At 43.2% G+C, this 138,340-nt stretch overlaps 2 protein-coding genes across 7 annotated transcripts; one reads left to right on the top strand and one right to left on the bottom strand.

Annotated features, from left to right (window-relative positions):
• The first annotated feature begins 3,401 nt into the window (after positions 1–3,401).
• Positions 3,402–24,848, top strand: AMN (amnion associated transmembrane protein). The gene is made up of 12 exons (XM_054286798.1): positions 3,402–3,573; positions 5,562–5,680; positions 5,794–5,838; positions 14,964–15,051; positions 16,523–16,758; positions 18,265–18,402; positions 18,482–18,590; positions 19,639–19,721; positions 20,585–20,771; positions 21,574–21,748; positions 23,878–23,980; positions 24,234–24,848. The coding sequence occupies exons 1-12, from the start codon at positions 3,531–3,533 to the stop codon at positions 24,327–24,329; spliced, it is 1,422 nt and encodes a 473-aa protein (XP_054142773.1). The 5' UTR covers positions 3,402–3,530; the 3' UTR covers positions 24,330–24,848.
• A 6,914-nt stretch (positions 24,849–31,762) lies between these two features.
• CDC42BPB (CDC42 binding protein kinase beta) lies at positions 31,763–121,682 on the bottom strand. Of its 6 annotated transcripts, XM_054286959.1 has the most exons (38): positions 121,403–121,682; positions 93,241–93,332; positions 80,796–80,879; positions 77,133–77,228; positions 72,679–72,827; positions 70,655–70,748; positions 69,157–69,357; positions 68,045–68,293; positions 67,006–67,085; positions 65,855–66,021; positions 65,647–65,766; positions 63,679–63,812; positions 61,745–61,987; positions 60,079–60,189; positions 59,381–59,625; positions 59,111–59,216; positions 58,473–58,597; positions 57,624–57,729; positions 55,917–56,065; positions 55,181–55,275; positions 55,014–55,093; positions 53,544–53,594; positions 52,383–52,472; positions 51,366–51,471; positions 48,861–48,997; positions 48,152–48,291; positions 46,531–46,612; positions 42,723–42,939; positions 42,273–42,335; positions 39,424–40,020; positions 35,938–36,035; positions 35,742–35,826; positions 35,476–35,596; positions 35,257–35,374; positions 34,290–34,328; positions 34,052–34,160; positions 33,892–33,962; positions 31,763–31,894 (listed from the first exon to the last, which is right to left on the bottom strand). In XM_054286959.1, the coding sequence occupies exons 1-38, from the start codon at positions 121,578–121,580 to the stop codon at positions 31,763–31,765; spliced, it is 5,160 nt and encodes a 1,719-aa protein (XP_054142934.1). In that variant the 5' UTR covers positions 121,581–121,682. The 6 variants fall into 6 exon arrangements, with proteins under 6 accessions (XP_054142934.1, XP_054142937.1, XP_054142936.1 ...); XM_054286962.1 differs by lacking the exon at positions 53,544–53,594; XM_054286961.1 differs by lacking the exon at positions 34,290–34,328 and having other exon boundaries at positions 35,476–35,593.
• Between the last annotated feature and the right edge of the window lie 16,658 nt (positions 121,683–138,340).

Below are 138,340 nucleotides of genomic sequence, written 5' to 3' on the forward strand. Positions count from 1 at the left end.
GAAGAGACCTCAGGAACTGAATTCCACCCCACAGGCTGCACCTTGGGTTAAGCAATGTTTGGGCACAGCTGGTTTGGTTGCAGCTGTGTTTTGGCAGCATGGCTGTGAGTGGAGGTGGGAGCTGTCTGCAGACACTGCTGTGGACACTCAATGGCTGCTTTGTGCCAACACAGAAGCTTTGCAGAGATTAGTTGGATTTTCCCCAGCTGTGACCCCTCTAGCAGGTGTCCCTGGGGTAGGTAGTGATGGCTGGTGAAAGACACTCAGCTTTCTGAGGATGAAAAGAAATTCCAGCCATGCACAGGTTTGGAAGGAGTGGGCTGGTTCCAGTGTGCAGCTTGGCCTGGGCTCAGGGCTGAGGAGCAAACCTGGTTGCTCACAGCCCTGGTTGTTCACACCCCTACATCCCCACAGATCTCGCTCTGTAGCTGCTCCTTGCAGACACCCCTAATGGGAAGCTCTTGCTCCCCTGTTCAACTACAAGATAAGGAGTGAGTTGGGGTGTGGCTTCCAGCTAGCTCTGAGCTCAACTGTGAATCCCTCCAGTGACTCCTCCTGCCTTGCTGCCCTGAGGGTAAGGGGACTGTGTGGCTGCTGGAGGCCTGTGAGCTGGGTGAGTTCCTCTTGCTGAACTGGTGTGGAGCTCCAAAGAGGGATTTAACTCCACAGACTGACTGTATATTCAGCGTCAGCTCCTGACCAGCCCTGAAATGAGGCCATGCCTCTCCCAGCAGCACACACAGCTCTCTGCCACCAGAGATTGGTTCTGGCAGTATAGATGGTGCTGTTGCACTCAAGACTATCTTTTTCTTAAATGGAAGGAAATACCACGTGGGGATTTTCTCTGGTTGATGCTAGGGCTGCCTGCTTTAAGGGCAGCCATGAGATAGAAAACAGCTAGAGGGGCTGTCACCTGCTGGGCCGTTTCTCCTCATTTATCTAAGCTTAGCTCCGTGTTCAACCCTTCAGCAGTGCTGCACTGTGCCAAGGAGACTGGCAAACATTGTGTGCCTGGGTACAGTCAGCTCCCACAGGGCGGTGGCTTCAGCACTGGGGGTTTGGAGCCAGTTTTTGGCACACCTCTGCCTTCTCCCCCCTCTCTGTTTGAGGCCATGGCGTGTAACACAGTTACCACAGAGTAATTTTTCCGTGCACTTAATGACTTTCTGGGGACGGTGCCATTGCTGCTTGGAGGGCTGCAGGAAGTGTGTGCTGTGGGGGGCAGTCATCCACCTTGGGGCCTGGTGCCCACAGACAGCATCACTGCTTTGTGCTAACCCTGAGCTCTCTTTCCAGAAGCAAAGTGCTGGTTCTGAGCACTCATGCTGGGGAAAGTCCCTTGTGTTGCAGGATACAAAGTTAAGCAGTGAGGGGAGATGCAGATGTACAACAGGGAAATTCTGGGAAGAGCTGGATGTCCAGAAGGGCTTTAGGAGGTGGCTCTGCTGGCTCTCTAAGCAGAACAGTGTTTTTGGCTTTGATGCCTGTTTATAACTCAGTGCTGGGAAGGTCAAGCATCCACTGAGTGCTGTTTCCCCTTTGTGCTGGTGATGATCTTGCCCCACCCCAGGGGAACTGTGGCCAGTCAGCACAGGAGAGCAGAAGGATGGGCAGGCAGCAAGGGGTGAAATGCGCTGATCTCTGCATTAGGGCAGCTGCTTTAATTTTGGGGGACTGATTTCTCCTTCCTTTCAATTTGTTTCACTCCCCCTGTAACCACCTGGCCCAAACCTTGCTCCTGTGCAGCCTTCTGTTGTGCTGTCTGGTCCTGAGCTCAGCAGCATCTTGGGACAGCAGCACCAACAAAAGCTGGGATGGAGAGGAGTAAGCTGCAGCCCTGGGGAGAGACCCACAGTGAGGGCTGAGTTATTCTGACTGGGTTATTCAGCAATGCTGCAGTGAGCCTCTAGCCCCAGTAATAAGTTTTGCTGGAATTTCTGTCATTCCTCTACCCTGCCCTGTCCTACTCTAATGTTGGAGAAGGGACTGTCTATCCTTGAGCAGAGTTTTACAGGCAGATTTGGGATTTCTGACCTCTGCCTGCTTGCCAGATGAGTTCCAGCTCATTTAAAATCAAGTATCAGTTTGGTGGCACGAGCAGCACTGAGAAGCAGCAGCCACAGAGTAAAGAAAGTAAAATGAAGGGTGTGGAGCACATCCCAGCACAGTGGGTTTCAGGGTCCCATGAGCAGTTTCTCCCATCCTGGCTGTGCTGCAGGATGCTGAGAGCACAGACAAGCATGCACTTGCCCTCTGCTCACTGCAGTCCTTTCTCCAAGCTCTAATTGCCAAGTATCCACGATTTATAATTTTTCCTCCCTCTATTAAAATACAGGACATCTCACTGCAGGCAGCATTCACCCCGAGAGTCCCCTAGGAGAGATTTGTGAGTGGTAATTAGAGTGCAGGAGCCTTTAACCTCGAGGACATCTCTCAGCATTGAGCTCCCTGGGTAGAAAGTGCTGACTGTGTTTTGGCTGATGCCCAAGCTTAGAGCTGCAGTTCTAAGGAGCTTTCTCTCCTGGCACCTCAGTCTGTCTGCCAGTTTGGAAGCTAGGAAGCAGGGGGAGTATGAATGGTGGGATGGGGATTGTTTGCTTCCCACTCCTGCACTCCTAAATTTTGCAGATGTCAGGGGATGGTCTGCACTCCTAAATCCTTGCTGATGTCAGGTGAGAGCTTCTTGTGGTCTGTGTCCCTTCCACTGGATGACCCTTCCAAGAACTTCTCCAGTCTCCTGCTGGCCTCGAGTGAAGCCCTGCATTTGCCAATCTTCTGCCCTTGCCCTGCTGGTGCCAGTGTCAGCTGAAGGGCAGCTGAGCCTCACAGCTCTCTCCTTGGCATCACCCTCTGCCACCATCCCTGCTCTCTCCCCACTCTTTTCCGCTCCTAACACACCCTTAGTAAGACCTGGGCCGGCATGCAGCACTGCTCCATGCTGTGGCAGAGGATAAGGATGGTGCAGTTCCCCCTCCTGCTGCATCCCCATGCACCGGTGCCGCTGCCGGCAGCCGCCGCAGGAGCAGCGTGGGGCTGTGCTGGCGCTGCCGGCTAATGATCAAATCAGCTGGTGGCCAAAGTGCAATTACGAGTCGTGGCTGGGAGCTGCTCCCTTCCAAGAGAGCTAATTGAAAATACACGGAGGCCATTATTAGTAATTAGGAGGTAGCTGCTGTTCGGCAGGGATGTGCTCACCCCGACACCCTCCAGCTGGCCCTGCATGGGTGGGGGGAGCGTGGGGCGAGGTCTGGTGAGCCAACTGGGGGAGCCCCACTCCTGCCTCCCCAACTGCTTCCTCGGTGGCTCTCTTGGATTCCCAACGGGTTCCAAGGAAACAGGGAGACTGGGAACGGAGCTGAGCTTCAGGGACAGAGCAAGGGTGGGGTTTGTGCTGGGGGAAGGCTGCCTCCCATTGTGATGAACTCCCTGCTCCCTGCAGCCTCCCCGGCTGAGCCCATCACGTGCCCGGGAAGGTGCAAGGTCCAGCGGGGCAGGGATCGCGGAGCCGAGGGCTGGCAGCCGGCTGCAGAATGAGGCGCCTGCTCTCCCTGCTGGGCATCCTGCAGCTCCTGGGTGAGTACGGCCAGGGCCCTGCCTTGGCGAGCAGGGGTGACCGCTGGGCGAGGTCCGCGTTTAGTGTCCTCCAGCAGCCCTGGAGCAGAGCTGCGGGCTCTGTCACTCCCAGTGTACCGGACTGGCAGACGGGAGAAGGCATTTCCAGCCGGACACGGGGAAGGCAGGCAGGCACCGAGGCTGGGACAGCCGTGCGGAGCCTGCTGAGCCTCTCATTTGAAGTCAGCAGCGCTGCGCTGCAGGACACGCTCCTTGTTGAATATGCATGTCGATTTGGTGTTCAAGGACTGCGCTTCCCGGGAGACAGGGCCGATTAAACAGCACACTGATACTTCCAGGGCTGGGGAGGGGGCAGGAATGCAGGGGGCAAAGGGATTAACCTGCGGCCGGGGGAGCCGTGTCCGGGGTGGGCCCGCTGTGAGCCCGCTCGGCCTACGGGACCTGAGGCTTCGTGCCGTGGGGCCGGCCGAGCCTTGCGGCTGCAGCTCCGGCCTCGCCATTCCCCACCTTCCCGGCGGCAGGGAGACGAGGGAACCGCAGCAAGGACGGAACAACTTGCCACTACTGTCTGGGGGCTTTTTTTCCTTCTTAAGCTTTTTTTTCTGCTCTGAGCTAGGAAGGTGTTTATGCACAACACTGCGAGCAGCTGCTTGGCTGCAGTTTTTACCGCCGGTAATGTTTTTTTCCCTCTCGGAGGGTTTTACAGAGGACACGGCACGGGTATGTTCGCCCAGCCTGAGGGCTCCCTCAGGCACCGCAGCCCGGCGTGAGGCAGGAGCCCCTCCGCGGTTGCACCTGGGCTCCAGGACTTTCATTCTGGTTAAAAATACATCGTTTCCTGTTCATTTGGAGACGGCTACTACAGCCAGCGGTCTCGGCAGAGCCCCTGGCAGAGTAAACACTGCAAATTGCACCTCACGGTGATCCCTGTGTGCTGATAGAGCCTCTGCAGGCTCATCGCACCCATCGCTCGCAGGAGCCGGGCCCGGGCTTTGTGCAGCGCTGCAGTCACTGAGAGCCCCTCCCGCCCCGGGCTGGGCCCGCGTTCCCTCTGCAAGGCCCCAGCCCTTCCACCACGGGCTTTCTACATACTTTGTAATTTTATGGGTCTTTCTCCTACAGAAAAGATGATCTATTAAAATTACAGAAGTAGGAGGGTTTTTTGGTAATTTTCTCTTCTGGGTCTCACACTCACTTGCCTGAAGCCATTTAATTCAGGATGGTGGAGGTTCATTCATCTTCAGCTGAACATGCATCCCCCAGCCAAGCCTGGGCAGTGTCAGGTTGGGAGGCTGCTCTGCTGTGCTTGTGCAGAGAGGTCAGAGTGAAACCCCCTCTGCCATGTCCTGTCCCTGCCCAGCAGGCTCATCCCTGTGGGGCCCCAAGGGCAGGACTGCCACTGTCCCAGGAAACCCCAAGGGGAAGAACCCTGTTTCCCAACGTGTTTATGTCTCAGACTGAAGTACACCACTGAATCCTCCCTCTCCAGCTCCAAACACATGAAACCAGCCTGTACTTGTGCTACATGTCCCACAGCAAATGCCCTTTCTTCTCGTGCCCTGTCATAGTGGTATCACAGCTCTGCATGCCCACTCTCTACCTTCTGGAAAACAAAGGCTGAGGAATCTTTGCTTGTTTAATTAGTCTGAGTGACAACTAAACCCCCTGCAAGGGTTGCTTAACTACCAGGTGTATGCTATTCTTACCTTTTGCCTGCAGGACACTTCCCTGCCTTCTGTCTGCTTGCTGAGCGTTTGTCCCTTGCTTCTCTTCCTGTCTGAGTGGCTCAAACCATCACCCAGCCAAAAAAAATCTCCCCTGTCGAGAAGGGCTGTGACTGCTCAGCTGGGATAATGCAGGAGCTGCTCTTGGGTAGAAAATCCCCAAATCTGACCTATAAATGCCAAGCCAACCTAAAGCACGTCCCAGAGCAGGCTCCCAGTGCCTCTCATGGACTGGGTTAAACTGGTTTTTCTGTTCCCTCCCAGCTGCCACCGCTGCCGTGTACAAGCAGTGGATCCCCAACACCAATTTCGAAACCGCCTCCAACTGGGATAAAGGCAGAGTCCCCTGTGCCAGGGATGTGGTTCACTTTGACAAGGACAAGGTATAGACATTTTAAATTTATTTTATTTTTGCTGTCACACAACACCATCAGGCATTGGAAAAGCCCCTTTACCTGCCAGGGCAAAGCACACTTCATGCTTGCTTTTCTTGCAGGTTGTCTCAGTCTTCGTCGGGTCTCCCCACGTGCTGACAGACATGGTAAGGCATGGTGGGCAGAGGTGCACGAGGGTGGGTGAGGGCAGGGCCAGCCCTGGAGCTCTGCCTGGTGGCACATTCCCCTGCCCCCCTCTCTACAGAATGATAAAATGGTTTGGCTTGGAAGGGACCTTAAAGGTGATCAGTCCGACCCCCTGCCATGGACAGGGACACCTTCCAGCAGGCCAGGTTGCTCAAAGTCCTGTCCAACCCAGCCCTGAACACTTACAGGGATGGGGCACCCACAGCTTCTCTGGGCAACCTGTGCCAGTGTCTCATCACCGTCACAGTAAAGAATTTCTTCCTAATATCTACTGTCCTCTGTCAGTTTATTGTCATTCCATGGTCCAGCCAGACCAAGGATGCCTCAGCTGGGGAAAGGAACAGGAGTCCTACAGTAGCCTGGGTTTCTCTGTACCATGGAACCAAAAAGCCCATTTCTGCTTGTTTTGGTTGGTTGGTTTTGTTTTGTTGTTTATTTGTTTGCTTGTTGTTTGTTTGTTTTTATTTGGGGGAAATGAGAGAGAGTACAGCAAAATCCAATTTCATTTTAAAGAAATTGATTTTTTCTTCTCAAAGGAGGGATAAACCCCCTCCATGTGATGGAGGGCTTAGCAGTATTTGGCTGAGGAGCACCAACCCATAGCATTGTTGACAGAGCAGGCACTAGCCCTGGGCAGAAGCTAAGTGAAGCTGACATCAAAATATCTTGAAATGAAAACAAACTGTTCTGAGAAATCCCAAAATGTTGCTTGAGAAATTTTCTTTCAAGTGCCATTGGGTTTTGTATTTTTCTGTGGTATGATCAGTCTAGCTGTGGCAGCATGAGCACAACACCCTGCTGAAATGTGTGTGTTGAGTGATACAAGATTGGAGGGGGATCAACTCGGATGGGGTTTCTGACCCAACCTGGTTTTGCCCCACGTGAGGAACTCTACCCCAGAGCAGGCTGACAGGCACCCATGGAAACATGGGCCCTCAATCTCTGTGGCTTGGAGGGTAAAATTTAACAGGGAGGAATTAAAGGGAAAAGCAAACTCCTTGTCCCAGCCTGCCAGTGGGGGATGGGTCACCAGTGAGCCCTCTCCCAGTGCTGGGACAGCACGAGATGGGCTGGATCCTGTTTGGAAAACCTTCTCCTCCAGACCTGATGAGCTTGTGGATGAGATTCCTCTCTTGGTTTTAGGGCAGCTTTGCTCTTTTATTGGCCATTAAATTTGAAGAAGCCCTTGAAATTTATGTGGTGTAATTTGTTCAGGCTGTCTACGCCACTAATAGTTTTGATGCTTTGATAACGCCATGTGCCATGTTTAATCCCTCTGCAAATATTTGGAAAAGATACTTTATTTATATGGCATTTTAAATATGAATTTTTGAAGGAAAGAATGTACTGGGGAAATACGTACAAATATAATGTAATAAATGATGTGGAATTTACCCAGAGAAGAAAAGAGCAAAATACCACTCCAGTAGATTTTATTTTACTTACAGATGAATGTATAATATTTCTAAAGTACTTTCATCAGAGGCCTGCAAAGTGCATAATTGCAGAGCAGCGTCAGTCATTATGGCTGAGCCTCCTGCAGCCAAGCTGGAGAGCAGAGCTGAGCAGCCTGGGGAGAGGGAGATCCGCACAACCTTTGCACAGCACAAGCCAACACCCATGGCCCTGCCCCCTGCTCGGCAGGATGGCTCCTACTGCAGCTGAGGGGTGGCTCAGGGTGCCCCAGTGACCCCTGGCTCGTCCCTGTCAGAGGATCCAGAGTGCTGGCAGGAGCCCCTGGGGACCCTCTGTGCCTTGGGGTTTCTCTGGGCCCCTGCTGCTGGGCTCCAGGGTTACAGTGAATTTTGTGCAGATGGGGAGGGATCCATGAGGGAATGCAGCATCACATGGGCTGTGAGGGCACCATCCTCCTCCTGCACTGAATTGCACTGCAGGTGAGCAGCCAGCCCTGCCTGTATCCTGTACTGCAGCTCACACCTTCCTTCTGAGCATCACTGCCCCAGCCATTCCCTGTGAACTGTCCCAGCATGTCTCTTAGTGAGGTGGTTAATATTTCTTTGTAATTTCAGCTCAGGCACTTCCCTCCTGCTCACTGCCGTGCTCTGCTGTCACCAGGTGACACAGGGACTGCCAAGGTTAGGGATGAAAAAGGAATGAAACCCACCACCTGAGCCAGGCTGCCACTCATGCAAATGGCATGAAATTTGGCAACCAGCTGGTTAGAAAATGAATTGGTCATGAGGGTTTTTGCAGGGAGGCCGGGCTGCACCTGTTCGGCTGCCAGCCACACGCGCTGGAGCATTAATCACTTAAATCAGCAAGAATACATTAAGCTTTAGAGTCACCATGGAGATGCTATACAGCCTTTGGCCAAAAAAAAAAAAAATAAAAGCAGAATGTTGTTTGCTATAGTACCATAGAAGGAAATTCATGGCTGAGGAGGGATTAGGCTCTCAGTGACTTTCATGAAGATAAGTGCCTGCTGTGGCACGTGTAGGGGGGGATGCTTGCTGCTGCTGATGGAGGGACAGCGTGAGATCTCCCATCCCAACTCCCCAGCTGAGTGTAGTGCCAGGCAGTCCTCATGTGTCACCATCGCTCCTCTCCTGGACATTTGTGTGAAAGCTCACTTCTGTATGGTGAGCTCTCCAGCTCCCCTCCCCATCCATCCCATGTGGGCACCAGCCAAGTGCTGGGAGATGCTTTCTTGGGAGGAGGCTGTTGGGGCACAGAGCCTACCTCCCTGCTCAGAGCTCACTCACTGAGCATCCAGCTCAGCACTTATTTGAAGTTTCAGATGGATCCCTAATTCAGTCACACATTAAATCCAAATCCAGCTTAAAGCGTAAGTGGCTTTGATGCACAACCGTTGTGATTAGGCTGGATTTTCTATGGTGTTTAGCTGCCTAAAGATGCAGATCAGTATTTAGCCAGCTTTTGGAGGTGCCTGAGACTAAATGTGCAGGAAAGATGGAAATGGAGGTGATGATGCCTGGCATGGGTGCTCCAGGGCAAGGCAGAATTTGGCTTTGTTTGTTTCCTGATGGGGGAGAAAGACTCCTGAGAGGGAGTGGACCCTCTGGCTATGTCTGTGCTTCCAAAGGGAGCCAGGCCAGGGCATGGCTGCAGCAGTGAGCCTGGTGTTTGCCCCAGTAACAGCAGCCCTGGTGCAGTTTGTGCCTGAGCTGTCCAGCACTGACATGTGGGCCAGGGATGGATGCTGCTGCTTCTGTTTTTGGGGTGGCAGGAGTCGGGTTTATTCACATGGGCTGAGCAGCCTTGCTCGACCCCAGGGTCAGGACCCTGGCTGGGGTTCCTCAGCAGCCCTGACATCACCTGTCCTGCTCTGCCCCATCCCTGAGCTCTGCTGTGGGGCAGCATCTGTCTGTACCCCCTCCCTGCCTGCCCCACGAGGGGCTGCATGGCTGGGCAAGGGTTCGGAGTGGCCCTGGGGTCTGACCAGGGACACCTCCTCCAGCCTTATATTTTTAGCTGCCTAATTGTGAGAGCAGAATGTACTCGGCTTTGCTGCAGGATGCTCCCGCTCGGTTCCTGGCAGAGATTGATCTCGAAATGCCAATTGCTCTCCAGGGGCACCGGCTCTAATGAATTGCCACAGTTCGCGCTAGTCCCAGGCACCGGTGCTCCCTCCCCCACCTCTTCCCAGACAGCAGGGTAATGAGACAACCAGAAAAGGGATTATTTTTCCTTCCCCTAAGATGAAGATAAAAAATTTCAGGGGACTGTGTGCAAGCACATAATTCCAAGATGGAATCCTGCAGTCTTTTCTGTGTCAGCGTTTGCAATGAAGGTGCATGCAGGAAAGGAGTTTGGTAAAGCAGCCATTTACACTCATCTCCCTGAGTCTATTTGCTCATTTCAGGCTGGTTTCCAGCAGGAGGAGTTACTAAAGTCTGATGAGCAGAGCAGCTTGCCAGCATCCTGGGCTGCAGCGGATGCTAGAGCCTAGCTGGCTGGGAAGCTGCTCCATGGACTGTCTGCCATCCCTTCTCTGCTGGGCATGGCCCCTCTGCCCACACCTCAACCTCTTCCTGGCTTTCTCTGCCCTTGTCTGTAGAGGAAAGTTCAGGTAAAGGAGCTTAACTAATCTGAAATAGATTTGGCAAGTGGCTTTAAGCCTCTCTTGTGTCTCTGCATCCAGAGCTCAATGTCTTCAGCTACCCAAGGGGCTTCCCATGTCCTTGTGACACCTGATTTTTGTATGATGTCAGGACCTGTTCAGCTAGAAGCCTCTACTGGCCATCTGCAATCAAGTTAATGTGCTTTTTGGGTCTGTTGTTTGTTTTTTGTCTTCCCATGGCTTTCACTGGGGAGGTTTGGCAGGGGCTGTACCAGGCAGCACCCGTGTGGCATGGCCAGGAGCTGTGGCTTCTCTGTAGGGACTGGCAGGACCGTGATGTGTTGGGAACCTGATGTGTCAGGCCACCCCTGTGCCAGGGGATGTGGTGGCAAGGCCAGGTTGGGCAGGTGCTGTGGGGAGCTCGTGTGCTGAAACACAACGTGAAACGTGATGAGCACACCCAGCAGGGGAGCCGGCTCCGGCGTTAATGACAGCGCGGCTGTGCTGCTGCTGCTGCTGGGCAGGGAGAGCAGCCAAGCACCTCGTTAGCTTGCAGGGGCTGACACTGAAATGATGATATCCCCTGGCATGCCGCTCCTGTGCCTGTGCTCCTGCCTGCTCTGGGTCAGAAGCAGAGGGGTGAGCTATTGCTGGGGTCAGAACAGGGCTGTGGGCATCCCCCACCACTGCTGGTGGGACCCATGGACAGCAGCACCAGCCTCCGTACCCCGGGTGTGCTGTGCCAGCCTGCAGGAGCATGGGGATACAGGCTGCAGTTCTGGCCTGGTTTCCTTGGGAAGGTAAAGCCCCATTCCTCATGGGACCTTGTGCCTGGGCAGGGAGGTCTTTGGGCAGCAAGGTGCTACTCCAGCAGCAGGGACCCTCACACTGAGGTCTTGGGGTGGCAGGAGGTCATCCTGCCTTGCTGGGGACCTGGACTGGCTGCTGTGGGATCGAGGGCTGTGGCAGGAGCAGGCTGGCTCTGGCAGCAGGCTGGGGGTGTGGGGTGGCATGTGTGGCTGAGGGGAAGGACACTGTCCTGAGGGAGCCGGTGAAAGCTTCACCTGGACCAGAAGGTGAAAAAATGAAGCCTCAGTAATGAACCCCAGAAATGCTGGGCTGCAAGCGAGCCCCTGGCAATGCTCCAGCGCTTTCTGAGGGATTCACCTGTGGGTGATCCTGGCCCTGTGCCTTTCTGTGGTGTCAGCCAGCAGCTGGATATCACCCAGGCACCAGCTGCACTGAGACCCCCAGCCCCAGCAGACACTGGGAAAATCCCTGCTGTTCCCACCTGGGACAGAATGGGCAGGGCCCACCCGTCTGCTGCCCTGGCTGCCTGCTGCTGCCACTGCCCCAGCAGGGCTGTACTGGGAAAGATGAAATGGAAATTTCCCTTGTGCATTATTGCTTGTGGTGGGTTACAGCAGTCTGTGTTGGAGCCATAGCCCACCTGCATCCTATCCCAGTGATGTTTTCCAATGGAGAGACAGCAACTCCAGGGCCAAAACTGCTCCTGGGCTGGGTGCCAGGCAAGGGGATGTAGCTGGGGGCTGATGGCTGCTAACCTGCCTGATGATGCAGCTGTGGAGGCAGCTCAGTGTGCCCAGGCAGTCTTAGTGTTGAGTGATGGGGATGGTGGCACCATCCCATCCAAGCAAGGAATTCAAATGCATTGATGTTGCAGATAAAAGCAAGGCTGGGGGAAGACCTGGCTGCAGTCACCAGTGTTGTTCACCCAGGTTAAAGCACAAGTGTGCATTATTCCTGGTCTGATGATGGTGACATGCCAGTCACAGTGCTCCTGTCAGTCATCTCAGCCCGATGCTTGGGACTCAAGAATCTGCCAGAGGCTGGTTCCAGTCAGAGGCCACCTGATTGGAAAGCCATCTCTCAGGACTTTGCTATTTTTTATTTCACGTTTTGGAGACTAGTTTCTTTTTCACTTATGCATTGGGGGAGCAGATTCCTTCTGGTAGTGCAATGCTGGGACTGGTCCAAGAGCCACATGGGGTCTTTCCTCTTTTTTTTTTTTTTTCCCCCCAACTTTGATAAGAAAAATGACTGTGTTTCAGTTGTCATTACACTTGATAATGATAACTGAGGAGATAAGTGATTTACCTGTATCAGGGATGGAAAATGACTAATGGGACTCTAAACACTCACTATATTAATGGCCCTGGAGTACATGTTGGCAGGAGGAAGGGAAAGCAGATGAAACATCCAGCTTTTTGGCTTTGGTCCACTGGTACCTGTCATTGCTCAGTTCAAAATGTACTTGGAAAGTGGCCCAACCTGCATGCAATTTCCATACTAAATTCCCAAAGGTAGAAAACCACTGCCCAACCACAGTCTCTATTTGTCCTCTGCAGTGAGCCGAGATACTTAACTTAAGTTAGGAAAAAAGAAAGGGCAAATTATTTACAAAGATCCACTGGGTGATGGAGACTCTCCTGAAACGCTGCCCAGTGGTGAGAATCTCAGGCAGGGCTGGTGGTGGATGTGCAGCACAGTGGGCAGGGAGCCATAGCTGCAGGGCCCAGCCCCAGACGTTCCTGTGATGAGGCAGAAGTGCAGAGCTCTTCCTGAACTTGGTGTTTGTGGAGATGAGGTGACTCTGTCCCGTCTTGCATCATGTTGTGTTGCATTTTAATTCCAGGGCTGGTGCTTGCAGTGTTTGGGTAATCCCAGGGTGTGAAGGGACATGGTGTGTGCTCACTCTCATTTCACTGCCTCACTGACTCCCACATGAGCAGCTTCCTCTGGAATACCAGCCAGCCTGGGAGTTTGACCTCAGCAGTGGAGGGGGATCTCCTGTGATGGCTGGAGAAGCTGCAGCTTGTCTAGAGAGCTCAGAGGCCAATGTCTCCAGAGCACAGGTGCTGCAGGCATGGGGCAGATTTGGCATCAGACATTTCTCCCAGCTCTCCTCTTGAGTAGAACCGGTGCTGTGTCCTGCTGGCCCATCCACACCTGCTTGCCCTCCCAAGCACGTGCAGGGTGCCCAGAGCTGACTGCTGTGAAGATCTGGTACCCTGTGCTGGTGAAAGGATCTGCTGCATCCCATCCAAAGGGCCAGGCTGGGCAGCTCAGATGGCCTGAGCAGCCAGCTGGCCCCCTTCCTGCCTGGCCCTGCTGTGCGCAGCTGGCTGCAGGGGCCAGGGGCTGCAATGGCCCAGCCAGCCTGGAAGAAGGGACTGGGCTGGCAGTGCTGCTGGCACTGGCCTGAGCATGGGTGGCAGCTGACTGCTCCAAATCTCCCATCGCCCACTCCTGCCTGAGCTCACACAAAAACAAGCCAGGGCATTTGAACTGAAGTACAGCGTTTTGTGGTTGAAGCTGGTAGCATTGCAGGCCAAGTCCTGAGCCTCCAAACAGACTTGCTTTGATGGCTTTTTCATCTGCAGCTAAAGGACATGATGCCTTTTGTATCCTGGCAGACCTTTCAGCCTTTTTCAGTGCTTCGGTATTGGACAGATTTCCTTACTCAAAAGTAATAGAAATTCAGAGAACCTGATGGCAGGACACAAGCTGTGCTCTGATGGAGCAATGTCCCTAGGCAAAGGCTTCTTCCTGGCTGGGGGGAGGAATGCACACCCTTGGGGCACATGTTGCCCCAACCTCAGTTACTCCCAGTGTCATCCCCTCTTGTCCAGCCCAATGTGTGCATTGCTGGCTCCACAGCAGATGGTGCAGAGGAGCACTGTGAGACTTGTCTTGGTGACAGCCACCCTCTGCTCTCTGTACTGGCTTCTCAAGGTTCCTGAGCCAGGAGAGAGGCACCAGGGCTAAGGCTTTCAAAGCACTGCACCAACAAGGCACTCAACTTCTTAACAGGTGCCCACCTAGAGTTTGGGGGTGATGAGCTTTTTGTCTTGTCCACCTCCCCCATCCCTTCCCCATGGTGGCCTCGGAGTGGCACTGAGCATCCTCAGGCAGGACTGCCCAGGGACGGAGAGCTGTCATGGCCACCATGCAGCAGTCAGTCATAACTCTTGCTTTCTCTAACCTACATACATATTTAAAGACCAGTTAAGTAGATGAAACCTTAAAATCCCATTTAACTTTTTCTGCCTGAGCACAGGACCCCATACGTTGGCATAACGCAGTCCTGGAGGGCTTTCAGCTGCTGTTGGGAGTGATGCTAAAACACTGGATAGACCAAATTAGAGAAGGATGCCTTGAGCATCACTGACTCTAAAATATTAGAAGAAACTATGACTTTCTCTCTGCAATTTCTAAATGTAAAATAAGATGGGCTGGGCTGAATAACCTGTCTGCTGTGGATGAGTTGCCTGAGTCAATAATTTGTCAGGGCCTGTCCCAGAGTTAGCAGTGCTGGCTGGTGACCCAGGTGGCCACAGTTTCTTGCTGGAAAGGTTCCCATGGCAGAGCTGTGCCTGTTGAGGTGTGTCAATGGGTGGGCCCTGCAGGCTGAAGCCAGGTCAGTGCTGTGACCCTGACTACAGCTGGTGATGTCCTGCCCAGCAAGAAGAGAGTCTGGCTGTGGCAAGCTGCTCCCAATGCCACTGTGCATTTCCCTTAGCTTGTGCTCCGTGCAAATTCACTACCTGACACTGTACCAAGCATAGCCTGGGCCCCTGATTTATATGTTGTGGGGAAAGCACAGCCCATGGAGGGGGGAACCTGTTAAGTGAGGGGGCCTCTGGCACTTGCAGAGTGGAGTTGGGTTTTTCTTGGTGTACCAGCCATGCATAAATCCATTCCTGAGCGGCTGCAAGTGTGTATGAGAGGAGGAAGAAACTGTCAAAGAGCTTATTTTGCTTTTTCCTGTTCTTGCTCCTCTGAATGCTTTTCTGTGTTATGGAGGATAATGTCACACTGCCTCTCCCCATTACAGGATGCTCATCCATAAAACCAGGAGCTGATACTTTCCCAGGTACATGGGGCACGGTAAGGGTAGCTCCTGATAACTGTGAAGTGCCTTGGAGACTGTAATAGGCAGCCTAACAATTAGCAGTGTTGTTTGGTAACAAATCTGGGTGGCTGGCAGCAGGACAGTAACACTCTGCATCCTTTATCTAGTACCTGCCCCTGAACGGAGAGTTCCTGCTGGCAGCTGGTGCAGCCTTCACAGCTTTCGATGGCAGCTGGGATCCAGGCTGTGACTCAGGTATTCTGTGCCCAAACCAGGCACCCATCAGGCTGTGAGGAGTTGTGTAAATTCAGCCCAAATACCTCTACAAAGGTCCTACCTCAGGGCAAAGTGAATCACTCCTCTTCAATACTTACCTTTTCTTTGATGACCTCCCTCACATCGGATCTTTTTTTCCTCCTAGATCACCTGTCTTCTTAAAAGGTAATTACAGTAGGGAAGCCTTTGAAGTTGTAGCAGAGAGGCAAATATTGTTTGTATTTTCCCCTGCCTATTAAGCATGTAGCCACATCAAAGCCCTTATTTTCTCTGCCATGGTGTTTCTAAAGAAAACCAGTTAGGAGTTACACACTGGTGATCCAAACCATGGCCACCACAACAAACTGGCCTTTGGCCCCACACACACATCCTCCCCTCCCCCAGCCCATGGCTGAGACAGCAGCTTTGTGTCATTGCTGCCTGCTTTTATCTGAAAGCTGTTTTCTAGGGAGGTGTATTTGGGGTGCTTAAGAACTGCCCCATGCTTTCAGTGGCAAGTAACTTTTTAGTTCCTCTACAGGGAAGGAAGTATTAAAGCAGAGCATCTGTGCCTGCACTCTGAATGGGAAACAAAAAAGAGAAAAAAGAGAGAAAAAGTCTAAATCAGTCTCCCCAGAGGAAGAATTGTATCTTAAGACTGTCTGGAGCCACTCTGAAATCCTTCATCCCTATAATTTTTTTTTTTATTTTGGGGCTCTTTGTCCCCCAGCAGGGATGCTCTAGCATCTGTGCTTGGCACTGGGCTTTTCCTGCTGACCATGCACTGCTCCCCTGAAATCAGCTGGTGTTTCTGGGACAGCTTTCACAAATGGACTTCTCTAAAGCATGATTTCAAAATGAATGCAAATAATTCAGTCACTAAGTACCTGCATGCTGGCTGAATTGGTAAAGGTTCAGCTGCTGGGAAGGGAGAGAAGGAATCAGGGCACTGCATAATAAGACTAACCAGCAGGGAAATGGTTAATGGGTAAATAATTGATAGTTAAATTGAGCACTGGCTTTGGGGTTACCTGCTGCAGGGAATAGGGCCTGTCACATTTCTGCAGACTGCCAGGCTGCTGGGAAACTGGGACGTGAATTATCATACCCATTTTTATCAGATTTAGCTGTTACTCAGCATTCAGGCAGATGTTTTCCTCCTTAACATCCTCCTTAAGGATGAGCTTTAAAAAATGGGGAAAAAATATCCTCTGGGATCTGGGCCTGGAAGCCTGCAGGCAGATGTGGGATTTGGGCTGAGACCCCAGCCCTGAGTTCTGGGAAGCTTTGCCAAGGTCTGGGAAATGCCTGCAGTGGGTGCCCATGAGGGGGTGCCAGGGCCAGCCCTCGGCTCCCTGCCCACAGGGTGAGATGCTTCACTTCGGGTGAAGGTTTTGCCAGCCCAGATGCATCTGCTGGGGCTTTGGATTTGGGCTGGGGTCATGCTCAGCCTTTTCTGTCTCTTTTCCAGGTGGAACAGTGAGGTTCGCTGACGCTGAGCACCGCTCGTGGTTCGACCCCACGCTGTGGCGGGATGTCCTCCCCAGCGGGGAGCTCAGGCCCGGCGGGCCCATCTTCTCCGTGCATGAGGAGCGCGTCCCGTGCCGCCACGACGATGTTATCTTCCAGCCCGAAACCTCCTTCCGGGTAAACACCGACTCAGCGCAGCCCGTGATTCAGCTCCGCAGCATCTCTGTCATGGGCCAGGTGAGGCGGGAGTAAGAGAAACTGGCTCGGCTCCTTCCCAGCACAGCCCCGAGAGGGGGAGCAGCGCTGCACGGGGAGATGGGCACACCCGCGGGGCTGCAGCTCCATGAGCTGCTGCTGCTGTGGATGGCCTCCATGGCTTTTTGCGTCAACCAGTTTGTTATCGGCTCCCTCCCCGCAGTGTGGGAGTGTGGCTGTCTCGCTATGAATGTTTAAAAAAGGGCCAATATGCACGGGTCAAACCATCAGCAAATGGCAGCTTCTGCGGCTCCCAGGAGTCAGTCTCTTCCCAGGCACGTGTCTGCAGCCGTGCTGCTCAGGAACCCTCTGGGGACACCTCCCTCCTGCCCCCGACCTTAACATGGCCTGTGGCCCAGTGATCGTGTCCCAGCTTTGCTTCAGCACTGCTGTTTAATTGATTGGAGGGATAATTATAGAAGCGCTGGCAGGCTGCTGTGCCTCAGCCCGGGAATCAGGCTCCCCACGAGCCCTGTCCCTCCTGGTCGGAGGAGCAGAAGATCACAGGCGCTGCAGCGGTAAACACAGGCTCCTTCCAGGAGTGGGAGATGCGGCAGGCGTTTCATAAGTTATTTATTATTTCTGCTGCTGTGCTGGCTGGGATCTGTCATTTCAGGGCCAGGCATTAGGTAGCTGCTTTTTGAGTAATAGACTCAGTCGGTGCCCAGGCGGGTGCGGGCGAGTCTGAACAAGGCAGCGCCCCAGCGGAACTCACCCCAGCCCCACAGAACCCCAGGGATGCAGAGGTGAATGCTCTTGGGTGCTCAGAGTGATGCTGGTCCTGCTGACGCTTCAGATTACCCCACAGCACGTCATCCCCCCCAGGGACCACTGCAGGCTGTCCCTCAGGGCTGGGGCTGCTGCTGAGCAATGAGATGGAAGGAGAAGGTGCTTTTTATGATCATAGCATATTTCCTGAGAACTGACCTTATGAGCTTCTCTATCCCTTTGTAGCCAGCCTACTCTGTGCTCTGTGATGACTATTTTCACCCCAGGGCCTGAGAAATCTACCTGTTGTGCCAGAGCATGGAGACACTTCCTGTGGAAGAGAGTGGGTGAGAGAATCACCGGTGACTTGGCAGGATGAGGCTGGTTAGTCCAGCTCAGCCTTTACTGATGCCAAGCACATAGAAATTCTTTCCCAGATAGAGGGAAAACAGTTCAAACCCAGCCCCCTTCCTCCCCGTCGTGAAAAGCTGGTAACTTGAATTCTCTGAGCCAGCAGAAAGATGGAAAGCAAAAGAAGAAAAGGCCCAGCCATCTCATTGTCATTGTTTTTGGTTTGAGAGTTTTTCTGTTGATCCAGGGGAAAAGATGGAATGAGTGCTTTGGCAGGGTTTTCCTGCTGCATCACTGCCTGCACTGGGGCTTCCCAGTGATGGCCATCAGATGTGACACCAGGTGTCCCAGCAGCATGGCTGGGTGCCTGGGGCCAGCACTGGGACCTGTCCTGGCATACTCACCTACTTTGCTGCTCTTCCCTTACAGGAGCTGAACACCCCATCATCCTGGGCTGGGTACCTGGGGGGCCCCTCTGCCCCGCTGCAGTTTCATGGCAATGGCACTCTCCAGGTGACAGGCACTGGCTGTCCTGATAAGTCTGGCTGTGCCTGTGGGAACGCCCTGGTGAGTCTTCCCTTTCCCGTTTTGGGGGTTCCCATGCAGTTTGTGGGGCCAGGACTGATGCTGCCCTGCTCTCCTTTAGGATGGCCCCCGCATCTGCGCAGCCCTGCTCAGGGCACCAGGGAGGCAGTGCCCAGAGCCAGCGTGCCAGAGCCCTCTGCAGCCCCTTGGCCACTGCTGTGGGGTCTGTGGTGAGTGGGGGACACGGCCCTATTCCTCCTCCCTGCCATGCCAGCTGCCCCAGCCTGCTTCCCCTGGCTCCCTGGGGGAAAGTTGGGTGCAGGGGGTGCTTGCTGCTGGTTGTAAGCTGGAGTTTTGCTGTATGACTGCTGCCAAGGGTCCTATCTGTGGGTCCCATGTGCAGATCCCATTGTGCACCTTCCAGCACATCTTTCTGAAGAGATCCTGGCTTTTGGGAGCTTGTTCTCAGTCGCAGCCCTTTGTCCGTGCTTCTGGTTTATCCTGTCAGGATGTCACAGCTCGTCAAGCTAATAGGGCTCTGCTGAGTTTATGCAGCTGAAAACACACAGAGGAAATGCAACCTTTTCCACTGTAATGTCAGCTCCCCAACAGCCAGCTTGTTTAATTTTATTTAAAATAAAAGCATGCAGATTGACAGCATTCTTTCTGCAATCGGTGCTCCTCCATTAATCTGCATGAAACGTTCCTAGGGGCAATTTTTCATGCACAACTGTACCTGGATACTTGGCATCCAATATTTGGTATGTCATACCAAATTCATTAAAATGGCACCATATGTTTCTTCAGTGTGCTCCTAAAAGCATAGGCCCTTACAGTCTTTAGGACAATTTAAAATTTCAGCAAATGCTTAATTTTATTTTTTCCCAGGAAAATATTTGTCCCCATGACTGCAGTGCAGTGGTGTGGGGAGCACAGGTATTCCCTCCTCTCAGCCTTCCCCCCCCAAGCCAGGGTAGTACTGCCTCATGCCCCAGAACCAGGGAAATGAAGAGCTTCCCAGAGGGATAAGTATGAGAAAACTTTCCAGGGAAAGCTTCTCTCCAGAATGTACTGGAAAGTCAAAAGCCTTTCATCAAACCCAGCTGACAAAAAGACCAGCAGGGGAGGTTTGTCCCTGAGCCCAGCCAGATCAGTTGCACAGGGTACCAGGGGGTCCCCAGTGCCTGTCGTGGCAGTCAGAGCTGTGCTGCTGTGGCTGCCCTCTGTCCACACGTGGTGAGTTTGATGTCTGTCTGTCTGTCTGTTTTCTGGCTGCAGGGGCCACCATTAACCTGGAGTTCACTCCCGATTTTGACCTGCAGAAGTACCAGGACAAATTGGTCCAAGAGTTGCTGAGCCAGGTACTGAGCCTGCCAGACTGGGAGGGGCTAACGAAACCACGAGCCACTGGCCACATCTGCTGGTGACGTGATGGCTGTGGGACTGTCTGGGGCAGGTGTGTGGTCCCAGTGTGCAGTGCCAGGGTGCAGCTCACTCCCCACCACCCTGCAGGGCCCACACTCCCTGTGTGACCTCTTGGATGTGCTTGCTGTGGGAGCTGGCTCCTTGCTCCCCACCACAGCCCCACCATCTGCTGAGCTCAGGGCAGGAAGAGCTGCTGGCTTGCAGTGGGGAAGGATGCAGGGGGGCTTGCTGCTCTGGAAAACAGAGCAGAGCAGGGAGCTCAGCACACGCAGCTGGGATGGTGCAAACCAGCAGCAGGGCATTCCCTGGCACTGGCCAGCTCTCAGATGCTCTACAAAGCATCACTTCATGCTGCTGCTTGTCAGACACAACATGACATCCCTCCTCTTTGCCAGGGGCTGCTGGGGGAGGAGGTGTGCTCTGTGCTGCACTGGGAGGTTCGATACCAGGGTATTGCTCTATTGATCCCGAGCTGAAAGCTGTCTGCCTGCCCTCCTTACAGCCACACGCCTTCATACAGCTTTTAATGGGTGTGGTACATGAAATTGCTTTCTCAGCATGCTCTCCTCCATGGGGGCTCACTGTGTGCTGGGTGCTGGTCACAGCCTGGGGGAGAGGGGATGTACAGGCCTCTCCTTTGGGAAATGGCACTGCCGTGGCAGGGATGGCAGCTCCGTGGTGGGGCTCACAGGAGGGTTCAGGTGGGCCTTGCAGCTGCACCCATCGTGGCTGTCTGGAGATGTGCCTGATGTGTGCCTGTCCTCTCCCTGGCTTTACTGTCTCCCTGTGTTTTGGGCAGCCCAGATACGCCGGTGTGCAGCTGGCCATGTCCAAGGTGCACAGAGCACAGACCTTCCTGGGCCTCGTGTCCCGCGGCGCCGCTCCTCTCATCCAGATGGTGCTGATTGATGACAGAGCGGGAGCGCAGGCGGGCACCGCTGCCGAGCAGCTGGCAGCAGACATCATGCAGGACATAGCACAGCACGGTAACCCCCTGTCCTTCTCAGCAGGCCCCCTGCAGGGGCACCCAGACCCACTGCTGGCCAGAGCTTTGCATTCCCTGCCAGCAGCCCACATGGCCAGTGGGGGCTGAATGTCTCTAAGGAGGGAGATTCGGCAGCATCTCTCCACAGCCTGTCTCCACAACTGACCTTCTCTGCAGTAAAGCAGTTTTTGTATAGAAATACTTAGATAAATATAGGTATTTAAGTGGAATTTACCATATTCAGTATCTGTCCATTGCCTCTTGCCCTGTCACTGGGACCTGCTGAGAAGAGCCTGGCTCACCACAGCTCCAGCTGTGCTCACCAGGGCAGGGCAGAGCAGAGTGGAGGGGTCACCTCCCTTGTCCTGCTGGCAATTCTCCTCCTGCAGCCTGGGATACCAGTGTGCTTCCATGCCACATCTGACCATGACCAGCTGGGTGCCTGCCAGAGCCCCTGGTCCCTGCCTGCAGAGCTGCTCTGCAGCCAGAATGCTGCTTGTGGAGACAGGGAGGTAGACAGGAGACAGGTTGAGGTAGAAGACCTGGAGATCTTTGGACGCCACTTCTGCAGATGGCGTGAAGGCTGGCAGATGGTGATGGGCACACAGGTCACAGCCAGGGGACCTGGTGGTCATTGTGTGGGTGGCAGACCCACAGGGGCTTGTCCCCATTGAGTCCATCCACCTGTGAATCAACAAGGACAATCAACCAGACAGGCAGGACCTGACCCAGCTGAAGGCTCCCTCTGCCATGGGTGTGGGGATGTGTTGCCCTGTACAATCCTCATCCCTGTTTCTTCCCAGGTGAAGCTCTCGGCATTTCAAGTGGCAAGATGGAAGTGGCCACTGGCAGCACTGCCACTGGGCAGGTGGGGAGCCCCCCAGTGAGCAGGATCGCAGCAGGGACGGTCATGGGGCTGCTCTTCAGTCTCCTGTTCCTTGGAGGGATCCTCTTTCTCTACAGAAAGGGAAAGCTGAGGTAAGGATGGGGCTTCTGCCAGCAGCAGATATTCAGGCTGCCTCTGCCTGGGAGCAGCTGCCAGCCCGGGCTGTCCTTCCAGCCTGGCACACAGGGGCACACGGTGCTGCCCAGAGCTCCCATGGAGAGGGGCACGGCCTGGCACCCTGCCACCCCAACATTACTGTTCATAGAACCAAAACATGGTTTGGGTTGGAAGGACTCAAAGATCATCCAGTTCCAGCCCCCTGCCATAGCCAGTGACACCTTCCACCAGACCAGGTTTCTGAGAGCCCCAGCCAGCCTGGCCTTGAACACTTCCAGGGATGGAGCATCCACAGCTCTCTGGGCAGCCTGTGCCAGGGCCTCACTGCCCTCACTGTAAAGAGTTTGTTCCCAATATCTAATCTAAACCTGCCTGTGTCAGTTTAAAACCTGTCCTTGCTCCTCATGGTTTTCTGGAGGTGAGGTGGCTGAAAAGCACTTCTGTACTCTTGGGCTGTTGCTTCATTCTCCTCCATAACCAGGAGGAGCTGCCTCTTGGCAGGGTGCAGAGTGCTTGGGTGGGAGCAGGGCTGCTGGAGCTCTGCACAGCCTTGTCATGGTGCCTGGTGACATCTCCTGAGCTCTGCACAGCCTTGTCATGGTGCCTGGTGACATCTCCTGTTCCTTGGCACCATTAGTTTGCAGCCCTGCTGGGGAAGGGAGGACTGAACCTGCCAGCAGCTCGATAGAAATGCATCAAAATAATGCAAAACACTTGTCCCACAGCTTCACAGCCATTCCAAAAGCAAGTGCAGCTCCTGGTGCATTGCTTGTTCACACAGCATGGAGTACAGTGCAGGTCCCAGGGCAGGGCTGGAGGGTGCACCTGGCTGCACCACAGCTGGAGCTAGTCAGAAATACCCCTTCTCCATCACCTTTTCCCTCACAGCTTGGATATGGGGCCTGGCTGTGATTCCCAGCAGTGCCCACAGCAAGTGCTTGAGGCACCCACCTCTGTTCCTCCCACATGCACCCACCTTCTCATGGAGGGTTTTGCAGGGTACCCAGCTTGAGCAAGTGGGGTTGACTTTACACACTTGATAACCAGGGCTCAGGAATTGTTTAAATTTGCATGTGCAAAGTGCACCTGTGTCTGCCGGGGGGTGCTGAGCTCCCTGGTGCTGGGGCTGCTGTGTCACAGGCTCACAAGTCAGGTTGTTTGTTCCCTCCTGCCTCCTCCACTGGGATTTTGTCACTGTGCAGCTGTGGCCCTGGCCAGGAACACTTGCCCTGCTGCTTGACACGTGCTGACATGATATTTCCTAGCAGTAAACCCATGCCTTCATTTAATTTCTAAATAAAACTCCCAGGCCCATAATTGCTACTTGATGATTTATCTTTGACTGATGCTTCTTTGGATGCTGGACAGGCCTTTGAAAACAGCTCTGTCAGCAGCAGGAGGGAATTTTATGTAGGAGACAGAACTGAACACGAGCCCAGGGCCTGTCCCACTGGAGCTGCAGGTCCCCCTTGTTTCCACCAAAAGGGACCTGGCAGAGCTTCCCTCAGAGCTCCATGATGTGCATGACCTGCTGCTGAGCCCACCTGCAGCCCAGTGCAGGGGAGTGCTCAGTGACTGGGACCCTTAGGAGAAAAGTAATGAAGAAAATAACACAAGTAGTGATGGTGATAAAGATGAAAAAATGATAATGTGATAAAAGCAATGATAAAAGTAATGATAAAAGTAATTAATACTTGTTGAGATTACAGTGGGAACAGGTTTCAGCTCTGTGGCAATTCATTTAGACCACAGGGAAGGAATGATTGCTCCAAAATGAAGCCTGTGCTAGAGTTGTCTGGCTCTGCAAACTCCTCCCTCCAGAATGCAGGTCCCAGATCTCCTGGCTGAATGATTTCTGCTGGGTACAGCTGCTTTTCCCTGGGAAGGGTTACAAATACCCCATTTCAATAACAGCCTGACATTTTGTCCCTGTATAATTTGCCATCCACCTCTTGGGGAGGCTGGGTTTCAGCTGGGGGAGCTGCAGGGCTGCAGGGTGTGGGTGCTGATGCCCAGCTGCAGGGCTGCAGGGTGTGGGTGCTGATGCCCAGCTGCAGGGCTGCAGGGCTGCAGGGTGTGGGTGCTGATGCCCAGCTCTGCCCAGGTTGCCCGCCCTGCGCCCGCAGCACCCCTGGGAGAGGATGGAGGAGCCGGCGCCCCCTGCACCAGCCAGTGACAAAGGCTTTGACAACCCCGTGTTCAGCGTGGTGAGTCCCCCCTGCCAGGGGTGCCTGGGGCATGGGCAGGAGCTGCTGGCTGCTGTGACACTCCTGAAACCCTCCTGGGGTTCCCTGAGGGGAGCCCTGCTGTCCCTGGGCCAGGAGGGGTCTGTGGGACATCCCTGTTCTCCCTGAGGTCACCGGCCTCTCGGCTGCTGCAGGGACTCAGCCCTGGGTGGGTTTTGCCCAAGGGTTTTGTTCCTCTTCCCTATTGGTTGTTTTTCCTCCCTTGCTGTTGCAGGAGCCTCCAGATGTTGACCTTGCAGAAGTGGCATCCAAAGATCTCCAGGTCTTCTACCTCAACCCTCTGTACAATGCGAGCGAGACAGAGACCTGATGGTGTGGACTCATGCTGGGGCAGACCCCACTCCCCTGGGGATATCACCATGTCTCCAGCCCTCACAGCCCCTCACATCACTCCTGGTGGGATTCAAGCCAGAAGCAGATCCCACCTGAATAAAAATGTCTTTTTTTCAGTGAAGGAAACCACAGCAAGCCTTCAGTGTTGGGACTCAGTCACATGGACATGGTCTCCCTGGTGTTACTTCTGGATTTTAAGCTGTGTTTTGCAGGTGTCAGTTCTTTTTAGATAGTTCAGCATTGAGATTTGGGTCTCAGATGGTATCCAGAGAAGTTGGGGTCTAGCTCAGCACCCCTTGCTTTAGCCAGCACTCTGCTGGGTTTGCCCCAGGGCACACAGCAGGTTGAAGGAAGCATCCCTGGATGCATGACAGAAATTCAGAATATGAATTTTGGAATATGACCCAGAGCCTTCAGGGTCTGGAAGGTTGTTTTGCTTTCCAGCAGCGTGCTCAGTGCTGGGGATGTCTGCTCAGGGTCCCCATTCATCCTCTCATTCCTGTCCACTGGGTGCTGGTGAGGTGTAGTCCTGATTAAACAATTCCCTCCCCAGGAAAGCTTCTGGAGCTTGCTCCTTCCCTCTGTGCCTGGACTGATAGGTAAGAAACCCTCTTGAACCTTTGGGGATTTATTCTGTTATTCCTCAAGGTGAGAAGGTCTTCTCTTGGTAGAAGGGGAAGGAAATTTGATGCCGGGGTCCCTGGGAGGGATGCAGGCAGGAGCTGAGGGCTGGGGACAGTCACACCAGCCCATCTCTGATGAGGGCTGGGGCAGTGGCACTGAGGGGCCTCGTTAGCGCTGGCCTGTGTCAAACACCATCATCTGCTCACAATGTCAGGCTGTGCATCTTTATGGAGCAGGGCTGATGGGTGAGGTGGAAATTATGGAGATGTATGCAAATGGATGCAAATTTACACTCTACTGAGTATTCAGTAGGGCTTGTTGGCATATTCCATAAGGAAGCAGCTATTTTAAGTTTATAATATTTTGTTCTAGTCTCTGGAAGACATAATCCCTTCTCAAAGGGCTGGGAATTCATCATTAGGTGCATCAGAGCCCTGAAGAAGGGTAAAAGGCAGCCTGTGGTGGGAGCAGCCCTGCCCTCTGGGAACAGGCAGGACAAGAGCACAAAGCCAGCAGGGAGCAAGGCCTCTCTGGGTGCTGTGGTGCATTTGCAAGTGGGGCAGAGCCAGGGCAGTCCTGTGCTCAGGGCACACATCCCCTTGGGGTTTCACCTCTCCTGAGGGGGCTCCTCCAGCAGTTCTGGGCTGAAAAGCAGCTTGCCTGGGCAGGAGTCTCTTGCCTCTGTCAGACACTTTTTGCTGGGTGAAATGGTCAGCAGGCAGGTCAGAAAGCAGAGGAAGCCATCAGCCTGCAGCAGCTGCCATGGGGAATTCCCAATCCCCACCATCCCATGGTCCTACAACCAGTGCATCACTGGGGAGCAGTGACCCAGGGACAGCACCCAGGAATTCACCTCACAACACAGAGTCACTCCTGTGGTGTGAGCCCAAGGTGGATCCCCAGCCCAAGCCCTGCTGCTGACCCCCAGGGTCAGACATGGCCAGGGCTCAGTGCAGCTCAGCAGCCCTGGTGTTACCATGGTGCCTGTGAGAGCAGCCACATCCTCCACCAGCTACATCCCTCCTTTCTGCTGTGAGGGCCTTCTTGTGTTCTTTTCCTCTTTCACATCAGTTCATTGTAGGTGACTCCAGCCCACAGGCCTTCAAATACAAACACACACAGAGGAATTTTCTTTCTGGGGCCAATGCCCCAGGCAGCCCATCACACCCACACGAGGAAGGGGCTCAGGGGTGACCCCCAGGGAGTCCCCACCTCAGAGTGAATTTCTCTCCCTGGCTGTTTTTGGGCCTCACTCATTGTGTGAATTGTGATGTGAGGATTGGGAGGGGTCTCAATGGCTGCATCCCCACATCCTGTGCAGAGGGGGAAAGGCAAGAGCATTCCATGGCCATGGGCTGAGGGAGAGAAGAGACAACCCATTGGCAAGGGGACCATTGCACAAGGGGGTGTCAGGATGGTGTTCTTGCCCTGCAAGTGGCTGAGGACATCAGCTCTGTGTCCTGCCTGCTCACACAGGGATTTGAGGGTGAGCCACAGGCTGCCGTGTGTTTGTGGAGTCAAACACCCTCCTGGGACACATCACTGACATGGAGGGAGGCAGAGCAGCCTGTGGCAGGAGCCTCCACCTGGTCACCCCTATGTGTTTGAATTTGCTGTTGGCGAAGCTTCATTTTTAAAATGCATTAGCAGCTCGAGGTCACTTACAATAGAGGCTTTAATTAATGCAGAGATCAATTTTTGTCAGTGCACGAGCAGAGCACAGTCTGTACTTTTCCTTCAGGAGCCACTCGCTCGCTCGTACAGAACGCGCCGCAGGGAGGGGGGAGCTCTGCAGAAACAAAATGAAGCACCAGAGTCAGTTTGTGATGCTGGGATCGAGAGCTGCTGGGAGAACAGGTGTACCCGTGATTGTATCCATGATTGTATCCATGACTGCTGCACCCCGACACACACAGCCCGTGCTGCAGGCAGGGCAGAGCAAAGGGGTTGGTACACAAGTGTCTCCTGGGATCCTGCCTAAACAAGGAATTTAATTCACAGACATCCTTGGTAAGCAGCACATTGCATGGATGGTTTATGTCACTGAGGCTGTGCACGGCAGGTCTGGGCACCTGATGGCTTTGTTTTGCTTCTGGTCCTGAGTGTCAGGGGTCCCCCACTGTGACAGACTAATTCAAAATGCATTAGTGTTAATGGCAAGATGTCAGGAGTCATTGCTTGCTAGGGTGTCAAAAGAAAAAGCCACCTGCACACTATTAATGGGCACCAACACATAGCACGGTGCCTTCCCTTCGCCGCTCACAGAAGTTGAGCAAACCCAGATTGTGGCAGAGTCCTCAAAATATCCCAGAGCCCAAAGACAGACTTGGCTCGATGAATGTATATTTTTATATCTCTTTCAGCAGGAGGGAGCAGTGGCAGGAGGGCATTTGGCAGGGACGGGTCTCACCGGAGTGCAGGGGCCGGCCAAGGCACTGCGGGGCCGCAGCTCCGGCCGCGTCCATCAGCATGCAGGGCCCTGCACCGCCCGTCCCCGCGGGACTGCAGAGCGGGGACTGCGTAAGGAACAGCAAAGGAGCCGAGGCTGAAAAAATCTGAGGGTTTTATCTATGAGAGAGCATCAATAAACCTGCATGAACCTGTGCAGTCAGATGACAAAAAAAGTGCTGCAGCTTATTGGGGAGCAGGGAAAATATTTGCTGCAAGGACAGGGAAGGGGCTGATTCCTTAGTCCATGTTCCTCCTCTGGCTGGAGCACAGCACTGCAGCTCCCGCTGGCTGAGCACGTCCTGCTGTCTTCTGCTCCTGTCCTCAGCTAACCCTGCCGGCAGCGCTGGCCTGAGCACCAGGCACCGCTGGGACCGGCTCCTGCCAGCGTTCGGCATCCCTGGGCATCCCACACCAGGCCTGCAGCTGATACCTGGTCTCATCACCACCCTCGGTTCCCAAAAACATGTTTAGGGCATCTCAGAATCACTGAGATCGTGCTGGCACCGTGCCTTCCCTCCTGTCTTCCTGACGTGGTCCTGTGCCCATGGAACCCCCTCCCCGCAAGCAGAGCCCCTCCAGCCCCGTGTGCTGCCGTGCCAGAGCCGAGCCCCGGCACCAGAGCAGCTCTGCCCCCGCAGGAAGGGGCTGCCCTGCTCCGGGCAAGGGTGGCAGCTGCCCAGGGCCCCAGGGCTGCCAGGGAGGAATGGTGAGGGGCAGCTGAGAGGGGAGCCACATTCACAGGGGTCGGGCAGAGCTGCTGCCACAGCAGGGAAAGGCAAGGGCTGGGCAGCTGAACACTGATTTTTGGACTGTCCTCCTCCCTTCTGCCTGCCAGAGCTGCTTCATCCAGAGCAGATGGTGCAAACTGGAACACAAGATGCTCCAGTAGCCTGGCATGCAAGAATGCCATGTGTTCTTTTTGGTTCAAAATAAGCTAAACTCAGCAAGACAAGGGTTCTGGTCATGATACACCAGCTTCCATGCATTAATACTTTGCTTAACTGCACCTCAAGGTGCAGTTCAGTTCCCCCAGTCACCTCCTCCCTCAGACACTTTGCTGCTTCTCAGTGCTTCAGGCTACCAGTGCCAGCTCTCAAGGTTTTTACACATCTGCTTTCTCCCAGGGATGCCAATCTGGTGCTGTGCAGAACAAGGGTGCCTGCAGCACCTCCAGCATTTCCACTCTGAAGTCTCCTCCCTGTGACTTAGTTGTGCTAAGCCCTTACCCTGCAAAGTTAAAGCCAGATTTTATGCACCTCCCTCTCCAGCAGATTGCACCTGTTTAGGAAGCTGTTTATTCCCAGCACACCTGTTCTGTAGACAGAGATGGTGGCACATGAATTTAGTTCTTGGGTGGCAAGTGATAGCAGGATGTATTCCAAAATACTCAGCTTTTTGGGGAAAAGATCTGTGCTAGAAGTGACCAATTGTTCCAGTGAGTTCCACCCACCACTCCAGCTTCAGGACCTGATGTCATACCTCTGTGAAAATGGAATGAGCAGAGAAACAGGCACACACCAAATTACTCTCATTCCTTGCATAGCTCAATTCCTCACTTTCAGTCCCAGACTGGTATTGTCAGAGAATCATTTCACCTGAATGCTTGCATTTATGAAAATTTTCCTGAGGGCTCAAGAGGACTCTTTAGGTAACCAGAATCAAAATCCGTAAGGGAAAAGATGATCTGGAAAGGGCTGTGCTGGAGGACTTGGGAAGGAATTCTGCTTGGCCAGACTTAAGCAGGGAAAAAAAAAAGAATAATGTATTCATATGAGCAATTAATTAATTTTTCTAGAAATGTTCTCCTGCTTAAATTATAACCAAGCCCTGGCACTGCTGAGTGCTATGATTTAATACCCCCATAATTAAAGACTTTGTTGTCATCCCAAGCCCTCACTGTGCAGAGAAAAATCAGCTCAAGAGCAGGAGAAATGTTTTTTAAAAGTCAAAGGCTGATTAGCATGAATACTTGTGAGAAGGCTTCCAGCACAGAGCCCTCAGATCTCCTGTCAGCTGTCAGCCCATCCCCAGGGCAGTGTGGGTGCACCTTCCTAAAACAACCCAGCCCAGCCCAGGGAGGTTTGGTCAGGCAAGAACAGCAGGGTGCAAAGCACTCAGTTCGGCCTTCCCTGTGTAGGGTGAGACAAACCAAGAAGCAATTCAGGAACACCTGGCACTCCATAAGGGATGAGAGATGCTTACCTAGGACAGCCTAGAGGAGATGTTGGCACTGTCTAGCTACACTGAGCTCTATGGTGCTCAAATACCAGAGCATGAGGAGAGCTTTAAAAAACCCTGTGTGAGGGGCTGCACCATTCACATACCAATCCTTGAAATGTTCCTAAGCCTTTCCTTGGGAGTACTGCTTGGACAAGTGAAATATATTTATTGTTTTATGATACTTAAGATGCATAATTAGACCCTGCAGCCTCCTTACCATGCTTCAGCTGTAACTAACGAGTCATATAAATCATTTAAAAACGAATTAATAGAGCCAGCAAATCAACGACATGACAACACTAAAACAAAATCAAGGGCACAAAATTTCAGTGCTGTATTCCACCAAAAGGACTTCCTTGGCTCCTGAACACTCATTCACCTTCAGCAGTGTGCACCTTTCTTGTAGTGCTTTGGGAGCTCCAAAATACCTTCAGTTTATGTCAAATGTCCATGTGAACAAAGTGAATTTACCATGAGACTGAAGCAAGTGTCAGCGGTAGATTGTTTTCAGATGTCAAGACAGACGACTATAAACTTTAAAACCTCCCTCTTCTGCTTTATTGACATGTAAATTGTTCAAAAATGTTCTCACAATTCAATAATTACAAAGACTTAGACTTACATTAAAAAAGTAAAAACCAGAAAACCCCCAAAGCAGTAGTGTCCAGCTCTAACTGAGCCCCTTTATCAAGAATCTGAGAAAAAGAGCAAGTACTGTCGAACACTTAACGTAACAGGATTAAATGTTGACTAGAACACTCAGTTTAAACTAAAGATAAGTGCACGTCCTATACAGTGTTTCAGAAAAGAACATTAGCCATTGGTATATCATTAGCCCATTTAAACTGAATTTTAAATAAGTGACATCCAACTGTCATAAAATTGGCACAGAAGGCACACTAGTGTGACAATGACAAACTGGATATGCCAGCCACTGAATTAATTACAAGCTTTTAATGAAACATGGTCACAAATCTTTGAGTACTAAATGTATAATACATGGAAGCATGAGATTAAATATACACGCAAACATCACCGCACGTGGGCCATCGCAAAATATACAGGAGTGTGTTGTGCATTTTTCTACATGATCAATACTTGATTAATAATCATGGGGTCTTCATGCAGGTGAGGATACAATTAATGAGAAAAGCAGCACCCCCAGTTACACATCCTTCACGTTCCACTTTGGTAGCCAATGAACAGACTGATGTTTTAGTGCGATACAGCCCCCGGGCCAAGCAGACTCCGAGGGCAATGCGTCCATAAGAAGGCTTGCTAGCTAAACAGCATAGTGTGTCCTTACACCAAAAACCCAGGAGAAACAACTTCTCAGGAGGAGAAAGGCAGGAACTAGGAGTAAAACCTTTTTCACAGCAGTATTTTAAAGCCCTGACTAATGACTGATGAGGACTAAAAGCAGGGAATGGGTAAAGAGATAACTGTCAGTAGTCCTATGTACAAGACTAAAAAGTTGGTAGAAAGATAGAAAGACAGTTATGCAGCTGTATATGTAATGGCTAAATGAATTAAAAGGCCACAAAACTATAACCAGCTTTTCTTTGACTTCCTGGTGACTCTACTGATGTTGGAAACGACCTACAGCTTCCTACCATTCTCCTTAAGATTTAGGAAAAAAACAGTTACAGGAAAAAGGGAAAAGTGTATTCATCTGAGGATGTAACTAGCCCTGCTCACATTTCCTATTCAGAAGTCCAAATTCTGTCTAAAAGGATTTCCTGCTAATCAGACGTTACATCATTCTATAGAAAAATAATATTCCTGATATTGTAGCAACATTATCAGTAACTCTATTTCTCTTTCACCATAAGAATAAGACTATTTACCAGTGGCCTTAAATGCTCCTATGCAATAAAACTGTCACAGCTGTGCAGAGAGGAATCAACCGTAACCGAGCAGTGAACAATTCTGCATAAAAAGCTCAATCGCTATTAGTAAAGAATTTTCTTCATTTCCATAGTTTGTATCTACAATCTGGATATATAATTATTCTTGTACAAGACTAGAGAGTCTGTGTCAGTCTTGGCACTAGCATCTGAGAGGCTCTGCCCTGCAGTGAACGCCGTGGAGCAGCGGGTGACAGGAGCGGCGGCGTTACGCGTCACAGGTCGACTGGTCCAGCCCGTCCAGCGTAAGCTGATTCCTATGAGGAGAGTTGGGACTTGGGGGACCACTTGGATTTGAGCTGTTCGAAGGAGTAGAGTGTTTGGTGGAGTCTGAATCAGGCTGTTAATGAGAAACATTAAAGAATTATGTTTACTTGAATTTTTTACACTCAAAAGCTTTCAAAGGCACTCAAAAATGAGGGTGAGCAACACCTACAAAGCAGCGTGCATTAGATTAACTCCATGGTTAAACATTCAAGCAATTACTTCCATTACCATCAACAGGCTCTAGTGCAGTCCCAAAGGTGACCTCTGATGCAACAGGAATTATGGTAAAGTATGTGGGAATTGCTACATCTCTGGCTCCTCTCCTTTAGCCATTGCAAAGCTTTCCTGATGGAATACATCTCTCTGCAGACTGTTGTTCAGAATTTACCAGCCTGCAATTTTTAGGCAATTTTTATAGCCCAGGAGTAGCTTTATCTGCCCATGTAAACACATAAAAACTATGGTCAAATCATCTTCAGTTTGGTGAGGAGGAAGGAAACAAGCATTATGAGCTGTTTACAAAACAGCAACAAGCTTGTGAAGTGCCTGACAAACGAGTGAAGGCTGCCAAGAATCTGGCTGGAGATCTGGAAACAGAATACACTTAGCGGGTACGTCCTACGTCAATATCTAATAAAGACCATCCACAGTTATTTCCACAGTATGAGATTAGTCCTTGGATATTTGCCTTCACAGGCTGGTCTCACTTCAACAGGATGGCTGGCAAGTTTCCCACTATTTTGGTGTGTTACAATTCTGAGCACTGCACAGATTTACAGCTAATGAAATACTGCACAAAAAAAATCTGTTACCACTGCAGCAAGTTATTTTCAAGAAAGAGAAATATATACTTAGCAAATAGATTGAAAGGTAACATCCTTCAAGAATGCTGTTCTGAAAATTTTGCATGGCTTGAACAAAAATAAGATAATCTATAACAAGATTATCCTAACATGATGCGGTTCATAAAGTCAAAAGCCATGGGGGAAGTAGTATAAAGCCAAAAGGTGTTATTAGAGCCTCTTTCCAGTTTCAAACTACTATTTTTTTTTAACATAAGAAGTCATAAGAAATTGTAAGAGCTACCAAAAAGAGAAAACATTGTAAAAATTCCCTTTCTAATCTATCATTAGTCATGCCTATAAACAACAATTACCAACAGAGCATGGAATATAATGGAGTTTGGGAAGGGTGAGCAGAATAACTAACACAGTCCATCATAACCATCTCTGAAAACCAAGACTGTTTCAAAAATGCCTGTGTTTAGAGATCCCCACTTTCATGTGCTTTTAATGGCTAACTGAAGGTTACAAAGGAAGTCAGACCACAGGTGTGATCAGAACTCTGGACTTGCTGTGTGCTAAGGCAGCCAGCAAAAGTCTGGACATGCTTCAAACTTCAGAGCATTATATGGGCCTGCAGTTGGGTACCAAAAAGCACTCAAAAAATCTTATTCAGGGACTTAGCTTCCCAGGAATAATTCCTAACACTTTCCTTGCACAGACAGTGCTTTAGCAAAGCTTAGAAGAAAACACATAATAAATCACAGATCCAAAAACCATGTATCTTCTCTATTTAGAAGAAGATAGTTTACATGGATCAGTTTTGTAGAGCCAAGACATTTTAAGTTTGGTGACTACTGGCACATACTCTTATTCTTGCTAAAAGCAGTTTTGTGTATTATAAATTTTATTCTTTCTCAAGCTACATGACAAAAAGTCTTCCTTAAGGCAGCACAGAAAATTACTTAAGTAGTCATATTACTTTGCTATTCTATGCTAATATCCCAGAGAACATTTTTAGGAGCTTTGAGGACATTTCATCAATTAGTCAAATTTCCGTTGCCTATAAAGCTTAATCGAAGACATTACATTTCTTAAAATATCACCATCAGAAGATCTTTTCACAGCTTTGCCTTTGTGCTAGCTTATCTAACTTTTCCTGGGAAAAATACTTGTGGAAAGAAAACATCTCCACGAAGTATTTCCTTGGGAATGTAATTTATTGGAAAAAGAGAGCAATCTATGCCAACAGGACACTGGGGGTGTCCATGCACAGAAGGTGTTTTACCTCTTTGTCAAACTCCTGGTCGGGGTCGGACATGCTTCGGGAAGGCATGGCTGCTCCCACATCGCTGCCACCTGCACAGAGGGAAGGACAAAAAGCAATTTACAGCTCCTGTTGACATCACAGATTACAGCTCAGAGTGAGCAGCTTGTTCCAGCCTTACTTGAGGAGGGCCATGAGATGTAGGTTTTGTTTCTCTGCTGCTGCTGCTGCCGTGACAGGTTGGCTGAAGACTGACAGGATTTTTCATCCTGGGCAGGAGGTAGGACACTCTACAGTGTAAATGAAACACTTTGTTAGCCAGCAACAAAAGCTATCCAAGAAGAAGTTGTTACTCATGAAAACTTTACTGTGCTTTTCAAGCTATTACAACCCAGTGTTGGTAGAAAAACTGAACTTACTTGACCACATCCACATATTTTCAGTAACAGACACAAACCCTGAGAAAGACAGAGAAAGAACTAAGCCCCATAGCAGCCACTGGAACCTGTCAGCCAGCAAACCCTCTATGAAGGGGCAGGGACTGTACTAACAGCTCTGCTTTCCTTCCTCCTCCTGCTGAAATGACAAATGCCTGACCCATATCTGGGCTACCTGAGAAAGACAAGAGAAAGCCTGACTAACAGCTCTAGGTGAAGGGTACATACAGAACATAAAAGTGTACCTTCACATCTTCCTCTTGTAGTTTTAAAACTAAACTAGCTCATAAAATGCTGTATTAGTTAAATACAAAATAAAAATTAATGCTATAAAGCACTGCAAGTCACATGCATTTTAGTTACCTCCACAGCATTAGTTTTTTCCCCTTGTTATAGCTCTAGAATTGGTGAAGTGCCACAAGCATACCATATTCCAGTTCCTAACAGTTTGCAGCTACTCCTACCCTTGCTAGGGAAGCAGAGGAGGGACAGGAAGAGGAAGAAAGCAGAAGGGAGCCTTGCAGTGAGGAATGGTCACTCTGGAGAGAGATTTCAGCAGAGATAGGGCTCATGTGATAGACGTGCTCAAAGCCTGTTGGGGGTGATACCAAGAGCAGAATGTTGAGAGGATGAGGGGAAAGGAAACTCATCCTGTTGTTTTAAGACAAACAAGAAAAAGGAAGGAGGAGAGATTGATTATATACAAAACTACTAACAAGCTCCTGGCAGTGATATCTGTCTTTCAGTGTCTCATTCATAAGTCAGCTAACAATATTTCCTTGCACAGGATTTAGAAGCATTGCACAGCAGGAAGGTTCACCTTTCTCAAAAGGATTTAAAGAAGAATTCGGTACAGGGATAACACTTGAGCCCATCCAGCTCATCTTCACAGCTTTTGTGAGCAAGAACAAATGCACATATGTATCCCTCCCTTATAAATGTATTTTACCAGTGGGAGGTCCATGAGGACCTGCATTCCATCTCCTGGTCCCATGTGAGCCACGTGGTTGAAATTCGTTGGGTTAGAAATCATCTTTGACCTTAGCTCAGGGTCTCTAAGCATTTCCCTAAAAAAACAAGAGTGATTTTTTTCTATTAGCATTCCCAGTCTCTGCATGTCATCATGTATATTCAGATATTTTTTACAAATTTACAAATAAATTCTTACCTCCTTTGCTGTAACCGCTCTTCCTCGGGAACCTTGAATACGAATCTTCTTTTGCTCCTGGTCCTGAGCATTTGCTTCTTGCTGTTGTCAGAGGTTTCTGGTACACTGAGGCCAGCTCCTGCTGTAACAGCACAAAGCAATTTCACTTACAGGGTACAGCCTGACCTAGACACATTCAACACAAATTTCATCTAGTGCAAAGGTAACATGGTGAAAATTAACTGGTTAGAATGAGTTCTCCATTTCTCCCCTTGTTCAGGACTCACCTGAAAACTTGTTCTTGAAATATATTAACCTTGGTGGCTCACAGTTAAGGAGGTTCAGTGTGCCATCCATGTTTAATGGTCTGATCTGTTTTGAGGAAGGAGACAGAGAATTACCTCAAGTCTAGCATACACTCTGAAGAAACACCTCATTTGAAAATAACTCAATTAAGTTCAATACCCAAAGAAAATGACTTACCCTTCTCAGGCCAATAGTCTGGACCCATTCCATAGTGTTAACATCAAACACATCAACACCATACTCGCTATACACTGTTACATATGAAGAATTGCAACCTGCATTGATTGAAAACAAACAGAAAACCCTAATGTCATTTCAGTAGTGCAGAACTGACAAACATTTGAGCAGATTTCAACAGTTACAAGTTTTCCACTATGTGCAAGATACATTTTAAAACACATTTTCAAAGCCCCAGTTTCAAACAGATTTTTTTGTGAGAATAAATTTGCTAAGGACAACTATCAGCATTATGGAAATATTTAAATTTGACCCTTTCAGTATTTTTTAAAACTTCACCTTGCCATTTCATGAAATTGCAAAATGGCATCTGAAGTTTTCACATGCATACAAATTTGCTAGGTGGTAGGAACTGAGCAGCCAGCTTTGCTACGGATTACTTCACTTCAGAAGCACCAAACTAACTACACATCTGCTGAGTGCAGAGGAGATGAGAAAGCCACCATCTGTGAGCTGGGTCATGAACTCATGATGCAGATCTGCTCTCAATTTCCTTCCTCTTTTGCTTACAATTTTCTAGCTTTAGATATTCATGTATGGGTTACTTTCATCAAGTCGACAGAAAAATGTCACAATGCTTAAAGCCCGTAACTCATTTTCTCTTTTCAACTTTTTTTTTTTTAAAAGCTTAAAAGGCATCAGCAGACAAGTTTATTTTAGGTCAAACAAAAAGCAGAGATCTCTAGAGCTTTGTATCAACATGCTTCTGCTCATGTAAAGACTGTCTCCTGATGTAAAAAGCAGTTACTAGTAACTTAAGGGATTTAACAGAGAGAAGATGCTTCAATAAACAAAATGAAAATAACCCAGTAGGACACTAAACACATCACAGAATCTTCTTAGAAGAACTGAAGTACAGTTGTGGTGCTATTTTTTAAATTCATTAAAAGAATGCCTTGGACAGCTATCATAAAAATGTAACACAGAAGTGATTTATGGTCAAGCATCTATTGCATGTGGTCTTGGCTGGTGTGGATGTTCAAACCAAGAGGGAGAAGGGAGCATCAGGCAGAAACCATCTGCAGCCAAGGCTGGCACGTGCCAGGCACAGCTGATGAGCTTGCCCAGGTCTGAAGTGGCTCTCAGAGAGCTCTGTCAGTGCCTGCACTGGCTGGCCCAGGCTGCAGCCCCCAGCCCAGCTGGCTCCAGGGCTTTGCCCCAGGCTGCAGGGCAGCCAAGGACACCCACACTGGCTCCAGGGCTTTGTCCCAGGCTGCAGGGCAGCCAAGGACACCCATGCAGGCTCACACAGGACACCAGCACAGGCTGGAGCAGGGACAGCCCTGATGGGCCAGCTGGGGTGACAGAGCTGGGCCAGTGTCACCCTGCCCTCTCCTGGGGTGAGGGCACTGACTGGCCCAGACACAAATTCTCTGCTTTAGCCCAAAACCTCTCTACAACATGGTGTTTACCACAGCAGGATCACTTCCACTTATTGGTCTCCCCTGCAAAGACTGGTTGGGAGAACTGGGGCTGTTCTCAGCCTGGAGAAGAGAAGACTCTGGGGAGACCTCACAGCACCTCCCAGTACCTGGAGAGGCTACAAGGGAGCTGGAGAGGGACTGTTTACAAGGCAATGGAGTGATACAACAGGAGAAATGGCTTTAAACTGAGAATGGGTTTAGACTAGATATTAGGAAGGAATTCTTTATGGTGAGGGTGGTGAGGTACTGAACAAGTTGCTCAAGGACAGTGTGGAAGAAGCTGCCCCATCCATGCTAGTGTTCAAGGTCAGGTTGGATGGAGCTTTGAGAAAATTGGTTTAATAGAAGTTGCCCCTGCCCATGGCAGGGGAGTTGGAAGTGGGTGATCTTTAAGATCCCTTCCAACCCAATCATTCTGTAATTTTACAGCCTCCTGATGGGATAGTTAAAAAAACCCACCATCACTAGTGACAGACACTAGGACTGAGGAGTGAGGACAAGGCTAATGAAAAGGGAAGTAATTCAGTTTCCTTTGGCAGCAGAAAATGTTGCTCTTTCTACAAAAACAGCCTGAGGCCAGCACCACTCAGGACTGCACATCCAAGAATGTTATAAAATAGTTTACAGTAAGAACACTTCTAATAATAACAGACAAAACCATTAACTAGCAAGTCTAGTTTGCTGAAATGCAAAAAACTGTAAAGCTGATTAAGGGAAAGGAAACATTAGTTTTAGCTAATAGTGTTTTAAAATAAATTTCCCACTACATTGTTTTCTAGGGACTTTGCTTCAGACTGCTGTTCAGAACTAGGTCAGAGTAAAGTAAGCAAACAATTTCACTTCAAATCAAATACAATTAAACACATTCCTATTAGGGCCTGGCCTGATCCACCTAACTCCTTGCTGTACTACTTAAACAAAAAGCTATTTATTGCTTTCAATCATTCAAAAAATTTTAATTGCTATTTGAGCTTCAAATAGAAACACCAGATTTATCATGACCTGCCTTTGACTACTGAATATTGAAAAATGCTCTGCATGTGCCTCTGTTCTACCAAGCTGATAACCAATGCTCCTGAAACAAGCAGAGTGGTTTAAATATTACTCTCACCTATACTACTTTTGGATACCGTCCCCCTAAAATTAAAACCAAAAGGAGAAAATTTTAATCTCTTATTATCTTTATGAACCTTCAGACTTGCAGTTACATTTCTTCTTCAACTTTCTACTGTAATTTGAGAACAGTACACAGAAGACACCCTACAGGCAACTGGACATTTATGCTCTCTAGGTGAACAAAAATCTTTATAGACTTTCACACACAGGTAGTCTTGCACTGTCCTGCATCCAGGACTGTCGCAGACATTTTTTCATAGAAATCCTTTCTTTGGGACTTGTTCATCTTCTGGGAAGCTGAGGCCCCAGAAAGAGAATGTAAACAATGATTATCAGCTGCTGTGGAATGCAATAGGATGCACCTGTGATTGGTTCATGTTCCATGTGTACAATTAAGGGCCAATCACAGGCAAGCTCTCTGGAACACAGTGACAGAGAACTCTCTTGTTTTTAGATTCTTTGCTATGCTATTCTTAGGTTAGCAGCCTCTGCAACTTCTCTCCTTATTCCTTTTAGTATAGTTATAATGTATTATAGATCATATATCAATAAATCCAGCCTTCTGATCATGAAACAAGATTCTCATCCTTCTCTCACCCTGGAGACCTCATCAGGTCACTGTAATACAGGACTATTTTCTCTAAAAATTATTTTGCATTCCACTATTTATTCTTCTGTGTCCTGTAATAAAACAGAGCATTTCTTGCAGCATCCAGGATCTCCAAGTCCAAAACTACCCCCAGGAAGAACCACGTGTCTGTTAACTCACCAAAACTTAAACTCGATAATCAAAGACAAACTGAAGCAAAATTGAATACAATGCTGAGTACTTTTTTGACAAGTAAAGCAGCAACAGGGATATGGCAACAGAAAAACATATACATACTACAGGCAACAGGAGTTGCAGGCCACATTAGCTCCTGCATGCGTGACCTTCGACCTTGCGAATCGACGTAAACTCCCATATGGCTGAAGCAAAGCAGGAATTCCTCATTACTGAGCTCCACAGCACAAAGGGCATCAAAAGACTGCTGGGAGAGGAAGATAAGCGAGGGGTCATTAGGATTTACCAGGTTTATAGATTGTCCATCTCCCTGGATGGTCAACAGAGAGAACCCAGACTGGTAGCCAACACAGAGCTTGTCCTTGAACACTGTCATCCACTGTACAATTCCTGGAGCCTGAATTTCACTGAATTTTTTGTGGAAAGGTTTAGTTCTGTGAATTTCATAGCAAAAAACCTGTCGTTTGACAGCCACAAACAAACAAGTAGAAGAACTCTTCTTTAGTGTTCCAGTTGTAATCAATTGGCAGCCTTTAGTTTCTGCAAGCTTAATGTCAAAGTTCCCTTCTGACCCATCCAGAGAGGCCCAGGGGTAAAGGTGGACGTGATGGTTCCGACCACAGATGAGGATGATGATTTTTTCTTTGGGAGCAAGCTCTATCTGGTACACCTTCTTGCAGTCAGCAGCTCGGACTATCACTGCAAAGGAAACAAGAGCTGCCATCAGTTAAACAGGAAAATCACCAGGCCCAGAAACACTGCAGTGCTACATAGTGAGGCCTGAAAATTAATCCAAACACAGACATGTATCAGGTGAGGAAGAGCACTTATTACACATGTTTGATTCTCTGTTATTAATTCTCAGAACAAACAATGAAACAAAGCATTCCTGCAACCCTCTCTATTCATAACAAAAATTTCAACAACACTTTGTGGGAAAATGCTCTTTAACATGTAGGATAAATGAAGACATTTCTTTATATAATTGTATCTGTACCATCTGTACAGTGAAAGATGCTGCATCTTCAGAAGTGGGTCCCACCTCCAGGGAAACATCAGCATCTTCAGTAAATTTTGGAGGAAGACCAAATTAGCAGAAAACAAAGACAGGAAATATAAAGTATTTAATCCTGGTAAGTGAGGAGACACAATGCTGTACTGTTGGCAGATCTCTCAGCCAGGTACAAAAGCAGTACAGTAAGGGGGTGTAAAACACACATATGGAAAGAGAAAAAAAAGCTCTTTGTGATGGGGAAAGGATAAGAAGGAAAGGGCTTAGGCTGCAGGAAGAGAGGCTCAGGACAGGCACCAGGAAAGCCCTTTCAGAACAAGGACTAGCCAGACTACCCATGGGGAGTTTTGCTGTTTGATGCATTTTTTTAAAGCAGGGTTAGAGAAAGCTAAGGGGGTTAGGTACAATGTGTGCTCTTTGGGGATCTTGGCTATACAAGAACTTTCAAGAATGAAGTGAGTATTTAATGGGGTACAAACAAGAGAGCAATTCTAAACTAGGAAACTTAATAAGCATAAACCAATACAATTAAATTGTAACTTTCATTTTTCTGCTAGCTGAATGCTTTAAAAATATTTGTGAATTGTAGTTAAAAAAAAGAGAGAACTCTTCATTGGAAATTCTTTGCCTTTTTTCAGTAACAGTTGAGTAATGCAGCCAAAGTTACCAAATTCTTTAAACCTGGCAATAAGACTTCAGCTGTTTAAATCACAAAGTGCTGTTGTGGTGTACCCTCACCTGAATAAACAGATGAAATGTCTGAAGAAATGCTCTAGGAAATAACTGGCTTTGCCACAGAGAAATGGTTTCCTTCCTAGCTCTAACTCCAGCTTATTTGTCAAGAATTAAGCAATATTCTAACCAAAGACCTTTGCTATAAACAGCTGGCAGTTAATTAACACTAAAAAAATTACAACTGCTATAAAATGAAAAACAGATTACGATTTACAAAAAATGCTATTAACACACAGAACTGGCCAGAGAAAACTCCTGCTAAATATTTCTTAGCTTAAAACCAAACCTGATAATTAATTTTCACATTTACATATAACATGGTGATGCAGATAATTGTTCCTTTAGGAAATGACCTTTTAAATTAAATTTACAACTTTCTTTTATGCAAGAAGCTGTGCTGGAATTCCTGGAATTATTTGCATCTCTAGTTATGTTTATATCTAACTACTTAAAGAATAGTGACCACTGGAAGTTTACTCAAAGGAATGGCATTCATTACTGCTAAAAAGAATTCCAAATATCTGCTGTCTCCATGTATAAAGCAGTTTCTCCTGGAATTGGGCAATGTCTTATTCTAAACAAGAAGAATTTTCTTTTTACCCAAAACCACATCCCTGATATAATTTAATTTTGGAAGTCAAGTAAGTCTTTAAAAACCTGTATTCACTACTTTATTTTACATTGAAATGCAATCTTTAGCATGAGTAAAATCCAACTTTCAAATAGACACAAACTAAATTACACAGAAAAAGGAATTGAGAAAATCACTGACAAGACCAGCACCCCAAGACACAGTTGCTTTGGACACCACTGGTCTCCAAGAGAATGTGAGTGGCTGTCAAATTTCTGCAAGAAACAGGTAAGACATGGAGGTTTTAAAGGGAAGTCTACAAACTTTGTGTGTGCTGTGCATGCTCTGTGTGCTGATTTTGATACCTGCTGTGGGAACACAGCTAAGGTGAGAATGTGCCAGGATATGCCCAGTAACTCATCCGTTTAATTTCAGCCACTCACCTGAATGTAATGATAATGACCAAATTAGTGCTTATACCTCACATTCACTTTTCCTTCTCATCAATTAACTGAGTGTTTAATACTTACTATACATGAAAGGCTGTTCTGCAACCTATATTACAGCAGCACTCCAAGTTATGGAGCTCATTATTTTGTATGTAATTACTGCATGCATTATGGCCTGACTTACCATCACGGGTCACCTCTATCACATACAGTCCTTCTTCTGAGCCAATTGCAATTCTATCTCGATCTAAGGGGGGGAAAAAGGCCATTAATTCAGCTAAGCTTGGTCTTATCTTTAAAACAGGCTGTTTGTTTTGAACAGCTGAAAAAATTTCTGCACAAACAGATTTTCACCAGCAAATCAATTTTGCTTGAGTTCACACAGTCTGTCAAAAGCATGCTAAGTACCACGTTGCTAAAACAACCTGCTGAACAACTCCACAGTATTATTTACTCCAAGTGGATGAAGAAACCTGAATATCAATGCAAGATTAGCATTTTTCACCCATTATTAAATTCCTATCAAGGAATTCAGCTGAGGAATTTATTTCAAGATGTCAGTGCTCTCATTATAAAAGCCCATCTAAAAGTTCCAACCACCTTCATACAGTGATAAAAGTGAAATCAAACATACCTACAATAGCAGCAGCTAAACTTGCTTTAATAAGAGGCAGTGTACTGTCATAGGCTTCTTGTGGAATATGCACAACCTGGTTCCTCAGCCTGTTTTTGTGCAGGATAGACTGCAACCCTTCTAGGATTCCAACCCACTTTCTCTTTTCATTCTCATTTTCTGTCAGGATCAGTAGAGAACAAGACTTTGAAGGCAAACCTAAGAGAGAAGCTGTCACCTTTAAACAGATAGAGACAGTGAAATTAGTTAGAGTAATAAAAGACTTTTTTAATACACAGAACTGTGAAAAAAATCTACACTTTCTCATGACAATGGAATGATGTACCCAAGAAACAAACACAACACAGCTAATACAGCCACAGTGCTTCAGAAAAACTACCAAAACACAACCACTGCACAAGCCACAGTGGCTTTGTTCAAAAGTACTCAGCCTTGCTTGAATATTCTGAATCCTAACATATGGGCAGGGAATGCTACAATAATCAATACATGGCAGTAAAAGGCTCCTTCCTGCTCTGAACCATTGTCTGTCCTGATCCCACCCACCCATAATTCACTGAGAGTGACACACATGCTTTGGGAACCAGATGCATTGAAACCCAAAGGCATTGCTATCATCAGTTCTGAATTTGTTATCTAATTTTCCAAATATTTGTCCAAGGGAAGAGCACATCATGTCTGCATTCAAAGCTCTGGAGGAAAGCAATATTTGAGACTGAAGAACTGCATTCTCCCACGTCCCTGTGCTAAAAGAAAATCACTATGGCTTCACTTAATTTTCAGTTAAATCATCTCACAGATCTCAAAGCAGAATGTCTTCAACATAGAAAAACTATCCAGGAACTTCTGTTGCCTGAAGAATGCATGCAGTAATTCTTAATATTTGGGGGTTTTGTACTGCATGAAGAGACTGAAGGGTTTATGTTATCATGAGAACTATACTTTCAGCCACAGACAAACAGGCCAACAGCCAGCATCAACCCTCACCACAGACTCTGAGTAACAACAGTTGAACAGAGAAAGACCAACAAAAGGTGTAAAAGTGTAAATCTGAAGGCTGTAACATGGACTATCAGACCTTCAGCCTACATGCTGTTGTAAGGAAATCATTGTAAGGATGGATGTTGTGGTAATGCAACACACACACTTCCTGGAAGAGTGAATAAACAGTAACATTCATCTTGAAGGTAAAATAAATCTGAAAGTAAACTTTGGACAACAGGATGTCAAAGACAGAAGTTCAGAAGTAAGATGAAGGTGGAGGTGAAGGGAGGTAGGGAAAGAACTGAGTAGCTGCAACTGCTCATAGCTCTTACTATTCTGCATAAAGGTTTGCTCCTGTCTAAACTGTAACTAAGCATTAATATTTAAAGACAGGTGGAGGCATAATGGATAATGTTTAGAAAACAAAACAAAACAAAACAAAACCAGATTCCAGCAATGGCTTTCCATTTGAAGTACCACCATGTATTACTCCCCAATCTTTTGAAGCTGGCAACTTATATATAGTCAAATGCAAGGAAAAAAGTGAGCAGTTGGTCATAATATATATTGCATTATTTATCATATAAAAATCCATTATTTGCTATGAAATTCAAGGCTTCTTAACTTGGACTGCTAAGCTGTGGGAGCACTCCATTACAGCCAACTCCTACACTATTATTAAAAATGTGAATCGATGGCAGAATTTAGGACTGTGGTGTCTGATTGTCAGCATGGCCTAACACCCAGCTTTAAAAACTGGTTACCAAGGAGAAATGTTTGAATCTGAGACAAATTCTTACTCTTCTTGAATTCATGGGGAGTCAGAGGTGGGAACATGTGTTTGGCAGCATTCTATTTGTAGAAGAGAATTTGTTGGGTATTGTTTTCTGCTGGTAGAATATCCAGAAGAAATGAAAATCTGTCTTTCATAGGCTACCAATATCACCATGTGCTATGTGCAATGACACATACAAAAGAAGGACCACATTTTTACACAGATGATGTGAATTAAAAGTTTAAACTGTTCTGTACAAGCTACTCTATGTGATTCTGTCAGCAAGATGCAGATCCAGAACTAAACTGAGATGAGATTCTCCCAATCAGGTTTAGTGGTTTCCAGTTTTAGAAATTCCTGCTTTTGAAGGAGGACATAGAACTGAGAAAAGAGTTGAAATTCAGCAGCTTCTCTGGTCCCCTACCTAAATGGATATATTCACACATCAAGCTTCCAGTTAATTAACCACATCTCTTTAGCAGGGGATAATCTGATCAAACCATGGAGATATTTGGTCATGTATATCCACACAAATATTTTTACAGAGGGATATTTGACAAAAATGACTTTTATTATTTAGATACCCTTTCAGTTAAAAACTGCGGGCAGAAATCAGAGCAGCAAGTCAGGCAGGCTGAACTGAATGGATGCCTTGATCTTGAATGAACCATCATTCTGCACACCAAATTTTCTCTCCTCAGAAATTTTCTCTCCTCACCAAATTTTCTCTCCTTCCTTACAGTATTCTATGTTTGCTAATTTAAGAAGAGAGCAGGCAGATGGGAACTAAAAAACCCAAAAACCAAAATACAATCATGAGGAAACTTAAGGTACAGGTAGTGGTAAACCAAAGTATGAAAATTCACTGCAGAAAATATTTTTACAAAAAAAGCAGAAAAGCAGAGACAGAGGCAGACAAGTAGCAAAGACAATTCCCAAGTAAAATCCTGAAGGACCAAATGATAGGCACTGCAATTGACTGACAGCTCTTTGCTTTCCATGTTTTTCTGACTTGATTCTAAATGGGTGAAGATCAGAGATGCTGAAAACAATGAATTTCTGTATTCAAATGTAAGGGACTATGGATACTGGCTACTAATGTATTCTCTTCTAAATTTTAGAACTCCAGATTTAATATGATTCACACAAAACAGAGAAATTAAGTTCCTGATGTTAAAAACTAAATACAGCATTCAGATAGAACATACACTAAAGGGGATATTAAAGTTCAGTTTATTATTTTCTCTTATTTTATTTTTTTCTCCTATACCTAAATATGAAATTAAGGAAACTAGATCAGTTTCAGAATAATCTGTTACAGCATTGGTTCCTGAAGCAAGATAAAAGAGAATCTGGTAATACCAATGGACAAAGAGAAAAAATATACTGAATTATAATCAGGAAAATAATGAAGTGACAAACTTTATATACAATGAAGCAGCTAAAGAATGAGAACTTTGTTGTCACATTCATATTTTCTGAAAAATCCCTTTGCCCAGGATTTTTCTCCTGGGAAGCTGAGAAGCCTCAGAGAAAAGGAAAACAATAATTATCTAATTTGCTTCTCCTCTGTTTTGCTCATGGGGAATGTGTTTGGAGATTGTTTCTTTGGTTTCTGGTGTGAGTGTTTTCACTCACTGGCCAATCAGTGCCAAGCTGTGTCGGGACTCTGGAGAGAGTCACGAGTTTTCATTATTATCTTTTTAGCATTCTGTAAGTATCCTTTCTCTATTCTTTAGTATAGTTTAGTATAGTATTCTTTAATACAATATAGCATCTTAAAATAATAAATTAGCCTTCTGAGAACATGGAGTCAGACTAATCATTCCTTCCTGCCATGGGGGTCCCTGCAAATACAACACTTTGTTCTTTACAGTTCAGTTATAAGAGGGGCACCATATTGCTCTTCTACATATGTCAGCAGCCCTTGCAAATTCTTCCACTTCTACATAACCTAATCAAGGTTAGATATGGACAGTATGAGCCCTATCAAAACAAACCAGTGGTATTTAACAGGTATTTTCTGTAGGAGTCAGTGCACAGCCATACCCTGAATATACACGGGATGTCTTTCCGGGTTGCGTGTATTACATCTGAGGCCAGGACAGAGCTCACACAAAAATCTTCATCTCTAGGGAGAAAAGAGAACAAGAGCATCACACACAAGCACACATACAGATTATTGAGCAGAATCTAACTGGTATCACCACTGTTTCAATAGGCTGCAATCTCCTAACACCACACAGAGGTCACAACTGCTTTGTTATGCTCTAACCATCCTTGACCCAAACAGCTGCCAAGCCTCAGTTATGTCTCTACAGCATCTGGCACGTGTACCTCAGTCCACCTGAAGCTAAGCAGGGTGGCTTTGTGTAGTTTTGGTGTCCCAACCACACCTATTCTACAATTAGAAGCAAGAATATTGCTCTTCCAGCCCAGTAGACACATTAGAAATGAATAATTCATACCTCAATGTGTAGCAAGAGAGGGGCCTTTGGAAAAAAAGAAAAATCACATAAAAAGCTCTTGGCAACATAATTATAGTTTGTGGGTTTTCAAATAAGGGTTTTCAAAACAGCTAGATTTTATTCTCTATTACAGTAAAATAAACAGACATCAGAACAACTTTTGCATTTTAGAGTGCTCCACCCCAGAGGGCTTGTCTGCACTAGCCTTTTCAAACTGAATTTGACCAAGTTGATCACCATAATTGCCAATTTTAGTGCAAAGATGACACTAATGTCTGAAACTTGCCCGTGCTAGAATTCATAGCTGTGATGGTTAACATCTATTAAAAACATCTGAGAACCCTCAGATGGCAGCCTCAAAGGGGCAGCTACAACAAGCAGATAAAGCATGGCACAGTTGGTATATGGTATCTGGCTGAGTTGCTTCAAGCAATGGACTGATGGGAATGCTGCTATCTGCAATACTTCCACGTTCCTGCTCCCACTGCCAGCATGTCAGAGAGCTGACACTGACAGCTCCCAGCACAGCACTACTGCTGTAATCCCACCATACTGCTGTCTGGAAGAAATATAAACCAAGGTGCTTGTGAATGCAAACTTTATATTCAACACAGGTACAAGGTGTAACATTAAAAGGTATTACGCTTTCTTGATATTTCCAAAAATTGAAATAAAAGAAGTTCCTTGGTTACTCTGATCAACTTAAGTCTCAGATATTTGGTAGACAGTGTTCACTGGTTCAGATGGTTCCCCTTGAAGTAATAACTCCTGTTAAAAGGCAGGGTCAGAGCCATTTGCAGTGGAAATTAGTTGATGCTTTTCTGCAGACTACTTCAGTTTTTCTAACATGCCTGAATACTTATTGGCTGTGGGATGATGTGTGACTCAATGTTGAGGTCAGAGTGCATGGGAAAAGCAATCTACCAATATACACTTGCTTTTTACAGGTGCAAATGGAATTCTAGGAAGAAGCATGCCAATGCTGTGAATGCTGGTGATTGCAGTGTGAGTGACTGTAAAGTCACTTAAGTAATTTCTTGTTGAGCCAACTTGATCAGCCTAAACTCAGCTGCAGTTCAGGTACACAATACATGAATCTTCTTAGGACACAACCCTCAAAATCTTCTAATTTCTTGTGTACTAGAAATAAACACTCCTGTTAACAGTAGAGAGGATTTCTACTCTGCTGTAACAATACAAACCTGAGATCCAAGACTTGACTTGCCACAACTCCAGGCTGGGTGGATTTTCCTTCAGGCACATCATATAAGAACAGTTTACAGTCACAGACAACTGCATAAGCCCTCTGCCACCCTTTCTTAACTCCTGTAGGCTTTGGGACCTGCAGAGAAATAATTCATTATTACATGCAAGCACATGCAGAAGACACAGAAAGCAGGACATTTAGAAAAGCTCATACTTAGAACAATGGAATTAGAGCACTTTTCTACTTGTTCTTCAAAACAGGATGAAAAATAACAAATAATCAAGCAATCATTTTTCCTCTTTTAAACCATTCCTTGTTACAGCTTAAAAATATATGAAGACTTGTATAAAGATATTAGGTTTGGATAGTCCACCAATGCCAAAATGGTAGCACAGTTTAACTTTTATATTATGCTTACATTAAAAATGACAGAAATTCCTTCTTAAACCATTCTTTTTTTTAACCCTGCTGCTTATGAACATTGTAGCTACTAATCTACTGACCTTCAGCTCTTGTAGTAAAACCAAGTGTTTCTCCCACATCTAAAGCAATGAAGGTTAAATAAGTTACATAGATGGCACACAAACCCTTAAGGCTTTAGCACTATTTAGGAGATGTGTTTAAACATACTTAAAAGTTCCAAGCTGTAGAGCTGTAAGTGAAGTTAAGGATTCTTCTCTTGCCCAAGAAGAAAGGACTGTTACCTTGACATAACCTTTGTAGGCTGTTCCTATTCCTCTTTGCACATCTACTCCAAGAGGCCTTTTGGCTTGTTCAGGGGGTATAGGGCAGACCTGAGGTGCACTGTCCTTGCAGGAAACATGGCATGCAAATGAACACACTAAGTACAAAAGAGAAAATTCACAGTGAAATGTGTGTATGAGTCAGTCATAACAGGTGATTAACATAGTCTACACTCAGCAAATTAATTAATCACACTGAAACTGGCAGTCAAATATTGCAATAGCTCACTAGGCTGAAGAAGTGAACACACCTAGATATTGTATGAGACTCTCCTAAGTGCTTTTATTTCCTCTTTTTAGCCTATTATATTCATAAAGGGCAGGAACTGAGTCCACATTTAAAGGAAAATGAGTTGGGCAGCCTTGCTGGTGTTAAGCACCAACTAATCCAGTCACAGAATAGAAACAGTGTTAATAAAGAAGGAATAAAAATTAGGGTAGTGCTAATAGGTGTTTAATTTGATCCACGTATGCAAGAACACTGCAAAAACAAAGTAAAACTAAACTGATCAAAAATTAGAAAGGGTTAAACTATTAAACACAAGATATAGACATATATAAACATAAATAAAGTAGAAACCAGGGATAGGGCTGAAATACAGCATGATGAAAGAGTCATATATTCCTATTGCCCAGAGTTCCAGTAAATTCAAATAAGGAGCAAACTAGCATTGAATGCTTTCTTACCATTTGCACCACTTTGTGCTGCACCAGCAAGGTACAGAGGTCTCTAGGTCTTGTCTACAAAGCACTTCACACAGAAGCAGTACACAGAAAAACCTCCTAATACATGCCATTTCACATGGCATGACACAGACTACAAGAACTGTGGAATGAGTTCATGTGTTATATCATCTGACCCACAGCTTAGGGCTGAGATCCTTCCACTGAGATTTTGCTTTGTTTGTCCCAGCTACCCTGTTTCTACCAGGAAGCTTGGGAAGGCAGGAAGAGAGGGGCACAACACTCTGAGCTGTCCTGTGTGTTTCCTCCTAACCATATTCTCAGAAGTGAGAATCTGGCAGATATCCCAGGCACATCTTGTTCTGTAATTCTGAAGTTTCAAAGGATTCCAAAAGAACTGGAAACAGCCTGCTTCTGCTACAGCCACAGAGAGGGCAACAAAGCTCCTCATGATGCCTGGGGGAGGAGACAGCAGAGGGGGCAGCCCAGATCAGGTTGCCTGGCTTGTTCTTTGAGCTACTGTCTGCTCCCAGGAGGGCAGGGGTTACCAAAGTCACACCCACAAAGAACTGTAGGTGCTCCTCAAGATCAGGTAATAAATTCAGCTCTTTGAGGAGGCATCATGATTATTTGGGACTGTGGATATCAAGGTACACCAGTTACAGAATAGGGAAAATCCACAGGATAGAGTCAGTTCCAGTCTTCTGTAAGTGTAGCTGTACTTTACCACAGTCTCCAGGATTAGAAAGAGGAGGAACTGGGAAATGCAAGTGATTGAGAGGGGAACGTTTGGCAAAATTTTGTTCTACTGGAATCATCTCTATTTTTATATCAATGTGATTTTAGTTTTTTTCTGTAGCAATCAAGAACTGCAGTAGATTAGGCAAAATGGAGAACTAGTGATGCAGAGCTTATCAAAATACACAAGACAAAAGAAGAGTGAAGCCCCTAGCTGCACTAAAGGAAAAAGACAGTTTCAAGCTTGCAAGAAGAGATGCAAAACAAAAGCTCAGAACTGTCAGCAACAGGAGACAAAAGGCAGCCCCAGGGCAAGTGCTGGCAGAGTGATAGGTTCTCCTGGGGAAGAACTGCCACCAGAAGATCTGCCAGGAAAAAAGCCCTGAAGGGCAGATGAGGCAATCTACATGTGATACTGAGGGTGTCAGTGGAGAGGCTGCCACTAGCAAGAACTAATCTGGGCACAGAAATAAAGTTATTTATACTGTAGTATGTATACTACATGAATTTGTGGCCTATTTAACTGAGCTCATGTGTCTAATCAATATACAGACAGTTCAAATGAAAATACCTCCATATACTTGAACATGGAATTCAGTAGTTATACATGCATCAGAGAAAGCATTTTAAATAAAACTAATGGACAGCAAGACAGGCTACAAGCCAAATAATAGAGCAAATAGCCCTCCCAACATATGGGGTTTATGACCAGAATAGCATAAAATAATCAGATTCATGTCACCAGATCACTCTTGCAGTTTTCTCTAGTACAACAAAAGAAACCAATCCTGTCTTCCCTACCACCTCCCCTGCACTACTGGCAATAGAATTAATTAATACTATACAATATGCAAGGAAACCATACTTCATCATTCTACTAAAGAGACTTCAGGAATATGCTGCGATGCAAAAGAAAGGAACATCATCCAGTGGCAGCCACCCCTCTCTTTCATTCCCTCCCCAAAGAAATGGTTCTCTTAAAATACATTGGGATGCTTTTGTGAGGGGCTTGCTGAAAATTGACAAAAAGTTTCACCAACTCACCGTCACAGGCATAACCTTGTCGAACTAATCCCACCATGAGAGAGGTGCAATGACTACACTGAGTGGGGCTGGTGAATGACTTGATATTGAGCTGGTGAGCTTTAGGCTGAAAGATACATTCAGGATTAAAAAACTCATAATTTTCTGGACTTGAGTAATGCAAGCACCTCCCTCCACCACCCTCCAGTAGATCAGTGTGTACATTATGAAGCTGGGCTTCTTTATGTAAGTGCATCTTGTAGCCGGTGCTGCAAGACAACAGTAACAGTTTTATTTCCAACTCCAAAAGACAGTCAGACCCAAAACTACAACCATGTTTTGTCATCCCCTCCAACAAAACAAAACCCACTGATGATGTGCATGTGGAAGCATTTGATTAAAAACACAGACCTAACAAAAACACAAACATGACAAACCCAAACAGGACAAGAAAACACAGAGGGCTCATTTATAAATGATATTTTTTTCCTTTGTTCTTTAGAATAAGGTTAGCACAGTCCCCCTACCTTTGGTACAGCTAGAGAAATGGACTGAATGGTGGGGGAAGGAGCAGCAGGCATCCTCTGAAGCCGAATTGGTTCCTGAATCACAAGAAACTGTAATTGAGCAAAATAAGGCTGCAAGAATTTGTTTCAAAATTGGGGTGGCAAAGCTTATTGTTCTGATTCTTTTTCCTTTTTTGAAAATTATCAATAATTTAATAATTGTAAACATTGCCATTCTGATTTAATAGAAACAGATTGTGTTTTAAAGCACTCACAGGAAAGCCTGCACACTAACAAACAAGCAGCAATACAGAAAACATGAAAATGAGGTACATCAACATACACAAAGCCAGCGAAAAGGTTTCATTTGCAACTGTCCTCAAAGCAGATGCAATTAACACTGAGACATTGCAAATATGCAGCATTCAATCCTGCTTCTTCATAATGAATGCTGCAGTATGTATTTATCATGAACAAGACAGAGAGACTTTCTGGTGAAATACTCCTCAGGGTAAAATAATGGGTCTCTTACTTCTTGTTGCTGCTCTGCAGTTACAACTGAAGTAGATGGTGAAACCTCTGACTTGGAACCCTGCATTTCCTGCTCACTAATAGAGCTGGTCTGCAAAAGGACAGCAAACATGTTAGATTAGATACCACAATCTGATGAAGTGTCCTTGTGTCAACAAAATGGAAACAAGACCCGGTGCTGATTTCTATATGAAGTACACATACATTTAACATCCACTCTGAAAAAGATCTTTCCTCAATACAAACCCTGACACCTGATGGAAAAGCTGGAAGTACTGAAATGCAAAATCTTGTAGTAGACAGCATAAATGCTCTAACAGCTGCATTCTCCCAGCAAGGCTGTGTCTAATCTCTTGCTTGCAGGTATGGAATGATGTTTGAGTAGCTTGGCAATCATCCCTAAAATAGCTGATTTCTCATGGTAGCTTACTACACTAGGATTTTTCTAGCATACAGAAGCCAGCAAACCTGCCACAAGAAAAAATCTTAAAGTAGTAATGCTCAATCTTTTAAAAAGTTGTTTAAGAATGATTGGCCTCCGTCATTAAAAGAATCATGTCTAATTAATCACAGTGCCTTATATTTCGCTAACATTTAAAGCTAGCATCCATTACAAGCCATCTATTAATTTCACACTTAAATTAGCAACTACTAATTGCCAGCACAAGGGGGAAGTATGCTACAATTGCAGAGCTAAAGCAGCTGGGTGTGGAAGTAGGATTCTGTATTACTGTACTCTCAGGACATCATGAAAACTGTGATTAACAAACATGAGATTAGACTTCACATCAATGATGTAATTAGCACTAAAGGCAACAAGTAATGAATCACTCACTTCCCAGCCAGTTTAGACAGGAAGACATCTCCAGTTAGCTCACTCAATTTGTTCAGATACTTGTTATTTTTGTTTTGTTCCAAACTGATTGGAAGGGTTGGGCCATTTAAGATCAAATTGCATGATTATGTAATATGAATAATTTCAAAATACTGTGTGATTCAGCTTTAGCTATATAGTCAAACTATAAAACAGTAAGCCTCAAAGAGGTTTAGTGGATTAAGTTACAGAGAAATTAAGGAAGCAAAATATCTAGTTTTAGAGGGCCATTCTTACTAAGACAGGTCACAACAAAATAAGGACACAAAACTACTAGCAAAAACTTACTTCTTCCCAAAAGGCTAGCAGAGAAGATGTAGACGAAGAAGAAACAGAATCCTTTGTTGTAACAGATATGAGGGATAAAAACGATCGCTTATCACCCACAGGAAAACTTCAGATAGAATATTAGTTGACTAGCTAAATAAAATTTTATATGGCCAAATGAAACTCATTCAAACTAAGTCAACCCCAAAGCAGATGATACAAAATATCTTTATAAGTACATGTGGAAAAAAAAAAAGTTAATGTAAGTTATTAAGCACGGTATCAGCAATTTTAATGTAATTCATTAGAAAATGCCACCTGCATTTCCACAGAGAATATGTATTTATTTCAGGATCCATCAAATGGAACCTTATTTAGTTATGGGCTTGATATTTTACATGTTTCTGTTTTACATCTATCTGGTACTTTTAAAAACAATGTTTTAAAATATCAAGGTCAGTAGGTAAAGCTAGTATTGAGAAAGTAGCATGCATCATGCTTCTCTCCCCTCCTTGCCACCCATAGAGCACATCTTCCTGCTCCAACAGAAAGGCAGCATAGACATTTTGTGACTGGGAACAGCAAATACACAAATTGTATGAAAATATCACAGCATGTCCATAGGCTTTTTTGTTTTTAGCAACAGTGACAATAAAAACAAAAAGAAAAAGAAAAAAGAGAGAGTAGACATCTCAGATAGAAAATCTAACCAGGCTGATGAGGTTTTAACCTGAGCCCCTTTAATGCCACTTCACCAACAGATCGTTTCAGTTCAAGCCCTTGGTTTTATCCTAAACTTTGCAAAACAAAATTTAAAAAAAAACCCAGAAAAATCTTCAAGGATCAAGAGTTCATGAAGTAAGGAAATGTGATTCAATGTTGCATTTAACAGCTGCTTCCTCAGGGAATGCACAAATCATTTAAAGTGAAACGCCTACTTGGAGCTGTGATTTGAATGATTTGTTTTCTAAGGATCACAGGGTGTGTCATGATAAAATTATTATACCAACATCTGTGGGTCCTCTGATTCTCTTCCCAGCTCCTTCTCCTCTAACCACTCCATTAAGATCTGGAGCCAACAATTTTACAAATCTGTTTAAGCACTCCTTGAACTGTGTGAAAACTTTCCCTTGTAATAATCAGTATCTTCCAACTGCAAAGCATTTAATTCCTTATTTGTAATAGGGTGTGCCAGCATACTCAAAAAAACTCTGAATATATTTCATTTAGCAAATGTTTGAGATTACCCTAAACAAAAAAGCTAGAATGGAAAATAATTTAAGTGAACTTCTGAGAATATTTCCCAGAGGTGCCAGCTTCTCTGCAAAATGCCAAGCAAACTGACAACTGCTGGGCATCCAATTCTGTGCCACACTGATTTGGCTAATATGCAAGATACCAATCTGCCATACAGTGCCTAAGAGATATTTTTACATATTAAAAATATAATTCTGTTATCTCATTTTGTAGTTATTTTATGTAATAACTCACTCTGAAAGTCAAATCACGTGCAAGAGGAGAGGTGTTGAAATAGTCAAAAATGGAATCTTGAAAGTCTGGAAGTTTGAGACCTAAAACCAAAAGCAGAACAGGCTTAGCTAAAAGGCAACATCACAGGTTGTGTTAGAACTCTGTTAGAACACAGGAAATTTAATTACCTGAATCTGTTCTGTACTTTTCTTCCATTTTTTTCTTCAAACCTTCCATCTCTTCCAACAGTTCTCTATTTTTTGCTTCTGATTCCTTTAATTTACTAAAGTAAAAAAATATGATCAAAATGTAATCTGAAATGTCTCAAAGGCAGGAACGCCAGTACACGAGGTTGTTAATTTCTGGTCCTACATCTCAAGACTTTCAGAAAAAGCCTTTTTGTTTGTTTGTTATTTTTGGGGGGTTATGTCGGGGTTTTTTGAGGGGCATTGGGGTTTTTTTAAGTGATTTTTTTTAAGGATGAATTATTTTACTTTTCCCCTGAACAGACACCTCATTACTTGACTAGACAGTTAAAACTGTACTTAAGACTTCAGCTATCCCTGCAAGTATCTGCCAAACAAAATTATTCTAAGAGTACTTTTACTTATAATTCCCAAGAACATGTCTGACTCTCCAGTTAGTCAAAGAAATGGTAGTGAATTTGTTTTGAATTTGCTCTTACACCTTTTTTTTTCTCAGATGCCCAAGATTTTAACTTACTAGAGCAGTCAAGTGTTTACTTGAAGGAATTTTTACAGTTCTCATTTGACTATGTAATAAATACATATTCTATAGAATGGGATCCTTCTGACAGAGTCCAATATCCAGGCACAAGGAGCCATTTTAAGGAAGTTGCTGCTATTCTAATCAGCAGTTTAGATCAGCACATTAATCCCCAAACACAACCAAAACCCTCATTACCTTTCAAAAGATATGTTTGCATCTTTCACTTTCCGTAGCTCTTCTTGAACCAGTTGTTTGGCACGAATTTCAGCATCAAGGGCTGACTGCAATTCCAGCCTTGCTGACATGTCCAACTTCTGACTGCGGCGCACCTTCCACAGGGGATCCTGTTGCAGTAAGTCACTGAGTATTACTACAACTGGCTAAGGGTATTTCTGTTCTTCCCAAAGACATAAGTTAGCTTTCACACTGGTTCAGAGAATGCTTTTTAATCAGCTATGGACAGCACACCTGCTGCATGAAAATTAGTCAGTAGTCATTGTTCATGACACAAGAGTGAAGTAATGAGCGATTTTATTATTGGTTAAACCATTAACACAATATGGTGGAAACCAAAATGCTGGATGACTGAGCATGGAAGTCAAACAGAACCCACTGTCCAATCTAGAACTGAGTGTAAAACTTGCACAGTGATATAACAATGATTTTCAAAGAGGAGATAAATGTCAAAATGTAAAACATACTAACATAAAACATACTAAGAGTAGCAAAACTATGAGAAGACAAAAGAGGAAGAAGGAATCTTGGCTCTTGAGATGCCCAAGATACCTGGAACATTTTCCTAAGCAAGTCTTATGCTTGCTAAGTAGCATATACTATATATGCTACTATATATCTAACATATGCTACATACATACACCATATGCTATATTCCAGCACACACCATGCAATTCTTCTCTACTACCCCAAAAGCCAATATTCTGAGCTTTTCTAGACGTTTTTCAGTGTGGACTATGTTTCTGAAATTCCCTAATGAATACCTCTCTAGTCATAGATGAACCTGTAAATAATAGTAATGAAAATTGAGAAGCACTTTTTATGTTGAGAAGTAACTGCCTTAGTTATAATATAAAGAACAGACAGTGTTCTTTATTCAGGCAGAAGCTAAGATAAAAATGCAAACTGCATTTGATCCAATCTTTCTTCCTGTTAAACCTCTATATTATAATATAGTCTCCTGATGATGCAAACAAATGTCAGCTCACAGAAATAAAACTTTCTCTTATTCTCTCATATTCATAGGTTTGGAAGGGGTGAGTAATTTTTCATGAGCATAAACCAGCAGCAGATGGATTCTGGATGGCAGACTGGTGATTGGCATTAGTGGGGATGTGGGCTCCCATGCCAAGCTGCAAATGGCTCTTCCTTTCCTTGTGCAAGTGTTTTTCTCTTTGAAACCATACTCCTTTATGAGAGCTCTTCTATTAAATTTTGGGGAATTCATGTTACTATTGTATGGGAAAATTATGGCACAAAGGTCTTATTGTTCTGCATGTAAATAAAGCCATATTCTCTGTGTGTCCCTAGTTTCTATTGGCATAAGCCAGATAATATTTTTTCACAGAAGAAAACTTACTTTATTGTCTTGCTGTAACAGCAATTATTCAATTGTGCATAACATGGTCAGGTATATTTCTGTATTCCCTTTAATGGTTTAAGTTATTATTTCTTTTCTCCTCTGTAGTGTATAATATCTGTGATAGCAGATACAAGTATGAAACAACTGCCCCCTGTAATGACCAAATTCTGATCAGGTTACCTAGTTGGCTTTGCAAGCAGTACCTAAAAACTATAAAGCAGAGCAGAGGATTAATTATCTTTAAGCACAACAATGCAGCTTCTCAGACATGCCCAGAACATCCTGAATGTTTCTTATTTCCTTACCAGTGTTCGTGACCCCAGACTGGAACTTCTCAGCGATTCCAGTTCTTCTGTCATCTTGGAAGCTAATGCTTGGAGATAGCCACGAGCATCCTTCTCATCACTTACCCTGTTGTGCAATTACAAAAACCCATAACTTAGCAGTTTCATGGCTCACAGCACCAAATACTGTACCACCAAATTATCAGAGTGTCTGTGCTGGGTTTAGGGACATAACAGGAACAAACAGAGCAGGGAAAACTCTCCCAGCGACAGAAAACTGATCGCATCCCAGATTGCCTGCCTTAAATTTTTCTTTTATCTGATTTTCTTGATTGTGGCAGTTGCTAGGGAAACTGAAACCTCCCTTTTTCCATTAGCAAGAGTTCTGCAGAGATTAGCTGTTATTTGAAAATTATCTGCATATTACTTTCTCAATTTTTGTAAGGGCTACCTTCCAGTCCTTTTTGTTTTGCAAGCTGAAATTCTTGCACACAGCTTGCTAGAACAGTGAATTATATAGATGAGAAGAGTGGAAGTACTAAGTGCTCTAGTACAGCTAGTGAGGTTCTATATGTTAATGCTGACCTTTTAAATCTTGACCACTTTCCTGAATGAATTTATCAAAATATTCCAAAGAGGATGATTTAACAATCACTTTAGAGACTGAAGAAAGTTGACACCCTGACTCTTTCTACTTGTTTCAGTGGCATCTGGCAATTTTAACAAAATCAGCACTCAAAAGTACCATGCTTTTGCTGGTCTCAGACACAAACAAGGCCTAGCTATATGTTAAAAAAAAAACCAAACCAAAACCAAGCAGTATTTCAGAAGTTCAAAGTGGCCATATCTGGATCTCTAATCAGCACATACCATTGAATGATTTCTGCAATCTGAGCTTCCCAGTGAGCAACAGACTCCTTCTTTGCTGCTAGATCTTGGAGCTCATCTTCCAGCTGTCTGTTCTGTGCTGTTAGCTTGTCCACGAAGGAGCAGAGCTGAAACAAGAAGTTAGTTTCACCTGTGACTTAGGTCAGTTTCAAACTTTTTATATATGTGTATGCTTACACACCTTTAGAACCTGATCAAACAAGACCATCCTGGGCTATCTAGATGGGCTTCCTTTTTGTGAAACTATTAGTTCTCATAAAATAATTTAAAACAAGTGAAAACAACAAATCAAGTGTAGAGGTTGGAGAGAAATAAGGTTTAACTGTAAACCTCCAGGAAGGCAGGCAGTGTGTGTCAATGATTTCCTCTCTTTGCAGCCTGCATGAAGAATCAACAAGGTGGTGTCCCCTTAATTGTGGGAATCAATCCCCCAAAGAGCAGAGTAGCAAGATGCTAAAGTTACTATGTAGCCAAATCTCTAATATTTATAAGGCAAAAATGAAGTTTTTAAAATTGAGATAGTGCCTGAATACTCACAGATTCTGTTCTGATCAGTGAATAGACTACTTCAACATCAGAGACTAATGAAGTAAGAATTATATGTTTCCTGAAATAATTACCCTCTCATTTTCTGTTGTTAATTTTTTGTTATCTTCCAAGAGCATAGATCTTTCACGTTCGTATTTCTCCTTCATTGTTCCTACTGCTTCCTCCATTTCACTGTGCCTAAAGAGAAGGGCAAGAAATAGAAACACATTGTCACATTGCTGAACCTATAGACTAGGATTTTCAAAAAGGAATAAACAGAGTTAGGGTGAAATACCAGCCTGCACAGGCACCCATGCAACAAAAAGAAATCCACAGTGAGGGGAGCATGCCCAAAAGCTTACCTCTCTCGCTTTGTTTTTTCTAATTTATCTTTTAAGATCATGATCTCTTTCTGGAGTGCAAGCTGATGGCTCTCTGAATCATGTACTTCCTTTTTCACATTTTTCACTTCCAAAACATGTGACGCTTCTCGTCGGACCAACTCCTCTTCATAAAACAAGATTTTCTTTTCCAGCTCAGACTTAACTTTGGAAAGCTCCTGCTGATGTTCCAGCGTGGCACCAGCTGCCCGGCCTCCCTGCTTCAACTGCAAAACAAGAGGAAAAGCCATCAGGGAGAAGCTATGATCTTTTTATTTTGAGTATATTCTTAAAAGTCAGAATTGGCCAGTTGGTGGCACTTTGGAAAAATTTTTATTTGGGCATGGAGTGATTTAAAAGGTGCCTGTCCCCAAGCATTGCAAATGACTGCTCTGCTTACATGACCCAAATAAGGGGTTGAAATGGCTTGCAGAGGTAACAAATTTGGATCACATTGGTTTACTAGCTGCTTAGAAATTATATAAACTGAGCATTTTCAAGACATCAGTACCCAGCAATTAAAGGCTTTCAAGCAAAAAAGGCAAATAAATCTGGATGGGTTAGGTCAGATTTCCAGTAGTGCTGCAGTTTTTAAGTCTCCCACTGGTATCAACAGTTCAGTAAGCCAAACTATTGCAGCTTCTAGGCCATGAATAAATACTTGTCAAAAACCATGTAACCTTTAGAGCTTCCAGTTCATTTTCCAGTTGTTTGGAGAAAACCTCACTGTGCTCACGGAGCTTGCGTTCTTTTGATGCTTCTGCTACGACTTCTTCCAGTTGGGCTTCCAGCTGTGAAGAGTCATTTTAGGTCATTTCAACACAAGATAACACTATCTGGATCATTAATTTCCTTTCCTCCATACGGCCTAGCAGAAAGTTTTACTTATTTCTATTTTAAGTTGCACCACTATAACAACCATCTCAGAATGTCATGAGAATTGTTTTGCCTTCAGTGATTCAGGCATCCATCTGTCACATGTAGAGAACTATTATTTTATGACTCTTTGTACTGATGTGAACTACATCAAGCCCATTCAGGGATAACTGCACAGCTTCTATTACAGAAAAGAGAAGGAAATGGCACTAGGAAGACACTGCAGCTGAAAAAGAGAAAAGTCTCCCACATTTACAGGTCAGATCCATGGCTCAGTATCTAAGTAAGGCAGCTTAAAAATATCAACCTTTAAACCAAATTACTGCAAAACACTTTAAATATGAACACTGAATATTTTTACTTTGCAATTATGGAACAAAGTAAGCGTGATCATTCATTTATTGACTTCAGAAAGCTTATCAGAAAGACAATTTAGATTTAGTGGCAACTAAGGCAACTGTTGGAATTCAAGCAATAGCAGTACAGTTTCATACCCTGACAGGAACAGTAAGATTTGTTTTTCTATGTTCAAATTGAACTAGCAAAGCTGTTTTTAAAAGGACTGTACTTAGAACTGTGGGACAAGATAATTAACTTCTAGACTGTGCTCTGAACAGAAGATTGATACAACTGTTATGAAAGGGAGAACAGAGGAATTTTTAAGAACAAATACAGGAGATTTTTAAAGCTCTGCATGAAAGTATTTAACTGCATTAGCAACAACACTTGAATGCCTGCTGCACTCTGCTCTAGAGATGAGATGCCACACCAATTCATCAATTCCTAGTTGACTATCATACCTTGTTTGTGGAGAAAAGCCTTAGAAACTTCATTATCCACGACATTTTCATAGACTACCCTTCAATTTGCTACAAGTTTTCTAGCTTATAGAGCTATTGAATTTCTCTTCTCTTTCACCCAGAGCATGCAGAAAACATTATGATTTTTCAGTGATTAAAACACTCCAGATTAACCACAGAAATTTTTTCTTATGTTCTCTTCTGGCTATTCACTTCATCTCATGAAAAACTATAAACTGTCTAGAATACTAATTGGAAAGTAGCTTGCTTAAAGATATTACTCTTACAATGACTTAATTACAGAGGAAGGAAAATCATGTATTTAGTTTTGTATCACTATTCCTCATTTCAGCTGAAGATAAACATTGTGCTAAGTGAAGTCAGAATACTCCAACCTCAGAGCATATGAAGACATTCACTGAGCTTTACAGGTTTCAAGCTGACTATGAGTCAAGACTCTACAAGAATCCAAACACCAGAACTAATACACTGGGCATACAGCAAGAATACTTTCCTCAAGATTCAAATCAGTCTGAGCGCAAATAAAAACCCCATGAAAACCTCCAGAAGATGCTCCCAATTTTTCCATACAATCACACAGCAGGTACAGGGTAAGCAGCAGCTGTAACACATGAGTGCTAGCTACTTTATTACTATTTTATCAAGCTACCTCTTTTCTCATCTTCTCAGACTTTCGGACGTCCTGGCGCAGAGCGTCGATTCTCTGCATGCTCACTTCCAGCTCCTCCTCCTTGTCGCGGAGCTGCCGGGACAGCTTCTGCTTCTGGGAGCGCAGGTCCCCCATCCTCTCACTGAGCTCAGAGAACTCCTGCACAGCCAGCTTCCTTTGCTGGTGGGCATCCCTCAGCTCTTTGGACTGCATCTTTAATCTCTCGGAGGCTTCTACAAGTTGCTGGTTTAAAAAAAAAAAAAAAAAGAGTTATTTGAACTCCATTTAATTCTTTCCAAGAAGAAAGAAACTGGACCTAAATAAGCTTGTTTTGACCACCTCATAAAACTACTAAAGATTTCTAATTCTTAATTTACACAATTACACAATTGTTTAGCTAGGCAACTGCAGTGACATACAAAGGCAGTCATTACTCTGCTTGTAGTGTGGCAGCTCCAAAGCTACCTTTGGTATCCCAGAAGTCTTTCTTATAAATGTCACTACAAAAGGTCACCTCACTTCCAAATAATTTGATTTTACATTACCACTATGTACTTGCACATTTGTAACCTTGTTTAAAGGAATGCTTCAGAAGACAGGAGATTCAGGAGCAACATCAAATACGTTTTACCAGCACTGAGGGGCTGCAGCTAGTGTTAGATTTTTCAGAAAACTGAGGAAGATTCCTTAACACAAGTTGTGAAACTCTTAATACCTTAATTGAAAGTATAAAAACTATTTTCTTTACAGAAAGTAGTTCACAAAAATTAACAGGATTAAAATACAAATGGAATGTTTGACATAAAATCATTTGAGAGTCGGAGGAAAAAAAAGAAAAAAAGCAGAATGACACAACAAAATAAATGTATACTGTACAAGGGAATTCTAAAAATTTCTGCCATTAGTAGGAGCATTGCAGGAAGATTAAATTCCCAAAAAGCATGTGCTTAGACTAAAAGATTCACTTTCTCTGCTACTTATACACTCTGGCAAATAATCCCTACTGGTGATTAACAGACAGAAGAGAGACTGTTAAATGCTAGTGTAGGGACAGCCCAGTAATTCTGGCCCATGGATTACTTATGGATCCATATGAATGCTCAGGAACAATATGCCTGGTAGACTTTTGCAAAACTAGTTATTCCAATATAGGTAGCTTTTTTACTATTATTGAAAATGGTAGGTAGCATATGCAAAGCCCTATTTACTTTACTACAAAATATGTTGCTGACTTAAATCTGAAATACTGCTAAATTTTAGGAAGCAAACAAAGAGATAATTTACACAGCAGCAAATAAACTCAATGATTACATAAAAGTCATCATTAACCTTGAGCAATAATTAACCTTTTGGTATAAAGAAAGAGTAAATGGGCTCTTTCAATGAGCTCTGCTAACTTCTGTGCAGAGATTGTTTTCCCCTAAATAGACAGGTGTACCCCAAATGTCACCAGCAGGCCCTGGTGTCATGTGAACTGACCTATGGTCAAAAACCCCTAATTCTGCCAGGGACACCAGCCAGGTGTCTGCTGGGGCTGTTTCCTCCCTCATCATCCCCTGAAAGATGAGGGAATAGAGGAGAATAATACTTGAGCTCCTGATCCCTTAACAAGTCATCCCAAGGCTCTGAAGTCTCTCTTGATTGCCTCAGACTTCTACTGAAACAGTTAAGAATAATTAAACAGCTTAATTAAAACCATTCTTTAGGTGTTTGTTTAATCTAGCAGAACACATTTGAAACAGTAAGCCCATCAACTTCCAAAAAATAAAAGTGTGATACTTTGGAAAGCTACTGTACGGCTCAACAGGTTCCCTAACATCTCTGCATCGTTTTAAAAAGCAGCATTTAAAACACTAAAATTGCAATCACAAAGTAACTGCTCTAGAACTACTTTACATAACCATTTTAAAAAGTATATATCTTTGGATCAGTACCTTATGAAGGTCCTCCTTTTCTTGCCTCAGTACTCTGCACTGCTTTTCCAGTCCTTTCAACTTGTGTATGGAGTCTTCATGCTCTTGTCGAAAAGCCACTGCATCTGCAAGCTGTGCTTCCAGTTTACTTATATCTGCAGATAAATACATATTAGAGGCTACTGGTCCCAAATTAACACCAATAACACAAGCCAATTACTCATGCAAATTGGCATCACTTTGCTTGGAAAGTCAACTTCTTTCCTATCCCCACCATTTTAGACCATTTAAAGTAACTTTGGGATCTTGATACCTCAAAATAATTTTATTTTTCTCAGCCCCAAAGATTGTGATCTCTAAGGGAAAAAGCCTTAGCACAAGGCTTTGTTTTGTTTTTGAGGAATGCAACTTCTAGCCCTAGAAAACCGTAAAATAAACTTGAAATGTTTCAATTCCAGTTCTAATAATGTGTTTCCTAAATAGTTTTCCTTATGCAACAAAAAGGCAACAGTCATTAGTGCATCCAGCAAGACAAGCAATGACCATTTATTTTCTAGATAAGAACTAATGAATAGTTTGGGAAAGAAATACCATCCTGCAAAGGTAACCTGAAGACCTGACTGATCATACTCCTGGCACCTTGTTCTCACTTTACTTTCAATGACAAAGAAACAAATCTGCTTTGAAATTATTGGTTTTAAGTGCAAAACACCCCACATAGCCACCTTTATATACTCCTGCTCAGTCTTACCAATTCTAAGAAAATGAGCTGCCATTCTCTATTTGGTTTTAATTACCACTTCTACTATCAAATATGTAAGAAATTTCACAGGGAATAACTGTGTCACTCAAGTTCCACTGGTATCTATGGCAGAACAGGAAAATGGACCTAAGTATTCAGGATGCCAAGCACTGCTATAATGCATGAAATAGTATTCCTTTCCTCACTTCAGAACAAACTTCCTCCCACCCTATATGAACCAATGCCACTTTTTTTTAAGTAAGAACATACTGTTAGAATTTATATTTAACAGGACATCACTGGTAGAAGAACTAGATGAACCTGAACCCTTTGCAAAAGCAGAGCATTAATCTAACTACTGTGACAAACCTCATTTCAGAATACACAAAAATAGCTTTTTTTGGGAAGACAATCTGTGTAGGAGAACAGAGTTGATTTTTGCAGCGCATACACCTACAAAAAGGGTATATTGTCAAATGAAATCAGGAAAGGATATTCTAAAAAAATCAGCATCAGCAACTTAGCATCTGAACACACACTATACAGGCCTTTATAAAACTCTCAGCCAAGTCATTAGGATTCAAAACTACCATTTTGTTTATCACTGATTCCTACTTAAAAATTAGGTGCTAACAGGAGGTTTGCATGGATAAACTAATAGCATTGTCAAGCAACAGATTTTCAGTGATATGGGTGAGTCAGTCTTCCCTCAGGACAGATGCCAGTATTTGTTTTTCTGCAATGCTCAGTGCTTCCTAATTAATGCATCACCAAACACAGAAACACAAAGGGAGCAGAAGCTCAGAAATATCTAAATGTGAACTACTATTACACATCCCCCATCTACTCCTTTATGTTACTAAAGAGCAACCAGACTTCTATCTCCTGTCTCTTACACCTGTCTCCAAGTAAAACCTCTCCAACACAATAATCCTCCCCAAATGGAGGAGTAAGAGAAAAGGATCTCCTGAAATTTTTAGGGAAATGGATATCACACAAAATGTTTAATTAAATCCATCCACACAATTCATCACACTCTGCACTTCCCATGCTAGTATGTGTTATCAAGCCAAGTAAGTGGAAGAACTACTTAAGCACTCATCTGGAAAAAACTGAATTTTTTTTCCAGCCTCTTATTATTGAACAAGGCTTTAAAACACCCTTTGTTTTTTAAACAGCTGAAGAGAATTAATTCTACTTATTGCAAAATAAATTGCATTACTATAATTACCATGCCAGAGGCTTACCTGTTAATTTGTTCTTCAACCGTTCAATTTCTTCATTTAATTTTTTAATCTCCTTATCACGGCTTGTATTGGCTGTAACACACACTGGACCTTGGAGGTTCTGCACTGTCTGTGCAGATTCTTAAAATCCAAAAAGAAAGGAAAAGATTTTCAATAGAATATATTCCAATGAACAGAACTAAGAGTCCAAACAAAAATAAACACTAACCTTGCAGTTGTCTGTTCAAGTCTTGCTTTTCTTGCTCTAATTTCCGTATTTTCTTTTCATAGACTTCTATTTGTGAAGTGTTCTTTAAGTCTCGCTGTACCTCCGTGTCTTTGGTTACAGTGTCAGACTGCAGCACACTCTTTAAAGTGCCTCTATCAGATAAAGAGCTGAAAAGAAATACATAAGTTAGGACATTTTAATAAATACTCACAGCAGTCTATAGCTGGGACATGCTGGGATTCCACCAAATATGCACCTTAAATTTACAAGTACAATTAGTGCAGTAATTGTTACTGTAGAGACAATTCTCAGGGTAAAGTTATTACTCCCTAGCTACTGTGCATGCTGCTGTAGAATTAAGATACCTGCATGCAGAACTTCAATGATGCAGATATACCTTGACTTCACAAACTGCTTAAATGACTGAAAATGTTAACTCTCCCACACCAAAGGTTACAGGTACCTGGCAGAAATGGAAGCAGGTAAGTGTACCTGCACTGAGACAGTTGAGGGACAACCCCAAACGTTTAGTTTAAAGCATGGCAAAGATGGATTTAAGTTAATGTTTCACATGATCTCACTGTGAAAAGAATGACAGACATGTTTTGGGTTCATGGGGTAACAAATCCCAGCAAAGAGAAATAATGGAATAACAAACAGGTCAGAATACCCTAAGATCAGAGACAAGCATATTTTTGAGAGATCTCTGAAGTCAGATGGAGGCCATTTCAAAGATATGAAAAAGTGGCAAATTGAGCCACTTTGTCCATGCTCAGAACCCTCTGTGTTAACTTGGTCTACCAGCATGACAGTGGAGCAATGAGATAATCCTGAACAGTTCCTGGCAGATGTCCAGTGTGGACAAGACTTGCTCTCTGCCTCTCAATGAAGGAACTGCAATTGACACATCTAATCCCTTAACTTTCTTTCATTTCAAATACATAAAATATTAAATACAAAAGCACCTAATCTTGGCAAACAGGATCAAAATATGTTCAGACATTTGAAAGAAAAACAAACAAGGAATAAATGTTGGGCCACATGTATACCTATGTACATCAACCTTTCTATATATTTATAAAAATGAGAATTCCCAGGCATCAGCTGCCTTTGGGAAACAAGTTCATTTATAAAACATATTCTCTGCTTACCTGTCCGTTGTGTATGTAAACCCAACGAATGGCAAATGCAGCCCAGAAAAGCCTGTATGAGAACTTGGTGGCACCACTTCCTGCATGAAAACAATGTGCATGAAAACCCAAGAGAGAACACATACAGAGTGAAAGGCATTTCATTGAGCCTCAACAGCTAAAAGAGAGACAGCTAATGGAAAGATTTTTCTTAATACACCAACTGACAATTGGCAGTCATGCTCCAGTGCCCCTGGACAAGCTTTATTTCAGATTAGGTCGCCTAATAGAACGACTTGAATTTCGGAGCCTCTTGAACTGGCACTTGAAAGGGCAGCATTTCAACAAGTTCAAAGCACAATGCAGCCAGTAAAAGAAAACCCAAAATTTCAAGTTCCTAATTAAAAGTGATCTGGCACCAAAATGCATGCTGTTAGTCTTAGTGTTTTAGTTACTGTCAGATGTGCAATCAAAAAACGTGCCAAAAGCTCCCGATTTCTTGAAATACAAACCGGTGAAAAAATTACCACAAAAGCTCTCTACTCCTCCTGAACCATTTGTAAACTACAAGAAACAGAAATGGAGGAGTTCAACACCAATGTTCCCTACTCCAAGAACCAGCTTCCTGCTTCTTAAATCAGTGGAGAAGTAGCAGGATGAGTCCTCTCACGTGGGCAGCTGTGCTTGCAAGCTACACAGAGAATATATGTGTATTTGTAAAGACAGATTTTGTTTTTCACCTTTGAAAAAGCATAAATCCAAATACTACCTCCCTGCTAAGGTAAACTGAAAGGGCAACTAAGAGGCTTTTTTCCCTACCTAAACATGTTTTAACTTTGACCATGTAAAGTAACACAGTCTGGCAAATGCTACCACTTAAAAAAGCAGCTTATGATTTCTGATAACATAAAATGCCAAGAGATGAAAAACTTGAATTTTTCACATTTGGAGTGACTTATTTTTCATCCCTTTCTTTATTTTGAAATAAGTTCTCACTACTACCTTACAGTGCAGCAAGAATGCATACTTCCATTAGTAATATGTAAAAACAAAGACTCACTGGATTTCTTAGTACATCATCATCTACATCAAAGTTTGAGGTGTCAGAAGGACTGCTGACTTCTGGAATGTAAGGTGCTTCTAGGTTTCGGATGTTGTCCCAATTAAGTCCTTCAAAAAATGCATGAGATTTAAAATCCTCTATTCCATTTTGTCCCAGCCTACGCTCTCTGCTGCAGATAAGTCTCTGAATAAGATCTTTTGCTTCTTCAGATACATCTGTAACATGGGATGGAAACTGAAATCGTTCCTAGAAAACAAAACAAAAAGAGAAATTTTTAGAGAAGGAATTAATTCCAAAACTTATAACTGTAGTTTCAAAAAAACCATTGAACTACACCAATAAAACTGGAAATGAATAGTCAAATATTGTTCTAGTCACAGTGAGCAATGACAGAGTACAATTCAATATATTCAATGACAGATTTTTTTGTCTTAAATTGGATTTCAAATACAAGAAATCATTTTTCAATTTCTTTAAAACAGATCTGTTTGATCTGTGATTACAATAACTCTGTTAGGAAAAGAAAACTTTTTTTTAAGACACATCAGGATTTTTACACACTACAACATATTAAAGATCATACAATAAAGACAGACTGGTATTCTTAGTCAGAAGTCTACTGACCTCCTGCAGATTAAATTAATTTCAACCCTTAAAGCCCCATGACATTAGCTAGTTCTTTATGTTGTCATATTTAATAATTTATTTTTCAAATATTTAGGTTAAATACCTGTATTTCTTACCGAAATATAATCTACATTTAGAAAATATTTCTATTCATAAACAAGCATAAGATCTAAAGATTGTAATTACCACTTACAACTGAAATTACTCTAGACTGAAGAAACTGGAGTAGATTTTAATTTTGATTTGTGATGACTGCTTAGATTTTCCAACAAGAAAATCAACATTTAGAGAAAAATTTCAATTTGTCAAAATTAAATTTCTGCAGTTCAGAAAAGCAAGCTTCCTAAAACCTGAACCAACAAACCTACATATTAATCTAAAACACTGTGAAAAAGCAAACTACCATCACCTCAATATCCTTAAGTAATAAGTTTCTCTGAAAACATAAACTCAGAACACAAGAGATTTAAGACAGCTCTTACTTCATGATTCATAATCTTCCCATAGGTTTCCACCAGTGACTCTGCATAGAAGGGTGTTTCACCATAGAGCATTTCATACATGCAGACACCCAGTGACCACCAGTCACACTCAGGCCCATATTTCCCCATTCCATCTTCCATTGCTTGCAGTATCTCAGGAGAGATGTAGTCAGGAGTACCCACTGCTACTGATGACTGTACCTTAAAAATAAGGCAAACATAATTCTCATAAGTTTCCAGTTTCTCTCAGCAACTGTTTTACTCAAACACTAGTATTTCTGACAGAGACACCACAACATGGTTCTGGAGAAGGAAGAGATTCATAAATTCATAGCAACATAACAAAGGAAATATTAAGAAAGTAACAAAGACTGCAAAGATTAAGTTCCATTCTACTGCTACATAAAATCAGTTGATATGTTTTATTCTGAACACAGCAGAAACCCAAAATAATCACAGTGAAATAATACTGAGAAAGCAGAAAGACAAAATATATTTTTCCTTTGTGTTGGTTTATATTTTCAAACTGCAATTTGCTGCCCAGAACTTGAAATGAAAAATGAGTAAGTAGGGAGATCAGGTCCTACCCCTGAATTTTACAGTTTCATTTGGAGATCATAGAACAAATTTTCTGGGTAAGTTTTACTATGTCAGAAATCACTCAAATGTTTATTGCCTAATGTGCAACTGGATGTGCTACAGGAATAAGGTGGAGAAATTACTCAGTGCACAAGTAGTAGGGAAGCCCTGACCATCAGGGCAGACTAATCTCCAGGAATATGTTCTCAATTCTAATGGCTCTTTCATTTACATTTTTTATGGTAAAGCTTTGACAGACATTTTATGACTAAAGAACCTCAACAAGATGTGAGCTTGTGCCAAAACCAGTGAACGATGCCATACTTTGGCAGGACTGGCACCCCTGGAAATGCCCTAAATGAGGCAAAACAAACAAAACCTGTCACAAGCAATTCAGCTTTTTGAGGTAAATCCAATCTGCTGCACAAGATGGCCAATTACCATCATGTTGCTGTTCCATTTGTCAAAGGCATACAAAACAAACTGCTTATTAATTGTAGAATCAAGACAATCATTTAGGTTGGAAAAGACCTTCAAGATCATTAGGTCCAGCTGTTAACTGAGCACTGACAAGTCCACGTAAATTGTGTGCCCAAGTACCACATCCACATCTTTTTGACACCTACAGGGATGGTGACTCACCCTACCCCCTTGGACTCAAATGGTCATTAGAAGAAAAAGTGAAAAACAGAAAAATATAGCAAATGATAACTTGAAAAGTTAGGAGACTGTAAAATAAGGAAATTAAAGATTTCAAAAACTCATTTAAGTATGTTGAGTTATACTGCACCCTCAATTTTTAGTGTGTCAGAAAGTGCACAGTCTATCACATCCCTGATGATGTCTGATCTTTAAAACCAGCAACTCACTCAGAAGGTCCCACTATCAGCAACCCAAATAAATGGAGCTTCATACATACTGTGCCATCTTCACTCATTTTCAGACAGGACCCAAAGTCTGCCAGTCGTATGTGGCCGTTCATGTCCAAAAGAACATTATCAGGCTTTATGTCCCTGTTGTAACAGACAGAAGTGAAAGGATTTAAACATACAGTATTAGCTCTGCTTGTAGAGATTAATCTTGCATCAAAATAACATAGAATCTTACCCAATGATGTAAACTCTTTTTGGTACTGTTTATGACTCCCTCCCCATGACCAACCTTAAAAGCCACCAGTTTGGTTGCACCATAAAATCTGCAATTATTTTCAAATGTGAAGTACCAAATGCTACTACATGTGTTGAAAAACTTAAAAACTCCACAACACCTTCAGTTTCATCTTTAAGGAGGAGACTAGAATTACCAGGAGTAAACAAAAACAAGGTGCTCTTTGCTACACAGATGTGGAAGCTGACAATGGCTGAGTTTTAAGGTGCTGAATTCCAGTTTCACACTTGACATTTATGAGAAAAATCGCGACAGATTTAACAAAGGGCCCTCATATATGTAAAAAGCCTGCCAACTTGATACATTTTTCCAACATAAACTTGAATTAACCTTTTTTAACCAAAGGCTAATGCTCTGAAATTAATTACTGAAATGTCACTAATACCGCTGCTCATTAGCAGTATTAATACAAAATAATAAATGCTAATCTATGCCTGTCTACATGAATTTAAATGTTAAATCTGTATTTACTTGTCATAATACATAAAAATATGTGCTGAGAAAATTGGACTATGTCACTGTGCTTCCCCGAAAAATAATTACTAATTCTGCATTGTTAAACTTATTCCATTAATTTCAGTTCCAGATATTGTCAACATTCCACAGCCACAAGTCAAGCTCAGTAGTTGCAGGGGACTATAAAAACTAATCTACAACTATACACTGATTTGTTTGTTTTTTAAAGAACAGTGCTCACAGTGGCACTTGCAGCAGGAGCCAATCTCTGCTTGGCATGCAGCTCTCACTTGCCTCAGGGACCAGCAGTGCTGCTCAGAAAGGCTTAATGCCTCCTCTCTGAGCTCCACTGTCTCCTATCTGCAGCTAACAGGTCATATAAGCCCTTAAAGGGTCCTTGAAACCCTCTCCAGAGCAATCATGCCTCCTCCTCATCCATTCCAGTTGCCAAGCAGTAATTTCTTGGGCACTGGCACACGTCCTGTTCAAGGCACGTGTTTTGGCCACAGAGCCACACTGCTATTGCCACAACAGACCTGCATTCAGCCCTGTGAAAGATGTAGCTGCTCAGTAATTTCCTTGGAAATTGGTGCAATGGTGCCTCTGGTGAACTTCTCTGAGGCTGTAACATTTTTAAATCCCCAAATATTGTCCACATTCACTCATAAGAGTTTTAGAGTTTAAACATCTTTTCAAAACAGCAATCAAAATGCAAACAAGAAGAGTTCAACGCATTATAACTGAGAATCCCTGATGCTTTTTGAACTTTAACTGTACAGCTACTACATCTACTACCATCAAGCTTACTTGATGGTAGCCACTGATTCAGAATACACATCTTGTGTGCAAAAACAATTAGACCAGCACATGCCCCCTGATTAGAAAACCTGTTTGAGGATGATCTCAGGTAAGTAGATGCACTGATGTTATCATGGGCTTACTGTGCATAAATTTTGCAGGATGTCTGAACCTCTGTAGAAAGTTCAAACCATTTCAAACTGCTTCAAACTTCTAGGTTGCTTGGACAAAGGCAAATAAATATTTATTAAGCGAATTGAGAATAAGTCAAGAGCCCTGATTAAAAATAGAACAGACTTTAAAAGGTTAGTCAGATAAATGTCACTGCTTCTGATACCAATCCATCAAAACTTGATATTTAAAATAAAGTAGCTTATACAGCTATTATACAGCATAAAGTAAACATGTATCTATAGTAGTTTGCTTTTGGCTACTGTGTGCATTTGTATACATAGCAGTAAATTTGGGATTAACTTCAAATAACTGTACCTGTATATTTTGCCAAATGAGAAGGTATTTTACCTGTGCACATAATGCAGCTCATGTATGGAATGTATAGCAAGCACCATTTCACCAATGTAGAACCTAGCCATATCTTCAGGAAGCTTGTCTTCAAACTTACTGAGAAGTGTCAGCAAGTCACCACCAACATAGTAGTCCATCACTAGATACTGAAAATAGAGAAATAAAGCAATCAAGTACCGAGAGACAGCTGGCAAGAAAAAAAAAATAAAGTTCATCAGTTAACACCTGCAAAAAACCCTTTCACTATTTTTTCTCAGTGTCTGTGGAAAGCAGTCAAAATTGGTGGTCTACTTTTATTTACTTAGTATAAAAAGGTATCATATTCCTTTATTAATCACAATAAGAAAGGCACATCAGCACTTAGTTCCTATGATAAAAAAAACACCCAAACAAAATATGACAACAACAAAGATGTAAATCATGATGAGTTTATTTCTGTCTTAACTAGTATCACAAAGAAAATGATCTAATATCACCAAAACTGATGTTATCAACTCTTAAACTGAAAATTTCCAGAGGATGATGAAAGAAAAAAAAAAAGTATAGCTAAAATCAATATTTGATGCAGCTTAGTCTAAAATATACATTTTATTACTTTTTTAGCTATGGTACCATTTCAATACTACTCATTGCTCCTGAAGTGGCACTTATCACATCAACATCTTCAAATACTCATCTTGGCACATTCCACACCATGGATGCACAACACAGCTGGCAGGAGTCTGATGACACTGTACATTACTATACTACACAAGGATGCCCATAACCAGCCAAAAGCACTGTCAAGCCAGAGGCATTAAAGTGGGAAATTTAAAAGTCAAACATTGGTGTGGTTTTGACTATATTTCAGTGAAAAAGTAAACAACCTCCTAGACCACAGGCACCATCCCATCCATGGAAAGGACCAATACTCATAGGGTGACATGAAAGAAAAGGGCTCAGGCATGCTATTTGTTTCTCATACCACAAAACAAGGATTATGTTTGAGGTATTTCTTAGCAATATCCACCTAAGTCCAGACCATCACTTCAAGTATAATGACTTCATCTAGTACTACCAGTCTTGAGCCATTCTGTTCCATGCTTCCCAAGATTATTTGATATGTGGTTTTAAGACTAACTTGGCTTATTCTGGAATTAAGTTTTCAAAGTCATCGTCTTTCTCCTCAAAGTAAAGTGACCTAGAATCCACTGTCCCTGCCACAGATTCATCTTCCATAAGGGAAACAAATTAAAGAAGATAGAAATGCAAAGAACATGAAGTGCAACACTAGTCATTTCCTCACTATCTTCTGGATTAAAAGAGCGATTCCAAAAGCCACAAGTTTTGATATTTTTCTCTATTTTACTCAAACTACTGCTTAATCTGATAAGCAAATTGCATCATTTATGTTGAAATCAATCTGTGGGTATTGCTCCAAGGAACTTTAAACATGTACTGAGCACTGTACACACTCAACACTTACGTTTGAAAACAAATTGCTACAGACAGAAACCATCAGTCTTCTACAAGGGGTATTATCTTGAAGTATTTTCTCTCAAATTCAAGGCAAAGAGGCTTTATACAACCTTCTGTGGAAAGTGAAATATCTTCTCTGTCAGAGACAGGGTAATGCACTTCTGTCAGCTCCCAAAGCATTTATAACTCAGCAAGAACTCAGGTGACCCATGAAGGAAGCCACTTGGATCACAGAAAGATGGTGACATCTCGTCTTTGAGGAAGCAGAACTTTATTAATCTTTCAATTCAAAATTATCTGCTTGCCAGGAGGTGCTTCTCCCTTCTTAGGGGGTTAAAATAAAAGCTGTTCTGATGCTGAAATCTCACAGCAGTGAATTTCTTCCAGGGAAGTGACTACATTGAACTGTGAGAGTAGTTAGGAATCAAAGGCAAAAAGGATGTCAAAATACTCTCATGAGTACCCAGTACCTTTGAGAGGCTGACAGCAGGGAAATACACATATGTTCTTTTTCATGAATGGGACTGGGAAAGAAAATTAAGAGATCTGAATCTGGAAGAGATGGAGAACTTCAAGTTCCATGCAAGTTCTCAGTATTCATGGACTATGTTTCACTTACATCATATCTGCTTCAGCCAAATCACCAAAGGCTGATTTAACCCATCTTCACATAGTCTGTGTTTCTTATGAAAGCTTTTTAAGAAGCAGAAAAAAGTTATGCAGCATTTCTATGTAATGTCACTTAAGAATTGGCTGTTTAGAAAACAGTAATGCATGATGCATTAACTTGAAAGGTTTTAAAACCACAAGAGCAGAACCAGAAAATGAACTCCAGAACATATGTATTTCATAGAACTTTGTATTTCTTGCTTAAATAGAAGATTTGCATTATCAAATGCTCAGTTAATACTAAAAGCAGAGAACAAAATTAAGTACTTTTAGACTCTCCAAAGGCAGGTACTTACTACTTTTCTATGTCAGTATCTTACTTTTTCTTTGTCTCATTCTGAACCCTTTATCATGCAGCCAGAGGAGGCAGAGCACTAGCTGGGAGAAGACACAAGGCTCTCCCTGTGCTCAGGGTTAGCTTATGTGGTTTTGCATTTAAGGATCACTAGATATAATGCACAGACATCACTGGGAGAAAATACTGGAACCTAGAGATTTCTCTTGCAGAGGACCAGGTTGGAAAACCAAGCTCTGTTGTCTGTTCTTGTTTTGTTCTCAGCTTTGTATTCCCTTCTGCAAGGACCATGGATGAAGAGCACAGCTAAAAAGTAAACTAAATCTGCCCAGGCTCTGTAACAAGGCAGCACTCTCCATGATGAAGAAAAATGTAGCTATAAACTTCTTCAAGCTCCAAAGAGAATTGAACAGAGATCTCTTAGCCCCTGGACAAGCACTACATGGTACAGAAGAGAACCTTCTGTCCAGCTTTTTGGATGAATTGATTTCTTGATGTGTTTCACCTTTTCTTCATGCATCATTTACAACGCTGACTGAGATGCAGATCCCCTCCATCTGTGAGCACAGACACTTCCAGGAGATGGTTTCTGAGTAACAGACCAAACTGGAAGGCAGCACCTCAGCACATGCAGGAGCAGACCTCAGGCAAGCTGGGAATCTGCTGACTTTGGCTGCCAGGCAGAACTGTTGCCTTCTTAGATACTGGAACTTAAATCAGATGTCTACATTCTGCTGTCAAGTGAACTTCAATATCTAAACACCTCTGGGAACTTTGGGAAAAGATTCCCCCTCTGTGCTGTCTTTGCTCTTGCTTGTTATCTCACACAGCTAACAATTTTTCCTTAGGTAGCTCATTCTTACAAGCTACTTGGAAATACAGAACAGAATGTTTTTATGCAAGTCTGAAGGTTGCTTCTGTGGGAATTTGAAGCTACAAGCTGATGTGAAATCATGAGGTAGTGCTAGAGACAACTAAACTGCCAGAGATTGAGAATCTGCACCTATCACAAACCATTCAATGGAAATAGCCTGTAAAGGAGGGCCTAAGATGTGGCTGCTTATTTTCCTCCTATGCGCTTGTTATTCTAAAAATACTCCAAACATGACAAAATAATGCGTTTTGTCTCAGCATCTGGAAATGTTTGAGCATTTACTAACTCTTGCTTAGTTCTTGAACTCTTTGGCAGCCTTTTATAAATACATTTTTCTAATTTACATTCATGACTTGCTACCATGCTACTAAAGTGTTTAGAAGGTGAAAACTTTCACACTACAGCTATGTCAGATGTTACAGAAACAGCAGGTTTGCAAACCCAGCCTGAAGCAGCCACGGGGAACCTGTATGGTTCAGTCTATTGCAGAATATTGGGGCTTTACTGACTTTGCTCCTAACCAGGACTCTGCTGTATTCTGTGACTGAAGGAAACAGGTTTGTATGTCACAGTTGTAGTAACCAATCATAAAGAAATGCCACAGGAGTACAGATTTTCTTTTCAACTGTTTGCTAAAGTCTCTCAAATTATTGAGATGAACAATCTGCTGATTTAAAGACATATTTTATAGAAATACTTTCAAGAAATAGGCTATGTTTTCCCCTAAGGATTTTAAAATACCAAACATTTAAATTACTTTTGCCAGTTTAAAACAAAATCTTGCTTTAAAAGATATTATTCAAGTTTAAAATAAAGTATTTCTTACTTTCACAGAGTAACACATCTCAGATTACTTAACTGCAACCTTATCCAAAATACTAAATTTGAACATGGTATTTTTTATGCAAAGAGAGATTAGTTAATTTAAGATGGTTAACTAAATCTCTATATACTACAGTCCTTCACAACCTTCTCACTCTCCTGGAGTTACAGTCAGTCCCTTTGAAGTTATGCTTCAAGGAGAAAACAAGAATGTTGAAACACTGCTGTGAGGCATGAGGCGGATGGATTTAATACACTAATATGTTTTAAATATACCAAAAATAAAATTCTTTCACAACCCAGAGCCTTTATTTACTGATGAATCAAACATACCAAATAGTTCTCATCTTGAAAGGCATAGTGCAATGTAGTAATCCACTGACAATCTCCATTCACCAGGACATTTCTCTCCTCTCGGAAGCAAGCTGTCTAAAGGAAGAGAGGGGGAGAAAAGCCATTGTCAACATCAACAAGTAGTTTTCACAGGATGAATATATATGGATGTTTTATGGGATTATTTCAAATTACTGAACAGAGGTCTCTATTCATGGGGGTTCAGTCTACACAAGTGACATGCCAGGGAATCTCTGCAGGTTTTAATCAGGCATTCAGTCACTCTAATCCTGACTGCGACTTTAAACAACAAAACCAAACCAAACCAAACCAAAAAACTCCAAATCGAATTAACCTCCCCCCCACCTTCCCTCCCCCCAACAAATCCCAAAAAACTCCACACCAACACACAACACCCCCCAAAAAAAGCCCACAACCAATTCAAGTCAAAGCTAAATCTTTGTTTTACAAAACATTTTTAGAAGTAGAAAATAACTTGTCACTACCATCTGTAGCAGAAAGATAATGGCTCTGATTCTTCTGATAAAGACTCTTATGAAAACAGTTTCATGTATACTTTTTTTACAGTACAGTCCCAGTTCCAGACACTGCTAATACACTATGGGAAATAAGCAGATTTTACCATTACTGTCTTATCTTTGTCCAGTATAATATATTTTTATTTTCAATAATCCTTCCCCAACTTCAAACAGCACACTGCAACCCTTCATAGAAGCAAGCTCTGTGTAACAGGTTTTCTCAGCATCTTTACATAAAACCAACTTTCATAAACTTCAAGAGAGTTCTCCCCAATAAAAACATATTAATGTTTTTATGGGATCAGAACTATCATGAAACAGACCTTGGGACTCTTCTACTACTCTCAATTCAGAGAGACATTATCAGGATATTTGACAGCTACAGATTGAGGTGTTTGTGTTCTAGAAAAGAACTAATTTTTTTTTAGTCATTGCCACTTCTTCAGATGTCTTAGAAAATGTACTAAGGAAATGTGCCTGGGAAGCCCAAGCCTTACCATATACTGACTGCACCTTACGAATGGATCTTCAACTATTTTCCCCTCAAAGGAAGTCAAATTCAATCTACAATTTTACTGAAGAAGACCATGCTGTGGTCACACTGTAAATTAGTAATCACTGGTGCAAAGAGAAGTAAATTGTAATTAAATGCCAACTGAGTGGTTTAACAGTTTATGAATTCAAGGCCAAAGCAGCGCTCTGCAAAAAAGGCTGGCAGCTCCAGCAGCTCCAAGTAATCCTATCCCCTTCCCACAGCAGCAGAGCATTGCACTTCCCAGCTCTCCTGGCACCACAATGTGAGGAGGCTGCCAACACACAGAACTAGTTTGTTTATTTTTGAAGACATCAGTCCCTTGATCCAGTTCACTGTGCAACCTCAAACAGCGAGGGAATGTTATGAACACTGAAAACCCAGTAATGCTGCTGAACACTGCATCTTGAATTCAGAGCATAAAATTCTCCTCCTCTGCTTACACCAGCTTAAAAGGCCTTGAGACGTGACTTGAAAAAGCATGACAGGCTACCTAATCAGCCAGTCAGGACTTATTTGGAACTGTCAACAGTAATACACTAATGACTTTGTATTTTGCTGTGAGAACAACGAATACAAATGGTCCTTACCAACATAAATGGCATGCCTATTTTTGCTTCTAACCCATTTATGGATGTCAGGTGATATTCACTAACCTTTCTTTTATTTTAGTGGCTTCCAACCATATGGGGATTTTTTTCTTGCAGCTGATACATGAATAAGCAGTATTTTGCTAACTTCTTGCTATGTTTTATGTCATGCACAACAAATATAAACCAGTGAAACAACATGCTTCCTAACCCACTCATACTAATAACAATAATATTTTAATATAAAAATAGGTGAGGTGGATTAATAAAATACTTGAAGTCTGCTTTTTCAGTGGAACTCTCCATTTAAGAGGCTACTGCATTCTTGCAGGCTTCATTTTAAAAACTAACAGGTTTTACCACATTTGGGAAATTTTTAATACCCAGATGTTGCATGAACTTGATATGCAGGTTGTAACGTCCTGCTTATCCAGAAAAGCCAAATCAAGCAAGCAAACTGATCAGGAAAAGACAAAGTGGTCCTGCAGAGAAGACAGTTCCTTTATTGTCCTTTGTAGATGGGGAAAATCAGCAGACAGAAACTTTTTTTTTGACTGTTACTTTTCCTAAGTTTGTCTTGGGAAAACTATTGCTCATTATACATCCTTCATGCCTGCCTGAGAGGATAAGACGAGTTAGTTGCATGATTAGAACACAATTTGTAAACAGCTGTCTTCTCTACATGCAAAAGCTGCATCTACTCAGGCCACTTAATGAAATCACTTTAAAAATGACTGAAGTAAGGCAGCATAGCTGTACTTCCATTGGAGTCTGGGAGACCCCTGCAAATATTTGTGTTTAAAACAATTCTATACTGACCAATGAATTAACACAGCTGAAATCTGCATAGAAAGAGCACCAAATTTCCCTCCTCCAGGGAAAGGCTTAATGCAGAACTGCTGATGCAGCACAGCCCAGGGTGAGAAATCTCCTGACAGCTCAAAGGAGAGCCGGGTGGCAGCGGCTGCTGCCGCCTCTAAAGAAGGGCATGGATGGATGGATGGACAGACTGTGACTAAATCAGGCAAAGGCAGTGGTGAAGAGGGGCTTAACAAGAGGGAGGAGATTTTGTCACAGGAAAAGGCCTGGCACTGACTCACTGAAAGGAAGGGAGGAACTAGGAAGGGCAGGGTGGGGGGAGGAGGTGTCAGGAAGAGGACAGAAGAATGGGACAGGGAAGGGTCAGCAAGCTCAGACCTCAGCAAAGCCACTATTGCTTGCCCTTTATCAAAACTGCAGCCAGTCATGATGCAATACATGTCTTTTCTCTTCAAATCTATTGCTCATTTATCTGCTAACTTACATAATATTATGTATGTGCCATAAGGTTTTCCTCTACCATGGAGGAGTATGTATCCTAGAAATACCTATCCTAGAAAACTGCTTCCCACTGTGTATTCTTAGTATTCTTTTCCTGATGTGTGAAGTACCATTTGCCTTTACATTTACAGAATTTGTTGTGACAATGTACACCTCCTTTCGCCAAAACACCCCTTCTCAAACAGATTTACCTTCTTAACACATTTTGTTTTACAATCTGAATCTGATCCCAAAATATTTAGTTATAGTTTTACTTGCTATATAAATCCTGTTACATACTGTAGGGATGCAAAGCTCCTTAATGGATGTTTCTGAATGAAGAGAAGAAAGACCTTTTTCATAACATTTTTGTATACAGCTGTGAATGTCATAGTAGCACCAATCTCAGCTTTCATGTAGTCTTTAACTTGCCTTTACTGTAAACAAAAATCTGGCCAATAAATTCAGGGTAAGAACTAGGGCAGACTGTCTGGTAAATGAATACACAGTAATGCTGAGAACAACAGATGCCTGGAAGGGACTGTCAGACTTGATTGCATTAAAACAGCTTAAGGGAAAAAAAAGAGAAAAGAACGAAGCTCCTATGCTCATGAAATAATTCTTCCTAATCTGGAAGAGTTTCAATGTAATCTTCCTAATGTAATTTTAAAAATTCTCTGTGTTAAAAAACAGTATTACTTACCTCTGCCCTTTTAAGCATTTCCCATTTATTTAGGATTTTCATTGCATAAATGCGCTCTGTACACTTCATTTTAACAACTGCAACCTGAAAAATTAAGATATCTTTAACAGGAGCATGGTCAGGAAAATACAATATTTAAAGGTATCAATACTCACACAAAAGCATGGTCAGAGAAACACAGTTTTCAAACAGTTTAATTTCACAAATCCATAAAATAAGTTACTAAGGAGTATTCAGTGATCAACTGCCACATTGATGAACTCCAGTCTGAGTCTTGGCTCCTTCTGTATTCCCCCAACATTACTACTGTGTGCTTGATGCACCCTGTGTGGTCAAGAGCTCATGATGAAGTACATGGGGGATGATACAGGAGGGGCATGAAGCTTTTCATATGAAGATGTGCAGTAAAGCTGCATTGTTTCCCAAGAACAAGTGGGGCTTGTAGTCATGCCTGCAGCCAGTGGGGCAACATTTAAAAGGGCAGCCTGAGAAAACAAGAAAGGCTGCTGTCAATAGAAATACACTACATTTGACTAATTTGTTTTCACATTTCAGGTCTCAGAAACTTGAAAGATATTTGCAAATTAGCATGCTTTTGTGTACCTTATTCAGATATTTTAAAAGAAAAAAATATTAATTTATTTATTCACCATTTTGCTTACAGCATTTTACTATGCATGTTGTGAATGAGACTTACACTCATCTATTATGAACAGTAGCTCTGCACACAGCTGTGAATGGAAGAAAAAAACAAGAATACAAAAACTTCAAGGCTTAGGAATGCAAAGACTTTATTTTGACCAAGAAAATGTACTGTTATTGACCAAAGTCAATGTATTCTCAAAGACCAAAACTAATTCTTCTTGTGGTAACGCCATAATTTCCACAAAGTTCTTCCAGTTGGCAAATAGAAAAACAGGCATCATGACTAACACAGCAACATTTTCACAGGACTATACAAGGACTGCTTGAATATTTCTACTGCTATTTCTACTGCTTCTCAGCTCATCTCTGTTTCAGAAGCAGAAAACCAACCAGCTTTCATTGCTTCCAACAGAGCTCTGAATAGCTGTGTGAAAAGGAATGACATCACCTCGCCTCTTCTGTTGTTTAAAAACTCTTATCTAGAAAGGATTCAGCTACAGCAGCTTTAAGAAGCTGCTGACTATAAAAAAAGGTTGGAATAGTGCATCAAGCAGAGCAACGTCATAAAAAGTCTTAAGTCTTGAGGAGGGAAGAGGGAAATGTAGTATCACCCTGTACCTTACCAGTAAAGAAGTTCCAAATGAGGGGCAGGGAAACTGCGGCTTCTCCAGTAACACAAGAACAGGAAATTCATATTAACACAGACACCTCAGCCTGCAGGTACATAGCTCAGCCCTTCACCCCTCAGAAAGTGAAGCTCCACTGAGCAGGTCACAACAGTGGGTGACAGCACCTTGTACACACCTGCACAGCCATGTAACAGACACATAGCTCTGAAAAAAGGTACCCACTGCAGGAAAGACGTGGGAATCTGGCCCTGGACACAGCTGGGAAAGGCACAGCACTAAGAAGCAGCTTCTCTAAGTGAATAGAATATCCAGAGCTACATTACAACCCCAGTGTCTCCTGGCCTACAAACACCTCCCACTGCTCCTGCCGTGGGGGGAGGATGAGCAAGACAAGAAAGTCTCAAACCAAACACATGAGGTTCCTTGGCAAGTATGAAACTGCTCAACTGACCTTCTGTAATGGCCTTAAATGTAAACAGCCTTTCTCCACTTTTCATCACACTTAAAAGTCACTGTAAAAACCTCTCTCCATTCACTTAATTGGGTCATTACCCCAATCCAGCTGAAGGCACACTGTAAGTCAAACAGTGCATTAAAAGCTTTGAGAAACTGCAAGATGCTGACATTACCCACTACACTTTTTAAACTGTTCCAGAGGGAACACGGTGACTCAGGAAATGTTCACCCCTCCAGTGCAGGGCCAGGGACAGAGCAGCACCAAGGTGACCTGCTGCAGAGGAGAGGTTACCTGCTGCAGAGGAATGAACCAAAGCCTGCAGCAGATGCAATTTGCAAGCGCAGCTCTGTGAGCCCCGCTGTAGCAAGATCAAGTTTCGTAACACCACAACACCAGAAGTGCTCAGCCATTTGAGTACAAACACAGTGCACAAATCAGAACCCAGATAGGCATCTACTGCACTTCATCTGAGGCCATCACTGTCCAAAGGCATTGCAGGATATCACAAGTTTGGAACATGCTCAAGCGCTGAGGAGCGATGGAAGCCTGGCATCACGGAGGGCAGGCACAGCTGAGGAGCTGTGTAAATGTTAGAACAAAGTGGCAAATGAAACAGGCCTGGAAAAAGAAGAAAGGAAAAGAAGAAAGGATGCCAAATCTGTAGGACTTATTTAGCAATTCCCCAGTCACTAACTATATTAGTGCTATTTATTTTCAACTGAAAAGACTGCTTTAAAAAGACCAATTTAAACTTTCTGGAGGAAGATAATTGTCTTCTGTGGAAGAGAAAGTATAGTTCATAAAAAGAAAGCTGACTCATATTTTCACATTAAGTGGTTATCAAGTTATGGCACCAGTAAACACACTGCTGCTTTAATTGTAAGGGTGACAGTGGGACAGCTTCTCATGTCAGCAGAAAAATTCATTGAACCACACAGCAAATTAGGTAATTCCCCATGAATTTTATCTCTAGAAAGAAATCTTAGGACTGCTGAAGATATCTCAAAGAACTGACAGAATTTTTGCCTGATTAGACCTGACTCCTCAACCAATTCAAATAATTAGGATTTTTTTAAAAGAAAACAAACAGAAAAGCATAACCCAAACTTCATTGATATTTGAACTGAAAGAGGGAAGCACAAATAAAATAATGCCATGATAAACTCAGTGCTATTATAAGGAAGAATACTGTTACAATATTGAAAAAGATCCTTTCTGCCATAAAATACCTCAGTGTTTCCTTGAGTTACCTTTCTTTTACTTCCCTCATCAGGTGGCAGCATTTCTAAGTTTACTTTTGTCATATAATGCTTTGTCTCCTTCTGAGACGTTGCAGTGGAGTTGTTTTCTCTTACTTCTATATTAATTCTTCCTTCTCTGGCATACCTCAAATTCAGTTACAATAACCACACTGACCACTCTGTGAGATCAAACAGAGGCCTCTTATACTGCAGTTGTGCAAAGCATGCAAGATGTCTGGTTTTAAATATGATGGTTTTTATCCTACATTCCGATCCACCACATCTACTAATGTAAGGAAAAACCATTCAGCTGGTGTTCAGAGGTATTCCAAAGGACATAGATTTGTACACTGCTACAAATGCCTCCTTTAAGAACAAAAGCATTGTTTCTATCTTCAGAGTTTAAAAGTTTAGTGGCTGAACAAGTGCTCATGTTATGCACAGATGAGGATTTAATGTTCGTTTTCACTCTCCATTTCTAAGCCTAATAGAATTTACACTGTATTAGTAGTTAAAAAAAAAAAAGTATGCTAAGAATAATGAAAGGAAAAAATGTACAAGCAGAGGTATGATAAAACAGCTTCTCAAGAAGAAGATTTAATAACCTAAAATATTCCAGGCCTGGAAGAGGTAACAGCTATGATAGACACAGGAAACCATGAATGTCATGGAGAACATGAACAGAGAACAGTAATTTACCACTTCTCATAACACAAACATATAAAGCATCAAATTAAAAAAAAAAAAAAAAGATAAGAAGATTAAGGAAGTATTATTGTCACAAAAAAAAGTTCTGGAACTCAGCCACAGGCTGCTGTGGCCACCTAAGTATTCAGAAAGTATTTAAACACAGACATACTTAATACCTGAGTAATACCCACTGCAGTGTGGGCCTCAGTGACTACTGACCCCCGAGTTAGAGGGGTGGGCTGGGGACTCCCTGAACCCTCAGCCACTGGAAACTCTGAGGATTCAGCTTTGCTCTGTTCTTGGATTTTTTTTCCTACACCTCTCTACTTGGCCAAAGGGGTGGGACATGGGCTAACCAACCACCTTTAATGCCTGTGTCAAACTAAGGAAATTAAAACTTATTCCCAATTTGCATCTCATAATGCCAGACTGCAGTACAGAATTGGGGGGGGGGGGGGGGGGGGGAAATGCTCAACAATCACAAAGTAGTCTGGTAGATATTTGAGCGATTCTCTTTTACTGGTAGATATTTAAGTGATTCTCTTTTACTAAGTCTTAAAAATGTGACAAGAAAAATTGCAGGTGCAAGGGTCCCCCCAGCACTGCAAGCCCCCTTCCAGTCTGTATGGATTGATCACCATCTGATTTGATTAGCATCACCATGACTTGTCGTGCTCAGGACTGAGGCAACAGGAAAACTGCAATAAAGCTCAGGTATGTTTCCTCAAGGATTTCAGAAAGCCTAATGAATCCTAGTGCCTTCACTTCAACACAAGTTTTGACATATTTATGTAAAAAAAGAGTAAGACAAGTGAGGGTAAAGCATAACTGAGATCCATCTATGGTAACTACAACTCACAACACCCCATCAGATTTGTTTTGCTTCTGCCATCCATTTCTTTGCCATATTTTGTGTCTCAAAGCTCTGTTTCACTTGCAGTGCAATAAAATAAAACAAAGAACCAATATAGCTAAAGTAGCTTTCTAGACTTCAGCAAGAGTTAGTATTTTGCTTCTTGAATTGTTTTATAGGAGTATGTTGCTATGTTTTGATCTTCAAAACCCACTCAATACTGACATTTAGGGCTGCACTGTGCAAAGCCATCCCAGGCCAAGTTCCACCTTTCCCAGTGTTCCAATGAAATCTGCAGGGTGCAAATCTCAGCCAAATCATCCTCTACAGACAAGACAGAACTTCCCAGCACTGTACTGTGCCCCCTGAGTGACACGATCATCATTAGTAAGCAGCATCAAGTTACAAATTTTATTTTATGTAAATGGTAAGTATGGTGCAATAAAGTGCAGAAATCATTTAAATGTAAGACTGGCTTCCAGAAAACAATTAAGACAACTAACAAATCCTTCTTGAAAATCATGCTGGCATTAATTTCAAAGCAAAGACAAAAAAAACTCACTAGGACACTAGTCATGCTCATGGCACCTTAAACTTTCAGGTAAAATTTATCTTTAAGGACTGGACTTACAGGAATAAGGTGAAACTGGACTGCAAAATGTTCTCAGCTGAAGAGGAACACAGACTTATAGGTGATAATACTTGTGCAAACAGCTCATAATGGCAGGTAGTTAAGAAAAAAGGCAAACTGAATCTGGAATTCACAGGCAGATACACACCACTGGGGATGGGTAAACATTACTGCCTTGCAATACAAACTCACTGGAAACTCCACACACAGCCACACCTCAGAATAAACTTCATCTGGAGCAGGTGTTTAAGAGGACAGTTGAGGTGATCAAGAAACTAAAGAGCCTCTCATGCTAGGGTGGGAATAGAAAAAGCCTTACTTGCTAAAAAAAAGAAAAAATAAAGTGTACATTATTGTTATTATTATTCAAGGCCAGGTGGATGGGGTTCAGATCAACCTGGTCTAGTGAAAGGTACCCCTGGCCCATGGCAGAGGGGCTGGAACAAGATGATCTTTAAAGCCCCTTCCAAGCAAAACCATTCTATGATTCTATCTAAAAATAAAATTGGAAGGAATGGCATCAATAAAAGTGGATGATAAAAAATCTCCTTTGTCTTAACAGACAATAAAATTACATGGATAAAACAGTGTAAAATACCATGAATTAACCTTTGATGGGAACTTGGAAAGGCTTTAGACATTTGAGGAGAGATTTTAGTCAAGCCTTTCAACTGGGAGAAGAGACAAAATGTCATTTCAGATATAAACAATTTACCCATAATGTCTTATTACCAGATTTATAATTGAATATTACATTCATTTCCTTTGGCTAAAGCTTGTTCATGCCACATTTACTCTACTATTTCTGTCTCATGCTATTGATACCCTGCACACCAGCTACTGCAAAAACACTGCAGCAACTACTTTATCCTCCTGACACTTTCAGATAGGAAAAAGTCTTTGATATATAGCTCATTAGTTGACAGTTTTAATACTGCATCTTTGAGGAAAAACTGGTCTGGGCTGCTCCATCAGGTTTTTTTTAATGTCTATTTTACATACAAATTTAAAAACCAGAGTGTCTTTTGATAGAGTTCATATGCCATGGTGCAGATTTCCAAAGCAAAATCAGATTTTTTTGAGCATGCAGTGTATATCTTCATGTTGTGCAAATAAGAAATCCCTTACAAGTCCCAGCCAGAAAGAGTCTGCAGAAGAAGAATTAAGGCCCCACATAGCACCTAAGCTGTTCCTCAGGGCTGGGGGGTTTGCAGAGACAAATGTCTGCTCTCACAGCAGCACCACAATGAACTGTGTGTGTCTCTGGCTCCTTGCAACCTGCCTGTCTCCATAGTTACTTGGTGCTGCCACACAAACACACACCGAGCTGGGGAGGACTGAGATAGCAACCAGCTCTTTTGAAGCATTTTCAAAACAAAGCAGCTTCTTTCTTCATCCATTTCCATAGCAGAAAATAGCTTGCTTTGATTTAATTTTCTTTTTTTCATGAAGAGCGTATTAAAGAAAAGCAGAGCTAATTAAATACTTCTTTTGCATCGTATTCTGAAGGCTTTGACTCTTTGAATAGTTGAATGAAAAGTGTCATATGTGGTGTGCAATAATTTGGAATTCTGTTAATCTACAGTGTAGGAAGGTACAGTCCCTGCTGGGCACCTAACAGCAACCACCAAAGCTCTGAATAGGTGACACAGCCTTAATTGCAGTCCACAGGCTCCCTGTGCCCCAGGTTAATTTCTAGAAGTACATCAAAACACTGAACTCAGCACCCTACAGCTGTGATTACAAGGTGGAGAGGTCACAAAGAGCTCTGCCTCTCACTGCAGAGCAGACTGACCACGGGAATGTTTTACATATTCCCTTCTGACTCTCAGTGCAACCTCTGCCAGTATCTCTCTCATTAGAAACCACATCAGTGATCAGAACTGTGGTACACAGGGGATCAGCCCTATTCTCTCTCAGCCATTATTTTCTTCTGGAAACACATTTTTCTGTCTGTTGATCCCAGCTGAGACTGTGACTAAGCATCCCGAGTGGAGTATTATTACCAAACACTACACAGATCAAGTCTGTGCACAACAGCACTTACATGAGAAGGTATTTCTAATCCATCCAGAACAGTAATACTTAGGTGGGGCACATTAAGAGTTTTAGTTATTTTTGTGCTAAGCAAGACCAAGCAGTTCCACCCTTCTGCTGGAACCACAGTAAGTATTGCTCATTCAAGAAATCCTTGCTAACAAACAAGGGAAGGAAGACAATTGTTTCAGTCCCACACTGCCAAATTTCCAGGAGGTGTCAGCCACGTTATACAATCCAAGTTCTCAAACAAGGTACATTTTGACTCATTCTTCCTTCAACACCTGCTCTTTGACTGGAGTGTGTTATCTACAGCAGTGTGCCTAAATAGTCTTTTACACAAAAAGAGACATGTGACATTAAAGACATACAAGCACATCACTGAGGGCAGATGAACCTTGCAAAGAAGCACATGCAAGTGTTTAGAGCCACAGCCCCCATGTACAGCGTCCTCCTCCTATCCCTCTCAGCTTGCTGTAAGCACAATTGCTCCCAGTTCATTTGGCATGTGCAGCCAAACACCAAGCACACAGAGAGCACTTCTCAGGCTGGCCCGAGGTTCCCAGTAAGTACAATCCCACCAAGGCCAGGTCCTCAGGACATCCTTTCATTTCAAGTAACGGTCCATGGTGTTTCTCGATGAAAGGAACAGTCAGGTACAGGCAAACTTCAAACCACAGCTCGACTGCTTTTTGGTTTCTTTGTTGTTTTGGTGTGGTTTTCTAAAGGTTGAAAATCTGAAAGAATTTTGCATTCTATGCTGATATTCCTTAAATCTCCTAAAGACTGTATTTTCACTTCTGTGTAGTTTGCAAAAGTGATTTTCACTCTTGTGTAGTTTGTGTATTTTCTGTGTAGTTTGCAAAATACTTCCTGCTACACAAAATACTCTTTCTTGTCTACAAACACAGCCTTCTGCAGTAATTTTATTAATAGAAACCAGAATTTAGATAACAGAAAACCATTTTACTACTGAATTTATTTCAGGGGGCTTTTCACTTATTATTAGTTTTGCTCCCTGTGAAGGTTGTCCCTATGTACAGGAGGTACCTGCCTGTATGACCCAGAAAATGAAAAACTAAAAGTAACACTGGGGCACTCATGAAAATGCTCCACCCAGCTGGGTATGGGTATACACCCAGGCAAATACAGCCTAGAGATGAGGAAGAACCATGAGCACTTTATCCTCCTTCTAGCATTTCAAATTATAAACTGTTCTGTCATACACTCAAAAAACATATAAAACATGTTACATGTTTTAACATTAAACTTCTAACTAACTTAGTTAGAAGTTTAACTAACTAATTAACTATTTCTTCCTAACTATGAAACTTCTGAAAAAATGACATTCTCAAGCCAGTGACTTCCTGAGTCAGAGCCCTACATGCTGCTGTAAGGAATATTCAGACATTCAGTTCTCCCTGATTGCAAAGTGGCTGGCTTCCTTTATGTGAAAGGAGAAGTCCAGGTGGCTACAGAGGAAATCTCTAGGCTCTAAGCTAGGCTGTTTCTCCCCTAGCATAATAATGACAATTTAAGAAACATTTTTCTCTTGCTTTCTCAGACATGCCATGCTACAAGAACCTTCATTAAGGTGGTTTTGCATTGGGTTTTGTTCTCATATTGCTGGGAAAAGTGTAAAGAATCAAGGTGAGTTCTGCAAAGGAGAAAGAAAGAAAAAGGTACTGACATGCCAGTACAGATGTGTTCTGGTGATTATATCAACCTGCCTTAGATACTGATTTTGCAGTCGTGTTCACAGGGATAAAAGCTCCCATGTGCTCTCAATCCTCTTTTTGGTCAAATACCACGTTTCCTTCCTTGGCTTGCATCTTTTCTGGCAAAAATTGACCACTGATCCTGACTAATAACTAATATCATGCTTTTATTTTGTTGGAACTGTATTTCTTCAAAGCTACTGATTTATGCAAAAGTTCTTTGGGAAGAATAAAGCCCGTGGCACTCTCCAAAAAAATCCAAAGAAGGTAAACTGAGAAGAATGGAATGTAATTTTCATCCTTTTTGATGTCTACCTTGTTTAGCTGTTCAGTATTTAAATTAAACTACTTCATTCTAACAGGAATCTGTTTAGTTTAATTCTGAATAATTTCTTTATACATTTAAACAAATATTTTATAGGTATTCTTAAAATGTATTTTTAGCACATAAAGCCCATCAAGTAATTTCAAACATAGTTCCCATGTATGTATGAAAGTATTATGGAAAAATTACTCACAACTCCTCCATTCAGCTTTCTCAAGTGTTGTTTTATACAAGTCAGATGCCACCAGTTCTTTTCAAAAAACTACATTTCATTTTCTTATTATGGAATGTCAACCTTTACATAATTACTATTTTATAATGCCTATAAAATCTGGCAGTTATAGCAGTGTGGTATATACAAGGGTCAAAGGATTCTTTCATAAGCAAAAAGCACAAAATACTTTGTGGCAAGAGTGATTAAAGTATAATGAACTTAAAATCAATGATTCCTGTATAATTTAAACTGATCAAAAGTTTCAAGCTGCTGCAACTATAAATTAAAGCTTTTCTAGATAAGAGATGAACAAGATGTGATATTGCCAGGTAACTGATAGCACTGACTCTGTGAGCACTCAGCTCCAACAGAAGGATGAAATTAAGATACCTTCTCATTTCACTTCTGTGAAATTTCATTTCCATTGGGGGGGATGGGATGTGTGAATTGCTTTTGCCAAGTTCCATACTTTTCCAAATGTAAGAGTATGAAACACATTGTTGATTCTGGCACTCCAAACATTATTAACACAAGTTTCCACTCAGCATTTGTATCTTTCATGCACCTTAAGACTTTGATCCAAAGCTAAGAAAGGTCATTCCAGCAAATATAAACTCAAGTCTCTTGAAATGCATACAAATACTTCATCTGCTGTTGTACTGAGACTTCCAGCTGGTCAATTCTTTAAGTAGAGCATCTTTTGAAAAAGAACAGAACAAGCACTATGGAAAACAAGCCTTCCTTGAATATTGTACTGTGGGAAGGCATTCCCAATACTGACTCCATCTGCAAGTCACTATAAAGGGTTCCCATTCTTGATAGCCAAAGCAATCACAAGTCTAGTTCTGAAAAGATCCAGAAACCTTTTCTAATCCTGCCAAAAGACAAACTGCCAAAATGCTAATCTAAAATTCTTTAGATATCAGTGGTCACAGCCACTATAGCAAGTCATTTGGCACAGCAAGAGCAGAACAACATCAAAGTATCCTGTGCAGAGCCTTCCCATCTATACTGTATGCAGCTCAGGAATTTTGTTTCTGACTGTATCTACCCTGATTTCCTGGACCAAACACGCTTTGAAGCTCTTAGGAAAGTCAAACCCAGTGATTGATTCTTATGCACTCCTTGGATCCAAAAGGCCATTTGGTGCACACCTGGAATGGAGGTTCTGGTTAGTTTCCTCCAGAAGAAACCCAGCTCATGGAGAGTAAAATTCTCATGCAGTAGGTGGGGGCATTCAAAACTGTGCCACTGCTTTGAACCAAAACTCTAACAAAGAGACAGACAAGTACCCACTACTGTCTTGATTCTTTAGGCCTTTTATCTACTTATAAACCTCCCAATTTAGACTTCTTTTCTGGACTAAGTTTGTAGCTCTCAGTCCTCCCTTAGACTAACCAATATTTTTCCTATTATTGCTTTTTCCTGACAAACTTTTTACCATAACTTTTCTTCCCTCTAAAATTCGTGTTCAAATAATACTAAAGTGAATCACTCAAATGAACTAAGTGATTTTCATGCAGCAGTTCCATTACTTTCAGATAACACTTCCTTTTATGTAACAAATATTGCACTCATCAAGCTCAGCATCCACTAGAAAGTGAATTTTTGTGTTACAGGGCAAGACATTATTGCTAATCTGGGCATTTTATTAAAATGCTTCACTTCCTTCAGCAGCTGTGTTCATGATGATTACATGTAAACCATATGCTACTGCATCATTAAATGATGGTACACATGAAGAGATATTCTTGAAACGTTAATTTCTGTCTTAGGTGTCCACTTTTCTCAAAAGCAGTTTCTGAAGTAGCTTAAAATTACGTGCATATAAAGTCATTACTTCACCCACTACCAAGCGCATATGCACACAGAAACCTTGTTGTTTTCTGAACCCAGGTGAAGCAGGATCCTGGTGTTTCTCTAGCTGAGTTTCTGGTTGCCCTCTGCTACCCTGTCCCACATTCAAACCCTACATGAAAGAGTTTGGGGTGCCCAGAACACACCAGGCTTGGAAGGAATGCCTGGCATGGCAGAATCCTGCTCTCTGTGAAGACAACAGGACATGGGGATCAGGAAGCTTCTCCTTAGGCACTGGCAGCAGAAGGTGCAGCTGAGTGCTCATGGGCTGAAATCAGCCACTAATGGCAGTCTCTGCATTTCACTTTTGTGTGGCACTACTTCAAAAAGGTTTCCTGAAAGAAATAGAAGGGATTTTTACTTCTAGAAATTCTCTAGTTAATCACCTTTTTTGCTGAGAGCTATGACTTTAGTTACTTGTTCTTAAATGCTGAAAAGGTTGTCTTTGAGGTCCTCCCAAAGCCTTGGGTATCCTATGCCTGCCGTCTGTGAAGGCTTTTGCCATGGGCAAGCCCTACCAGGCTTCTGTGATTGATGAGACTTTCATCAAATATATTAAGAAGTTAAGCTTCAGTCCAGGGTCCTGGGACTGGCGAGTCCTCAAAACACAAGGCGTTCCTATCATCCCAGCATGATTCAACTTGCTGTCCAAAAAACAGATCCAGCAGCCTTTGATCTTCAAAGATGACAGGGAACAGCCTTTGAGGCAGCCAAATGCGTCTTTCTGCATTACCAGATTGCTACAGAGACAGGCAGATGGGTGGAGCAGCCTCCACGCTCCTACCATAGCAGCAGCCCAGCTCTGTGTTAAATTAGAGCAGCAGTGAGCACTACATATGGCAAGTGGAGAAGGGATCCCAAATTCAGCTGTGCAGCTGCTAGGTGGGACCATCCTGCTCATTCACTCATCCAAGAGACATTTGCTTGGCTACACTGAAGTCAGAAAGCCAGTCACAGAAATGGCACACCTGGACACTGAATAACCTGCTTCAAAGGGACCTTGCATTAGGTACCCAGCTATATCCCACATTTGGGAGTATTTTAGCACATCTGTATGAAGCTTTTGTCCTAAGGTCAACTGTAACAAGAAATCAAACAGCACAAATGATGAAAGCTTTATATTACAACTGAAAGTTAAAATCTCTTACCTCTCCAAATGCACCTCTTCCAATCACTTTTATAATTTCAAAGTCATCTCGATGGAGTTGCATTTCTTTTACCAACTTTGTAAATGGTTTGGCTGTTTAACAAAAAAGAAAAAAGGAAAGTCAATTACAAAGAGAAACATTGCAAGCCAACTCATAAACTGGAGGTCAAAAGTATTCATTGCACACCCAGAGCAATACCAGATTTTCAGTTTTTATTAAAACTACAGAGGGGGGAAAAAAGCTAATTACACTATTTAGTTAACAATTTAAATTTTTTTAGAAGTTCAATTGCATGAATGCTTCTGCCTTGCTGCTAGTAAGAATGTAGAGCAAAGTGGTCTTTCAGAAGGATTTCCCTCCCTTTCTTTAGGGTTTTGTGAATCAGTGAAGGACCACGTGAAAGGGAGAGCTCATTCATTACTGCTAAACCCTATGGACAATCTGTCCTACCCTGCAGGCACTAGATTAATTCTCTTCTAAGTGGAGTGCAGCTTTACTTTTTATTTCAGCTAGTACCATCTAAGGCTTTAACAACCCAATTTCAAGAGATAGCTGTCTCCACTCAACAGCAGCAAAACCATTTCCCACAAGATCTGTGGCTAATTTAAGGTTTTTACTTTGAACTGTCTTTTCTGCTAAGCAACGTTCACCAGATCTCAATTAGACAAGTAGTGAAGGGCTGCTTCCCTTCACTACTTGTCTAATTGTCCAATGATTAACTAACTTACACTTGTTTTGTTCTGGTTGTCCCACATTTCTCAAAGTATTTGGTGGATAAATTCTACTATACTTGTAGATCCATCAGTTTTCTCCTCTCCAGATCCCGTTCAGAATATTTTATTTATTTCTAGCATATTGTGATCTATGCACGCGGATCACTATTTAGGTAGAATGTTTGTAACAAGTCACTACTCTGAAGACTAGATCAATAATGAAAACCAGCGGTGTAAGTGCAAGCAAACTGCACAAGGATGAGTTTGCACAAGCACAGCAGCAGTTCACTCTTCAAACTAAGCACACAAAGATTGCTGCTGTCCACCTCATCACAAACACTGTTAGACTAAAAACACCAAAGTTTTCCAATATGTGTATTTTTTCCTATCTGCAACTGAATAAAACATCACAGAACTACTACTTGTAATTCAGCCCAGACTCCTGTTTTTCCTCACCTTACATTATGATTAAGCTAATAAGTTATAAGCCAAACAGAATTCCTGCAAGAGGGGTCACTACCTTAACGGTGTATTTCAGATGCTAACACAAAGAAATCAAACCTTACAACCACACAGAGGTACAGGAGTCTGAACTGGAAACTGAAAATTTCATTATGAAGTCTAACCAAGAATGCCTGAAAACCTCTCAGCAAAAAACCATTAACTGCTAAAATAATGAAGAAACAGCTGTGCTGAAGAACAGTCATGCTGCTGCTTTGTATTCAGGAGGGTGTTACTGAAAAGGCTTCCTCCAGAAGTAATACCCCTTTCTCTGAGGGTTTCTTGTTTATCCAAAGTATGAAATTTAAAGAATGAGACACTGCTAGATTTTCTGCTGCTCCCTATTTCAGCTGGGCAGAAATGCCAATCACACTTTCCTCACCACAAGGTCACTGAGGCTATGACCTGAAACCCAAAATAATTTCCACTGAAGCTCCCCAGCACCACCACCTCAAACCAGTTAGAGATCTGTGCCAGTCCAGTCAGACACCTGTACAAGCACAGCACACAGCTGGCAGCACTGGTATTATCAACTGTTTTGCAAGGTTCTCCCACCTCCTTCCCATCAAATGAGCACAGATGGAGGAAACACAACTACAGACAAGAAACAAACATGCAAGTTCCCCTATTAAAGGTTTGCTACTACAGAATGCTGGTCATTGAACTAACTTTGCAGAACAACAGCTTCTGTTACTAAAATTCAAGGGGAAATGAAATCTAGTATTTATTTCTAGAGGACACTAGCCCAATAATAACTTTTGCTTTAAATAAACAGCAAATTTTAGCAATAGTTCTACTAAGTAAACAGAATATTAAAACTAGAGAATCACAGAATGATTTGGGTTGAAAGGGACCTTTAAGATCATCTAGTTCCAAATCCCTCTGCCATGGGCAAGCACCTTCCACTAGACCAGGTTGTTCAGAGTCCCATCCAACCTGGCCTTGAACACTTCCAGGGATGGAGCATCCACAACTTCTCTGGGCAATAAAATAATTGCTTTAAGTATTAAAAGCTCTGCTGCTGTAAATTGATCACAAGCAACTTTCAAAGCCAGGAGACACAAACCTAGTAAGTTCAAGCTGTCCTTACACTCAAAAAACCCCCAAACCCTTATATCTTACATTTTTGCTGACTGGTGACAAAATATTTTATTATTTCATCTACAAATTTCTTGGAAATTTGGAAGTGCACTCACTTGGAAGTGCATCAAACTTCACACCACTAAAACTGAAATCCAGTTTAGAAATGTGTAAAGTTGTTAAAGAGCAAGTTAGTTTTATTAGTTTTGTATTTTAATATTAATAAATACGTATTGAGCAGAGCATATACTTAAGTTTCAGTAAACAGAAGAAGGAGGGAAGGGCATTACTGCCATCTTTCTAGAAATTGTATTCTTGAAGAAGGAAGGATGAGCAGCCCTCATTTTCTTGACCAACATTTTTGACAAAATCTACAAGAGTCCTAGGTTGGTCCTGCTTTTCCCAACTCAACTGGTCAACTGAAGCACTGGTTAATAAAATCACTGGTTTAACATATGTAAATTAAAATAAATATTCACTCCTAGAAGGAAGCTACTGTTTTTACAAACCATTAGTGCACTTAACTAATGTTTGCTTTTAGTGTTTAGTAGGTGCTGGTGTTCAGAAATACTGCAGCTTCAGTGGTCTCTGTCTTAGAAAGCACCAAACACGAACATTTGAATGTACAGAAAAATTTTAAACTTGGCAGGACTTCCCCTAAACTGGAAAAATTCTGAGTCTTTGTCAAGAATCTAAGATTCCTTAGAAGTAAATTTACCTTGAAACTAAAACTGGGTGTCAAGAGAATCTAATGATCAGAGAGACTACAACAGCAGCTACAGAACAGATCAGAGCTCAGGGGAGGCAACAGACCAGTAATTTATTTAAACTGATATACCCTTTATTGGCATTTGAAGTAGAACCTTGTTTACACCAGCATATGAACTGCTGCATTTAAGTACTGGATTCCACAATTTCTATCTCTTTGTAAGTTAAATAAAAAAATATTTCCAGTTTGCATTCCTGCAGTTGTCCCAGGAGGCTGCTGTTCCTCAGCTGTAAATATGCTGATCAGTAGCATGCACAGAACTGGCAAAATTGAGTGAGGAGAAACTTGCACCAAAAAGCATCAGAGGCAGACTGTGCTTGCCAGAACAATGCCAAGTGATTTATCACTACTTAACTGGTAAAGAGAGATACAGCTTCTCCCTTTGCATACCACTATTTGATAAACAGGGAACTCAAACCAAACTTATCTCCATAAACTAGAATGAATAATTACTTTTGATCCTAATACTGAAGGCAGAACTTATGATCTGGAGTTGATTTAATCCTCAATGAAAATATTTCATCCTGGCAAACAGAAGCATTAGCTGTACTGGGGGTTTTGTTGGCAGTGATTACTGAATTTTGTTATATATACACACTGTTGTCAGGGTAACATTAGCTGCAAGTAATTGCAAGAGTTTGTTTATTCAAGACTGTGAGGATGTAATAAGAATTTGGGATAGACATTCCATGAGCAGTATCTTTGTATGCACCATTGCCTTTTCTCTCAAGCTGATTTTGCATTATTGTACTTGATGTTGTTTGGAAGAAGGGTGTTTTCTATAATGCCAGGCAAGGAAAAAAACCAAACCCAAACAACCAATTTTCAGAAGCCAAGTAATGTATGCTCTGAAGAAAATAATACAAAATAGTAACAGTTGATGTTTTGATTCATAATGAGAAGTGAAATGCCAGCATTTATTTCCTCATTGAAAACCAGGGTACATGTGAAAGACATAATACTCCACACACCAATTCTATTCTGATCATATTCTCCTCTTCAACTGATAGATGGATGTTTTGTTTACACAAAAAGAAAACATAAATTTTAATAATTTAAAAATATAATTTAAATGTTTTACTCACAAGTAAATAGGTTTGTGATATAGGTTTGAGAGCTGGTGCATCTACACTGCAGTCAATGTGTATTATGCCACCTAACAGAAAATATTTGGAGGCAGTTTCAGAATGACTGAAAGCTGCAGGAAATGCCAGCAGAGATGATCTGACACAGCAGACTGGGCTCTCTGCACTGCTAACCCAGGAATGGGTGCATGCTGGCCTCATATGCCACATTTCCTCTCATTTCTAAAAACAGGTCAGGGAAGGATGCCAGTGTTGTCAACATCACCCTCAAAAAATAATAGGTCAGCTCTTCCCACCTGCAATGTGGTTAAAAATGAGAAGTGTCAAGGTATGTTTTGAATTTCTGCTTTCTGTTCATACTCTGGATCACTGGATTTATGTCAATAATTTACCATCTGGAATCACAAAAACTAACACCCTTACACTGCAATGAGCAAAACACAACCCACTGGATTATGATCCCTGCTGCTTCAGTGGTGGAGTTACCCCAGGATTCTTATTTGAGGACTCATCCAAATTTTGCTGGCCAGTACAAATTTCCAGAAATTCACAAAAATCCCTTAGCTGAAGCTGCCAAATGTTCAAGAACACCTGATGTTTTGTATCACTGGCAGCTCCAAGTTTTAAATAAATGTGACAATGGCAAGAAAATCATACAGACTCGCAATTCATGTTGAAAGGGACTAGCTGGTCTCTAATCCAATCTCCTGCTCAAATCACAGTCAAGACTGATTTCAGACCAGGTTACTCATGGTTCTGCCTGGTCAGGTTTCAAAAACTTCCAAGGATGGAGACTCCATGGGCTCTGTGGACAACCTATTTATATAACAGACTGCCTACACCAGACAGTTTCACAGTTGATGCTGTAAGTGATTTGGGGTTTAAGTCATTATATAACATGATAACAACATTCAGGTGGATCTACCCTGAAGGTATGTCCAAACTGTCTGGTCAGACACAAGTTCATCTGCCACCATGCTCCCTTTATCTCCTCATTCCCTCTACAAAACATTGTGGTAGGAAACTATGTGAATTGCAAAATATTAGTGTCAGGGAAAAACAAAATGACGCAGATAACTGTCAGTGGAGCCATACTCCTACCAGGCAGATCCAGTATTTTAAGATGTTTTCTTTGGAGGAAGAACATGAAAGAGCAGCAAATTTCACCATTTCCCTCAGCCATCCCTCAACTTAATTCTAGAAATCAAGTAACTTGTGTGCCCTTTGTGCACCCTTTTCAAAGAAACAGCACTCCTATGATATTGCTACTAAAACAGCAGGCTGGCAGGTTCAACAAGTCAGTGCTTGTATGCATGTCTTGGGAGGTACCCACACCCAGGTAGCCCCAACCTGCTTACTAAGGTGATAAATACCTGTTACAACCCACACTTCAGTTTTAAAGAAGTACAATCCTCCTGTATCAGATTGTGAAATTTCCCCTGCATTTTAGAAATGCAAATTTTTTTTATTCTTCCATCCTATGCTGACTCCAGTTTTAATTTTTCCAAATATAGATCCTTGCTTCCCTTTTCCTGTGCTGACCTGTTTCCTCTTACTGTCTACCTCTCTGAATGCTTTTTTTCAGTCTGGTTTCCTAAGGAAATAAGGTATGAATGATCACACTGTTGGGCATTCTGAAGCCATTCCTCCCTCCCAGTACCTTTTGATCCCAATAAAGTCCCTTCATACCCCCTGTACCAAATTTCTCTGAAGTTGTCCAAAGACACAAAGTTGCTACAAGTTTTATTTTAAAAATGGCAGTGAATAGGAGACACCCATGGTATCACCTCTGCTAAGGGAAAGGCAGCAGCAGGAATAAAGCAGTCACCTGCTCAGCTGGCAGCCAGCACACACCCAGGTGCAAAGCAGACATTCCTCACTGGCCACAGTCATGCAGGGACAGTGGGACAATGCTGCACAGAAGAGGGAAGAAAGGAAGTGTGCAGCAGAAAAGAAAAGCTCATACTGTGGGAAGGGCAGGTGGTTATTCCACTGAGCCCAGTGAAGTTGATAAATACAAATTTACAGGAAGACAAATTTCACCAAAGTTCCGCTGTTTACAAGTCAAGGTGACACATTCTGTGTTCTCTGACACATTTGCTGCTGGGCCTTTGACTTCTGCTCTCCCTCCTATTTTTACAAAGTACATACACACATTTCAGTTACTCTGCTTCTTGTCCTATGTTCCAATTCTTCATCACCCATCAACATCCACTGGACCAATGCTGTGGGGCAAGACTCTTGGTTATCACAATGACACAATTTCCACTGGCTTTAAAACCAGAGAAGCACAACCTGGTTACCTCTTAGAGGGTCTGCAGACCTTGCAGAACAGCCTGCTGCTACAACATTGCTCCACACACTGTCAGAATCCTCTTCATTCCCTGAACAAGGCCAGCCAGTCTTACAGTGGCTGGCACTGTTCTCTTATAACAGTATCACTGGCATTTACTAAAATTTACTAAAATGCCAGTAGAAACACATACATGAACACAATAGCAAGAATGTCTGAGTATTCTTGATTTCTCAAGACAGAAGATGGAAACTAATTATTAAGTTAAATGTCAAACTGTTAGTCTTTATTTGGTATATAAATGCTTTAAAAGCCTTCAAGCTTTCTGAAGAACTGTTGTTGCACAGAGGTATCCATTTGCAGCCAGTTATGGATTTTGCTTCATTTTATAAAAGTTTTTTGACAAACATAAAAGAGCATCTGAGCACCTTCAATCAGATACTGCTGACACTAACAGAACTATGAATTTGGTAACATTTGGATTCAATAATTACATGCAAAACCCCTCAAAGGTTTAAAAGGATAAAAACATTAATTTTAGGCATAAACCAAGTGTGTTGTAGCTTCTGCATCTTGCTCCATAACCAGCTTTATCAGTTAGAGAAGAACTGATTCTGGCATTTGGCATTTGTACACTACTCTGTGATAACTGCATGAAAAATTTATCACCAAGCTAAAGGCTAATGGCATTGGGAAATGCTTTCAAGAAAAATATCAAGTAGTAGTTCTGATGTTGATCCTATTAGTGTTGCTAAATTTGCCAGCAGAAGAGCATGGCATTTACCTCGAAACATCATCTGTGTTCACTGTTATTCTTTTTGTGTGGCAAGCCCCAAAAACAAGTGCCACACAGAAGGACTCAATCAGCAGCAATATGCCAGCTCAGTGATGAATGTTACCACAAACACTTAATAGCTGGCTATCTGCCTGCCCAGCCCATTCACTGCTTTCCATGCTTACAATGAAAGGATGATACTCAAGGTTTGTACAGACAGGCACTGAGGAACACACAGATGGTTTCCAGTAGTCCAAGTGACAAAACACATTGCCAGTTTAACTCCTGCCAAGGCCACTGTGTGCCTTTGAGAACTAAACAGAAACAGAGTTCTAGCAGGTGAGAGGAAGTAAGGGCTGGCTCACACATCCAAAGAAACACACCAAATGACTATCTGCTGTACTCACATATATGCAAGACCTTTCTTTGCCAAAGGAAAAATAATAGGTAAAATAAAAACCACATGCCAATCAGACCATGGTGTGTGCCAGTACTACAAGGGATGCAAGTACAAGGAGAGGACGCTTGCATCGATATCAGAGGGTGAAGCTCACTGCTCAATTTCTCATTTTGTTCATGTTACTGTCACAGAATGATCCGAATTTAGGGAATTACTCCTTGGTTTCTAGAACAAATTCAAGCAGGGCTTGTCTTATTTTTTTATGAAGTTGATCTTGGAAGATAAAACTGTGGGTACTAACGCTGAAGAAGAACATGATTGTAAGCAGCACTGACTTTGGGAAAGCCAAAAGTGAATTACTGTGCACACAAACCTGGTGAAGCTTCACAAAATGTAATATTTCAGGATACCACTGTCAGGACATACACTTTTTTAAGCAGGAAGAAAGACTGGACAAGAAGACCTGCACCTTTATAAGTACTCATAAAGGTATTTCAGCAAACACCCAGCAATTTGAGAATAAATTCTAGCCTGACTCTCATGGGAGAATTAAGAAAGCCCTCAGCCAAACAGTGCTCCTGACTGCACTTGGTAGTCCTGTTTTTTGTATCTCTTTCCAACTTGTCACATTTGTTAGGGAGAGGAAAAGCCATGCTTCTCTAACCTTTTCCTAAGGTTTTCCCTAAGATTCCCAGCTCTTTCATCAGACTGCATACCAGCCATGGGTTCTCTGGTGGTCCATCAGCCTCTTCAGCCTTAGAACCATCACAGACTAAAATACTGAGCAGAAGTCCAACAATATCTGCAAGCTGGCATTTTCTGCAGAGACCAAAACAAATCAATCTTGCTTCTACTCAAATTTTGCAAGGTTTGCAAAGACGGTACTTTCCTTCCTCTTAAGTCTTGCTAAAAATCTGCAAAGAAAAGATTACTATTCCACAATAAAGGAATTTTTCTGCTCTTATATAACTGCTGATATCCTTCATAAGCTTCATCTTCAGTCCTTTTATTTTTCTCAAGATGATAGTACCCAGCATGGAAGACATATGTACATGAAGCCACATACAGATTTTCCTTGGGACTGTCTGACATCCCAGACATTTGAGACAACTGAATGGGGAGCTACACAACGACTTCAATCCAGGAAATTCATTCTACTCCTGAAGGAGCTCCTCCTTGCTCCTTCTCAACATGCTCCAGCCCATTGTTGCACCATCAGCCTTCATGTGCTATGTCAAACAAGGAACATTTCCAGGCAAAAGCTAACTTGTGTATATCCCATTCCACCCCCTCCCAGCACACTGTTCAACCAATGGGACTCCCACAGAGCTGTGACATGGAGCCCCAGCCCAAGGCAGGGAGCAGGGTGAGGCTGCAGAAGGGCACAATGGCTTTCAGAGCTGAGGTGAATGTGGCGTGGAGCACATGGCTGTACCACAGCCTGCACCACATTAGGACAGGCTCTTCAAAACACATGGTAAACTTTGTAAGAAACACCACAGAATGCAGTATCTGTTTAACTTAGCTTTATTTGTGCCTCAGTTTTTCTGTAGTTCAGGGCCAGATTTTGCAGGTGTTGGAGAGGCCATTTAAGCCACAGCAAATGGCAATCAGATAGTGAAGCACATCAGTAATGGAAAAGTTTTTTCAGGGGGTTTATATGAATCACTACTTCCAAACAGTAAAATTTCAATTATTCCATTTCTTTTATTCCATAACAACACTGTAAATATTTCTAAAATCCACTTATTTTACTGCATGATGAACAATCTCAACAGCATAGTTAGTAATTATTTTGTAGAATTGCCTGAGAATTACAACTGCTCAGAAAAAATTGGTATTTTTCAGATGGTATCAAAGAAGAGATTAAGAAAATCTCAAATTTGAGCTCACCCAAATTTCAATAACATAGGATGAAACTACATTGCATCAGACCCAGCACCTCTTGCACATCCTAAGAAATAAAACAATTCCAATCTGATGACCACATTGTGCTGATATAAGCATACATACACTTACATTTATTAAGCCACCACTTACATCATCAATGTATGAGCAAAGTTCTGACTGCATACTTTATTGAGAAGTAAAACTTAACAGGAAAGCAGTATAGCTGTTTTACCAATCACTTGGTGTAAATGCATGGGGTTTTTTTCTCCAGATATACACAAAATTTTCCTCTCAAGTTACTATAAACACAATATGTGCATTATGTAATAAAACAATTTACACTTTACACTGGTGTTGTATTTACCACATGCCACCTCCTTTATTTATAGAGCTTAGAGGTTTCCAGTAAATTCTTCTTGCCAAAGCACCCTACACAAACGCACTTACAGTAACAGGAGTGAAATTCACCTTATGATGCATCCCCCTTTTCTCTGCTTATAAATTTAGAGTAAAGCATAAAGCAGTTCAATGACACAAGCAGTTCAACTTAGTGGATCGCTGTGGCCAGAGCAGCAGTTCCGTGGATGTGCTCTCTCCCATCAGCTCCAACTAACCCAGCTGGCCTCACCTCACTGACCTGATTCTGCTCACTAAACCAGCAGGATCCCAAGCTACCAAGACACGTAACACATCTATCACCCTGTGGTTAAGGAAATTGAATCATCAAGGGTCGGGAGAGGCTGCTGTGCCAGCAGAAGCACAGAGGGTGACGGAGTGGAGCGTTTCTCCTGAACCTGCTGTCCTCAGGCCCTGGGCTGTGATGAGCTGCCCACACCATGTCCAGCTGTGGCAGAGCTGCACTGCCCTGCTGCTCACAGGGAGCTCCATGGAAAACTGGATAAGGAAGCAGCCAAATGACAATTACCTCTTACCTGACACTTCAGTTCCCAACCAGATCAACACCATCAACTAGGAAATGCAAGGCTAAGGAGATGGGACAATTAGGTGAGCTTACAGAGCTACAGAACTGCACCTGACTTTGTTTTACCCTGAGCTGTTTTTCAATTTTAAGAGTTCAGGTAGCAACAGCTACTTTAAGAACAGGTGTGGCACATCTTTTTCTTCACTTCCTTCTAAATGGCAGCGGGCAGGAGGACATTTTCTCAGACATTACTCACCCTGTTTCAAAACTTGCCTGGAGCTTGAGATCTAATTAAAAGGTCACTGAAAGTCAGATCTTTGCCGTAGGAAAAGGCCACAAAGACATGCAACAAGCAATTACTGTAACCAGGCACAAGAATCTTTGGAGTAGCTCAAGCTACTCAGAAGCAAAGAAAGGAACTGTCTTTAAATCTGCAGAGAATACTAACAAGTCCCATGCTAGGATTTGCTACATATTATACTGGACAGCTCAGAGTGGCTTCTTTATTATTATAAATACTCTCAGGATTTATAACTCTTGTTCACTTCCCTCTCTAGACCAGGAATGTATAGCCAAAGCTATTCTGTCTTGCACTACTTATTGCAATACCACTAGCTGGCAACAAGCAAGAAGACCACTTACAGCAGCACTATTTTCACAGCAGCACTGTTATATTTTCACTGACTTCAAGTGCCAAAGGTCACTACCCACAAAACTCAGGGCAAGCAGGGCATCAGGAGCATGGCCAGGTGCCTGCAGCTGTGAAAAATCACTGGGGTTTGGGGTACTCAGAAGGTAAGCACATCTCCAGAGGGCACATCAGGATGCTTCTTGACAAATTACTTGCTCAGGATGGAAAGAGAGTCGAAAGGGAAGAGAAACACATCTCTCAGCCTTCCAATGCGTGATGAAAACATCACCCAGATAAGGTAACATGCTTCTGATTTCACTGTGCAACTTTTCCTTAATGTCTGACACTGCCTCAGCGTATTTTAAAATTTGTCTATATATATTCCCAGTCTTTCCACATAACACAGTTAAAATTTTAAATGGATAAGAAAAGTCTAAATTTTAACCAAGCGTGGGGAGGATCTGGAAAGTTGAAAAAATCCTACCCCTGGTCTTAGGAGGAGCTTTCAAAACAATGGAGTCAAACTGTATGATAACAGATCATTAGCAGTACAGATTTTAAGTGCTTATGGCTAAAAAAAAAAAAAAGCCAAAAAATTTAATTACCAATTAAATAAACCAAGAAGCCTACAGAATTCTGTTTTAGAATACTGCCCATTTTCCAGCTATCAGTTATTAGCTTGCTACCATCAGCTAATTATTCTGAAGTTTCAAACTGCCCAGGACCATTACATCTGCTATTAAATAATTTTTTAAAAAATTCATTTAAAACAGGGTTTGGTTTTTTAACACACAGTGAATATCCATGAAACAAAACATTCTGGATAAATGATAATCTAGAATTTTAGACATAGAACAGTTTATACAGGTTCAAATTTTTAAACTCTTCTTCAAATCAAAAAGTCATTGTTAGGGGAAGCAAATCTTGGAACAGTTAAGAGTGAATTTTTAAAATTTAACTGAATTAGAACATGACTAAAGAGCTTTAACATCACATGTGTATGCAAAGCATAAGGAACAAGAAACTAAAAATAGAACCCCAAGCCTCTTCCTAGAGACATTTCCAAGTCTCCAAGCATTATAAATTCAGCTTTCTCTAGTACAGGCAGGATGAAGTTCTTCCTTCTTCTCTCCCCCTCATTCTGTATTTTTATCATGCTTTCCTATCCAATTTTTTGGTAATTTATGTACAGTAAACTGAATAAGCTCTTTCCCCTTATCTCAGTATTTTGTGTATCAAAGAACAGTTTTGGTTTTGTTTAGTATTTATAGCCCATCTTTTCTTAACATCTTCACCATGGTATCTTTCAGAAACTCTTAAATCCAGCCTTCTGGATCATGATTCTAGGAAAGCTCTCAACAGACTGCCAGCCCACATGACTTGCTGTTTAATGGACATGCTTCTAGGCATTCCCAAACCTCTTGTAGGCTCCTGGAATCTTATATCCTCAATTCCACTCCAGATCATACCTCCTGTTACTGCACACATGATCAGCAGCAGGCCAAGATCCCTGGGTTCTAGCTGCTTCCCTGTTTCTTATATATTCCTAAAGCTGGTAGGGAACAAAAACCTGTTCAATCACTGTACTCACAATTGCAAATACCCCATCTCACCTCTATGTCTTGTTTCTCAGCTTTTCAAGATAGGCATATCAAGTGAGGAACATCCCAGAAAGTTTTTATATCAGGTGCAGTATCTTAAAACATTCTGCTTTTAAGCTTGTTGTTTAAAACATAAGTTTTCAGTTTTGTACATGCCTCCTTAAGGTGTAACATTATCCACATGCCATTTATGTTTAACTACATCCATGATCCTTTGGCTTTAAGGTTTATTTATTTTTTATTTGAGCAGAGAATTCCTTTTTTTTCTTCCTCATTTATAGTCCATCTAGGCAGGTGTGTTGATTTCAAAACAGAAAATCAAGTACTAAGACATTCAGAACAAGCTGGTAGTAGGCTGGCAATCTCAAATCTTCATCTATACCTCAGGCTCTATTCTGTTGGCTTCCAACCTTTTTCTTTCCTCATACTTAGAAATAACAACCAAACATTTGGAAGCTCCTATGCAACACCAGGGTGAGCACCTGCATGCCAGCAGAGATGCAGCTGGAAAACGCTACTGGTGTAGATGTGCTTTTACAAGTTCCCATTTCCAGAGCAGGAACCAGTAAAGATGCATTAACTTCTTTCCAGAAATCTTCCAACGTAGCACTCGGCCTCTGAGGAGACCACAAGCAGAAGAAGTGACCACAAACAGAAAACCAAGGAATTTTAGTCAATCAAAAAATGGTTTCATCTACTTCAATGCAACTGCAAACTACTACAGACATTGAGCCAGTATTCACACAGATAAAAGCCAAATGGTTGCCCTTCTACTTTCTTACATATCATTTTAGTTATACTCCATTCCTTTTTTTTTCCTTATAGAATTTAATATTTTCCTTTAATAATTTGTCTCCAGTGTCATCTAAGTAAACCTTGGGTACTTTACCCATTTCATTATTGTTTTAGCTCTTCAGTAATATTTTCCAGTTGCATCAACTCACTTTAAAGCACATTCAGTCCCAAACCACAATCTTATAAAGACTGTCAAACTCTTCATCGTTGACACTGTAGTTCAGACAAGGTAGGTTCATTTTTGATATGAGTATTGTGGAGCTAAGGCTATGTAATCCTTTTCTTCCACAAGCTTCTTTGGAATTCTCTAGTGTAAAAGTCTGGGAGAGCTGTCTATTTTTTTTTTTTTCTTTACATAAGATACTCAATATATATGTCACTTAGGGCTCCTTTTTTTTTTCCTAGCCTCATGAAAAATGTTCTCAGTAATACATTATTCCATCTTTGGATTGCCACTGTGAATCAAGCAAGGACATGACATTTATCAGAAATCTCTTGGTAGTTTCATGGCTTTAACATACAGCTCCACTCTGGTTCTGAAGAGCAGGTACACACACAGTGCATGCAGGTCTATGGCAATGGACTGCAGGACACAAATACCCCACAGCACTGGGGGGAAAGATGACTGCTTATAAAACTTATTTTTTTGTTCATCAAATTGCCTGGAAAGGAGTTAAAAAGCCTTGAAGACTATACTTCTGGCAACTGTCCTACTGTTTATACTTTAACAACCCCAAAATTTCACTTTTATAATAATTTCTTTATGTTTAACTATTGTTTTCTATATAATTTGAATTTTAAGACAAGTCCACAGAAGCATCATTTAAAAAAAAAAAGGACAAAACAAAAACATAGGTCCATAAAATCTTTCAAAACAAGTATCAATCATGATAAAAAAGAAGGAACAGTCATGTGTTAAACTACTGCACTGCATTATCTGCATGAGCAGCAAGGGTCACTTTGTCACCATGTCTGTTACTATGCTCAGACTGCACCAGTCATTACTCTTACACAGGAACAGAAATGTACCTAACTGTTTGAAGAAATTTTACAATAGCAGAGTAGCTTATGCAGTTGTTGGCAAAAAACTCACTCCTGACTGACTATTCAGCTGTATTTTAAAGATAGGAAAGAAAACAGGGGCACTTAAAACTGTATTACATTAAATCAAAATTTAAGGAATTTCTCTTCTGAAGAGCCACTCTCTAAGGAATGCATTTTTAAGGAACCAAGAAGTCACTTTGGAATCTCACCTTTCTTATGTGAACATACTTGAACAACTCAAAACCCCAAGTCTAATAAGAATCTTTGTTATCTCACGTGAGAAGTTTTTCATTAAGTACCACCAGTTCCATTTCTCCTTCAAAATTTTTCTTAACAGACATTTTAGTAAAAAAAAATCTCAACCTAAAGTTTACTTTAAAGCACAGGAATTTCTAGAAGCTCCATGTAAAGACATCTCGCTTGACCAAGGTTTGTAGTATATTGACCAATATTTTGGACTTTAAATAATGTTTTTTTCCACTCCTTTCTAATTCACAGATCTGCTTATTTTTTATTCCATTACTATAAATTTTAAAACAAATACTGTGACTCTCCAAAAATCTATTTCTGGATATGTGTTAAAAGATTACAAGCAGACAGTGTTGATTTCCTCTTCCATGAATTGTTATGCACAGCTAAATTTCTTTCCTTGCCAATATTTTTTTTTTTAATTTTTAAACACAAAAGTGATAACAAGCAATCTCCACCCAAGTCCCTCAGAAAATGGAGAGGACAGGTTCTTAAGTGTTATATGGGACATGAGGGGGGAGGAAGAGATGAGGGCAAGGAGATTGATGTAAGAAGTAGGTCTTGCCCATGCTTTCCTCTTGCAGAAAGATAATCCATTATCTTTCACCAGCTGTCACCCACAGAGCTCTGAAGGTGAATTACTGGAGCACATTTTCCAGTGATTATTTATTCTGCAGTTATCAAGCATATCCTTGAAGAAAGAGCTATCATTACCAATGTGCACAATGACATATTACAGTCACTGACACAAAAGATCACTGCTGCCATGTGTGCAAAGTGTGCACTGCTGCTTTGAAGACATCACTGCAAAGTGCCTTCTCTAAATAAGAGAGTATAGAATGAGTAAGAAATGAAAAGTGAGGAGTCTGAACAATTAAATGAAAGAGGAAATTTGGGCATAAGAGGAGGAGAATGGTTTTCTCAGTAGTTTTAAGCAGCAAGACTCAGTCCACAAAAAAAGTTACTGCCATTATTTCACTGTCTTCTTTTTCCCCCAAGGTACCTCCACAGTGTGCAAACACCAGAGCATCTGAAACAACTACACAACACTGTGAGAAAAGTTTCTTCTGAAAAATGAACACACATTATAAACTGCTCAGACACAGACAGACACAGCCCTTGCCCCAGAAGGGCAGTGGACCATTACATTATATAGAGCTCTCAATGAATGCCTTCATGACATAGCTGACAATCTATGTTCTCTGAGAAGGGTATCTACCAGACTTCCAGGTATTTAGGAATGTAGGAATTTTGAAGAATGTTATTATTTTGCATGGGTTTTGCTGTAAGCAAAATACTCAAAGATACAGATATAAATTTACTGTACATAAAGTCAAGTGCCACTTTGATATCTTATAAGTACAAAACAGCACTAAATTAATTTCTTAGGTTTTGTCCCATTTGTACATATAATAATGTTATCCTCATTATTGATAGCACTTCCATATACCAATATGATTTTGAAACACTGAATTTGTTGTGCATTTTGGTTAGCTGAATCTACTATCATCGATCAAGAATATCAGCATTAAAACCATGTTGCAAGTCCAACTTCATGTAAGTCATGAGTTCTCAGTTTACAGAGAAAACAAAAAACCCCAGCTAGTACCTCCCATTACATCTTCCTCTTACGAAGAACATTTGTTTCACCCTTTTGTTAGCAACTGCTTAGCCAGACTCCTTATAGTGCCAGATATAAGCATATTAGGAGCCCTACTGGATAGAGATCCTTTGTGATATGAGAACATATCTAGTACAACAACTAAACCTCTACTTCTCATAAAGGATGATTCAGGCTCACAGTCATGCAGGGAGGGCAGGCTCTTCTGACAGCTCCACAGAGGAATGCTTTAAAATATCCAAGTGCTATCAAGGTTAACTAGACATAAGGAAACCACACTTGGGAGACAGCACTAAACATAAAATATAGGTTCAAAGTTCTTAAAACCTGTTCTGGCAAATTCACTGCCAGGAACAAGGAAACTGGTGCTTTCTTTAAATACATGGAAGAAAAACACGAACAAAATTTAGTTTCCCTTCATTTAACAAGCCTAGTTAAAAGCTTGTCAATACTTATGTTCAGACTCTGGTAAAATGCCAGCCAACCAAGGTGACCACCTGAGACTATCAAAAAAACCAAGTTGTATTAGTTACTTTATCTACAATAAGAAGAAGATGCTATTTCACATATTGCTTTCATTGTGGGAAGTATGAAGAACAACTATTTACTATTAGAGCAGCCATGATGTTAAATACATTTGTTAACTCGAAAAAAAATATACTGAACCTCAGAGTAAACTTAGGTTGGCAGGGACTTCTTGACATCAGAATCCACCCAAATTACTCAAAGCTGAGATAACATCAATCAGGTGACAAAGGGCTTGTCCAGCTGAGGTTTGCTGCCAGGATAAAGAGCCTTTCATCTGTCTGGGTGACTCTTCCATTGCAAGACCATCCTCAGGAGGAGTACTTTTATTTTTCTCTCACAAAGAATCAGAATCCTCCTTGCCATAGCCTGTGTCCACTGTTGGTCCTTCTTGGCAGTGCACCCAGGAAGCACCTGCCTCTCTGTTCTCCCTAACCACACGTGTGGCAGTGGAAGGTGACAATGAGATTCCCCTTCTCCAGGCATCCCAGGCTTTGTTGCGTTTCACATTCTTTAGGCCCTCAGCCACATCAGTGCTTTACTCCCAGACTCACTTCAGCTTCCCAGTGGTTCTTCTGTACTGGGAAGCCCTGAACTAGACACTGTACAAGAGAAGTGGCCTTGGAAGAGTGGTGTAAAGAGAATAACAACCACTTCCCTCAGCCTGCTCACTACACACTCCAGATGCAGTCCTGTACACAGGCAGCTTCCATTTCTACAATGATGCACCACTGACTTTTTCAACTAATGTTTACCAGGATCCACAAATCCTTTTTTGTAAGGCTGCTGTCTAGATGGTCATTCCCCAACTTTTACAGCTGCACATAGCAAGACTCTGCATTTGTCATGCTAAATTTTGTGATGTTTCACAGTGTGAGGGAAGTATAATGCTATATACAAAAGGTAGAGGATGGAATGTAGTATCTGCTATCCCCACCCTCAAAACATGCCTGAAACATTAAACACAATCTTTATGATGTTTAACACTACCCACAAGAACAGGAAGTCTGTACCTAGATAACCTACATACAGCTTTGGTTCTGTCAGGATAAACCAGGGCAACTTCTCCTGGTCTGAGCCACTCAAACAATGCATACCTTCAACACAGATGAAAATTACTGCAAAGCCCTTTCCTAAGGGCAGTAAAAGCTTCTTCCCAAATAGCTTCTAATTTTCTTAATTAAAAATCTCCCACTTCCCTCCTTCACAAAATGTCAGGGCTTTTATCTTCACAATTCACATCAGGGTCAACTTCAAGATGCACATGGATTGATTATTTCTAGCCACAGATGTAAACCTGACTGGGTCATGCCTGCCAGGGTCAAGCCTGCCCAGTATAGCCCCACATCCAATCCAGTAAATCCTGCTGGCCCACAGTAGTAAACACACACTGATAACCAGAGTTCAGTTGCCTTAATAACCAGTAAATACTTCTAGGGGAAGATAAAGACAATCTGTGGCTCTGATACAGCCTCCAGTGAGGCATCCCCACACCATGTTGTCCCAGGTTATCTGGAGTACCAGGCCAGAAGAACCACAGTTTAAAAACAGCTGTGTGTGTACTGACATTATTCCCAGCTTAAATATCAACTGTCCAGGAAACCAAAGGCTGAACTAACTGGTAATGGAAATCTTCAATTACACACCAGAGTAAGTTAACTCAGTCAAACTTTTCCTCTATGCAGTGATATGATGCCACATAACCTAAGGCATTTTACTGCAACTAGTTAAAGCTGCTCTGGGAGGAAAATGTGTGTGCTTCCTCCCTGTGACACAGCTGACCTGCAACTTCTCAGTCTGCTCTGACAGATGAAGTGCTGTGAGTTTAGGAAAAATACCTATTATCCATTAAAGGCAGAAATATTAAATACCACAGGCTCCAGCCTTCACTCTGCACTTACAACCCAACATCTACCAGTTACTCCACTGTGAGGTCTAGATCACTTTTAGCCTCTTGTACATGTAAAACTTTTCTTCTCACGGCCTCCCATGGTTCTGAATCACAAAAATGTATTTTCCTTCAAAATGTGTAACTTGAGAGCATTCCAGGGCAACAATGCCACCCTAAAAGTAGCTCTGATAGGGAGAACAGAATGAGATTCCCTCCTTGGCTTAAAGAGCATACAAACTAAAAAGAAAGAAAATGTTTTTGATATTACATCAGATATTACATTCCCATTTCATGCTTACATAGTGAAAGCACTCACAGACTAGACACAAAAACCTACATCCTTAATTTAAAAATTTCAATACAAACATCTGACTCAAGTACACCTGACTCTAGGAAAAACTCCTAACAATAGGAAAAATTTGCTTTTTGTCCTTTGGATCCAGAGTCCAAAAACTAAAAGCCTGCAGAGCTTGCACACTGGGTGACCATCTCTCAGGGCTCATAAGAGACAGACCACAGCCATGCAGTCATGACACACAGAAATGGGGGTGACACATGACAACCTAACTAATCCTATCAGAAAAGGAGCTAAATCTAAAGACTAAACATGCATCTTAAAAAGCAAACCTTTGGGAACATATTTCAAAATGATATAATAGGATCTTCATGCCTGGAGTCACCCTCCTGCTGTTCCTACTCTGCCTTAATTACAGTAAAATAAAAGGCACTCCGAACACTCCAGCTTCCTGTATTGATAATCCAAGTCACATGGACAGCAGCAAGGCTGGCAGCACACAGAAATGCTCCATGAAGAAGCCAACTTTTGAGGAAGGATGTGTAAAATAGATCACAGAAACCATGTTATAACATCAGCAATCCTAAGGTGTGCAAGGCAATGGAGACAATCCCCATCCACTCCCAAGGTACACATCAAATCTCTGTAAGAAGTAGTGGGGGGAACCAGGGACAGAGGAATTCCTCAATAGTGGGGAAAAGATTCCAGATGTCCCATGAGAATTACCATGCAATTACAAGAAACCTTGTCCTCCTCAGATGAGGACAGAGATTTCAAAGGCACACAGTTTAGTTCTTAGGCTAAGGGACCATTACTGGCAGAGAAATCATAATATACAACCCCTATAGCTCTATAGTGGTTGCTGTGCTTTGGGTAAAGTCATACCTCCTGCAAAAAGAATGAATCCACATCCCACGAACTACACAGTCCCAAATAAAGTACAATATTGCCAGAATTGCTGCAACACTTCTTTAAGTCTGACTTCCATATACCTACTCAAACTAGTTTAAAACAGGTGTCATCTTACTTGTTCCTTCACCTTTCACCAAATCTTTTTATGACAATTAGAATCACATTTCACATTTAAGCTGAATTGAAAGTCCAGACAGAATTTTGTATTGACTTTTCCAAAACCCTGAGCATGAACATCTCACTAAACTGGCATAAACATTCCAAGCAAGACTGCACAAATTATCCATGTTTATTTTTATGTTGGAGAACAATTATAAATTATGAAAAGAATTTGGGATATATTCAAAATTGGTGCTGCTTCTGACCTCTTCTCAGCCTTTTGGGGAAAGGCACCTAAACATATTCGCCCCTCAATGGTACTGCACTTAAATTAAGAACTATACCTCAGACTTCACTAATGCACATCTGATTAATAAATTCCACACAGTTTCAATGATTTAATATTTGGTAAAGATATTTCTAAAGCTCAAACTCCTTTATAGATGTCTTAGGTTGGGTATCCAGAGGAACTAATCACATTTGAAGCTTTAGGCCATGGTTAAGTAATAACACGTTTCAGTGTTAAGACCCTGATGACATGAATGATAGAAATTAAGATCTCAGGCACTTGAGGATGCCTAAGGCCTCAGCTGGAAATGATGGATGCACACACTTAATCTGAATGCACTCTAAGTATATCTCCAGACATGATTACTGAGGTCTATGCAAAATCAGGGCTTAAGAAAACAGTGTGTAGTTTCCTACTGAAGAAAGCTACATTCATTATAGTGAACAAGATCTTCAGAAATGAAAGCCTGCATTCTGGCAACCTGCATATGCTGATGAGAAAAATGGGCTGGAAGCTTTTAGTGTTAGGAGACAGCTAAAAAATGAACAGATCACATTGAACCACAGAGCAAATGTACATACAAATTCTCAGACCTGGAGAATACTTTAAATTAAATCCCTTAAAAAAATTGAAAATATATAGAATAAAATGCAAAACCCCTAGCACTTCAGTGGGACATAACAGTGAGCATGATTCAAGCCCTTTGGTAAATCAAGAATACACTGGAACTCCCAAGTGTACCTTAGGCAACTTAGGAAACAAAGGTCAATTCTATTTAAAGTATTATCAAAAGCAAAAATACATTTAAAAGCTTGAACAAGTTCTTCTAGTTTTCTAAACAGTTTATTTGTGGTCCATTGTCCTACTGATTTTTTCAGACTTTGGTAATGAAAAAGATGAACCCATAACATTTTTCATAATCCTAGGCACTGCATTCTGTTAATGGCACAGACAAATTTGCAATTGTTAAGTTTTATAATTCTTCCTTTTTGTAACACCCATCTTAAACCAGCTTGCATGAATTGCCTCAAATTACATGCAAGGGAAAAAGTGAAATTTTTTATAAATTTAAAGAATCTGTAGTTTAACATTCCCAGCTAATCTCAATTACAGATCAACATTCCTAAAACCTAAAATACTAATATTCAACCATAAAGTAGAAGTAACTTGCTAAAAAATGCTAATGAAACAAGTATTTTCAGTTCTGATTCACACAATTAAAGTCATTTATTTTAGTAGGTGGAAGAAACTGACTCCATGCCACACATTAATTTGTTTGCAAAAAAATTGTTTGCAAAAATAGATTAGTTCAATTTAATTCGATAAAAAAGTTCATTGTACTAGATCTGTTGATTAAATTGACTTTCAAGACATTTCCACTGACCGTGTTTAACTCTGACAACCATGCAAGTTTTAAGGATGCAAATTGAGTCATTTTTTTGCAAAATATTATATCTTAATATTATCTGTGAAAACTCAATATGAAAATAATTTAGATTTGCAAGTGAAACAAGTCAGAAAAAAAGTTAGATTTATGGATGCTTATGAAATCTTACTTCTGCATTACAATCTTACACTTTATCATGTACCATCTAGAAACTACTAGCTGCACACATATTTTCCTGTATGAAGAAAAACTTATCAGTAGCTTATTTACCCCCTTCTGAGTTTTCATAGATAAACAAAATTTAAATGCAAAATATAGATCCCAGCCTTCAATACACCACATAATTCCTCAAGCCCTAACTAAAGACTGGTGCTATTTATTAGCACCCTCATGCACAGGAGAAAAGCAATAGTGACTTCCTTCTTTGGGACAAAAGACAATGTACACCCAGGCCATCTGTCACTTCACCAGCACATGCCAGCGGGCCTCTCTCAGGATCCCCCAGACCCTGTTACTTTGCCACTACTAAAACATGACTGCAACATCCAGTCCCAGTGCTTCACAGCATGAAGTTTTACTGAAAAAGTCATTAAAAGATTCTGTCTCATTCTAAAAAGAACAGATTAAAACAGTTGTCCTGTAAGGAGTCCAGCATCACACAGCAGCAGGATTTTAACCACATGCCCTCATGTCACTACACTGACTACAATGTTGTCAAAGCTAACATGGCAGTTAGGATTAATTCAAGTTGAAGTAGCCCAAACATACATCTTTGGAAAGAACAAAACCAGTTTCATCAAAGCAGAGAATGCAGGAAACTGGGATTCAGCAGCCAGGCTCACACTGTTCTGCCAGATGACCATTGTGACCTCGTTACAGAAGGTGATCCAAGCTATGGTGCCCCACCAGGGAAGAGTTCCGGCTGCATCCACACTGCACAAAAAGCCCCATGGTCACCACCACCATCATCACTCCCCTCTCCAGGACATCTGCAAGGCACCTGCAGCTGCACCCTGCCCCAGTGGCCCCCAGTGCACACCCTCCTGCCCCTGGCTCTGGTGTAAGGAATCATAGCAGGCTTTGGGGGATAGAGGATGATGTAGAGGGGACTTAGCCAAAACCTGAAATTCAGTTTTTTTTATTCATCAGCTGTCTTCATTATCCAACCCTGTCACTTCACACACGTGCCCAACAGGCTTATCACTTACTGCAGAGCTTCTGCCTGCACAGAGAAGGACATTATATGAGCTGGCAGAGCCTGAGGCCCCTTCCTGAATTTTTATGTGTATTTCTGCAAGCAGGGGAAGGAGAGGAGTGCCAAAGGGAAGGAGTAAAGGAATTTAAGCCCTCAAGTCAAGAGATATGACATGTTATCAAGTGACAGTTTTTCCTGGTGTAACCCCAAAAAACCAACAGATCCTCATAAGCAACCCTCAAAGTCCATGAGCTCTGAGGTCATCTCAAAACCACTTGAGGACAGTTCTGCCTTCCATGCTAGCAGCACACTTGTCACACACTGTGCCCCTGCCCTTAGCCAGTGCTTTTTCTAGCACAGCAGTACCTGTGGCACAGGAGCAGGTCAATTCTGCAGCTGGTTTAGAAGATGCTCTAGTGCAGGCTGGAAAGACCTTTCAGGCTCACATGTACACTTCTGAACATCACTGCTCTCAGGCTGACAGAACAGGCTCTGCACTGCTCTGACACAAAGGCCTCCCTGCAAGGTTATCCCTTCTCTAATTAGGTATATTTTATCTGAAAGGTTAAGGTGTCTCTTAAGCAGAACTGAAAGGAGGAGAGACTACTGACTTGGAGTCAACTTGCAGAGCTCACAGAGCCCCTCCAAATGGAAGATCCAAACTTGAAGCACCAGTCCCAACAGTGACCTAGAGTTGTGATCACTGCACCAGCACAGCAGCCCTTCCCAGTCAATGCTCTGTGCATGATTTTTTCCATCTATGGTCCAGACACAAGTGGAACAAATATATACCCAAAAGTGGCAATTCAGGGCCAGGCTAGAGGTTGCTTTAAGCACTCTGTGTACATTTTTTCTCTCCTCTAGTCCACACTGGAAATATATTGATATTACTACAACAGCATCCAATGTCTATTATGCCAGACTGTCTTCAAGAGTTCAGCAGCAAGTGCCAAGCTGGCCTACTTGTGCTAATCATCTGCATCTTCTTCATGTTCCCCACAGCTTCAGCATCCTTAGAGTTCCTCTCAGGAAAAAAGAAAAACAAACACAGAGACAGAAAACTCCACCACCACTATCCAAAAGCAGAACACCACTCTAGCTGGGAACACAGAAGGTAAGTCAGCATTCAAATTGACAGGTCATAACAAGTGAGGAGAAACATTCCACAGAAGTGTTTTGTGAGTCTGCATCAAACAAAACCAACAAACTACTAAACTACTCTGGCATGGGGTTTGAGGTGCTGCCACAGAGAGAACCAGCCAGCACAGAGTCTGGGAGTGAGACAACACTGCATGAAGTGTTTGGGGACACGTGCCACCTTGCCCTCTGCAGCAGGCCAGCGGTATCAAACAGGGTCAGAGGAAACAAAGGCTGAAGCAAGGGAGGCTGTGCAGCACCAGGATCATTTTGAATACAAATAAAGCCCATTCCTGAGACTCCTCTGAAGGTGTTTGACTGCTGGTTGCAATTGTGACAAGCAGCTGTCCAAAAACGGAGCAGCCGGTTGTGCCAGTCCCTGGTGACTGGAAGGAAGGGGCAGCGAGCACCAGCCACAGCCTGCTAAGATAACTCCTGAAAAACAAGGTGATGTCAAGCCAGCACAGAAGTGATGCCAGCCAGCAAGGTGGCCTGCAAGCAGCCACTCCAGCACAGGGTTATGCAAGACTCAGATGGCTCAGTGTGAGAGAACGAGAGGCTCCGTGGGGAGGAACGTGCTGTGCCTGAAAGCTGAAGGACAGGTGGTGCAGACACCTGAGCTGTGACTGTGCTGCTCTAGCACTCTTGTGCTTCTCTCCTTGTCAGTGTAAACAAGGGACAGCATTTTCTGCAGGAAAAGTCTCTTGGGACATCCCCCTGCAGTGCATGGACAACACACACTGCAGCACCCACAGTCCATCAGGGAAATCCAAAGTCCATGCAGCCTCCTCAGTGCCTGCTGACAGCTCCAGGCAGTCCCACTTTCAGACAGGAATGAGCAAAGCCAACTGGAATAAACAGGACTCTCTGCTATATCTCACTCTAGGAGCAGCAGATGCAGCTCCTACAGTTTAAAAGACACTAAGCACAGATTTGGGAAGTCCTTTCTGAGCATGTAGACATGGGTCTGTTACCTAACAGACTTGGATTCAATTCCCACTGAGACTATTGAGCATTATTTCAATATCTTTCATATAAACAATATAACAGTGATAACCAACTGGGTGTGAGCTTATTCAACAGAAGTTATAAATAAAAATAACTACAAGAAAAGGACTTTGGACTCCTCACTTGCAGTTCAGCTAGCTCTTCTCAAAGACACTTGGCATAAAGATATGTGTATTCTACGTCCAGTATAGGGAAAGAACAGACTGTTTGAAAGCTCCATTCACCATGGGAAAGCTATAATTGACAAGGTTAAAATGGCAGATTCTTACAAGATTTGTAAAGCAATGGAAGCCACAAGCTGCCTCAAGGCAAAGGACCACACCCTGTGCTCTTCTATGGTTAGCAAATAGGAAGAGGATTTAAGCCTGTGGCTGGACTACCAGGAAGCAGCAGAGGAATTAATAGGACAGAAGCAATGGGATGCACCATTTGGAGTTTATCAGCCTCCACAGGTAAGGTGCAAAGCTCCCACAGATGTTGAATAGAGAGGGGGTGGCCTAAGTCTCACAAGATGAACATGGGACTTAATTTTGTGGACTCCCCATTTCTCCAGCATCCACCAGCTACAGAGTATGAGCAGCACCATGCTCTGTCAGAAAGCAGAGATATCCATGTCCAGCAACTACACCACACAGCTCACCATCTCCTCTGCACCCCACAGCCAGAGAAATAACCCTGCCTCCCCTACCACGCCTGAACTCCATTTTCTCTGGCCAATTAAGAAGGCAAGCAAGTCCATTAGCCACGCTGAATCATTTCCAGGGAATTTCACAGGTGTGATACCTCACACCCAGTTTTAAAATCACAATTGTAAAAAAAATGTTTGTTCTATAGCTCATCTTAATTCAAATTTAATACCTATGCAGCTTATTTCCATTGTCAGTGGTAAGTCTCCATTTTGTCTAAAGGAAATTCCTTCTGTCTCCAGTTGATAAAGAAACACTGATCTTCAAAGTATATCCCAAATATTTAACTACACTCTGATGCTTCTACAGACACATAACAGCACAGAAAACTTGTGCACATTAATCCAGAATATCTTCTAACAGCAAATCAGGCTGTAATTAAGACACATCATGACATAAGGAAGATTAGCATGTTTGGCATGATATTTTCCTTATTAGCTGGAGGCAGAAACAAGTTCCTTGTCAGTGGAAACACACTGTGAGGGCATTAGGACGCAGATAAAAGGCGTCTCATTGCTGGCACTTACTTGTTTTTAACAGCTTGAAGGAAAGGAAGGAACACACAGTATCAACTGCAATTGGTTTTAAGGGTATCCCTTGTTGATGGAACACAAATATCCAGTCCAGACTTAGGGCCACCCCTTTACCATCAAGAGCCTGGATTACAAACTTTTATCCCTACTCTGCAGCACCAGATGGTAGCTCACATACATTTCAATTATTTATTGAATAGGCACTTTGTTATAGCAGGGTAATCCCACACTGCAGTAAAACCTACACACTGTTTTTATTGCGAGCTATACTTTTCATCAAGTCAGTAACCTTTTCACATTCAGTGAGCACAATAAATAGAATTAAAAGAAGCGATTTTATAAACAATTGGATAATCGGCCTCTCCATCACACAAAAATGACAACGCTGGGATCAATCAGTAAGACACAACCACCAGCAGCGCTATAGAAAAAGCATATCATTCTCTGGCCTGCCCCAAATCCTTCCAACTTCAGTTTTCAAAGTATGCTGCAGTCTGATCTATCACACTTAACAATTTGCTGGTGCTCACTCCTTCAAGCCATCAGCTTGAAAACAAAAAGCCCTGAATGCTCTTTGCAGAAGACATACAAAGCTCCCATGACAAAACAAATAATCAATGTTCCCCAGGCTGCAGCCTTGCGGGGCAGATGTGATAAAGTGGTTAATTATTCAGTTGGCAATCGCATTACTGACGTCAATAGAAGAGTCCAGGAAGTGAATCCTCTTAGTTTGTTAGTGTGTGACAAAGAGTGGTGGTCCCCACAGAAATTAAGGAGAACCAGCTGTCCCTTCATGTTAGTGCTCTGGTCTCTAGTGCTAAAGACACACATTTGCATTTACTGAAGTAAATCTGCCCCTCCCTCTCCCTTAGGAAATCCTTTGTTTTGTTGGTTGGGGGGGTTTTTTTGTTGTTTTTTTGATTTTTTAAGAGTGCTCTTTTAAAGCCTAATTAACTGTACATGCATGGAACAGCTGATAAACGGGGCAACGTTCTCGTGAGCAATGATCATTCCTCCCTCCCCTCCAATTCTTATTCCACGGAGAAGTTAAGTCACCTTCGTCACACATTATTATTCATAACTTACTCAGCTGAATAAACCAGTCAGCCACCACGGCCTTTTTAACATAAATTCATTTAGACATGCAGCAGAATCCCTGCTCTCCACATACCTCTAGTCAATAGCCTTAACTAACCAACATTGGATGGAAAACTTTTATCCTAAGTGCCATCAAAAGTATCCACATCTTCTTTTGTCAGCATGCTCCGGACTATTGGAGGTCTCTCGTTATCAGGCTGCTGAACAGTAGGGAACCATTAAACAAAGCTCTTAGAAAGGCTGCCTAGAAATACTCTGTCCTTGGGGGGCATGCCCAAATTAAGAAAGACAGCATGATGAACGGGAACTGTTGTTTCTTCGAGCCACAAACACACGCACGCCCTCTCTAAAGCAAGGAGCCGGCACCAGAGCAACATTTCAAAGCCTGAGCCCGGTGCTCTGCCCTGCTCCCCTCCCCCAGGTAGGAAACCCTCCGAGGAGCACTGGATTAGCCTGACGTTTGGGGCTAAGCCGAGCACGGTTTCAGGCCAAGGACACTCCGCCGCTGCCGGCCGCCAAGCGGTTCGCCTGGGACCGAGGGAGGAGACCGGGAGGGTCAAGGCCCGGCTGGCGGCGGGGGTGTTCCCCAGGGAGGCGCCGCATCCAGGGGCGGCGTCTCCGGCCGCTGCCGGGAGCGGCGGTGGGAGCGCACGGCGGGGCCGGGCCGCCCCCGGCCTCCCGCCGCCCCTCACGGGCACCGCGCGCAGCCCCCGCCCCGCGGCCCCCGCGCGGGCTCACCCCACTCGAGGAAGTCGGACACGTATCGGTCGCGGCGGAGCGGCGAGTCGCGGCTGCACTCGGCGTAGACGCCGACCAGGAGGTCGAGCAGGGTCTCCACGCTCAGCACGCTGTCGTGCCGCTGCGGCCCGTCCAGCACCAGCTGCTCCAGCCGCTTCAGCCGCACCTTGGCCGACATGGTGCCGCTCGGGCGGCGGGCGCGGGGCGCGCACGGGACGGGGCGAAGCGAAGGCCCCGGGGCTCAGCCGCTCTCAGCCGCCCCGCGCCGCCTCCCGCGGCCGAGCGGCTCCTTCCACGGGCTCCGCGTCGGGCACGGACGGTCCATGGGCCGGACCCGGCCACCCCCCGCGCCGCTCCGCTGCGGCCTCGCCCCGGCGGCGGGGAAGGGCCGATCCCGCTGCCGATCCCGCTCCTCCTCCCCGGGCCCGGCGCGTCCCTCGGAGCGCCTCCGGCCACGCCCACCGCGCGGCGCCCGCGCGCTCCGACGTGGGCAGGGCCGCGCGCAGGAAGGTTGGGCCGGGCGGCGCCCCGTAGCGGCAGATTCGCCGCGGAGAGCGTGAGGGGCAGTGTGGGCTGCGCGTCCGCGTCGGCACTTTCGTGTGTGTGTGGCTGTCTATGTGTCTGTGTCTGTGTGTGTGTTATCCCCAATCAGGAGGTTCTTTGGTGTCAGATCTGTGTGTGCCTTCAAGCACGACAAAGGAGCCCTAGTCAGTGGGACAGGCAGCATCCTTCCCTCATCCCTCCCTCACGGACCTGCTGGCACTAGTGAGCTTCAAGCAGGCAACACATGGCGGTGTTAGTGTCTGTCTATGTGCACAGAATCACAGGATCTCGGAATGGGTCTGGGACCACAACGAGCAGGGTCACCCCAGAGCACATGGCACTGATGGCATCCTGATGGCTTTGGATGTCTCCAGTGAGGGAGACTCCACAGCCTCTCCAGGCAACCTGTTCCAGTGCATGGTCACTGCACTGTGAAGTTCTTCCTCGTGTTTCAGTGGAAAAACAGTGCATCAGTTCCTGTGCATCAGTTTCTGCCCATTGCCTCTTGTTCTATCGCTCAGCACCACGAAGAAGAACCCTCCTCCATCCTCTTGCCACCCTCCTTTCAGATACTTGTAGACATTGATGGGGTCCCCTCTCGGGTTTTCTCGAGGCTGAACAGGACCTGCTCCCTCATCCTTTCCTCATAAGAGAGATGCTCCAGTCCCCCAGTTATCCTTCCTGTTTTCCACTGGACCTGCTCCAGGGGCTCCATTGCTAACTTGGGTAAAATACTCTAGGTCCAAGTAACCTATTGCTGAACCATCTGAAGTGTAATACTAAAGATCACACCTACAGGGCAGAATGACCCCTGCCCAGATGAAAACCCTTTCTCTGAGCACATGTAAAAGTTAGATGGGGTTATGTAACTTGTATGGAAATAACTAACCAGTCCTAGTAGAGAGGCTGGGCTTGGGAAGTTACTAACTCTGAATTTCTGTTTATGAATAATGGTGCAGAAACTCCGGTGGCTTGTGCTTGATTTGTGCAATACCACTGAGCACCCAGGCTTGCACAACCCTGAAATAAATAATCAATATCTCTCTCGAGTGTGCAATTCCTGGCGTGTTGCACACCAGATAATGATTTCCATTTCGTGGACAACATGTGTGTCCAGTGTGTGTGCCCTGGCCTGTGCCATCCTGACAGGGCTGCAGGGCAGAGTTCCTGTCCCCACTGGTCAGCCCTGGGGACCGGGTAGCCTGCCTGAGCTCCCAGCTCCTTCCTGAGCCCCCAGCTCCTGCCTGAGCTCCCAGCACCTTCCTGAGCTCCCAGCCCCTGCCTGAGCTCCCAGCTCCTTCCTGAGCTCCCAGCCCCTGCCTGAGCTCCCAGCCCCTGCCTGAGCCCCCAGCTCCTGCCTGAGCCCCCAGCCCCACACCTGGCCATGCCAGACCAGGGGTTCCCATGGAGGATGTGGTGACCCCAGGGCCACTATCCCCACAGGACTTCATTGGATGCTGTGGCCACTGGGAGAATTCTCTGACCACACCTGGAGTGGGGCCTTCTCTTTCCCAGCCCTGGTCATATTCCCTGCCTCAATGAGGCTGGCAGGGTGGGCATGGCTTTGCAGCAGGACATGGTGTCTGGAAGCTGTGGCTTTTTTTGCCTTTTAGACATGACAGGACTTGATTTCTCAGCAGCAGCTAGCCTGGGCAAAAGGAGCCCTGCGTGCTCACAGCTGCTGCCCTTGGTCCCTTGAAGGAGCAGGGAGCTGGGTGTAGGGCACTCAAACCTTTCCTCAGCCCTGCTTTTTTTTTCCCAGCACAGCTTATTCTGAGAACTGTTCTCTCTGGAAGCTGCAGCACCTCAAGGCAAGATGCTGAGTAGCTTGGGATGGGAGTTTACTTCTGCAGGAATGCAGCCGGTCAGGTCCTGATGCAAAGCCGAGCTGGCAGGGATGCTGTTTCCTTGCCTGTCTCCCCCGGCAGGTAGCTGGAGCGTTGTGCGTTCACAACCATCGCACCGGAAAGGAGGCGGCCGGGGAGCCCTGGCTGTGTCTGGGCGGGGAACACCCTGCCCCGGGCAGCAGGAGCCAGTCTGGGCTTTGTTCAGGGTCAGACGTGACAGGGCAGTCACTGCCCAAAGACCTGAGCGGTGCCATCTGTCACCTCCAGGGCCAAAGGCGAGGCCAAACCCAAGCAGAGCTCACACGGGAGCTGCCCTTTCCCAAGGGTCGGGAGCACAGCCAGGCAGAGCGATGGGATATTTATTGTGGGACAGACCCTGTGACAGAGAGGGCCAGCAGCTGATTACAGAAATACCTGTTTCTAGGATCCCTTGGCCCTCAGGAATGTTTGATATCTCTTTGACGGCAGATATCTGTAACATTTGAAGGCTACTCAGTTCATAATAATACCATCCTGTGCATTTGGACCTAGTACCTGGGTCAAGAAGATACAGGCGTGTTGGGACCTGTTAATTCTAAAAAATGCAAGCTTATAGAAGAGCCTATGAATCACCCAGAGAACCTATAATTTTAAAACAAAGAAAACCCACAGTAGACTAAAATAGTTTTGTTTTTCCTGAATAACTTCTATCTCTTTGTACTTTCTTCTGCAAACATCCACTTGAAAAAAAAAAAAAAGTATTTTGCAGCAGATCTCGAAGTTTTCATTGTTCTCTCGAGGTGTTCCTCCTTGGTTACAGTTGCTTCATGTGACCTCATACTGTGTCATATCACAGATACATTCATTTAGAGGAACCTTGGTATTTTAACAATCACAATTGTTCTTGTGGTGCTGTTGCTTTATTTAAAAGGAGAGCCTAACATTTTCAGCTTATTACCACTTTGGAGAGTAATTTTCACGCAGTTGATCAGAGTAATGGCCAGCGAGAACAGAGTTTTAAGGATCCTGTTACAATATCTGTCTTTGCCCTTATCTGTTCCTGCAGGTGGTGATTACCATCACCTCCTTCAGCAAGGAAGAGAGATAAAGGAGATTGCAGCTGGGTGAAGAAAGAGCCATCTCCACCTCCCAATGGCTCTGCTCTGTTGTTTCCAGTCCCTTCAGTCTGGTTTGCATTGGCAGAATCCAGGGGTTTCGGGAGCTGCTCCTGACCTGCCCCAGAAGCAGGGAAGAGCCGGGTCCGGCGCTGGGAGCAGCACAGATGGGTGACAGATGATGCTGAATCCGGCTTTAACAGCTATGGAGGCTTTAGCACATCAGAGCAACACGTGCAGGATTATTTATGAGCGATACTGTAGGTATTCCAGAATTAGGTGAAATTTTGTTTTTAAAAAACCCTTGCAAAGAGTTAAAAGCCGTGTGCATTGTAAATAATTCTGGATTTTCACAGCAAGGGTTTCAGCTACAAAAAACTCTGCTGAGCTAAAAGGTGACATTTGGTATTCCTACTAGGAATTGTATGTAAATTTGGAAACGTAGCTGAAGGTATTCTGTTTCTGTTACTCATCTGTGCCAATTCCATAGGCTAAAAATAAATGTGATCTGGCTAAAATGGACTAAATGATCCATCTTACCAGTTCCTTTTTCCTATGGCATATTTAAGTGGAAAAATACAGCCCCTTTTTCTGGAACAGATCTGATTTTAAATTTCTAAGGGTTTTGTTTGTTTGTTTAGGTTTTTTGTTTGTTTATTTTGGCAAGTGAACAGATTCTCAGTTTACTCACTTATCTGGAATCCTGGAATCATTGTAGATCTGCAGAACTGAAGGCACAAAGTCTATGTGGTCTATGTGGCTACTGAAAAGTTTTTATGAATCCAATCAACTTTTTTTTTTTTTTTTTTTTTTTTTTTTGTGGCTGTACTCCAAGTAACTTGTAGAGAGAGAAATTCTGTTACAGAATTTTGATGGCAACAGGAAATAGCTGTGTCACTGCTTTATGACTTCAGGAAAATCCGCCCACAGACCATTTTGGAATTAAGGAAAATGAAGAAATAGAGAGTATGGACAGAAATTGCAAGCATAGCTCATTAACAAGGGAAACACCATGCTAAAAATAAAAAGTGAAGAAGTTGCAACTATCTCCTTTGTTACATTCAGACAGATAATTAGAGAAAAAGAGAAAAAAGCATCAAGTTGCAATGTTTTATTTGGTTTTTTTGCCTAAATTGTTTTTATAGTAATAAACAAAGGGAAGTCTAAATAGCTAGAAAACATAGCTAGAAGACCTAAATATATTCTATTCATTAAGGAAATTAGATAAAATTCTTAACTCAGAGAGAAGATGACTAGTGTGCAGCAAGGGAGAAGTTTTCTAAGGATCCAGAATGCAAAATATAATTAAACTGAAATCAGAGAAAGCTCACAGTAATGAGTTCCAAAGGTAGAATATAAAAAGAGTTAAGCATGTCTAAAAGTCACACGACTGCTTTGTATCTTGTTGTTTTCATGGACTTTCCTTCCTGGAATTATTTTTTAGGAAACTGTCACCTTTCCAGCTCTGTTTGTATTTGGCAATATTCTAAAAAATCCCTTCTTGCCAAACACAGTGTAAATATACAGCTGTCATCTATACTGGGAGCCAAAAATAATCCATCAGTGGGAGCTGTCTTTGATGACATTGCACCATGTAAGCCTGAGCATTGAGCTAATGCAGTCAATATTAAAAACAATAGCAAAGTCACCACTGGTTTGTTTGCCATGATGGCAAGTACATAGGAAATTTCTCAAAGAAGACAAAGCCTCTGCTCCTTTGTTGGTGAATGCTAGAACTGTGCTTCAGCTTGCAGGGAGCTCTGTCTGCTTCAGCTCTCTGGTAATGCAATATCTGAGTTTCACTAATGCTCTTCCCTTTGCACATGATGATGAGTGAAGTGGGAGGAAGGAACGGGCAGTTGTTCTCTGGAAAGTGCTGGGAAAGGCTGAGAGTCTGGTCATTTCCAATTCTCACTAAAAGGCTTTCCCATAACATAAATTATAGAGAAAAAAAAAAAAAAAAGGAGAGCATCAAAACTGCTTGGCAAGTTACCTCCTGTTAAGTGTGTTCTGCCATTGGATGCATTTCTTGGCAGTGCCTCTGTTTTGCTCTTGTAAGCATCTATATTTTAGTGATGGTATAACCCAACATTTTGACTGAAGGTGAAGCAAACTAGAATGTGAAAAGATTTTGTACTTGCTGCATGCTTCCTTAAAGAGAACAAGAAACAAAGAAGGGAAAATTTATTAGGTGTATTAGTAGAGACTTTTAGGGATACTGTCACTTCTGACTGGTTTGATTTACAGGACTTAGGGAGCAGAGTGCCTTAATAAGCAAAGGAACCATGGTAACCCCTCACTTCCCCCAGTCTAGCTGCAGCAGGTTCCCAAACACATAATTTTATTTATTTTTTCATGCTCATACAGTTGTCTTACTCAATAATTTATGCCCATATAAGTTCCCCTAAAAGAAGGGATCTTGCCTGTCTGCTGGAGTTTCAGGAAGCCATTGGACTGATCTACATTTCCTCCTTACGGGCAGTTTAACTTGAGGAGCCTGAAATGGATCCCATCAAATTAAAAACCTTCCCATTCCATTCACGCTTTGAGTGCAGCATTAGCTGAAGTGGGCAGCTGCTTTCATCAAAATCATTATGAGATCACTTGTTCTTTTCTTTCTTGTTTTTTTCCCCCTCCCAGTATTTGTCTCAAAAAGACTGAAGTGTAGAGAACTGTGGGTTTAGATGAGGTCATTGTCGTGGACATCTGGAACAGAATGTCATCACCACGTTTAGGCAACACAACGGCTCATTTTTATTTCAGTTCTGATTTCAAGTCCACAGCATCCTAAGGAAAACACTGGCTCAATGATCCAATCTGTTTGGGCACATGGCAGTGTTGAAAGAGTGACAAAACAAAACAAAAAACCCTCCTTAGGCTCACAGTTCTTCATGGATCTCCCAAGAAGGTGGAAGCAGTGGCACAGAGGTGATGTTAAAACCCTCTAATACTTCTCAACAATTATGATGTCTTGCAAGTCACAGCACCATGTCTTGCTCTCTGTACATCTGCCATTTTGTCATTTAATAGTGTTTGTTACTGCAACTTCACATCTGCCAGACTTGGTCAGATCAATCTTTGTACAAAGTGTGAAAAGCATCATTGCTGGAGGCGATTTTTTGCGCCTGGGTTGACGCTAGACTAAGATTATCTGATTTTGTTTTGTGGGCTTTTTTGTTTTTTGCTAGATGCTCTGGCACCATGGTTCAACCAAGCTGACAGTTGCACTGTTCGTTGTAGAGAATAAGGGGAGTTTGAGGGGATGTGTGAAATAAATATATAGGAAATATGTTCCTTTTTCATAGCTAATCTGTAGGATTAGTTCTCCTGGGCTGCTGAGAGTAGCAGTGTTATTCATACCACATTTTAAATTAATACTGCATTTTATTAATTTTTTTATGTCTTGAGAGAAATGATAGGAGATGAAAAAGATAACTTCTCCCGTCTTCTCTCTTGAACCTTTAAAAACCTGTCAGTGACTTTAATAGTAGTGTTCCCATGGAGATAAGCACAACTAAATCTCTCTAAAAGGAATAGAACTAATCTGCTTTGAATGAAATATTTTTGCATTTTAAGTAATGTTACTTTAATGCATACTTCATTCTTCTCTGACAAAGTGCTCTTTGATTTTTCAGAAAATGTGTAATCAAAATAAAGAGCAAGTTCTATTGTACTCTCTTCCCTGGTTCCCTCTCCACAATGGACAATCCATAGATAATAATTTTGTGGTAATGAGAAGCTGAAATCAGAAAATATTCCAATCTCTTTCTAAGATACAGGCAGAACCTAAATAGCATGCAGGAGAAATGCAGTTGTACACTGCCCTAAAAGCAGCAGGAGACACTGTGCAGAAAAATGCTTTTACTTCTTCAGTAATGATGACCTGGCAAGTCATTCCCAGCTGATGGTTCTCTATTATAAATTTCTGAGCACTGTTCAGAAGGGCATAGGTGGGACCAAAAATGGCTTCAATTCACAGTATCCTGGGACAGTGAAAAAATAACTGTACCAGCATCAGCATCAAATGTCCTGAAATACTGCTCCTGATAATTCTCACTTTTCTGTTTGATAAAACCTCTTCCAAAACCAAAGTGATTTTTCTGACAATGTGCAAAGAAGACATTTTGCTCCTCTTCATTTGCTCTGAATAAAGATTTCAGCCAAGCTTCAGGCTGATCTTGACTGCACCATTGCACATCCAGAGGCATTCAGTGTGGATCTGCAGAGTTACCCCTCCACAGCACGGAGCTGTGCCAAAGGGCCCCGTCTCATCTCACATGTTAGCAATTACAAAGATTTGTAACAACACTGACAGCACGTCAGGAGAGACCTGGACTTCACAGCACTGCAGGCAAAGGTGAGTGCTACCCCTGCCTGGCTCCCCTGCTCCCAGACACTGACAGCCCACCACCCACCAGAAATATTTGATTTATCCACATCCCACTTCTCTGCTGAGGGCTGGCTCTCTGCCATCCCCTTCTTTTTGAGAAGAGTGATGAGTTACTCATCTTCCAGTGGCACACACCTAGACTTTTCAGAAATCTGTGGAGGAGTGAAGGAGAAGGGCAGACAAAAAGCCACGGAGGGCCCTGAAGAGCTGGGCATGCATCAGCTAATTTGGGGATGGGGGCTGACTGGCAATGCCCCTAGTAGGGCATTCACCTGACTTCAGAAGGAGTAGCAGCAAGGCTGGCTCTCCAGCTTCAGTGAAGAAGGAGAGGACATCTGCTGGTCCCACACAGGTCTCCAGCCAGCTCTGTAATTGCCAGCCCTCAACCATTCCTGGCAATATAAAGTTATCTGCAGCCCCAGATCTTTAATCTTATTCTCTTTTTAGCTTTCTTCATATAGTGTTGAAATGTTTCCCACATCTTAGAGCAACCTGAAGTTCTGAAAACTCAATCTGTGATGAGCTGCTTCAGTTGGGATTTCAGCTTCCCAGATAAGACCAAACACCATGTTGGAGGTATGGGTGCAATTCCCACTAACATGGGGGTAGAGGCTGTGTCTGCTAGAGTGTGTGACAGTGTCAAAAATCCATTTTATGACATCACAAATGTCTTATCAAAGCCCTGTTTTCTGAGGTAAAAGACCAGGCAGTGATTACCACATGGTGCTAGGAGTCCATAGTCCCATGTGAGGAGGTCTTCTGACCAGCAAACACCATGGGAGAAACAGCAAGGAAGGATTCCCCAAGGAGCCTGGGGTTCAAGAGCTGCTTCTCTGACATGAGATATGAGAGCAGATGTATGGTGTATGAGGAGGCAGCTGCTGTGGTTATCACTTGCTCTGAGTCTTAGCTCTGATGGAGAAATGGGGACTTTTCTAAAATGGAAGTGGCCATTGTCACAGGCTGAGGGTCTCAATGCAGAAGTGCATGAGGTTGTGATCTCTCCTTCTGAGAGGATCATCTTGAATATTGTGTGCCATTCTGGTCCCCGCAATTTAAGAAGGGTGTGAGGACCTTGAATGCATCCAGAGGAGGGGAACAAAGCTGGTGAAGGGACTGGAAGAAATGTGCTTGAGGAGTGGCTAAGAACTTTGGACCTGTCTAGTTTGCAGAAAAGGAGGCTATGGGGTGATCTCATTGCTTTCCACAGCTTCCTGAGAAGGGGAAGTGGAGAGGGAGATGCTGGTCTCTTCTCTTTGAGATCCAGTGACATAACACATGGTTCAAAGCTACATCAGGGAGGTTTAGACTGGACATTAGGAAGCATTTCTTTACTGAGAGTGTGGTCAAACGCTGGAAAGGGCTTGGACTGCATGATCACTATAGGTCCCTTCCTAACAGACTGAAACTATTCTATTCTATTCTATTCTATTCTATTCTATTCTATTCTATTCTATTCCATTCCATTCCAAATGGATACTGCTTTTGTTCTTGCTATTACGCAGGAGGTGAGGGGTGGTAGATCCTCAGCTACAGTAAATTGCCATGACTTCATTGGAGTCCATAGCAAATTGCACAGACTCACTCTGTCAATAACTAAACTCCCCAGGGCTGATAGAACCGGTCATAACTTCATGGAAATCCACTGACATCCATCTGATCCTGAGGTTTTGTTATTGATTATGTCAGGAGTAGGGCAAGGCCTAAATTTAATTTTGTGATGGTCCAGGAACAGGATACATTATTTCGAAGCATTCATCGTTACTGAAGTTAATTGGGGCCTGTCCTGGACAAGGCTGTCTCTTTCAATCATTGAAATGCTGCTTGCCAATCTATGATTTGCCCTGCAGATGTGAAAATCTGCACTGACATATGTAAAGCAGAAGGGCTTTGACTGTTTCAGGTTTCGTTTAGGTGTGTAGTCTATGGTTGCCTCAGGTAACGCTGAGGTACTACTTAATCATGATAACATGATTAAGATGCAAATCCACATGCCTAATTTAAATACATTTGTTCTCTGAACCATCCACCTGGGTGTAGTTTCTACCCAGTAAATGCAAAGTACTCACAGCAGGCTTCAGCTCAAGCAGAATCTCAGGGACAGCTTCCAAATGTAATCACTCATTGTCATAGCAGAAAGTTGAAGTCACCTTTTTTTAAAGTCCAGGTGTTACACGTGCTCTTCACTGTTTCTGTTACAGAATCACAGAGTGGTTGGGGTTGGAAGGGACCTCTGCAGGTCATCAGATCCCACTCTTCCTGCTCAAGCAGGGCTACCTAGAGCCCCAGGGCAGAATCTCTAGGGGTGAGAGAGTATTTCCAGAGATGGAGACTCCTTAATCCCCTGGGCCAGTTCTCAGTCACCTGCAGGGAGAAAAGTGTTTCTGGACGTTCAGATGGAAAGTCCCAGGTTTCCCACTGCCCACTGCCTCCTGTCCTGTCAGTGGGCACCACTGGAGAATGGAGTCTGGCTCCATTCTCTTTACACTCTCACTTCAGGTATTTATTTTATTACACATTGGTAAGATCCCCTTGAGCATTCTCTTTTCCAGGTTAAACAGCTCTCAGCCTTTCCCCATCAGAGAGATGGTCCAGTCTCTTGATCATCCTGGTGTTCCCTCCCTGGACTCTCACCATTGTGTCCATATCTGCCTTGTACTGGGGAGCCCAGAGCTAGACACAATGCTCAGCTGGGCCTCACCAGGGATGAGAAGAGGGGATCACCTCCCTGTCCCTGCTGGCAACATTCCTCCCAACACAGCCCAGGATACCTTCAGCCTGCTGTGCCACAGGGAAGCACTGCTGATTTATGTAATTGCCTTTTTTTCTGGGGCAGGTGGGGTTTGTGCAGAAGGGGGGTGATATCAGCCAGGCCTCACAGTTAGGGAACCTGCAGAGACACTGCTCAGCAGGGCTGACAGGTCTCTCCTCTGAACGTGACAAAGAGTGCACTGAGCTCACTGATGGATTTACCTTTCCAGGTCCTCACTAGTCATGTCCACCCATCCATCTTGCCCCAAAACCATCTGGTGTGTTACTGCTGCAAAAGCCTCCTCCAGGAGCAGCCACCACTGAGCAGGGTGGTGTGCAGCTCCTGTTGTGGGGTCCTGCTGGACCCCCACCAAAGCATGAGGATAGCACTGGCTGGAGGCACACACAGGAATTTGGGGCAGCAACCCAAGGTCTGAGCCCTGGCTGGACAGCTATTCCAGGATTTTGTCCCTGATGGCATTTGGGCAGGCTCATGTATCTAAGGTGCCTGGCTGGTGGGACACAGCCTGGTCAGAGTGGCCATGTCCCTCCTAGCTGAGAGTGGCTGTCCTGTCTGTGTGGGACAGGCCATGGCATTGCTGGTGGACTTGATCCACCAAGTTTAGCCTAAGTTCAAGCCTTGGACTTGGGTTTACAGCTGCACTTGATGAACTGAAGGATCATTTCCAGCCTAAATCCTTCTATGATTTTAATGCAGTTGGCATGCAGCCACCAGGCTGCAGCTCAGGTTAGACCCAGATGCACTGCAAGTTTACAGCTTGTCCTGTTCTGCCTGCACCTCCTTCTGCCTGCTGCCTTTCCCCTTGAGAAAACTCCTGAGGCTCCAGTGGAGGTTTGCTTCATTTTCACTACCCCGAGGCAGGGCTGTGGGCATCATTCAGCACAAAGTATGAGCTCTAATGGTGTTTTAATGGCCCTTTCTAGCTAGTGTATGACCCTGCAGAAGGACTTCAGTATTCCCATGGGCACACAGCTAATCCTTCAGTAGCTTTTGTTTGCAGGCTCCTTTCCTCATCCCCAATGAGAGTGGTCAGGTGAAGAAGCCTGGTTCTTTAGACTGTAGGCTGGGCATATGCTGAACATTTCTCCTATAAAAGCCCTGATTTGTATGAAACTCAAATACACATTGGGAAATCACCTAACAACAATACATTCAAATGGATCTTGGAATGTGGAATATTTTGATCCTATGCAGTTAGGCCATCCCCAAAAATACATCATTGCAACCAGAGGAGTATCACAGCCATGCAAAAGTTGAGAGAGCTGGAACATTCTCATTTAAAAATGAGCAAAGCCACTGTTTCATAGCAGAAGCAAGCCAGCTGGATATGCAGTGTGAGCATGTATTATGATGAGCCTGGGCTATTAGCAGTCACCAGTTTCGAAGCCCTCAGTGAATAAATTTGCTGTTTCAGGATAAAAATGGGAGCATGGTATCTGCTTTGTCAGTAGTCACTGCAGAAGTGAATGATAAAAAACAGGGACAGTCCATGAAGAACTGCCCAGATACATGCTGGTTTTCTCAAGTTGTCATAAGAAAATGACCAAGAGAACTAAGTGCTAAAATAGAGGAAGTTACCAATCACATGTTGAAAGAGTCCTGGGGCTGTGAATAGTTACAAGGGATGAGATCTGCTAAGAGTGCCACACCTAGAGATATGATTTAGACCTCTAGAGATCAAGTCACTGTTTATCTTGCCTGTAGTGACCCAGGATGGAGAGTGTTCATGGGCTGCAGAACTAAGGAACCTTTTCCCAGTGGATTTGTGCCCTGTGCACTAACCATCATTCTTCTCCTCATTCTCTGTGTTGTTGCCATAGCAGCACCCCCGGAACTGCTCTGTGTCCAGCACTCAGACCTGTACCTGCCTTTCCCACCCATGTTTCCCACAGCCTCCAGCCCTGCAGTATGCCAATGTGTTTACCACTTCCTTCTGAATCATGTCGGTGTTTCCAGCTCCCTTTCTGTTTCCCACCTGTCTCCTGTGGGTTCTCAACAGAGTGCCACAAGGGTCCTGGCTGTGCTGGTTGCCAGACTCACTAGGTAAGGACTGGAGGCAGTCTTGCCTTTCTCTTTGGGAGGGTAAAAGTGCAGCTTCTCACCCTCCTCTGTTAAATCACCCATTTACACAGAACTTGCAGGATGACAATATCTTTGCCATTTCTATGCTTTTGCCAAATTTGGTAGAAATCAGGTTCCATAGGTACTGGTACAGGGAGAGCACCAGACACAGAACCAGGAGACAGTTGCTAAGGAAATCAGAAACCTGGAACACCAGGCTCCTGAGGAGCTCTGACTGTCACTGCTGATAGCATAAATACCTGCATGATGAAGAAGTAGATGCAGAGCAGCCATAGAAATACCCCAGAGGCTTTGAGAAACACAAATCTAGAAAGGGACATCAATGAAATGCTAAGAATCTGAGGGTTTGATAGAGTGCTCTATGAGAGTTGTGAAAGATCCTGGTATCTACAAGATCCACCCAACATGGGGAGGATGACACAAAAGCATCTGAGGATTAATGTGCTGTGTGACTGATTGTTTGCATTCAAGATCCAGCTCAAGCTCTTGCAGAGCCATATGATATTGCTGAAAGTGGGTACAAAAAGCTGACAGGATGAAGCAAAAGATATTTCTTTTGTGGCTTTCTGGACATGATGGGGCAGAGTAGGAGTCCTAACAGCATGTGAGCATTTTACAAAAGTGGCAGTGAAGGGAAGATAGGAAGTGGGAGTGAGTCTGATAAAGAAGAAAAATGGAAGCTTTTAGTTCTAAAGAATTCAACTGCGGGAAGGCAGAGGAACACTTTAATGAGGTTCTTAACAGAAAAGTGGGCAAAGGTGAAGAGTAAGTGGCCATTTTCCAGATAGCTGAGCTGTTTGTAGCAGGATTAAAAAAAAAAAAAAAAAGGAGAAAAGATGCAAAAGACACTTACTTGGAAGGCTCAGGCTCAACAAGGGAGCAGGGCGCAGTGTTCCTGCAGAATTAGTAAAAAATGGGTGGTAGAGATAACATGAAAGCCTTTACAAGCTATTTTTACTGGCTTGGGGGATTGAAACAATAATAGAAGGGTTGACTGTGACCTGAATTGCATGCCCAGTTTGGAGAAGGGAGGAAAACAAGAGTGTGGGAACATCAGAAGTTGCTCTTTAAGGCTTGTAAAATGTAACTGTGATACTCAAGAAAGTCAGAGCCCTCATGCCAGGGAGCTCGCCAGGCCTTCCCAAGCACAGGACTCAAGATAGTCCAAGTCATTGTTGCTGCTGACATCCCTGATAGCCTTTCAGTCAGTGCCCTGATCTGAATGAGCAGCTCTCTGGATTCAGGCTGGACAGACACAGGGACACACAAGGCAGGTACTCTCTTCCTGACTGCTGAGGCTATGCCATTAATGTATCTTCTTGTGGTTGTTTCTGGATGGCCTGTGAGTTTCTTCTCTGTCTCTCAACACTTGTCACTCAGCCTCAAACACCACCCAGACAAAACCACAGTACCCAGAAGAGCTGAATTCCTGAGCAGCCTCCCCTACATGAAGCATATGTTTACTTCATCCTAAAGATTCCTTAAATGGAAAAGCAGAATTGAAACCTACCATGGCTCATGCAATCTAACACAAGTCCTAAACCAGCATTTGTGGAACTACTGCATTTGGTTTGTGCTGTAGTCTCAGCAGAATGCACCTACCACAGGCCATATGGCAGAGATTCTGCATTCTGTACCCCCAGCAACAGCATTATTTCTCCCAGTTTTATTGCAGTGACATACAACGCTGATGAGCTCAAAACTTTTCTGAATAGGACTCAGAAATACTTGGCAGTGTATTGCATGACAGTGCTGTTTGCAACTTGGCACCTCTCCCTGATGTATTGTTTCACATTAGTCATCAACTTTAAAACCCATCTCTCCTTTATGGGCTTCAGGTCAGAGACTGATGCCCTGATTCACTTTGAGAAGCACCCAACTCTGCAAATATTCCCACTGACATTCAAGGATCTCCCATTCAGTTTGCAGAGCAGGTGGTTATGAAACTATCATTTGCTTTTCCATGAAATAGAACCATGTTTAAAAAATTCCAGTCTGTAATTTTCACAGTCACCTTTCAGAGCACCACACCAGCTCCCTTCCTGCTTATTAAACCCAACTGTTGTCTTAACCTGCAAATTTTGTAACTAATATTTCAGTATCCCAACCTAGCCATTTAAAAATACAAGACATTACAGATAATTAAAGTCTTAAAATCAAATGCTTGCTGGTGCTCACGTCCTAGCCTCCCATCATAAGCTGCTTTTAAGCCAGTTGTCTATCTAACTCAATGCTTTACTGCATTATCATACCACAGCCAGAAGTCAATTAATCTTTAACTTTTCTCTTTATGAAGTGCTTTAAAAAATCCTGGCACAAAATGTCTTCTCTATTTTCTCTTGCTATCATCCCACTAACAGCTCTGAAATATTGCAGTGAATTAGTTATGCAAGACTTCTTATCATTTCACATCATCTGTCTCATCATTGCAAATAAGGCACTGAAGCACTGATTTAACAAGACCTGTCTCAAACAGATTACTGCATCCTTCAGAAATAACAGTATTTTCTTCCTAATACATGTTTATGTTGGGTTTCCCCCCCTCAGCTCTATTTGACTGCAATTTTTTTAACTGCCATTTATGGAATATTGTCTCACTGACAGGATTGGTTCAAGTATTTTTGAACTCTGCAAGTTCTACACTGACTTGCCTTTATTTGCCTCTGATGTCTTTTACCTTTTTTGCTGGGCTGGCTGGCAAGTTCAACCAGCATTCCCAACACAAGAAAAAACCAACAGATTCTGCAGGTTCTCTCATCATTTCCCTCAGCAGAGTTGCTGAAAGGCTGAGGAACACCAGCCTTCGTCCTGGCAGCATAGCATTGCTCAAGCACACTTTGTAGGTGCTTCAAGTGTGGGGACATATGGTGCAAAATATGAGCCAGCAAATCATTTCCAACTCTCATGGTCTTTAAGGCCCTGAGATACCTCATTCAGCAGCCTGGGCTGCAGCAAGCACATCACCACATTCTGTGGCATCTTCCTTTTCCCTGACTTATATCCACTTCAACAGAAGGAAAACAGTAGCAGCAGATTGATTGGAACACAGTTCCCACCTTTCAACACAGAAGGCTTTATTTTAAATTTACATTTACCCTTTATCTTGTACCTTGCTTGTACTTGTCATGTCAATAGTTACCAGGTAGGAAAAGGAAAGGAATGCAACCCCAGATAACCTAGCTAACAAATGTCATGGGCTAATTTTTAGTGAAGGAGTTTTTTCCACTTTGAAATGACTCAGCAGGAGCTGCCATAAAATCTTCGCATACTTTAATAATTTTTTTAATAATAGTGGAATAAATATCAAGTTATTAATGCTCAGGAAAAAATATAAACCAAATCTCAGAGATTTTCTTCAGCTTGCTAGTAAACCTGGCAGTTTGCTGTTCCAGCAAGAGCAATATATCCAGGAAAGCAGCAAGTACAATTTATTCATGCTTGACCTGATGTGAGAATCCAAGGACGCAGAGTGATCTGAATCACTTGAAGGCTCAAGCAACTTATTTCTTGCTTTCAGAACGCTGCAGAGTGGATGGAGTACCCTGAAATGGCTTTTACAGGCAGGACACAGCCAGGCCTGCCCAGCAGCTGCCCACAGCACTCACGAACCTTTGCTTTAGTGCAAGTGCTCCCATTTAGTTCCCTCACAGCTGCCCAGGCTCCGTCATACTGGTAAATTGTCAGCCCCCTTATCTCCAGGCACAGCAAGCCAGAGCAGAGTGCTGGCAGCCAGCAGTTTTGGTGTGTGTGGCACATGGCGGTGGGCTGCAGCCCACTGCTCACTGCCAAGCCCAGACTGGCCCGGCCACCAGAGCCTCTCCTGGCTCCCCATGGGCTCTGTTGGCTGGAAGAGCCTCATGGTGCTGTTTTGGAGAAGTCTTTGAGCACAAGCAGGAGATGCCAGCCCAGCCTCTGTTCCTCACTGCTGACTGTCACTTTGCAACTCTGCAGCAGCCAGTTTGGTGCTGCAGGAATCCCCTGAGCCCTGGAGGGCTCTGTGGTGCAGACCAGTGCATCCTCCCCACACTGGTGTCTTCTACTTCAGCCTGAGGAGCTGCAAAGGAAACCAAAGCTTAAAGCAAGCTCTGGAAGGGAGAGAGAGTGGGTTGAGATCCCTGTAACACAGTGGCCACTGCACCCAGCAAAGGCAATGCTCACAGCTCTGCTCCTCCCTAGGAGTCACTACTGAGAGCTGGCATGGCCACATGA

The sequence above is a fragment of the Melozone crissalis genome, unplaced genomic scaffold (assembly GCF_028551555.1).
Source record: "Melozone crissalis strain CALT ecotype California unplaced genomic scaffold, PUWL_Pcris_2 ptg000056l_1, whole genome shotgun sequence".
Classification (NCBI taxonomy): domain Eukaryota; kingdom Metazoa; phylum Chordata; class Aves; order Passeriformes; family Passerellidae; genus Melozone; species Melozone crissalis.

What these genes read in the sequence shown, in the direction of transcription:
- AMN (XM_054286798.1), top strand. Translation starts at nt 3,531, where the DNA reads ATGAGGCGCCTGCTCTCCCTGCTGGGCATCCTGCAGCTCCTGG. An exon ending in GCATCTCTGTCATGGGCCAG is followed by an intron (nt 16,759 to 18,264) that starts GTGAGGCGGGAG and finishes CTTCCCTTACAG; the next exon opens with GAGCTGAACACCCCATCATC. An exon ending in ACAACCCCGTGTTCAGCGTG is followed by an intron (nt 23,981 to 24,233) that starts GTGAGTCCCCCC and finishes TTGCTGTTGCAG; the next exon opens with GAGCCTCCAGATGTTGACCT.
- CDC42BPB (XM_054286959.1), bottom strand. Translation starts at nt 121,580, where the DNA reads ATGTCGGCCAAGGTGCGGCTGAAGCGGCTGGAGCAGCTGGTGCTGGAC. An exon ending in GGAAGATTATGAATCATGAA is followed by an intron (nt 68,294 to 69,156) that starts GTAAGAGCTGTC and finishes TTTGTTTTCTAG; the next exon opens with GAACGATTTCAGTTTCCATC. An exon ending in CACGTGATTTGACTTTCAGA is followed by an intron (nt 53,595 to 55,013) that starts GTGAGTTATTAC and finishes GTTACAACAAAG; the next exon opens with GATTCTGTTTCTTCTTCGTC.